At 40.0% G+C, this 144,179-nt stretch overlaps 1 protein-coding gene and 1 pseudogene across 3 annotated transcripts; one reads left to right on the forward strand and one right to left on the reverse strand.

Moving 5' to 3' along the window:
• Positions 1 to 1,017: 1,017 nt before the first annotated feature.
• On the reverse strand, positions 1,018 to 108,496 carry ROCK2 (Rho associated coiled-coil containing protein kinase 2). 3 transcript variants are annotated; one of them, XM_037048723.1, is made up of 34 exons: positions 107,894 to 108,496; positions 67,145 to 67,226; positions 66,200 to 66,300; positions 50,679 to 50,816; positions 44,739 to 44,999; positions 44,277 to 44,421; positions 41,738 to 41,876; positions 38,629 to 38,720; positions 37,640 to 37,799; positions 36,088 to 36,148; positions 35,513 to 35,524; positions 34,155 to 34,234; positions 33,953 to 34,001; positions 33,248 to 33,383; positions 33,054 to 33,145; positions 32,566 to 32,812; positions 31,944 to 32,050; positions 28,484 to 28,643; positions 25,736 to 25,896; positions 25,180 to 25,364; positions 23,481 to 23,550; positions 22,756 to 22,859; positions 22,407 to 22,593; positions 21,165 to 21,258; positions 20,984 to 21,078; positions 20,064 to 20,243; positions 19,722 to 19,890; positions 15,594 to 15,664; positions 14,543 to 14,631; positions 14,032 to 14,110; positions 12,506 to 12,767; positions 12,208 to 12,421; positions 5,541 to 5,650; positions 1,018 to 4,230 (listed from the first exon to the last, which is right to left on the reverse strand). In XM_037048723.1, the coding sequence occupies exons 1-33, from the start codon at positions 108,032 to 108,034 to the stop codon at positions 5,554 to 5,556; spliced, it is 4,260 nt and encodes a 1,419-aa protein (XP_036904618.1). In that variant the 5' UTR covers positions 108,035 to 108,496; the 3' UTR covers positions 1,018 to 4,230; positions 5,541 to 5,553. The 3 variants fall into 3 exon arrangements, with proteins under 3 accessions (XP_036904618.1, XP_036904621.1, XP_036904619.1); XM_037048726.1 differs by lacking the exon at positions 5,541 to 5,650 and having other exon boundaries at positions 107,894 to 108,495; XM_037048724.1 differs by lacking the exons at positions 1,018 to 4,230; positions 5,541 to 5,650 and adding an exon at positions 11,076 to 11,405 and having other exon boundaries at positions 107,894 to 108,495.
• Positions 47,788 to 48,682, forward strand: LOC118988768 (60S ribosomal protein L7-like; annotated as a pseudogene).
• Positions 108,497 to 144,179: the final 35,683 nt, after the last annotated feature.

Genomic DNA, 144,179 nt, shown 5'->3' on the forward strand with positions numbered 1-144,179 from the left:
ACCCCGGACACTGCACCAAGACCCGGGATGCTTTGGACAGCAGGCGCGACTTCTGTTCACTGCTTCCCGCTGGATTGTAGGGAGGGGCGGGAACTGGGAGGTCAAGTCCAGTCTATCCTGGTGTCGCTCTGCCTGAGGCACTGGGCTGCGGAGGCGTCGCAGAAAGGAGATGGGGAGCGGCCGAGGGCCCAGATGCTGGCCGTGGGCAGAGGGGGGCGCCTCTGAGGACCTCCACGGCCTCCCCTGTGCCGACGTCAGTGCTTGGAGCATGGACTTGGACGCAGCCCTGCAGCCACAGGTGCTGTGGGACCTAACACTGGAGTGTGCCACCACCCAGCAGCGAAGGGACGCCAGTACTCACTGATCGTTACAGCAATTCCTTTAAGAATATGCTATCTTACATGAAAAGTCCTCCGTTTCTTCCCTTTGGGAAGGAAGGGAACAAACATTTGAGCTATTCCAGGTACTCCACACAATTTTCCTCTTTAACCCTACAACCTCCCGGTTACAGATGAAGGCCCTCACGCTCTGTGAATAACCTGTCCTCCATCAGATAACCATTCTGGGAAAGAGTCCACTGATTACCAAAGAAGTGCTTTCTAGAAAACCACCTGTCAGCACTGTCTGACAGTACAGGCGCCTTGCATCTTCCCCGCACCCTCCACACGACAGTAGTGGTGCCTGCCCCCGAACCACCACCATCATATCCGAGACAGACTCCTGGTTGAAATTCTGCACTTTGTATTTCTCCTGCACAAAGAGGGGGGCCAACGATGCACAAGTCTGTAACCTACGCCACGACTTGGGCATAACCCTTCTATACCCGTCTTTTAGAGAAGGCAAACTTTGGGGGTAAATTTTAGCATCCCAGGAATATTTCACAGGAAAAGTATGGAAATGCTTGTGTCTTAATTATTTATTTATTCTCGATATAAAAAGCAGGCATAATATACAATTACATTACTACAAAGATGCAAGAGTCAAAAAAATCAGGGGATACGATTTTTGTTCAAAGGGGACAGCTGATCAAACATTTATGATCATCTAACCATGCAGTTCATAACTTATTACAATTTCAAACAAAACTCACTGTGGGGAAGGGGACCAAGGAGAGGACCCCAGCATCACAGTCAGCACTGTCACACAGAGCTGACTGTCCAAAGTGCTTTACAGCTCAGCCTCAGTGGCTTCACACGGAGGGACACAGAAGCCTGATTCCAGGGCGGGCGGCGGGGGGCGGGGGGTCAGTAGCAGTGAGTGTCAACACAGACGTGACTTGCTCTCATGGGATTTTTAAAAACATGTTTCTCAAAGCATGTTTCAACAAGGTAATATAGTGTCTGCTTTACCACCAGAATTCTAGGAACAGATGAACAGCAGCATAACTCCTTACATTTTGTGGTTTGGCAACCCAGAGCATTTCTCCTTCAGGATCTACGGACGAACTGATACAGAGGTGATCCTTCAGAGCCAGGTTCCTGAAGCTCCAGCGTAGGTTAGTTTCAATGACACTAACCTAGAGTTTAAGTTTATTGGTATACTTATCCTTTAGCTACAGCATTTTAGAAGTTCAGAGATCTTTTAAAAATTCTTGCTTCTAGAAAGCAATTTGAAAAAATTAATACTTTTCAAAGACTCACTATACACTAATTTCAACAGTAAATACAAGTTTCCTTCTACTTCTGTCTCACTATCCCCACAAAAGTACAAAAATCCAACTAAGAAAACCCCAGTACTCACTACTTCTCAATTCTCAACAGGAGGTATTTAAGGCTGTAGGAGACTCAGGTGTGAGGAAATACGCACCTTTTACACTTGTATCTACCTCGGATGCTTTGGAGCCTCAAGAAAAAAAGAGCTGGCACAAAATCTGGTTGTTAATCCAAGTCAATGTCACATTTAATGAGTGCCGGGAAGAGGACACTGGGGTAGGTGCACACATCATTCGTGTACGTGCGTGAAACCAGCAACAGGGTAAAAAGCACATTCTTACCCGAGATCAGAATCTTTATTAAGCACATTTCCATTAGTTGGACAGACAGTCTTATAAATCCTTATGTCAAACCATGTAAGTGAAGAATCTCCATGGGAGAGATTTTTTTTTCACCCCTTAGAATACCTTCCCCTCCCCAAGTCACTTCAATATTCCCTGTACAGTTGCATCACACCATGATTCTCCATATTCTCTAATATATACAGCATTCAAAATTTTAAACGTTTGTCATTTTTACTCAAATATTTCAATTACTCATGTGTAAACTTCAAATTATTTCACCTTAATAAAGTTTATTAAAAATATATATATACTCTCCAATTCAGAATAATATGATAGAACCTCCCATAGTGTAACAAAATCTTTATATAAAATATTAATTCAGTCTCCTTTTAACAAGTCTAATGAATGGAAATATTTATTCTATATAAATTTTATATATTTTTCATTTTTAAATCTTACTTTAAAAAATATCTGTGCCCCCAAACCAGAACTGCAGAACACGCCTGCCAGGGCGCCGCCTACGGCGCGCACGTCCACTCCCAGTACAGACAGCGCGCGCACGCGCAGACCGGGCCAGGAGAGGAAGACAACTCAGTTTCAGGACACTGGTAGACCAAAGGCCATTCTTCAGTTTCCACAACAGTATATGTAACTGGGGACCTAACTCTTTAAATATCTCCACACTGACCTCAAAGGGAATCTGTGAGAAATGTCCACGCTCCTTCACTGAAATATTAAATGACGTATTTCATACCAAACTGTGCATGTGCTGCGCGTACACAAAGACTGATAGAAGGCTACATAATTTTTTACCTGATGCTTATCACTGATGCGCACTGTCTCAATACAAGACAAGCACTTTTGTGGGATGGTGAGAAACACAGCGGGAATGGTCCTGCATAAACTGTAACAGCATTTAAAAAATAAAAAGCAAGTGGCCTTTGAGGCCACTTCTTCCCAATCACCAGTTTTCATAACCCAATACTGAAATATTGCCATACACAATTGTGTGTTTAAGGGATCACATTTAAATATTTAAAATATATCTAGAGTATGTTTTAGTTTTCTTTACATTTGAGATAAATTTTGAATGTTGAGTGTGAAATGTAAAAATAGTCACAAATGTTATTACCAGAGATAAAAACACATCTAGGGTGGTCAGCAAATTCCAAGCATTTCAGAGTCACCTGCTAACACTGAGATCTGTAAAAAGGGTTGAAAGAATAACAGACATACATAGAAGATATATTAGTTCTAATACTATCCATTATTGTTTCTATCACCAATATTTTTAAAAAACTCTGTTATACAATCAAAACAGGCTGACGTTGGTAACTATTACATGTAAAAATAGTGCACTAGTTTCTTATGCAAAGCAAATTTGCATCCTAAGAGCTGGTAAACACTTGTTTTTCTTTTTGTGTAATACAGAAAAGGGCTAAGACTTTGGAAAAAATTAAATTAAGGCATTCAAAATGGATAAAGTTGCCTATCATGAAGCATTAGGAAACTGATATAATTAAGCTCAAAGTTTCTGTTACAGTAACATGAACATGCAGCTCTGACAGGTGCACGCAGATGAGTGATGGAAAACCCAACAGTATGGCTTCATACAAGTGCATAGTTGCAACTGCAGTTAAGTAATGACATCTGATCAATGTGTATAAAAAAATAAAGTGGGAAGTTTACAAAACCCTCTCTCGGTATCACAGTACTCTCTCTATGTGCGTGTGTGCACACACATGTACACACACATACACACACAGTATAATGGTCACTTCTTACTGATGCAGTCTGTATCACTGTAGTGAAATCCATTCCCAGATTCTTCTGATAAATACGCTGGTGAAATCTCTCTGATGAAGCTGGAAAAATGATTTCTTTAACTCTTCTTTAGCTCTTCTCAATCCTTTTGTGCAATGTAGTGTGAGTGTCTGCCAAGAGAGCTTAATGGAACGAGTTTGGAAGAGTTGTGTATGATACTCTTACTCTACCAACCAATCACTATTGGTTCAACCTGATGCTCCAAAGAAGCCCCAAAAAACTCTCCAAGATTTACAATGTATATTGCAGGAATAAAGGGAATATATATGTATACGTATATGCATATGTATATATGTCTCTCAGGAAAATATAGCTTTTTCATAAATTCTGGGCCATCATGTTTCAGTCTTGTTTTAACTGGAAGAATATGATCACCTCGAATAACAACTGCATTCATAGAAGGCAGTTAGCTGCAAAGAAAGGAAAAATAAAGTTAGCCCAGATAGTGCAATAATTTAAGAGACGGTTAAGTTCTTTGAAAAGGCATTCCACGTACATCCTTAAGCTCTAAGTCTTCCAGTTACTTTAACATCTAAATCATGCACAAATCACGTTTACTGTGTCCCTTTTCTAATTTCTAGGCACATGCAATTACATTCTTTCTCACATTTTCCCATACTGGCTACAAACACAGCACACAATTTTAACCGTGGTAACTAACTGTCAGAGTTAGACACCATGTCACCAAAGTAGCTCGCATGAACCTAAGTTTGACTTGGAGCTGAATTGCCAGCTGCCTCATGTAACTGACAGAACAGCAGACTTATGGAGCACATTCTACTTGACTATTTGCCCCTTAAAATGTATCTAATTTTAAGGAATTTGATTCCTTTAAGGAATTTTAAGGAGTCAAATATAAGGAATGTTCATGGGAACATACATGTTGTTATAGTAAATATATATAAAAATACTCCATATCCTCGTTATAAACACATCCCCAATATTACATGACTCAAGTATGTTTTGCAATGTGCTTGCTTAGGTTAAGACAGGTCTTAGTTTAAATCCATTCCATGCAAAAAGTTTAACTCATAAGGTTCAATTTTCATTAAATCTACTCCAGCCACTATTAACCAAATTATTTTACATTGTCTAAAAGCACAAGAGCTTTCACAGCATATCACTGGCATTCTTCAACAAGAGAAACATTAAATTTCCAAAAAGCAAACATTTCACAGCATCACAAAGAAAAACCAGATCAGAAACAACTATTCCACAGCACTTACTAAACGTCACAAAGTTTTGATGGTTTCAACACTTGCAAGTTAGAAAGAAACAAAGAGGAGGGAGGAGAGAAGGATGGAGAGAAGGATGGGGGGAGAAGGGGATCCCATGCTATGTTCACAAACTAACACGGCTGTCGGAACTTAAAAACATTGTAAATTTTACTTCTCAGAACATGGTTTCTTTGGAACGAACAGAAAATACCACTATTAGCGCCTTTTGTTATTTCTACATGTTTCATTCCTAAGATAAAAAATTGTATAATTCCAATTGTATTGAAAAATATATAGCCAATAAAGAATCTGAACATAGCATTTCACTTTTATACTTAACAAAAAATTTCAGTTAGAAACTTCTGAAAACTACTTTTCAAATACATACTATTAAAAACAACTTAATAAAATTTCAAAATCAGAAAAAATAATGAAACCCAAGTGCAAACCACATGCGCTACTTGGAAGTACTAAAATAACTCATTTTTCACTTTTTCATTTACCCCATTTATTTCTTCAGAAATCAAAAACGTCATCATCACCATCATCACCATCACCACCATCAACATCATCAAATGACCAATCCCAGTCTTTAAATGCCAAATCAAGCAATCTGCAATAGGAGGTTCGCAAATTTATACTGTAACACTCTTTAGAAATGGCAGTTTAATATGCTACAATCTCAAAACCACACTTTGTGCTATAAACATGTTAACTTCCCCTCTGCCAATAATAACATGATTAAGATGGAAGTACACAGGAAAATCTTCTTTCTCTTTTTATATAAATGCATACGCTCATGATGGCCAGGTACGCTCTCCAGAATACCTGAGAACTGAAGACAAAGACAGTATTTGGGATAAGACACAATCTCCTCTCCAGCAGTCCCAGATGAAGATACAACCATACTGATGCCCAGTTCAACCTGAGACCTATGAGAGCTCACCATCTCTCAACATTTCCTTCACAGAAGTGCCCAGATTGTCCACTCACACTCTCTAGAGCAGTATCACATGCCCTAGAGTAAAAGGGAAACCATTAAGAACATAGTTTTCTCCACTCTGGCAGGACCCTACTTGCTCAATGGGTCACCCACAGTTATGCATTCATGACATGGAAAACTAGGGACAAGGGAAAACCAGGTGGATAAGCAGCACTAGCAAGTTATCTTGGCTAAATAAAATGGACTTAGAGCAGTAGTATATGAAGTCTTTCCAGTCCAATCCCATAATCTAACTGCAATTATCTTTATTTAAAAAAACAGAAGTAACCTTTTCAAGGTTTGATAACTGTGCTGCTCATGAATCAACTATGCCAAGGAACTCACGTAGCCCCTAAAGTGTCACCTGTGGTAACTGCCACTGGTTCTTAAATTTTAGGGTAAAAGATTTTCCTGCTGATATTTGTAATGTGTACTCCCAGGCCATACCCCAAGAGATTCTGATATAACTGGACTGAAAGGCAAATATTTGCAATTTATTTTTTAAAAGATTGTACTTACTTATTTTTAGAGAGAGAGGAAGGGAAGGAAAAAGAGAGGGAGAGAAACATCAGTGTGTGGTTGCCTCTCGCACGCCCCCTACTGGGGACCTGGCCCACAACCCAGGCAGGTGCCGAGTGGGAATCAAACTGGCAACCCTTTGGTCTGTAGGCCAGCACTCAATCCACTGAAACACACCAGCCAAGGCTGCGTTTTCAATATAAACCCTGAGATAAATTCTGATGCAGATGGCTGACTCTGAGAATCACTGACAGGCGAGGTTGATGGATGATCAGCCTAATTTAAAAGTAAACCAACACAGGCCCTGGCTGGTATAGCTCAGTGGATTGAGAATGGGCCTGTGAAGCAAAGGGTCACCAATTCCATTCCCAGTCATGGCACACACCTGGGTTGCAGGCTAGGTCCCCAGTAGGGGACACGAGAGGCAACCACACACTGATGTTTCTCTCCCGCCCTTTCTCCTTCCCTTCCTCTCTCTCTAAAAATAAATAAATAAATAAAATATTTTTTTAAAAAGGAAACCAACACAAATTACTCTATTCCAAAATGTGCTAAATGCAGAGCAATTATTTGAGAAATTATATAAGCTCATATAATTATTTATTCACTTAGTATGTATCACAACCTAGTATATACTCACTTTTATAGGCTTACACATAAAGTAACTTTTAGCTATGGTTTGTCTCAACTCTCCTGCTTAAGAGATTGAGATCAGTAGGCCTTCCTGAGTGTTCAAGCCCCGATTTCAGTACACTTCATGAAAAATCTGCATTTCGATTCCTTCCAAAACCCTTGAAGTGTGTACCTTTCAGATTTTAAGTCTAATCACTAAGTTCTTAGAGCCGTGCACGACAAGACTTCCCTTAAAGCCTCTCCTTCACCCCCTTCCAGTCTTCTATTTCTTGTTATTTTAACTTAAGAAACCTTTCTGTGACTTGGTTTCTTCCGCTGTCAGTTCTTTAGACCAGGATCTCCCCAAGTACAAACGTACCGATCTCTTGCGGAAAGACTTCAATTTGAAGAACAAACTAAAAACTCCTATGGCATAACGCACACGACCCCTTTCAAGCTGGCTCAGTGCTCTCTCCCACTGTCAGCCCCCACCACTCCAGTCTCCCTGACCCAATAAAACACTGCAAACACACACATCATTCTGACAGCCTAAACCCTCCACACATCACATCTTGCCTGGAAGTATCTTTTCCAGGAAAATTACTAGTACTCCATTGTTTTGACACCTTTCTTGATGTCTCCAGGCAGAATTCTCCATACTTTTCCTTTGCTAGTCCATAACACTTGTGAATCTACTGTAAACAACATTTTGAACAATACTGTAATTATCTGTTCAACTATCTCCTCCGTTTAATTAGTTAATCACTTCAGGTCTATGAAACTTATTGCCAAACACTGCTTCAGAACAGGTCCATTTAATTTTGAGTTTAATTAGCAGAATACAAGAGTACCCATTTCTTTACATCTTGCCAATGCTAAATTTCTTAGCCTATACCAGCTTGGCAGGTAAAAATAATTTTAACATTATAGTTTTAATTTAATTTTAATTTCTTTGCTTAATAATCAGGTTGATCACTTTGTATTTATGGCAGTACCTGCATATTCCTCACTAATTTTATGCTGGAAAGAGGCAATCTCCTTTTTTTTAATGATTTCTTTGAAAACTCTCTATATAAAGATGGTATATTGCAAATATATGGTGTTTTTAAAATTTACAAGGCTTTAGTTTTTGGTTAGTCAATCTTCAACTTTATTTTCTTCCTTTGTTTTTATTCTTAGGGAGTTCATTTCCAATCCAAGATCAGACACATATTTTCTTTTACTTCGTTTATGAACTTTTTGACACTTCAAGTCATATATAACCTTATTAGTTTTTCCCAAATTGTTAATTTTCTGATATTTAGAAATGGAAAAGAACAAAGATAAGGTAATGATGGCATAATAGCTCCCTCCAATCGTAGTTCAAACTGTGTTGGCAATGCCTTATTTCTTAAAACTCAATAAATGAGAATTTTTTGCATGTTTGTATTATACTCTTCTATGTGACTTAAATATTGCATTTAAAATAAAAGCTCTTTAAAAGAAAAATAATTAAAGAGACACGGCCCTCAGCAGAGATCAGTATTTTGTGTCTGTCATTGCAACACATTAAGGTTTTCCCAAACTGTCCTCATCAAAAGTCAGCACTCTGTTCATAAATTTCCTAACTTTCTGATATAGTATTTTAATTTCAATTCAAAATCGCCAAGAAAACATTTCTCTAGAATAGCATTTCCACACATTTTATAACTTGTCAATCTGTTTGTCTTTGCACAACTGTGAGGCCGTGGAGTGTTAGGTACAGGAGAGAATGCCAAGGACCGAACTAGACCGTGGCTCTGCACTCGGGCTCCACAGCCGGGCAGCAGTGTGGCCCCGGGCGCACACTGTGTCTACAACTCAGTCTTGTTGTCTGTTAGGTGGGAATTAATGCTAAATCACAGGGTGGTTGTAAGGGTAATTTAGTACAGTTAAAGTGTCTGGCATATATACTACACCCTCAAAAACGTTAATAATAACAATAATAATAGCTAACACTTATTTAACTATCACTTTAAAACAATTTACCACAGAAAAAGGGTAAGTGGCACAGAGAGTTAATGGGAGAATCAGAACCAGGGATGCCACACAAGTCAAAGGGGAAAATGTAATGGTGTAACTGCTAGCAAAGCAGACATTGAGAAAAAGTTTAAAAAAAGAGAGAAGGTCTATGTATGGGTATTCTGTTACAGCATTTATATCACATCATATATATTATACATATACATATACTATATATATGTATAATATATATGATATCTATTTGTTTTTAAGAAGACCCCATGTTAATTAGTTAAACTAAAGCTAGACTGATTGAGTCCTAAGAGTAATGTTAAGTAAACACAAATAAATAGCTGGATATTAAGTTACTGCTGATACAGACCTGAAATTCGGGTCCTAAATTTCCTTGGATGATCTTTTAACAGCTCCACCCACCTCCCTAAAGGAACGTGTTATAAATGAGCAGAATGCTACCTACGGGAGCCACGCTGCACAGTGCCAGGCTGCTACACAGGACAGACCAGGGCCAGGGAGCGCAGGCCCCAAGCAGTCTCCAAATCAGTGAACACCCGCGGTGACAGGGCGCTCTCTCTCGAGAGCAAGCCGACCCTCCCCACTCTGGGACTTATGGCTACTTGGGAGCTTGCCCCTGCTGAGTTAAAAATGGGCCTCTCTGCTTGGCTCTTGTTCTAACATAACTTCTAAGCAGAAGTACTTTATACTTTAAAAAAATCTTTATTGCTATTTGAAAGGATCGCCCATCCTTTCAAACAATTTCTTCAGAATTCTAAACCCTCTTAGTTTCTTCACTTGCACCATGAGTTACACTTCCAAACCACTAACTAGCCCTCATTCTCCTGTGCACACCCTCTGATCTGTGCCCTTCTTAAACGCAACACTCAAAAAGGAGTGTGTGCAGACTGTGCGGTTACTCAGGGAGACAGACACACATGCAACGGGGTAAACGTGATGGGGGGCGGAGATGTTAAACCCAATGGAAATGCTATTGCAGTGGTGTAATAAAATACAAAATTATATTTTAAATGTACCCATCTTTATATTTAAAACATCAAAGAGTACATTAAATTAAAAAATTTCACAAAAATACTCCATACACTTTATAGTCAGTTTTGCAATTAGTGTTACCTATATGCATAGTTGTGAAAGAAATCCCTATTACTTACTGTTGCTATGCAAAATGTATTTTATTTTTTTTAAATAATCTTATTTTATTTTAAAGATTTTATTTATTTATCTTTAGAGGGGGAGGGCAGGAAAGAGGGAGAGAAATATCAATGTATGGTTGCCTCTGCCGGGGACACACAATGTATCGTGTGTCCCCTGCCAGGAACTGCCCTGCAACCCAGGCGTGTGCCCTGACTGGGAATCGAACCTCGATCATCTGGTTCGCAGGCCCGTGCTCAATCCACTGAGCTACACCAGCCAGGTGCAAAATGTATTTTAAAAAATCAATGAAGAACAATTCGAAGGGCAGGGCCAGAACTAAAGCAGAACAAAAAGTAACAAAAATCAAAAGTACGTGTGCTTTCAGATAGACCATAATGCTGAACTGGGGAAGGAGGGAAGAAGAAGGAACGTGAGTGAACATGAAACAGTCATGCAACTGAATATACGCCTCTCTAGGTCTGAACACTGGTCCATAAACAAATCCTACCTGTTATCACATGTAGTGAAATCATTAACTCGTCAAACAGGACAAAAGAATAAAATATATAAAAAAGACTAGAGTTCTTATAATCCTGAAACTAAACAAATGATTTGCCCCTCTGGAGTCTGAATCAAAAAGAAAGATAATACCAAATACACTCCACAGGAGTATTGAAAAGATCAAATAAGAGAATATACAGTCAAATTATATACAGAAGCACTTCAGAAGCTGTAAAGCACTATATATGGTAAAGAATTAAAACAGTATTTATGCATTAATAGTTCTACAATATTAATAATAGAAATTTAATAAGTTTTAGATGTTTGGTACACGGCACATGAAATGACCTCAAGCATCTCTGAATTCTTTAAGTTTCTTCAGCTTAATTACTATCACATAATCACTAATTTTGTAATATTTTTTAGCATACCTCACACAAAAATTCAATATTTTCACTGCTGTAACACCAATTCTACCTTTGTCATTCTAAATTATTTCCTTGAGATATTAGTTTCAAGAAAAGTTTCATATAAGATGTTTGTGGTTAGAACGAAAAGCTTTCTGAGAATACAGCCAATGCACATCATTATTCACATACTGAAGGCCCTGTGTCAGGGAACAAAAAGGATACCTGCAATTAGACAGCTGATCTAAGTACACACTTCACCCTTTAGCTAAACAAATCTTCCTTTTCACAAATAGCTATATGTATAAACGTTGCAGTATCTAGTAACACCAGAAATGGTTTATTCTGAATGAGTAACTACATTACTATAATGTAGCCACACACAACAGCCCCCCTCAAATATTTCTGTGCATTAATGCTACTCTCTGGACTTGCCCCACATTCCCAACTTCAATTACAAAGACGTCCACTCTACCCATTAGTTACTATCCACATTTTTAAAGGTGATCTATACTGCTCTTAAAATCAAAGACAAATCATTACGTTACACTTAGAAATCTCAGTTAAGAAGCAGGACTTCAGTCATCTGCCCCCCCAGTCATCCCACACAGAAGATGTGAAGAGGCTGCAGCATCAAACAGCGTGTGTGCCCGACACTCAGAGGGCCGTGTGCGCGTTCTGTCCACTAAGTCACTAGGTTAGTCAGTGTGCTCATAATTCTAAAGCATTACGATTACATAGAGAAACGTGACAAAAATGAGTCCTTTGTGTATTTTTGGTTGAGTTTAATATATGTGTGTGATTCAGTAAATAAATTCATATTACATTCATCTAAATCAATGAATAAGACATGCAAGCTTAAATAGTTTCAAACATTTGGTATTCCACAATTAAGTAAAATATCAAGGAAAGGAAAACTGTAATTAGAAAAAAGTACAGTTTAAATGTGAATAGCAACATATTTCTAAACACTGTAATCTTCACCACGCTTTTAGTTATTACCTTGGTTTATTCGGAGCGAGCTGTCGACTTGGCCGTCTGATAGACTGGTTCTGCTGGATCTTCATTGAAGTTCTAGGAGATGACCGTGCAAAAGGGTCTGGAGCTGGAGGCTTTTTAGGTATCTTTTTCACCAACCGACTAACCCATTTTTGCTGTTCTTCTGTAGAATTTGCCAGTATCAACAGATTCTTTGCCGTTGAAATATCATAATACACTATAAAATATTTGAACAAAGTTAATGTGTCTAAAAGGATTCGAACATAAACAGGACTGACAGAGCGAGCAAGCTGCTGCTCACCTTTGCAAGGCGCTATGAGCTCCTCCTTTCTGTCCATGTGGTCCTTGTGGCACTTGATGTGGCAGCGGCGGCACTCTAGCGCGGGGGGGGGCTTGAACATATGCCACAGGGGCTTCATACAAGCCTCGCAGTTGGTTGGGAAGTGATAGAGGGTAGGGATGAATTCGTGTCCCTTATGGCAAATATAATTCGACTTTTCTCCCACTGGCTCCACTGGAAATTCTTGTTCCTTCTTACTCTCCCCTTCATTGGCATACAGAATCTGTAAATACCAAAAAGCACAATGAGTTATTTCTAGACAAAAGTAATTTCATATAACATTCTTATAATATAAATAAAATAAAATTAACCTAAATTATTCAATAAGAAGAAAACAGACCTGACATTCCAATGTTAGTAAGTTCTGTCTCATCATGAGCTTGTTGTATGAGAAAAGTCATAAAACCATCACTTTGGTTCATTTCAAAAGAATCAATCCTGTTCAAATGGTGCCTTCTTTTTTCCTCCATATCTTAACTATGTTTCAGCAGTTTATCAGATTAAGCTAGCAAAATGTAAATTTACACTTCAGGGGTGCTAGAACATTGTTCTGGAAGGGAGTGTTCAAAATAATCACCTGAAGAGATGTGGCAAATTGCATGACTGCTGATAACTGCAAACACAGTTGTAACCGAAAAGATTTGTGTCTTGAGAATTGATGGAGAAAGGAAAAGAGGGGAAGATGTGTGACATACTCCAAGTTAACATGATGAGCACCAGAAAATAACTCCCCCACAGCACACCAAGCACAATGGCTTTTATGTGGAAGGGACTCAATCCAATTTGTTGGTTTGACTAATTTTAAATATTTTATTTATTTATTTTTAGAGAGAGGGGAAGGAAGAGAGGAAGAGAAACATCAGTGTGTGAGAGACACATCGATCAGTTGCCTCCTACATGCCCCTTCTACTGGGGGATCTGGCCTGCAACCCAGGCAGGCATGTGCTCTGACTAGGAATCGAACCAGAGACCTTCCAGTTTGCAGACCAACATTCAATGCACTGAGCCACACCAGCGGGTTTGACTAACTTTAAAATGAAAAGTAGTAAAAAGAATTTGGCTTCATTTTACATCAGAAGAAAAGGGCTACTGGGTGCAAAATTTAACTTTATGAGCAACTTTTTTCACTTTCTAGAGAGCAGAACACAAAACCCAAACCAGAAGGATAAAGTTTAATGCTTAAAAAATCCTAAGCACACTTGAACAAAAGGTTGGCAAAAACAGGAAACATGATATAAATACATTACAGACTTTAAAATGTAAAATGGTCAGAGGAATGAAGACATATCCAGACAGAATAGGCATGAAAAGTCACAAAAGAATGAACCACCTTTAAAGGGGACTAAAACTGAAAGGTAATCTGAAGATGGCCCAGGAATAAAAGAATTTAATGTCACGTAACTCTTAAAATCTCTAGAAATGAAAACGAAAACAAAAACAAAAAAATAAGAACCAACCAGCCAAAAACAAAGTGAAACTAGGTTTACCTGAAATATCCTTGGAATTTCTTTAGCATCTGCTCTATACACATCTGTCTGTGTGACTGGTCGGACATGAAACAACTTGCTATAAAAAAATTTTAATAAAGGAATGAAATATTACCAAAAAATCAAATTACATTAGTTACCCAATACTAGTCAGACATTAAAACTGACTACTTTGACCCATGTTAGAAAGTCAAAGAATATCTTGCTCTATTAGATCAATCACTCCTTGATATTTGTAGAAATTTTCAGTAAGTCAGAAAGTTTTATGATCAGTTTCAGAAAACAACACAGTAAAGACACATGAAATAATGTTTTAGCTAACTTCATATCTGACTTCCATCTGTATGAAGAAACGTAAACAGTTTAACGACAGTACAGCAGGAGCGATCCTACACGAGTAAACATGTTATACAATACAACTAATACACTGCATCAACTTGACAAAAAATGTCATTACTCTCTTATACTTTAAAAAATGAAGATCCTAAATATCCTAGTAAAAAACACTTACTCTATATCTAAAACCATATAAGGATTAGATTGTTCTTTATCTTGTTCACTGTCATAGAAAAGAATCTTCTTACTGCTCACAATCACATACTGTTAAAAAGAAGGGGAGAAATTAAACAATGATTACAGTTGACATGTATCTTATTTTCTTTGAAAATAAAATTTCTTTTAGCAATAAAAATCACATAAAATACTTAAGTTAAATAACTAAAAAGTTCTTAATACACCCTTAGAAAAGTCTTCTTTAAAATAATAAAAAATTTTGCTTTTATATAATTTAAATAAGCAAATTGAAAATGAATTCAGATATATTTTTAAACTGATTTGACTCCAAGACCCAACAGCATAGGTAACCTGTTACTCTTTATGTCCCCCTCAGATTAGTAAGTCAGACCTAATGCCTAATGGGGCAGTATTAGGAGGAAGGGCCTTCGGAAGGTGACTACGTCACGAGAGCAAAGCCCTCATAAATGGGTTTGATGGTCTTATAAAGGGGGTTCCAGAGAGACCCTGAGCCCCTTCTGCCTCGGGAGGACTCAGCGGGAAGTCTGCAGTCCAGAAGAGGGCCTTCACCCGAGTCCAACCATGCCAGTGTCCTGGACCTCTGGCTTCCAGAACCACAAGGAATAACTTCCCGCTTTTCCTAAGCTACCCAGCCTGTGGTATTTTGTTAGCACAAAGTACCTGAATGAACTACACACACCAAAACTGAACATGGTAACATCAATAATCATAGTAACAAACAAAAGAAATAAGGGAGTCTTTCTGTCATACCCAGAGTTGTTTTCCCACCCAAAGCGCAAAAGCATGGGTTTCTGTTTTCTTAACACCAAAACATGTTTTATTATTAACAATCTATTAATGATAAAGTTACTTTTTACAAAGGTACATAAAGTCATATCACTCCAACTCAGAAAGCACAAACAAGTTTTACGTGTCTCAATGCCCCAGTTCCATCAGTTAGGTGCACCTTACAACTGCTGAAGTAAAAGGGCTGTAGCCAAACCAACCAAGAGTGAAGCAAAAGAGCCACATTCTAAAGCGCCACTTACCTTTCTAACCCATCCAAATTTCTTAGTGTTATTTCTCACAGGCAATGAAAGCCAGCCCTCTAGTCTTGATTCTGTAAGAAAAACCCAAGATACGAAGAAAAATAGAAAAATTTTCCTATGAAAATGGGGACTTTAATAAAATTTTAACATAAAAGTCACAAATCAATTATACCTTTCAGAATTTACCATTGCACATTATCTAGAATATAATAATGACACGGGATCAGTATAAGCAAGCTAAGCAATGCAACAAAATTCAGGTTATATCACATTGGAAATGCATATTCTGTGTTTATAAAGTCAAATGCCCCACTGATTAAATCCATGCATTTGCAAAGTTCAGCAGAAAAAAGTTGCAAGAAAGAGAAACAGCCCTCTATTCTCACTAATCAACCTGTATTGGAGTCCTTTGTTTTTCCTTTGGAAGGCTGAACTTTGATATATCTAACTATAGATATACCACACATTTTCTTCTAAGAAAACATTTTAAGTGAGTAATTACATGTTCAGGGAAAATGAACTTTCAGAATGGCTGTAATAAAATGAAATAAAATTGTGCACATTACAGATTACGTTTGATTAATAAGTAGAAATATAACCAAAAGATGTCTAAATCCTAAAACATCAAAATCAATACAATTCTAGTAAAGGAAACTGAATACTCAGAATTTGTTCTACTGGTATTTCATTAACATCTTTTAATAAACTAATTAAGTAAAATAAACATTTTGACATTATTCTAATAAGAAAAGTAACTATCACTTGTTTTACGTCTACTACATGCCTGCGCTGTGCAGGACGACCCACATAAACTTTCCTTACTCCTCAGTGCCCGCAGAAAGGTCACACAGGGGCGAGTCTCTGACCCCAGCACCCACACACCCTCTTACCCTCCAAACTCTCCCACAGAAATGCTGTCATCAAAACAGCCACATGCGCAGCCCTGGACATGGCCCTACATCAGTTTAAAGGACTAAATCAGATGACTTCTAGCAATAGGCATAAGACTGAAATAATTTTATTGCTAAGCTCTAAAACAACTTCAATACAACCACTTGTGTTTTATATTATATACAGACGTATACCTGGGAAATGTGGTGACAATGTAGCATTCTGCCACATATAATACGTATTTTTTTGGCCCAAATTTTTGAGGAAAAAATAAGAATACATATTATATACAGGAGAGCATTATATGTGGCAAAACATAGTAACTACTGTTATTTTACTTTGATTTCTTTTTTTAAATATATTTTACTGATTATACCATTACAGTTGTTCTATTCCCCCCTTCATTCCCCTCCACCCTGCACACCCCCTCCCCCAGCATTCCCTCCCTTTAGTTTATGACCACATGTCTCAAGTTCTTTAGATTCTATATTTCCCATACTATTCTTGCCCTACCCCCTATCTATTTGCTACCTACCATCTATGCTACTTATTTTCTGTACCTTCTCCCCCTCCCACTCCCCTGTTGCTAACCCTCCATGTGTTCTTCATTTCTACGGTTCTGCTCCTGATCTAGCTGTCCTCTTGGTTTGCTTTTGTTTTAGGTGTGGTTGTTAATAGCTGTGAGTTGGCTGTCCTTTCATTGTTCATATTTTTTAGCTTCTTTTTCTTAGATAAGTCCCTTTAACATTTCATATAATAAGGGCTTGGTGATGATGAACTCCTTGAATTTGATCTTATCTGAGAAGCACTTTATCTGCCCTTCCATTCTAAAGGAAAGCTTTGCTGGATAGAGCAATCTTGGCTGTGGGTCTTTGGATTTCATGATTTGGAATATTTCTTTCCAGCTCCTTCTTGCCTGTAAGGTCTCTTTTGAGAAATCAGCCGACAGTCTGATGGGAACTCCTTTGTAGGTGACTGTCCCCTTATCTCTTACTGCTTCTAGGATTCTCTCCTTCATTTTAATCTTGGCTAATGTAATTATGACATGCCTTGGTGTGTTCCTCCTTGGGTCCACATTCTTTGGGACTCTCTGAGCTTCCTGGATTTCCTGGAAGTCTATTTCCTTTGCCAGATTGGGGAAGTTCTCCTTTTATTATTTGTTCAAATAAGTTTTCCACTCATGGCTGTTCCTCTTCCCCTTCTGGTACCCCTATAATTTGGATGCTGGAATGTTTAAAGATGTCCTGAAGGTTCCTAAGCCTCTCCTCATTTTTTTGAATTCTTGTTTCTTCATTCTTTTATGGTTGGTTATGTTTTCTTCCTTCTGGTCTACTCCCTTGATTTGAGTCCCAGTTTCCTTTCCATCACTATTGGTTCCCTGTGTATTTGCCCTCATTTCGCTTAGCGTAGCCTTCATTTGTTCCTCTAATTTGTGACTAAAATCAACCAGTTCTGTGAGCATCCTGATCACTAGTGTTTTGAACTGTGTATCTGATAGGTTGGCTATTTCTTGGTCGCTTAGAGTTATCTGCTCTGGGGCTTTGAGTTCTTCTTGAGCCATGTTTTGGTCTGTTCCTGCCTGTTACGTATGAGGAGGAGCCCTAGGTGTTCACCAGGGCGGGGCAACTCAGTCGCTGGGTGGTGATGCTGTATGTGGAGGCGGGGTCAAAGAGGAGCAATGGCGGTCCCCTCTGCTGCTTCCCACCACTGGGGCCTGCATGGTCTGTCTCACTGCACGCGAATGTGTGACCACGGTCAGCCTGCCACCTTGCACCCTCACTGGGTCTGCCCGATGCTACTCCACACCTGGGATCTGTCCACAGCTGCCTGGGCACCTGGGGTCGGGGGATCTTTCCTGCCCGTCCCCGCTCTGCTGCTGGCTCCGCCCCTCTTACGGTCCCGGTTGTGGGACTTCCATATAGTTCAATTTTCTGTTCTTTGGCTGCGTCTTTGTTTACTAAACCTTTGTTGTATTCAAACTTGGTTGTGGGAGAAGGCACAGTGTTTCCACCTATGCCTCCATCTTGGCAGAAGTGCTTTGATTTCTTTTTATTTTATTTTTTATTGTTGTTCAAGTACAGCTGTCTCCATTTCTCCCCACCACTCCCCCACAATAAAAGGCTAAATTTTATTTCACATTCAACTGTTCCTACACTAATTTCCTATGGCCTCTACATTACATGTTTTTGTACTTATGCTAACTTTGTGTTATACCTAATTTTATGTGTTTTCTGTCCAGTTTCTTCATTTACACTACAAGGACACAGATCAGGTCAAATTGTCTTGTATTCTTTCAAGGCCCAGGAAAGTGCTGCCTAGGTGAGCTCTCACTGAAAACCCAAGCGCGTCCTCTAAGACAGCCTGCATGCCTTTTTGGTACTGTCTCTCTGGATATGGAATTCCAGAAAGAATTTCTTCTTGGTTGAAAATGGATAAAACAGGCTGTGAAACCATATGCTCTTAAATGATACAAAGCACTGCCTCATTTCTTGTAAGCCAACAAAATCAATCTATTATACAGTAATAGCAATGCTGTGTGCAAATACCCTGAAAACAAACTCTCAGTTCATGCAGCAGTCTCTTTTTAATTGAGGCTAGAGCAACTGGTTAGAGTTAGTGAATATTAGTTAATGTTTCCAAAGTTTTTCACAAGGACTAAAATTAAGAATAGTGAGAAAGGTGAAAGGTTTTTGGGATATCACCTGTATCATTAGGTCCCGACGAAATAGGTAAGTAAGGCAAAGAGTCTTCTTCTGAATCAGAGTCAGAGTCAAGGAGCGAACGAGAACCAGAACGCTTAGTGGCAATACTGAGAGAGGTGGAGGAGCGCTGGTAGGTGAATGACATGGATTCCATAGTGTGTGACTGAGTGATATGGACTAAACACCCAACATAAAAAAGTAAGAACGCAGAAAAGAGTTAAGAGAAGAAAAAATAAAAACTTAAAAAGAGAGCTACCTGAACTATATAATGAGCTAATTTAAGTAACTAAATGTGTGGAATTTTCCTTTGCGTTTTTAATAAAAAATTTTGTCAAAAATCACTAAGTACAGTAAGTTGAAACTGTTGTTGGAACCCCCACTCCAAGAAGCAGGTTCTTCCCTTAAAGAAACCACAAACATTTTTCCTCAGGAACAAAGTCAGTCGTCACAGGGCTTTAAAACAGTCATCAGGTTTATATTTAAGACAAAAGTCTTTTAATAAAAACAAACGTAAGGGCTAAAAACAAGCTTGTACCTGGAAATCCATCATCTGCGTCGGCGTCCCCGGGCCCGCTGCCTGTGCTGGAACTGTCCATGCCCATGTGTAAGGCCTGGAGCTGTGACCGCAGCTGCTCAATGTCACTGTCTTTACTGTCCAGTGTCATCTGCAGTTCAATTCGAATCTGGCTCTCTTCAGCTATTTGCTATGAGAAATTTTAAATTATATTAACTGGATGCCATATATCTCATAAATTTTGATTCTTATTCTTAGTTCAATAATTATTAATAGAAATGTTCTACAACCAATAAAATACAGATATTAAAATCTACTTCTAAAACAGAAGTCTTCAGTCTAGAGTTCAAAAAGCATCCTTACAGCCTGCATTTCATTTAGTTCTTTCTGATACTTGATCATCTGCTGTGTCAGTTTTTCACGCTCAGATTTAAGCTCCATGTGCAGCTTTCTATTCTCCTTTTCTTTTCTCCGCACGTCTGTGTCACTGCCACGTTTGATAGGTTCTTTCCGATTCATGATCTCAGCCAACTTATTCACAGCCTTAAAAACACAAAAATATGAATAAATAAAACACATTATGTTGATGGTTTCTTGGTAATTCATCAATAGCAAGTTATACAACCACTGATAATCTTCGCCGCTTTATACAGGGCCACCAAGAAACACCTTACATCAATAACACATCTCCTTTCATTATTCATTATCCTTCCCCAGTCTGTACTCTGTTAGTTTTTCACTCATGTTTTCTGAGAACTGTGACTTGAAATGTTTATGGGTTCGACCTCATGTCACTGTCTGTCACTTTGAGTTTTTAGTTTCAAGAGAGATTTTTACTTGCAGTGGCATCACATTAATAAAATACACGTCCAACCACAGAGCAGAGCCCCTGGGACCCACAAGTATCAGTGGCGTATGTACAACCATGACAGCTGGCAGAAGGTGGTCAGTAATCACAAGCACCTGGTCCAAATGACCCTTTTCCAGGCTGTCAGCAAATGGTCATTCTCTATAGTTTATTAAAAAGAAAAAACATCAGATTATGATAAAAATTAGGAAGGAATGTGACTCTATATGAAAAAATTAACAAAAGACTTAAACATTGAACTGGGCAATGTTAATCAAATCTAGCTTCTACTAACCTGGCAAAATCAGATAATTGTGACTGTTCATAAATACTGATACATTCAATGACTGCTGTAGACAATCTGTAACATCAGAAGTAAACTATAAGAGACAAACTAAAAAAATGCAAAATCCTATTTAGAGTTTATCATACATACTTGAGTTTTGAGTGTTCTCTCTGTTAACAACTGCTTCTCGAATTGTGCTTTAATAGCTGCTGCACTTATTTCTTCATCTTTCAACCTTGACAGTTCTGAAAAATGGACAAATGTAAACATTATATCTATAACTAAGACACAACTATGAAATATACTTAAAACATTCTTTGTTAATACATACGCTCTTGGGCATCTTTCAATTTGTTATTTAATTCTTCTTTCTCATTTGCAAGATTGGCAACATCACTAGTTAGTGTCCTGTTAGTTTCTTCAAGCTAAGAAATTAAAGTAGAATAAATATCACACTCCAATTTACAAATTTAAGTTATAAAGCAGTAATTCAAAACAAAAAGATACTAGAATGTTGCTACAACTCTTGTTTTTCTTACTACCTCTATCTCTAAATGTCCCATCTTTATGTTACCTTACCAAACTTCACTCTTGAAGAAAATTTTCCTAACCACAGTAAGACTTCATACGCACCCCAGGAAGCCAAAAAAACTGTCCTTCTCTCAAATATCCTTAGCAGTACTTTTAATGAGAAAAACATTTAATAAACTGAAAAAAGCAAATAACTATAATAAAGCTCTGCACTCTATCATACAGAATAAACAAAATTTAAAACTGCAGTATTTCTTTCGGAACATTATTTTAAAACAGAATATATAATTTTACTAAAGAAAGTGGATGTCCTTTTGTATTCTCTCCAAATCCTGTTCTTACTCTTCCTTCCTGAAGGAATTTTTACTGTGAACTCTGTTTCATCCTTTTCATTCATGATTGTATATTTTTATTACATAAACATGCAACAATATATAGTGGAGTTTTATGTGATTTTAAATAATCCATAAAGAGCACCATGCTGTATTTATCTTTCTGTAGCTGCTTTCACTCAAAATTATACTGGGTAGTTGATAGAAAGATCTAATTCATTTTAACTGATATACGAGTTTCATATTCTACCACACTTCATCCATCCACTCATTCACCTACTGATAAGACATCTGAGTTTTTGCTATTACAAACATTCACGCTGCTGTAAGCACTGTGCCTGAATCCCACTGGCAAATTTATCTTAATGTGTGTGGACTTTCTTTGGATAACATGAATGTTTAAAATTTACTGGAAATTACCATACTATTCTGTGTGATACTAAATCTACATGCTTCACAGTAATAAATATGAATGCCATTTTCTAGACATCCTACAAACATTTAAAATTAGTCAAGTTATTGAATCTCTGCCAATGTGATGAGTATAAACAATGCTGAGAAGCTGATGGTTGAGTGGTGGAAAATCTTGTAGCCAGCATATATAATTTTTCATTTAGATCTATGTTACAATATTTTCCTAGTGCTTCTAAAGACAACTTATGATAAGAGTAATTTAATTATAATTTTAAAAGAACCAAGAATTTACTTACAGATGCAATTGTAGCGTCTTTTTCACTGAGTTCCTGTTTGTGCCTTGCCATCATCTCTTTGATCTCTAGCTCTTTCATGATTTTCTCTTTTTCCAAATCGGAGTATTGTTCTTCAGCAATTGAACGTGCCAGCTGCTCAGAATCTGCTTTGGTCAAGGTGATCTCCAGCTGAGCAGCCAAGGAGTCCCTACATTTTAGAGATGTATCAGCTTAATGTTCGACTTTTCCCTATGAAGTCAAAGTCTGTGTCTGACTCACCCCACCCACCAGTCTTTATTTGGGCAGAGCAGGTGCTCGTCTAGGGGCAGGCACACACCTATGAACGAAAGAGACAGGACCCGGTCCTTACCGTTCGTCCTGTAATTCCTGTTTCTTCTGCTGTAATTCCTTACACAGTTTGGTCTTTTCTTCACATTCTTCTTTAAGTTCCCTAACCTGTGTTTTATAGAGGGTCTACACAGAAAATATAACAGAAACATAAACCAACATCACCATCAAGAATACTATTTTTATATTTATAATCTATCTAGACAAAAAGTTGAGTAAATAAAAATATATTCATAACACTGAGTAATGTTGAGCCACTGAGCAGATTAATAGTTTAATGAGCTTTTCTATTTTCTTATAATCAACCAATTAACTAATAAAGCTCAGCTAATAATTTAGAAGCATGATTTTCAACTGGATATCATACTAGGATTTCTCATTAAATGACACAGACTGGTAGGGATGAAGAGCAAAAAAAAATATTACTAATTTAGACTAGATAATTTTGTTGGCTTAAATTGATGAAACAGAGATGACAGCTACTATTTCATATTTTATAACTGAGCTCAAAAAAGTATAAATGTTAAAATAACAATTTTATTTGTTTTATTATGAAACACAGTACCTCTCTAAAAGCAATGCTTTTAATCAAGTTCATAAGGGATGGGCATGTGTGTGCTTAGAGCAATTTTTTTAACAAAGATAATAATCTATTCTAAACACAAGAATCATTCTCCAGGCTGTGCAGCAACTTTTTAAAAATTCTACAAATTTAACAGTTTTCAGATGAATGTGTTTGGAACTTACTGAGAAATACTGTTCTGCTTCAAGCTGATCTTGGAGCTCTTTCATTTGCCCATCTGCATCTTGACGTTCTCTGTGGTCAAATATTGGGTCAAAGGTTAAATGAGGTACACACATATTAAAACCAGCGACTCCTAAAATGTAGTGTGAGAATCCCCTGCAAGTCCCTCAGACCCTTTCAGACAATCCCCGAGGTCAAATCAGTTTCTCAATACTGCATGAGCATCATTGTTTTTAATTCCCATCCTCTCACTAGTGTACATTTACTTATGTTGAAGCTTTATGACATATCATGACGCCATCACTCTAGTTGCTAATGAAATGTGTTCTTTTATGTTTTTATGTTTTAAAATTCCCTGTTTTAATTTTTAAGATAAAAAATAGCATTAGATATATCTCAGATAAAAAAATTCTATGGCCTTCAATAATGAAAAAAAAATTTATCCTACCCGAGGACATTTTTTCATTGCTTTTAGAGAGAGGAAAGGGGTGGGGAGAGAGATGGGTGGGAGAAATGTGGACCAGCTACCTTCTTGTGCACAACACACCTTGACTGGAGATCGAATCTGAAACCTGGGCATGTGCCCTGACCAGGAACTGAACCTGTAACTTACTGGTCTACGGGACAACACTCCATCCAACTGAGCCACACCAGCCAGGGCAACCTCAATCATTTTTAAGAGTCTAAATTACCTATTCTTATACATGCACTATAATCAGCCATTTACGCCAATCAAGTATAGAATTAAGAGAGAAGCTCAAAATTGGTTATCTTATATGAGTGAATGGGAGAAGGCCTGAGGGGAGGTAAAGAGTACAGGATTTTATATCTACATGTAGATGGTAACTGCACAGATTTTACACTTTGTAAAAATTGAGTGAGCTCTACACTTACCATTTGTGTACTTTTGCTGTATGTATGTTAATCTTCAATAAAGAAATAAAATTAAATTATAAATAAAATTAAAAGTGAGCCTGACAAAAAGCAAACATGAGTCCTGGCTGGTGTGGCTCAGTGGATTGAGCGCCAGCCTGCGAACCAAAGGGTCACCGACTGGATTCCCAGGCAGGGCTCACAGCTGGGTTGTGGCCTAGGTCTGGTCCCCAGTACGGGGGCATGCGAGAGGCAACCAAACATTGATATTTTTCACCTTCTCTTTCTCCCTCCCTTCTCCTGTGTCTAAAATACACACATACATAAAATATTTTTTAAAAAAGCAAAATTATAGTTTTTCAGAATGTTATTTTAATATATTTTCTATTTTCTAAGTGAATACAGCACTAGAGTATATCCTGGGAAAAGGTTTTAAAATTTTATACGGTATGTGCTTAACACCGAAACATTTCCAAGTCCCAGACGCTAAAGGACCAAACAAAAACTGCATGGACGATGAGCTTGAGAGATGGCCCCGAGAAGGAACATGAAGAGCACGGGTGAGAAACCAGACACTTTCTTCTGCTCCCGCACCACCCCCTCCCATCGCGCTCGCACAGTAAGGCGGCAGCAGTCTGAAGTGCTGGGGAAGCGAGTGTGATCTTAAAGAACAACAGTGGCACAATGCATTACTTGTACAGAGAAAAAAAGACAAATGGTCAAGAAAATAAAATGGTAAAAAAAAATCCAAAATAAACCAAATTTAAAATAATTTATATGTGGATAGCTGTGCATATTAGTAAAACTTTGTTTCAAATATTAACTTACTTTCGAAGTTCAGCATTCTGTTTTTCCAAGTTTATTTTCATTTCCATGAGATGATTATTCTCTTGTTTTAATTGCTTTTCTGACATTTTTAGTGTGTTGACTTGCTGTGTTTGCATCTTCAAGTCATTTTGTGTGAGGCAGCGCTTTTGAGTTTCCTGCTCTATTTTTAATGTCAAGTTTCTAACCTAAAAAATAAATTGTGTACCTTGATAAGTAAGTAAATAATTTTGATTTTTCTTATCAATGAAGCTGGCAGCCTATATGATGACTCAAAACAGATTTTTCTCCTTACATAGTAAATTCATTTCACAGTAAAATATATTTTTGTATTTTTGATAGTTATATTTTTAAAATAAAGTATGGCCTTTATGGTAAAAATAACTAAAGTTCTTAAAACTATGGTTCATTTCACACATTAGCCAAATTCAGTAAAATTAAAAGGTCATAGAATAAGAAAAAAAATTTCATTATGAAACCATCATTGTACCTTTATAAATAAATCTAGTTTACTATTAATTTATTAAATAGTTTATTATTTACTAGTAAACATACTTACATCTTCGTTTAGAACATCTTTCTGTTTAAGGAGTTCATTTATTTTCTGCTGTGACTGTTTAAAGTCACAGTCTAATAAAGAGCATCTTTTCTCAGCTTCCAGGAGCAAGTTCTCCACTTTCTGTTTTAAAATCCTTTCTTCCAAGAGCTTTTTTTCCATTTCTATTGCCACAAAAAATGAACATAATAATGAATTTACAGACAAAAGAACTGCATTAAATACATGATGCAGTGTTAATAAAAATTATAGTAAATGATGCTCCTTGAATATATTTTTAATCCCCAGTTTAATATTTTCATCACTCCTGTTACTGTATTTGAAACATCAACAATTTCATTTCTGAAAGTCAGGTGCTTCATTTGCAGGGTATGCCTTTGTGATATTACATCCATTCTAATGGAAGTAAGATAACCCTATTTTACTTATGGCTCTAAAAGATATGAGTATCTTTTAAATACAGACCCTTTATTTTCCTGACTCTGAGGCTCTCAGTGCTGCCTGCCTTACCTCACACTCAGGCAGACTCTCTGACCTTTTCTACGGTTCCTTCCATCTTAGCACCATCGCTGGACAAGGAAGAAAGCGATGTTTTAGGGAGGTGGTAGAGAACTGGGATGCAGAGGCAAACTCGTGGCGTTTAAACCTGGCTCTGCCACTTCCTACCTATTTGGTGAAGTTGACTCACCAGTCTTCTGAGCCTTCTGGAGGCTCAGCTGCCTTATCTCCAGAATGGTGGCAACAGTACCTACCCTTGTAGGGAAGTTACACAGATGCTGAGTTAATATACGTGTAGCACTTAAATAATGCCTGGTGCATGGCAAACAGTAAGTGCTCCCTATTAAAAAAGAATTTTTAATGACCCAAGAACATGTTCACAGTATTTTTAAAAGGAACAAAGCAAAACTATGAAAGAACTGAGAAAATATACAAGTGTCACTCTGGTTACCAGGATTATGGTTAGTCTTGACTTAGTTTATACTTTCTTGTATTTTCTAAAGACTTGCAACAGGTTTTGTTTTATTAATAAGTAAGGCTTTTAAAAGCCTTTTTCAATCTCAAAGTGTACAGCAGGCAAAGATTATGGTTAATCAAGTGATTCCCTCCTGAATGTGAGTTATCACAGCTGAACTTACCTTTTGCTATCCCAATGAGAAAACCTACTCAAATCCAACTAGGTTCCTCAGCACCTTCATACCTAAAGCTCAGTGTCCAGTTATCACTTACTAGAAAGTGACACTAACTAAAAATTAAGCCTATGACTTTCAGTTTCTAATGAAGTGCCTTCAAAAGTGTAGAAAAATAAGACTTTTTCACATATCATTAATAACAGCTAGCATTTCTAAGCACTGTTCATGTCATTGCACTTGGTTTTCACAATAATATAATACTTTAATTGTCCCTTTATAGGAAACAAGGCACGGAAGTTTAAGTAACTAGGCAAAGTCACATAAGAAGTAATTTATTGATGGTGAAGTTATATTCTTAATCAAAGGAGGCAATAATATGCCGTGGAAAGATCAAAGGATTTAAAAGACCCAGATTTGAGTACCACCTATAATATTTAAGTTTTATTTACTCATGTAAAATACCAAAGTCACACATCTTAAGATAGTGCTGTAAAAAGGAGTTTAAAAAATGGTAGTTATTATTATACAGAATTTATTTTCACTAGTTCAGAGAATAATCTATGAGCAAATGTACCCATTTAAAAAAATAATCACCCTGATGTGGGCACAGAAAATAGAAAGAAGCATAAATGAATTTACTAAGGTGATGAAAAAACAGATTCTATACCTTGTTTTGGGTGACGGTTACACGTGCACACTACAAATACAAAAAATGTTTGCATTTTATTGCACCTCAAAAGAAATTCCACTGTCTTCTAGGCCATAGACAGGGAAACAGAGCCCACAAACTTAATCTCTTCTGATCCAATTTTTCCAAATAAAGCACCCTCTTCATCTTTTATCAACCTGAATCAGTGTCTTAAACTAATACGAACAAAAACCCTCCAATTCCAATTACTACTTAAAGCCTATTTTTGCTAAGATATTCATATAAATGTTTTATTTCAACATGAAATAAAGTTTCTATTAAGAGTTTTATGAATCCTCCACAAGAATATTGATTCACTTTGGAATTTCAAGCCCATCATAATTATAAACACTCAGTTTGGAAAACAAGTAATTAGCCTAAAACAATTCCAAGATATAGGTTGGCTTGTGGAAAAACTAACTCAGTTTCTTACCCTACATTTATTAGTACCTCGAAGTTCTGATCAAATCTAGCTAGTATCTTCACTATGCCAAAGCTCCAAAAACTCAGTGAGCTTCTATTTTAGTTAAGTCAGCTATTATTTTAAAATATTTATCTTGAAGGAAGTGGCAAGAACCATAAGCTGATGAAATATTGGCTTGCTGATTAGAAAAAGAGCACCCCCCCCCCAAATCGAGTAGTGTATTAGGACTTTATGTTCTGTATGCCTGTCACTATCAATAGCACCAAAATACTGATTTCTCTCTGATCTAAAAATTTTGTTGAATTATTTTGTTTGGGCCTTCTTATCTTAGAAATGACTGTTGCTATGGGGAGGGGGAAATATACATATATATATAAAGCTTCCATGATAGTGTGCCCCCTCTAGTATTTGATAGTAAAATATAAACAAGTATTTTCAAAATCAAAAAATTGAACATAGAATCAAGTCTTAGTAAAATGCTGCCAGAAAACCCTCATAAAAATGTGTACCTTTCATGGCTTCTGATTTAGCTTCTTCAATGGATTCATAAATCTTATTTTTATCTGCCAGTCGTGCTTTTGTAGCTTTATGTTCAGCTTCTTCTTGTTCCAAGCTCTGCTGTATAACTTTTAGTTGGTACGTCATATCTATCTCCATGTTGTTCTTTTCCTATTAAAGATTAAAATGACAGCTATAACAAAAAAGACTAGCTGAAACAATATCAAGATAAAAAGAGAAGCAACAGTTTGGGAAAACATATTTGCCAATGACACCTCAGACAAAGGTTTAATCTCCAAAATATACAAAGAACTCACTTGACTTCACTCAAAGAAGACGAGCAACCCAATTAAAAAATGGGCAAAGGACCTGAACAGACATTTCTCCAAGGAGGACATACAGAGGATCCAGAGACACATGAAAAGATGCTCGATATCACTAGCCATCAGAGAGGTGCAAATTAAAACCACAATGAGATACCACTTTACACCAGTCAGAATGGCTATCATAAATAAAGAAACAAACAAGTGCTGGAGAGGTTGTTGGGAAAAGGGGACCCTAGTTCACTGCTGGTGGGATTGCAGACTGGTACAACCACTATGGAAAACAGTATGGAATTTTCTAAGGAAACTAAAAATGAACGTGCTTTTCGACCCAGCAATTCCACTATTAGGAGTATATCCTAAGAACCCTGAAAAACCAATCCAAAAGAACCTACGCACCCCGATGTTCACAGCAGCACAATTCATGATAGCCAATGGTTAGAAGCAACCTAGATGCCCATCGGTAAATGACTGGATCAAAAAGCTATGGTACATTCACACAATGGAATTCTTTGCAGCAGAAAGGAAAAAGGAACTACTACCCTTTGCAACATCGTGGATGGAACTGGAAAGCATTATGCTGAGCGAAATAAGCCAGGCGGTGAAAGACAAATACCATATGATATGACCGTTAACAGGAATCTAAACAACAAAACAAACAAGCAAGCAAAATATGACCAATGACACTCAAATATGGAACAGGCTGACAGGGTCCAGAGGGGAGAGGGGAGAGAATCATAGGGGAAAAGGGGATGGACTCACATGAACAAGTATAAAGGACACATGGACAATAACTAAGGTGGGGGGCGGAAATGGGAGGGAGGTGGGGAGCACTTGGGGGGCAGAGCCGGGAATATAAGACAGAAAACTGTACTTGAACAAGAATTAAATTTAAAAATTTAAATTAAAAATATTTTTATTAAAAAAAAGACTGGCTAACAATTTCAAAAGCTTACAAAGGTTTTTTATAGACTTACTAAGAATGTCCAATACTTAATACCTTGTAAATCTTCTATTCACTCCGATTCCTGTACAAGCAACCTGCGCACGGTACCAGTCCTCTTCCCACTGCCGTACCTTCCCATTGCCACACCTCCACTCTACTACCCTGAGGTCATACTGAGATCGTTTGATCTTAATAAAGTGACCCACGATATTCTCAATATCAAATTCAATAGACACTTTTTAGTCTTACCTACCTCAGTGGCCCTCAATGTTGCCCTTGAAACTGTGTGACACTGAACTCACTTGGTTCCCCCCATCGTGTTCTCCTCTCATCCGGCACTTGTGAAGTTTCCCCCAAACACCGCTGAATGTTGGTGTTCTTGGAGGTAGTGTCCTTAGCCAAAATGTTTTTCCTTTTCCTATATTATTATTTCTCAAACTTTTAAAACATACCAAATGTTTCTTTTTGCTATACCAACTTCAGGAGATGTATTTTAAGTTGAGAATCTTTAATAATAGAAGTCAGTTTATTTTCTACATATCCTCAGATGATTTTCTAGTCCTTAGTTTTCTACGTAGTTTGTATCATAAATGTAGGTACTTCTTTTGTGTTTGAGATTAAACCCTTAATACTGAAAATGACCTTTCACACTAATGACTCACCAACACCTGCCCTGAAAAAACCACTGCTCTAAGCCAACTGCTCCCAGGTGGGCTCTTCCATTAGCCTGGTTCCAGCTACTTCTACATTGATGCACCACAAGTATTTCTATTGCTCCTAGCACCATAACTTACTGCTTTGTAGATGTCCTAATATGGCTGTCTCACAGCCATACTTCTAACTAAAATGGATCTATCATTATTTCCTATGAGAGCTCTTTTCCTCTTATTCTTTATTAATGGCACTAGCATGTATCTTGTCACAAACTAAGAACCTAAACTCATCCTGGAGTACTTACTACTCACATGCCACATCTAACCAATTATTAATTGCTGCTAAACATCCCTCTTCTAAATATTCCTCAGATTCATCTTTATTTTCCATCTTTTTAACCACAGCACTGGTTAAGTGTCCATTAGCTGAATGCTTAGAAGGCCTGAGCAGTCTCTACCACTTATCCTGCTTGAATCTATTCTCCATGTGGTACACAGTGATTGACCAATTTAAAAATCTTCAGTGGCCAGCCAGTCCATTACTTAAAAAAAACTCTTAACAGAGTATTCAAAATCTTGCATGATCTAGCTCATGCCTAGCTGTACAGCCTCACTCTGACCACTGAACTCCCACTCTTAGAGGGGAGGACTAGACTGGCCTGCTGTTTTTGTGAAACTTCACTGGAACACAGCCATACCCATTCCTTTAGGTACTACAGCATAACTGGGTATTGCAACGGAGACTCTGAGACCTGCAAAGCCTAAAATATCTAATACCCTTTTCTTAAAAGATTAAAATTTGTTGCCCCTGCTGTATAATCCAGAAATACTGACCGGTTTGTAATTAAGTAAACAGACTCAACTTTTTCAACTTTCCATCCTCTATGCCTTTGCTCACGCTGTCCTGCCCCACTCAGAGTGTACCCCTCCCCTGTCAACCAGCCTGCTCCGTTAGGGAGTCATCCCGTGTACCTGCTCACCTCCCTGTCCATGCCTCTACCATTCTACTTACCACACTGCATTATAATTATCTCTGTGATTTATTACTACTTTAGAAATTACCCATTAGACTGGACTGCATGCATCCTGATACTTCTACCACAGGTGATACATTAAACACTTCAATAAAAAAATAAGTAAATGAAAAAAATATGAACTGCACAGAGCCTAGAAATTATCCCTAGCTTACACTATTTTTAAAGAAAAACTTCTAAATGCCAAAAGTCATGATAACTTCATGTAACTTTTAAGACATGTAATTAGTGAAGATCTGAGTTTCCCTTGGACCCCTAGAGAGAAGCACCCTCACTACACATACTCAGGAGAGACCCTCTCTCCACAAGCATCTAACACACTAAGGGTTGCTTGTGTAGTGCTACGGCAAGCCTTACAAATATCTACATATCCCTAGTCTACACAGCCACATCTAAATATGAAAGAATCCATGAGTATGCAGAAATAAATGATTTCCTTCATTTTGGAATAAGTTTCCCAATCTGAGACTCTACAGTTATTTTCTAATACAAAAACAAAGCATAACATGTTCTACCTTTTCCAAATCAGTGAATCTCTCCTGTAGTTGTCTCTTCTCCATCTCTATTTTTGCGAATAAGATTTTGCCACTCTTCAAATCTTCTTCTAGGCCAGATATTCTACCTAAAATGATAACATTTAAAAAACCAATAAACCCACAAAGTATATGTGTGTGTATACTATATACATAATAAAATGTGTGTATATACTTATATAAATATATGTGGTATGGAATTATATATGTATAATTAATATATCACAATAAAATGTATATATTAAGAGTAAGAAACTTGGACATCACCTAATACTTTGAAGCTGTTATTTGTGAAGAGTTTTACAATGGTTGATAAGGCTGGTATTAGTATAGTTGATATAGCTGAGGTACTACTTCACAGTTAATGCAACTGGAACCCAATCTACCACCTTGGGAGGTAGCTTAGTACTTAAAATACTTCAAACTATTTGAAAGTAAATCTTTTGCTCACAAAATTTTATATTAATGTATTTCTAACACCCTAACTTTACATAGCAGTAGTATATTCAGAAATGTGCTACCCCAGCACATTATCCGTCATCTAAATTTATTTCTGAAACATGAACCATTAAGATGAATTCAAGTTCAATCTCTCTGTTAATACCTTGTAAATCATTAATGATCTCTGATCCATGGGTTCGATCCCTCCTTTCAGATTCCAGAACCGACTGAAGATTGATAAATTCCTTCTCAAGTTTTAACTTGGCCGTCTCCAACAGGCAATTTTTATCCTGCAGATCTCTATTGTTAGATTCCAGCTGTTGAATCTGTTTTGAACTTTCTGCCTGGCTTTTTCTTAACCGGGCTGCAGTATCAGATTCTGTTCGCAGCAAAGCATTGGTTTCATCCAGCTGTTATTCCATTCAAAGTTCAACAACAACAAACAAACACATACAGGTATATATAATGGAAATGCTCCAGTTTCTTACCCCACAACAAACTATCTAAAATAAACAAAAACCTAAAAATACTTCCTAATGATTTCCTTTTAAAATTAGAGGCAAAATCCTTTTGTGCATTGCTGATTAAAACTATTAATAGGCAGTCATAAGTAAACTTCACTACCCTTGTTACAAATTGGGATCGACTTACTTGTCTCTGGAGTTGATTCACTTTCTCCGTGGATATTTGAGAGTTCTGATTTCTTTTTTTCAAATCCTCAAGTTGATCTTTTAAACTGTTAACTATGATAAAAAGCGTTTCAGTGGCAAGCTTCAACACAATACATACACACACACACACACAATTTTTTTATTGATAAGTACTTAATATTCTACACCACAAACCATCATTTTCCAAATTTCGTTTCTTGTCTGCTTCATGATCAGCTTTCCTCTGATATTCTGCATTTTTGTGCTGAAGAAGAGCCTTTTCTCTTTCTAACTGTCTTAATGCCGATTCCACATTCTTCCTTAAGGTGATCTGAAATAGTGCTTAAAGTTATTATTGGAAAAAGAGCACGTACAAGAATCAAATAAAAACAAAAACTATTTCAATTATTTCAAACAGATAAAAAAACCTAAATAAAAGCTGTAACTACTGTATTAATGTTTTCCATATTTTTCAAATAGCACACTACTCTGGAACAATCAATAGTATAAGCGTTTTGCTTACTACTGAAAGCAAACTTCCTATTCCATTATCATCTTTAAATAATAAAAACCTGAATTTAAAATGTTATGAATAAAAATTAAATAAAAGAAACAGTGGTCACTTTCTGTTTTTAATCCATGTCAGTAATACAAACACAATTTTTTACTTGAAATATCTAGACATTATAAATTAACTCAAGTTTTGCAACTATGTAACAAAAACAAAGCCTATTATCATGATTATTCTATAATTTTAGTCCTGTCCACCCACGCTACAACATAGGTTTTATTACAGATCAAGATATATATGAACGTGGTACAAAGAGAACTCTGTAGGTAAGTCAGGCACCAAAACTTTTTATGAATGAAAATATTAATGAAAGTGTAGAGCAACTTTACCTCTTCTTCTAGCTCCTTCACTACTTTCTCTAGGCGAGTGTTAACAGATCTAAAGAATTTCAAAAGAAACAGTAAACAAAATAACTCCTATTGACAAAAAAAGCATTTACTATAAATTTGAAAATAATCATATATTACATTTTTGGTAATATGTTTAAACTTCAATTCTATAACATACTACTTAATTCTCTCCCAAACACACCTGCACTTCTGCTCTAGTTCCTCTTTGGCTTGTACTTCAGTGCTGAGGTGTTCTTCTAGTGTGTACAGTTTTTTCTGAATCTGTTAGAAAACAAGAAACAATAAAGTTTGGTCACACTTTTAAGTGTGAGGCTTAGGGTAAACAATAATAAGCTTCTCTTTTCTTTCAACTTAATATCATTTCCTCTACTGTACAGTATCTGTACCTTCTAACGTGCTGTTTATTGGCAGAGGAAAAAACCCTCCATCTCTTGCTCTCTGTCTATGACAGTCCATGTGTATATGTGCACACACTAAGTAAACAGACAAATGAGACTCTAATCCTGGCAAAATTCTTTCATGAAACTAAATTTCTCATTCATTATGAGTACAGGATATCCTCTCATGTTCTTCTACAGAGAATTTATTTTAAAATATTGTTGGCCTTTGTGCTTATTAGATAAAAGGTCTACGTCCAAAACAAATATTCAGAACATTTTATTGAACATGCTCAAATATATATCAGTATTGTTAAAAATAAGACTAAGTTCTTCTTTATATCTCTCTACACAGTGCCGGGCACGGTACTGTAAAGAGTTGTAATCAATAACTCTTTTGAATAAATGATAGCTAATTAATTACAAATCATCTCCTTGTTATTCTTTAAATCTTTCAAGGGTGGATCTGTCCATTTTTAAACAAATTAAAATTAAGGAAAGTATTAAATAATCCATTTTGGAACATTACTAGCTTTATAAAGGATTTAACTTTTTGAGTCCTCTTGTGCCTTAGGTACAGCAGCAGGCACTTAACAAATGTGGTCTCATTAACCCTAACAAGAATCCCAAGAGGATGGTAGTGTTATAAGTACTCGGGCAAGAAACTCAAATCCAAAAAAGGTCAAAAACTGGGCCAAGATAGCACAGCTCATAAATGACAGTACAAAACATACAACCCAAGTCTTTTACATTCCAAAACCAATATTCTTTGTAGGGATTAGACTTTGTAGTTTCTTAAGTATGTCATATACCTTAAACAAAACTGTATTTTTCCCTCATAAGAATATACAGGCCAATGAACTAGTCAAATTTAACAGCTATTGCATTAATACGATTTTATCACACCTGTTATCACACACTAATCAGAAGTTCTTGCTGCCAATTTTAAGTCTTTGGTAAATAAAAACAAAAACTACATAATATCTACTTTAAATAACAGATCTATGGGAGCGGTAATGAAAGGGATACTTGGTAGAAAAAAGGTTGGGAACTTCTCTCTTGAGAGATGCTGCACCCCAGCTGCTAAGTGAAATGAGGCTACACCAGAACACTGCAGAGTGACGAGTTTTTCTGTTTTTTAAGATCTATGACATCAACATACCTCTTGACTTTCCTGTTTAAAGCAAAGAAACAAACAAAAAAGAGAAAACATTAAAATGCTTGTTTTTCTTTGTAAAAGTCCTAAAACACAAATCATACCAGAATTATTCAAATTTTTTAGTTTTTGTAAGTTTTGAAGAAAAAAATGGTTAGCATCGAAAAAATACTACAACAGTTTGATAAAAAACTATCCCTTACATGAATCCACTGCTAAATACTCACAGTCTGAATCTCCCCACCACTTCTCTACTCTTACCACTATTATCTGTACTTTTCTAGAAGACTATAAAATGTTCTAAGTACAATATAACTGTTCATAAACCTACTCTATCACTTTGGCTACTAAAACTTAGCCTAAAGCTGTATATAATTCATCATTTTACTAGCCATTGTATCTTACACAATTATACGTACCAAGGAAATAAATTATTTCAATGTTAGGCTGAATTGTACTGCAACAAGGAATGCCATCTAATGACTCAAAAAGTAGCATCGAATAAACTTTTAAAAATATATGGGCATTACTAAAATATCTGAACATGTAACTTAAATAGAAGAGTAAAAGTTTATACATACTTCATTTTTCCTTGATTGTACTGAATCATTTTCTCTACAAGATGGAGAGTCACTTAATAACCTAGAAAGGCAGGAAAATATACGCAGGTCATTTTAGTTCATTTTCTAATACCAACTTATTCTCAAAATTAAATTCCAATCACAAAGATCTCTTTTTGACTTCAACTTATTTTAAATGAAATGCTAAACTTTTCTGGCCTCTCACTCTTATTGGATGTTGTTATTTAACATTGTTGAGATTGAAGTCACTAACCTTCCCCTCTTCATCTCAAGTTCCTGTAGCTATTTTATTCTTCTTTTCTAAACATTTTCTAGGAAGAGACATCTCTCCTCCTTTTCAAAGATAACATCTTTTGATCTCCAAGGCTTAATTTATTACATAAATGAACACTTCTATTTAACTGTCAACTTCTCTCTTGACTTCTCTTTCTCAGTGCCAATAAACATGTTAGTGTTTCTCCAGGCACTGACACCTTCGTGAAACCAGCACAGCATCTTCGGAACACTACTGGTAGCAGGGTGAGCAGTTCTTCCTAGTTGGCCTGGGATTTTTCGCAGCTTTAGTACCAAAGTCCTGCACCATATCCTAGGAAACCCCTCAGTGTGAGGCAAACATAATATCTGGTCAGCCCCATCATTACACATGGAAGTATGAAAAAGTTCCTCCAAGTCTTTAATGACTCACTCAACTATTTGACAGTTTTCAGTGGCTCTTCACTACCTGTAAAGTCCAAAGTTCCTTAGCACAGCACACAAAATTGCAAAATTCTTCCCCTAAACTCCAACTTCCATATATTTTCTAACATACTGAAGTCGGGGTTCAATAATAATATATTTTCTTATCCCCCAAAACTCACTTCAGTTGACCACTATTTATTGAATGACCTATGCCAGGCTCTGTGCCAGAGGGAAGGACTCAGGAGAGGAAACCAGAGTCTCATCAAGTCCTCCAAACAGTGGTAGACCGGTAATGTCTACCCAATGCTGGGGCCCCACTGGACCACACTATGCTGCTCTCAATGTGTGCTTGCTTCCACCCCAAACTCTTCCTCCCACCTCACCACTCACATCTCAGCCACTCAAAAAGCCCTTTCCTATCTTTACATTCGGCTAAAATGCCACCTCTGCCCTGAGGTTTTGCCTAACTTTTTCCTACTCTCAACCCAAAAAGACGTGACTTTTATTTTTCGTTCAAACCATCTCAGCTTTGGGGTACCTTTTTAAAGGCAAATACCACATTCTACCCTTCATGATGAGTATATCACCTCCTCATACTCCTCATTAGTTGACAAGTTCCTTCAAAAGCAGGTATTTGGTCTTATCCACAGCCCAAACAAATATAGAGCATTGCCTTGCATTCATTTGTAAATGAATATCATATAGCATTTTAGAAATAATAAAAATAAATTAACTCTCTTGACAGTCCTTTTGAAAAAAAACCCAAGTTTAAAACAAATTAATACTTTTTCTTACATACTCCAGTCTCAAAGTAAGACAACTCTTTATTTACAGCTAGACTCTGAAGACAACAAAAATATAATAAATTACATACAAATTTTCTCTGTAGTAGGTAAATCCTATAAAAGGCAGCTGATTTCCAACGAAGGCTTTAGGAATGGGGAAGGTTTCTACATCTCCTTTGTCATCTTCAATGTCATCAAAATTGCTGCTGTCTATGTCACTGCTGAGCTCAGGTACCACTGGGGCTGCCGCTATCAGAAGAAATGAGGCACTTCATTCAGGACCAAAAATAAGTAAATAAACCACCCCTGCTTTGTTTTATACTATTAACAACATATTATATTAACATACTGTACATCAATGATACTAATTAATAACAATATATTTTTAAGATTTACTATAGAACTCTTTGGTAACACATTTTCCACATTTAGTAACACTTTTCAAAGAATTACAATTTTATAAGTATTTTATTACTATATTAGATCAGTTTTAAATATAAATAAATCAGTTAAACAAGAAAAGCAATATATTACTCTAGGTATTAAAATTACAAGCAGCAATACACTCTTTGGCCTTCAGTTTTCTACATTCTTTAAGTAGAAACATTTCTTGCTCTTAGAATAAATTACTGTCAAATATACATAAAGTTAAAGTGAATTACCACATTTAACCTAGTATTTACCAGAGTATGGTCTCCATATAGTAATTAATTACTGATTTATTAATTCAAACACTTTCAAATTAAAAGTTTACATTCCCCAATATTAATAATTTACATTTTCTTAATAATTCTGCAAATTACTGATACATAAAACTTAACTTCACAAATTAAGAAACCTATAAGATTTACTATAAAAGTATTGAAAAATATTGTTAAATACACATATATTATATGCTTACTTTGCTAAAATATTGAGATAATATTTAGTTATACATATTGCCACTGAACAAATTTGAAATCAAAACTCTCAGTTTATAAATTAGTTAGCATTAAATATATGAAACATGCTTGTTAATTCAAAAGACAAAGCAATTTAAAATGTGATAGGATGAAAATACTTAAATTTATTGACTTACTCTCCCTTATGTTATCCCAATTCCATTGATCATTCTTAAAGAAAGGATGCTGTTTTATTTCTTCTACCCCATTTCTCCCAAGTCGTACCTCCCTAAGCAATGCAGATAAAGATTATGTAAAGGGTAAGATCAGGAAAAGACAAAAATATTAACTCTTATCTCGGCAAGGATCAACATACAGATCATAAATGAGTTTGAGACATCTTTTCAAAAAAGTTTCAGCATAAATATTTCTCAAGAAAGAGCTATCTCAAGTTTATAGTATATAATCTCTATAGATAGGTTAAAAAGACTGTAATATATGTATTGGGCTGGCCAAAAAGTGGTTATATTCATTTGGTTTTCCTTATAAGCTGGTAGCCTTTAGTTGTCTTTAACTTCATTCAAAACAATTTTGTTAGACTGTATTGTGACAACTGTCGCATCAGCATGCATTTAGAAAAACTTATCAAAATTAGGGAATTTTTATATAGCCATTTTAATATTGTAGAAGAAAATATGCAACATTTTTGGCATATTATCCTTATTATTTTGAAAGGTACAAATAAAACTGAAATGCACACACACACAAACTTTGTGCAGTATATGGAAAAGGTGCTATGACTGATCGAAAGTGCCAAAAGTGGTCTGTAAAGTTTTATGCTGCAGAGTTCTCATGGGACAGAGCTCCACGGTCGGGCAGACCAGTTGAAGTTGGTGACAATCAAATCGAGACACTAATTGAGAACAATTAACATTTTACCACATGAGAGATAGTCAACATACTTAAAGCATCTAAATCAATAGTTACTGATGAAAATAAAAAATGTGCCTTTTATTTTACAGAAAATATCACATAAACTTTTCCACCAACCCAATAAATGCCATGAAAAGTGAAACATTTCAATCTGTAGTTTGTATCACACAAAAGTACACGAGAGTTTCAAATAAAAAAATTCATTTGTGTATGCCAAAACCGCATGACAAACTTCAGGATGTAAAATGAACAATGGGCCCTGGCTGGTGTAGCTCAGTGGATTGAGCGCGGGCCTGTGACCCAGAGGATCGCGGTTCGATTACCAGTCAGGGCACATGCCTGGGTTGTAGTCCAGTTCCCTGCAGGCCAACTCCCAGCAGGGGACGCATAAAAGGCAACCATACACTGATGTCTCTCTCCCTCTCTCCTTCCCCTCTAAAGATAAATAAATAAATAAAATCTAAAATGAACAATGATCTAACTTCTGGCCCAGAAGAATGATCAAAACCTCTCTAATAAAACAGGTTTTTTTTAAGGAATGGATTTTTTTTAAAGATTTTATTTATTTGTCTTTAGATGGTAAGGGAAGGAGAGAGGGAAAGAAATATCAATGTATGATTGCCTCTCATGCATCCCCTGATGGGAACTGGCCTGCAACCCAGGCATGCGCCCTGACTGGGAATCGAACTGCAATCCTTTGGTTCACAGGCCCACGCTCAATCCACTGAGCTACACCAGCCAGGGCTAAAACTGTTATTTTTAACAATCTCTCCCCTTCTTAAAAAAATCACATACTGTATTTGAAGCTATCCATATTTACTCTGATAAATTATATCTCTATATTTACATTAAAATTATTCTGAATAGAAGAAAAATGTAAATAATTTCATTCTTTGACCCTTTGAGTCTTCAATTAAAACTATATGAAAAAAATTTTAAAAACTGTATGAGAATAAAAAGCATTTGTTTTTTTATATGCCCTGGAGCAATGTTTAATATAAGGAGAAAAACCTATAAACTTTAGAGTGAAGTGCTCCTAGCCACGCTAATGGCATAAAATTCTTTTTAAAACTGCAACCTTCCTCTCAATAAATTGCTACACCAAATCTTTCGTGAATGGCACTCCTTTCAATGACATATGTTACATCCCATTTTATCTTTGACAAATTATGGTCATCCTATCAAAGCAAAACAGTATATAGGATTTGTTCTGAGTTTATCAGCACGGGTTGTACATTAATCATATATATTAACAAATATTCAAGTTTTATTCTACAAATGATTGATAAACGTAAAAATGATTAATTTCTCTGAGGAACAATATAAACAACTTTTGTTGCTTCATATGGAACAAAATTCATAATATTCAGTTTGATGAGAATGAGGGAAACAATTATTGGTACTAAAAATATTTTCTGATGTGACTTCTCAAGGTCAATTCAATTCCCAGAATTCTACCTGTAAGATTTTATCCTACAAAAAATGTGCAAAAGACCGCTACAAAGATAGTCACTATAGTACTTCTTGTAATGGCAACTAGCTAACAAACATAAGGTATGCAAAGGAATCATAGCATTTTAAAGTTATAAATGGCCTTACTTTTTAATCTATTCTGATCCCATCATTTTATGGATGAATAAAATTATTTCCCAAACAGTAAGATAATTTCCCTAAAACCATAGAGCTAGTCAGTAAAAGTCTGGGTTGGAGAGCAAGCAGTCTCCTGTATGTGCTGGTCCTTTGATGCGGCCACTCTTGTCACAAATGTAAACGGGAAGCCAGAAAAGAACTGCAGAGAGAGCCGGGGAAGAAACTCTGAATAGTTGTCCAGCTTCCCTTTCTGAGGTTGGTTTTCACAATGTTGTTCATCTACTTTGTTTTAAGAAATATAGAATTTCCAGGGCAGACCTGCTCATATTCAAATGCAAATAAAAACAGGTTGAAAAGTAGGCACTCACAAGTTCAACACAAATAGTTTTTGAGATTATAATCTGTTGAGTATTTATCTGCACAAAAGGCTCTTCTCTCAAAAACTGTGCAACAGGGTAGCATGACTTACGACCCCTTAGAGGAGAAAATGTCAGTAATACAAAAGTTTTATTTCTCTCAAATGCATTATTTTACAAAGTTCTATTTTTTTTCTTTTTTAGACACAAGGGTTAAGAGTTAAATTACAATTGGGCTGCAAACCCAAAATGATAAGGTAACCCAACCCCAGGCTTAGCAGTAAAAAAAGGCTAACCCAGAATTAAATGCAATTTAGATAAGAAGAGCGATTGATTTCGTACGTAACTAAGAGTTAGGTATGCTTTCATCTCTGCAAGTTTGAAAGTTGAAGGTGTCATCTCCACAAAGACCATCAAGGAGTATTACCTATCTGTGAGGAAGGCACAGATGAGACTCTTCGCATGTTTAGAAATTTCTGCATCTTCGGGGAAACATAGGGAGTTCTTATGATCCATAATTTTGCTATACGTTCCTACAAGTGAATCTGCATAAAACGGAGTATCCCCTAAAATTCCAAGAAAGAAGACATTCAGTGTAAATGTAAAGTTGCAACACTTTTCATCTACTACTTAGATATGTTACATTTAAATTTGTCATATGGATAAAAAAATGGTTATAAGCCATAAGTCTCATTAAAAAACAAACAGACATAAACCAAGGAAAGATTTAAATGTTAACCATACCAATGAATCATCAACCCTTGTCAGCAATATAAAATCATTGCTAAGGCTATAACTTTATGTTTTTTCTAAATAATGGGAAACAATTTACTGAGTAATTAAAAAAAAAGATTACTAAGTGAGGTCAGACCAGACTCCTCTAAAGCTCGATTTGAATCATGGATCAGACTCTCCAGAGTCTCATCTCTAGAGTTTCTAGCTTTGTTATACAAAACAGTAGCCTCTAGTCACATGTGGCAATTTAAAGTTAAATCAATTAGCATTAAACAAAATGAAAAATTCAGTTCCCTAGTCCACTCACTAGCCACATTTTAAGTATTCAGTGAGGCCAGTGCTACCGCAGAGAGCGCACAGATATAAGCCATTTTCATCACGACAGACTGGATGGTGCAGCTCTAACAGGAGTTAGACCAGCACTATTATTTTACACAAGGAAGTTAAGCCCAGATAGATGAAATGTGACTTGCCTAAGATGACACATTACCTGAAGTTCAAAGTGGCAGAAATAGCACCCCAATGTAGTGTGTATGAGGACTAATGACTGTGACAAAGAGGCACTGAGACAAGTGTAAAGACAGAAAAAGTTGAAGGCACCACTTTTGTCAGTACTCATCTAAACCACAAGGGTTAAAGGCCCTGCTGGTGAGCCTCAACTACAGGTCACCTTAGTACAAAACAGACCTTCCCAAATCAGCCAATCCAAAACTTCAGAAGGGGTGCTCGGGTAGGTAGTTTTTAACTTGTTTCAAAGGGGAGTGGAGGGAGCTTTGAATTCAAGATTCTTCTAGTGCCATTTTTAATTGCAACAGAAGCCTTTAAATGAGCTCCAGTGCCAACCAACCCGAGCAAGCAGCAGAGTAAACTCAGAATACCCCAAATCGGTGCCACTGAAAATCATTAAATTTAGCTCTCAGAGTTGAAAACAGTGGCAGAAATTTAAATGGTATCTTCAAATGAGCCGTGTGACTTCCCTCAAAGTATATTATTTTCTAAATCCTTAGGAGAGTCTAGGCAAATAATAGGATATATTCTATTTCAAAAGACTAGAAGATACACCTAATGCATCATCAGATTGGGCCAGAGGTGGGGAGAATGGACCACTACCTGGAAACATATGGTGAAAACCAAGAGGCCCACTACAAAGACAAGGTCTAAAACAAAGCTGGTCATCTGATGACATAACACCAAGCATAGCAAGAGTAATGTTATATACCCGAGATGGTCAACAAGAGATGTCACAAAAAAGTTCCCTGCCTAATTTTTACTTTAATTTGGGAATTACCAAAATGTTCTGAAAATTTTTTAAAGCAATAACAATACTCAGTAATTGTACAGATTTTATAGATTTTTCTACTACCAATTTCTAGTAGGGTAATCATCCACAAAACTCATTTTCATTTTCTAAAAATACATTCACAGCTCTAAAGTCATTCCACATAATATCATTAGCCTTATCACACCCATCTCAGAAGGCAGACCTGGCTACATCCCCCTCTTTCCAAGCCAAATGATCCAGTCGGTGGCCCCCTTAGCCAGAGGTATGTGTGTATCCCTAGTACTCAGGAGTGAGGAATCATAAGAATGAAATCTATGATGTAAAGAAAAGTTTTAAAACACTTAAGCCTTTTAAATTTGATTTGGTTAAAGTAAAATAAATTATTAAATTTGATTTTCTGAGATGGAAATATTATAAAATATATTTACCTTGATACTTGAATAGTCAATAACTATATGATTTATTTTACTGGAAACAAGTAATAAATACAAGAAATACAGTTAACAAAAATCACTACCCTAATTACATAAACAAACTAAAAAGTATTTTCAGTTCTCTATTATTATTGGAACAAATATGAACAGCTTTATATTTAAGATATTTACAACAAATACGATTAATAATCTTAGAATGGAGGCCCATTGTAGCTGTAAACTTGCTTCTTGTTGTATTTTCTTAATACAAAGAAAGGTCTGCTGGAGGAGTATTTCCTAGCAGTATACTTTCAATTCCTTTCATATTCTACTCAATCAATTTCCCAGTATGAGATTTGGTTTAATTCTCCAATTAGCAATCTGTTACATTAGACACTACTAATGCAAAGTTTTCAGAAATTTTACTTCTTCCTTAGGATACATGCAATTAATTTCCTTATATTCCCAAATTCCTGAACTAGAGCTAAAGTATCATGAGATGGATTTTAAAAAAAGAACGTTAAATATTTACTTACCCACCAGCATCTCAAAAAGGAAAACACCCACAGACCACCAATCACATTCTCGCCCATAGTAACCATCACCCCCTTGTGATTTCAGAACCTCAGGGGATATGTAATCAGGTGTTCCAACTGCTGTGTCACAATGCACCATGCCTGTCTGGGGAAAGAGCGCAGTCAGAGAGAAGAAGATGTGTGTAAAGCCACACATAAATATAACAAATCTGTTTACTATTACATACAAGTGACATAAACTGCTACCAACAGAACTTCACTGCTGACATGGCTCTGGCAGCACAGAGAACAAGCGCATTACGAAATGCATACAAATGTGGATATTTCCTCACCTTGTTTGAGTCATAGTTAGCAAAACTAAATTTATCTTTGTTTAAAACTCTAAACTCCAGATTTGAAGTGTTTCTTTTATTTTTGTTTCTCAATAAAACCTCAGCATTTTTTTACTTGCTTAGTACTTACTTCATCCATCTTCATACATGTGCCAAAATCTGCTAATTTTAGATGTCCATGTTTATCCAAAAGCATGTTGTCAGGCTTTACATCTCTATGAATTAAACCCATGGAATGGATGGCATCCAGAGCAAGAACCACTTCCGCTGTATAAAATTTGGCCCATTTCTCAGGTACGTCATAGTTACTCATAAGGTTTACAAGGTCTCCACCAGGCATGTACTCCATTACCATGTACAGATACTTATCATCTTGAAAGGCACAAAAGAGCTGAAAAACAAAATGGGGGGAAAATTTTTTTAGAGAAAGAAAACCCAAACCATAAACAGAACAAAACCCAAAATCTGTTATTACTGCTATTGAAAAAAAAATACAAATTATTTTATATACAAAACTAAGTTGAACTTTATAAAATCTTTGATTTTAGATTGATTTGGAGATGTTTAAAGGAAATCAGTTGCCAGACAAAACTTTGATATAAGTATCTTCTTCATACTTACTAACAAAATATGTATAAATAATAAATCATTTTTCTTCCTGGAAAATACAGGAATCTTCTTACACAGAAATATTTTAAGAGAAAAAGAATGCAGATCATAAAAGGTAAAAGAATGACAGAAAAATCCATAACAAAATCCCCAAACAGTGCATATAACTCACAAAGAAGAGAATTGAGGCGGTAGGAGAGGTTCACAGACTCGATGTCTGTAAGAAGAGGGAATGAGCACCACACCCCTGGAAGAGCAATTGGTAGTCACACTGGGAACAGGTCCTTCTCTCTCCCCTTCCCCATCACAACAGCAGCCAGTGGCAGTGCTACCTGCATCCAGACTAACATAGTGGCATTGACAACAGAGAAACAAGACCCCAAGCTAGGCTGCCTCCAGGAATGACACAGTAATCACGAATTCAGAAGGAAAGCTATTCATATTCCATCTCCAAACATGCCCCACCCATCCTAGAAAAAAGCAATCACAAACAGGTATCCCCAAAGAGTAAAAGAGAGCAAAACCAAGAAATCAACATTTGAGTAAAACAAACATCATGACATACAGACAAAGAATTGAAGAAATAACAAAATTGTCCATATATGCATGAGTCTATAATGGGGTTCTCTATTCCATTTAGTTGTTTTATTTTTACTCTTGCCACCAAGTACTACAATGTTTGAATTCGTTCTGTTGAACTTGATTGATATTGATTAGGCTTCTTGGATTTATGGGTTTTTAGATTTCATCAAATATGGGAAAATTCTGGCCATTAGTTCTTCAACTATTTTTTCTGTTTCTGCTCCCGTCCCACAGCCCTCCAACCCCTTGCTCAGACTGGAATTACAAATGTAACCTGCTTGATGTCGTCCCATAGGTAACTGATACTCTTGCGAGGGTATCCCCCCCCCAATCTTTTTTATTTTCGTGGTGTGCCTCATGCGGTATAGTTTTCATGCTTTGTCCAGAGAAATAAAATAAAAGGCTTGTATGCAAATGTTTACTACTTATAATTACCCTAAAGTAGAAACAAATTCAAACGTCCATCAACCGCTAAATGGACAAAGAAAATTGAGTACTACGCATATACTGTTTCCACCCAACCAGACATAAACAGCAGTGCAATTCTGATGCTAACACCTAGAGTTAGTATCAGATCCCACAAGGTAAGAGCTCAGTCCTCCACAAGATTTCCTCACTTCAGACATCAGCCACACTTTCGGAGTTCCCAGGCTACCAGGGTGACTCTGGGAATGATACATTCAGTTTTATTATAAAGGATGCACACAGGGTAAAGTCTGAGAGAGAGCAGAGTTTCTGTGCCTTCTTGTTGAATCAGGGTATACTACACTCTGCACATGAACGCACTAAACAGTCGGGAAGCTCTACTGAGTGTCAATGTCTAGAATTTTAATTAAGGTCTCATTACATAGGCATCATTAAATAAATCACTGGCCATATGATATAACTGAATCTTCAGCTCTCTTCTCCTCCCTAGAGTTTGGGCAGCTTGGTCTTTCTGGTGACCAGTCAGGTCCTGTCTCAAAGCTAGCAGAAAGCTACAGAAAGTTGTCTCATTAGCATACCAAAGATTCCTATCACTGTGGAAATTCAAGCACTTTTAAAAGCTCTCTGGTATGACCTGGGGACAAAGAAAATATATCCTCTGTTATCCTATGCCATACAATGAAATATCATTGAGCACTAAAAAAGAAATGAAGTACAATGTATGGCACAGTATGCATGAACTTCAAAATAGTACATAAAGGAAAGAGACCTGACCCAAAACACAACTATTGTATGACTCCATTTATCCGAAAATATCCAGAAAAGACAAATCTATAGAGACAGTAAGCACATTAGTGGTTGCCTGGGACTGAAGGAAAATGGAAAATGACTATAAATGTATACAAGTTATTATTTAGGGATGCTAAAAATGTTCTAAAATCAGATTTTAGTGATGGGTACACAACTACAAATTATTTCCTAAAAATCATGGAATGATACCAGTTGATCTGGCAGTAACTTAATAATGCAGCTTTATTCACAGGAGACAGAAACTGGCAACCACCCAAATGTTCATGAACAAATGAATGAACAAACAAATTGTCACCTATCCATGTAAGGAAATACTATTTGGCAATAAAAAGGAATGAACTATTGAAATATTACATCATGGCCCTGGTGGCGTGGCTCAGCAGACTGAGTGCCAGACTGCGAACCAAGGGCCCCAGGCAGGGCCCAGGCCTGGGTTGCCAGGCAGGCCCCAGTGGGGGGCGTATGAGAGGAAACCACACATTGATGTTTCTCTCCCTCTCTCTAAAAGTAAAAACTAAATAAATAAATCTTTTTTAAAAAGTAATATACTTATCATGGATAAGTCTCAAAACAATTTTACTGAATGAAAGAAGCCAGGTGGGATGGGATTAAAGTTAGCCCGGACACTGGAGAAAAAAGGTAAGTGAATTTAAAGCCATAGCACAGAAACTATATAAAATGAGGCATACCATAACAACAACACAAAGGCTGTGAAATAACAAAAAACCCAAACACAGTATCAATTACCCACAGGACAACATCAAGCAGATTATCTATGTGTAACTCGGGTCAGAGAAAGAGGCTGAAGAGTTGAGACAGAAAAAAATACTTGAGGAAATAATGGTCAGCTCCTTTCTGGCTGGAACCATAAAGGGTGTGGAAAAGAAGAAAAAGGTCCCTACTGTGCCAGAAACCCTTAAAAAAAAGCAGAGGAATTTCGCAGAGCTGAAGATCAAGCACCTGAGAAAGAAGTTCACACAAAAGATACTTTGAAAAGCAAGGAGGAAGCTTATCTATGAAAAAGCTAAGTACTATCACTTGGAATATAGGCATGTACAGAACTGAGTCGAACAGCTAGGATGGCAAGAAAAGCTGGCAACTTCCATGTACCTGTGGAACCCAAACTGGCATTTGTCATCAGGATCAGAGGTATCAATAGTGTAAGCCCAAAGGTCAGAAAGGCACTGCAGCTTCTTCGCCTTTGCGAGATCTTCAATGGCACCTTTGTTAAGCTCAACAAGGCTTCAGTTAACATGCTGAGAAATGTAGAACTATATATTGCATGGGGGTAACCAAACCTGAAGTCAATAAATGAACTGACCTACAAGCATGGTTATGACAAAATACAAAACAACAGCAAAAAACTAAAGGCCTGACAGATTAACACACTGACTGCTCAATCTCTTGGTAAATATGCTTCATCTGCATGGAGGGTCTGATTCATGAGATCTACACTGCTGGAAAATGTCTCAAAGAAGCAAACAACTTCTCATGGCCCTTTAAACTGTCTTCTCCACAAGGTGGAATGAAGGAAAAGACCATCCATTTTGTAGATTGTGGAGGTGTTGGCAGTAGGGAAGACCAGATCAACAGACTTATTAGAAGGATGAATCAAAGTATCTACCATGGTTAATCTGGTCAGTTAATCCTGTGGAGATCACAGCTGATCTCAGAGATACAAACTCTTTTCTTAAATATTGTTACATATATCAGTTGCATACATTCAAGGTCAAGACTAGCTGCACATCTGTATGTGACTAATGTTAAGCTATAATGTTTAAGCCATCATTTTGGTTATAACACATTTTGTAAGGGTGTGTGATACTTGATAGTAAATTGTATTTGAGAGATACCATTAACTCTGAAGTCAGTGTTAATTACTTTTCTTCGTGAGCTTCAAAGTCAATGTTGTGGGGGTTTTTTTTCCATTTACCTCTGAAAATGTCTGGAAAAATACATCAATTCAATAGTCCAGGAGTTGTTGAAGAACTTCAGCGAATACTACTCAAGTCCAATGATGAAAATGACAGTCAAATGTGAAAAGGAAAGCGGAAGATTATGTGGAAGTTAGAAGATTCGGATACTGAGCAAGATACTTCTAGTGAAGAAAGTGAAGATGAATTAGACATGAATGAAGAGTATTTTTTTGGAAAGGATAAAGAATCAAAATGGAGGGGAAATCGAGTAAGAAAACAAATTAGAAAACAGCCACTGAGTATTTTGTGTCAACTTCTGCTAGTTTGGCCTAACAAAAACATGAAGACAAAACTAGAAACTTCGAACTGATTTATCACAAATGATATTTTAGATCTTATTTTATTGTACACATATAAATATATCGATTCTATCTCAAGCCAGTTTTGATGAGAAAAGAGATGCTAAATGAATAGACAAAACCAAATTGAATGCATTTCTAGTATACAGCTGGTTTATACTGCAGTAATCAGCTAAATTTGCAGTATTTATGAGCTACAGATGGTAGTGGGACTGAACTTTTTAGACTTAAAATATCTTTGCAGAGATTTAGATTTATTCATATCAGGTCTGATGGCAAAACTTACCCACTTAGAATGCCTTAAAGTGTACAAATTATTGCATGAAGTTTTTTTCATCAATATGGTAATTTTTTTAACCTCAAAATTGTCTTCCATAAGCAAGGTATCAAACTCCCAGATCATTTAAGTCACAAGTAGCAAACATAAGGCCTGTGTGGGCTAAATCCAGCCTTTCACCTTGTTTTATCTGGCCCAGTACTTTGTTTCTTTTTGGCGGCAGAGCCAAACTCCTTGCCCCTAGTTAACGAGTAGCTACATTTACATGGTCCTAAAGTTACATCTGGCCCTTTGAAGGCAACCATGAGGCTGATGTGGCCCCCAGTGAATGTGAGTTTGACACCCCTGATTTAAATATTCTGCACAAGCACTGATACCCCTAATCTTACTCCTGACACTTGTTCAAAATGTTTGTAAAATCAGTTATTAGTATAAAACAATCTTTAGAAGCTAGTAAGGGATATCACTGAAAGAAGGCACAACGGAATCATTAATTCCTTATTAAGAGTCAAATACAGGGCTGGATTAGGAACCCAAGACTGTCTTACTTTATACGTAAAACAGGACTGCAAAAGAATTTTCAAAATCTTTACTGCATGAAGTTATTTTTTTAAAGTTGTCAGTGGTTTATTGATAATATTAAAGTAGAAAGATTCAAACAGCTCCACGGGGTGTTTTAAAATTCACCCAAACTATAGGCTGGGTGACCTGCAGGTTGGATAGACTGCCACAGTCCAAGAGCTTGCGTGAAGTTTTTTTATTTTGAGACAGGTAGATTCTTGTTTTGATTACATAAATCACAAGCAAAGAGCAGACAGGGGATACTTTTAACCAACCCAACCCCTTTCAACAGATTAAAAAAGTTGAAAGTAATAACTTGCTTCCATAAATAAATGTAAGTTTTACATGTCATATCCATATGAATACTACTTAGGGACATTAAACAAATGTATAAATCAGATCTTATTTAAAATAAGTGTGTTGTCACTATGTAAAGGAGATATAGAATATTTGGCACATAGAATCAATAATTTTGAATGATAAGCACTTATAAAAGAGGGAAATACACTTATAAAAGTTAGTATGCTTACCTGAACCACCCAGGGACTGTTGGCAAAGGCCATAATATCTCTTTCTTCCCAGAAAAAAGCAGAATCTGATCTTTTTATCATTTCAAACTTACTAAGAAGTTTCATAGCATAAACCTTCTGTGATGCTTTATGACGAACCTGTTGATTTTCAAAATATAAAAAATCAGTATTTTAATTTTATGATCTGAACAACAGATCATACTATAATGGTATTATTAAAAGACTTTAGTTACAAAACACAATGATCCTTAGGTAACTCATAAAAAGTAAAAGAATAACATTTCTAATGAAAGAAACAGGAGAAACTTCTCAACAGCCTAAGTATTTCATGAAACATACCATACCTTTTTTAAATGCCAAGTTCAAAATACAGCTCTCATTTCATCTCAAGCTGAATTCTTGAAATTTCATTCCCTCATGGTAATTAAGCTAACTAATTTTAAGAATACTGTAAAATGAGAAACTTCTAAGATACGTACATGTATCCTTCACTATCTTAACATGAAAAGAACCTAATAAATGTAGGTGTCAAGGAATATTTGTAATTTTGTTGCCATCCTTATTTTTCTATATATCCTATTTAAGAGGTTTTTAAGGGAGATAAGCTACCAACAATGTGGTTATTTGATTAATTATCTTCTTCATTAAACTATAAATTCCATAAGGGCAAGCACAGTGTCTATTTTGACCTCCATTTTAGTCCTAGAATGTAACATAGCAAATTCAGAGCCAATAAGTATTTAATGAATAATTATAATAACTAACATTTACCAGATAATAATAAATAATAACTGCTAACCTTTATACATGGATATCTAACAGGATGTTTGACACTGAACCCCAAATCTTCACCCTGAATTTATCCTGTCTTCCCCACGGCAATAAATGGCATCTTCATCCTTCCAGCTGCTCTGGTTAAAAACCTTTGGCTCCTCCTTTCTCTCACACAGCTTGTCAAACTCATCAGCCAGTCACGTCACTGCTACCTTCACACAGTTTCTGAAGCCAACCGTTTCCAACGGTCTGCACTGGTACCACCCTCACCTAACATTTTTTTTCAATTTCCTGCAACAGTCTCACCCAGTTTTCCTGCTGTCACTGGCATCCACCAACAATCTGGTGACCTCTCCAAAATACAAACCATTTCCTGTGACTCCTCACTTTAAATAACCCTAATAGGTTCTCATCTCATTTCTACATGTTTTGTTCCCCTTGTCTGAACCCACCTCTTACAGCAAGCAGGACCCAGACCCTCACTTTTTCAAAATTCCTGCTCAAATGTTAACCTTCTCAGTGAGGTCTACTCTGACCAAACCACTTAAAACTTTCAACTCATCGCATCCTCCCCCTCTGCTGCCCACACGTTCCCTATTCCATTCTCTCTTCCTTGCTTTTGCTCCATTGCACTTACTACCATCTTATATCCTATTTTTAACTTATTTATTTTATTATCTCTCAGCACTAGAATTTAAACCCAGTGAAGGCAAGGATCTCTGTTTTCTTCACTGCTTAGTCACCAATGTCCAAGATAATGAATGCCTGGCACATAATAACCTTTCCATAAATATTTGCTGAAAGAATAAATTTACTGTGTGATGTTTTCTATGTGCCAGACACAGTGTGTTTTGATAAATGTACTATCTTATTTAATCGTTTCTTTTTTTCATCTTCACCCTAGGACATGCCTATTGATTTTAGAGAAAGAGGAAAGAGGGGAAAGGGTGGGGGAAAGAAACATTGATGTGGAAGATAAACCGGCTGCCTCTAGCACACACCCTGAGCAGGGACCAAAACTGCAGCCTAGGTACAAGCTCTGCCTAGGAATCAAACCTTCGACCCTCCAGTTTACAGGACCATGCTCCAACCAACTGAGCCACACTGGCCAGGGCCATCTTATTTAATCTTCACAACAATCCTAATGAGGCATTATTTCCACTTGTCACAAATGAGAAATTTGAGCCACAAAGAAATTAAGTAATTTGCCTGAGGACTACACAGATGGTGAGTAAAATGAAGACTTAAATGTTGTCTGCATCCAAGAATCTACACCCATGCTATTTCCACACAGATATCACCCACGACTAGGATGCTCTCCCCAGAGCAGGGCCAGACTGGAGCTGTCGAACCAGCCTTCCATTCACTCAGTGCCCCTCCCTTTTCACTCAGAAGCACGTCAGTCTCTGTACAACAGATTATATGGTCGCACTACTGAGGACTGGAGGAAAGAAGATAAAAGGTAACTGAGCTCCTGATGACAGACCAGAGAGTGACCCGTATGATCTAGCCCACTCCCACCTTCCCAATTTAAACCTTGTCATTTTCTTCTCCTTGTTCATACTTCAGGCACGCTTACCTTCTTTCAGTTCCTCTAATATATCTTTCCTGAGGATCTTTACTGGCACCTGGAAGGTACTAGAAAATCTATCAGTCTCCTGACTTCGATTCTTCCCCAGATACTAGCCCTTCTCTATCTCACTGAAATACAAATTCAAATGACTGACCACTCTATCTGCAGTAGGGATTCACTGCTCTCCACCCTAGAACTCTCTTACTTGGTTTTTTCCTAGCACATACCATACTTACAAATTTTTTATGTTTTTTTCTCTTTGGATATTTATTCATATATTCTTTTTTAAAAATATTTTTTATTGATTATGCCATTAGTTGTCCTATTTCCCCCATTCATTCCCCTCCACCCTGCACACCCCTCCTCCATCATTCCCCCCCTTTAGTTTATGACCACGAGTCTCAAGTTCTTTAGATTCTGTATTTCCCACACTATTCTTGCCCTCCCCCTATCTATTTGCTACCTACCATCTATGCTACTTATTTTCTGTACCTTCTCCCCCTCCCACTCCCCTGTTGCTAACCCTCCATGTGTTCTTCATTTCTATGGTTCTGCTCCTGATCTAGCTGTCCTCTTGGTTTGCTTTTGTTTTAGGTGTGGTTGTTAATAACTGAGTTTGCTGTCCTTTCACTGTTCATATTTTATCTTCTTTTTCTCAGATAAGTCCCTTTAACATTTCATATAATAAGGGCTTGGTGATGATGAACTCCTTGAATCTGACCTTATCTGAGAAGCACTTTATCTGCCCTTCCATTCTAAATGAAAGCTTTGCTGGATAAGCAGTCTTGGATGTAGGTCTTTGGATTTCATGACTTGGAATACTTCTTGCCAGCCCCTTCTTGCCTGTAAGGTCTCTTTTGAGAAATCTGCTGACAGTCTGATGGGAACTCCTTTGTAGGTGACTGTTCCCTTATCTCTTGCTGCTTCTAGGATTCTCTCCTTCATTTTAATCTTAGCTATTTTAATTATGATGTGCTTTGGTGTGTTCCTCCTTGGGTCCAACTTCTTTGGGACTCTGAGGTTCCTGGATTTCCTGGAAGTCTATTTCCTTTGCCAGATTGGGGAAGTTCTCCTTTATTATTTGTTCAAATAAGTTTTCCACTCATGGCTGTTCCTCTTCCCCTTCTGGTACCCCTATAATTCGGATGCTGAAACGTTTAAAGATGTCCTGAAGGTTCCTAAGCCTCTTCTCATTTTTTTGAATTCTTGTTTCTTCATTCTTTTCTGTTTGGCCATTTTTTTCTTCCTTCTGGTCCACTCCCTTGATTTGAGTCCCAGTTTCCTTTCCATCACTATTGGTTTTCTGTGCATTTTCCTTCATTTCAATTAGTTTGGCCTTCATTTGTTCCTCTAATTTGTGACTAAAATCAACCAGTTCTGTGAGCACCCTGATCACTAGTGTTTTGAACTGTGCATCTGATAGGTTGGCTATTTCTTGGTCGCTTAGAGTTATCTGCTCTGGGGCTTTGAGTTCTTCTTGAGCCATAATGTTTTGGTCTGTTTGTGCCTGTTATGTATGAGGGACAGAGCCCTAGGTGTTCACCAGGGTGGGGCAACTCAGTCACTGGGTTGTGACGTTGTATGTGGGGGTAGGGTCAGAGAGGGGCAATGGCAGTCCCCTCTGCTGCTTCCTGCCGCTGGGGCCTGCACAGTCCATCTCACTGCTTGCTCCTTCGCCTGGTTTATTGGTTTGGCTGAACGGTTCGTTGTTGTTGGACTTCTGTATAGTTCAATTTTCTGTGTTTTGTTGCATTTTTGTTACTAAAGTCTGTTGTTTTTAAACTTGGTTGTGCAAGGAGGCCCAGTGTTTCCACCTACGCCTCCATCTTGGCCCCCTCACAAATTTTTTATGTTGTTACCTTATATTTATTGTCTATCTCCCATATTAGAACATAAGCTCAACAAAGGGTAAGATTATTGGTGCCTGTTTTATTCTCCAGTATACCCTCAGTGCCGGGCACAGTGACATCACTGGCAATTAAAATAGATACTCACTAAATATTTAATGAATGAATTAATGTCTGAAAAAAACATTTATATTGGCCAAACTATAAATTTCCAGTTATAAGAAAAAAATCAACAGGTAATATTTCTAGTTATCATTCATCAAGTACTGCCCACATATGAGATCAATAGTTTTATTACATTGATTAAAATAAGATCGACCAGCCCTAGCCAGGTGGCCCAGTTGTTGGAGCATTCTGCAGGGGCCTTTCTCACTGAAGGCAGCCTAGAGAGGACATCAGTGAAGATGATAAGGAAAACCAAGGAAATGAGATGCAAGGTCAGCAGCCACCTCAATGTCGGTAGTGTGGCAACTTCAATTACTGACACAGATGACCTGAAAACCCTATTCCACAAGATGGCAAAGTGACAAAAGCAGCTGATCCAACTAGCTGAGAATTCGTGTGCTCCCGAGGCTGAGCAGGGTGGGGCTGAGTATATGCAGGCTTACCATTCTACCAGCATCCAGATTACTTATCCAAGAAGAAGAAATGAATATGAAATTCCAGGAACAAGAAATGAACAAAAGACTGGGGCTAAAAACCTTAAGTGCTTGCTTTTTGCCCATTGACCAGATAACTAGAACAATCTCCATTATCTGTTTTATTGTTTTTATCTAAAGATGTCTTTTTGGTAATGATCAATGTGTGTTTTTTAAAAAGCCTAGTTTTTCTCAATACATCTTTAAAGGTTTTTAAACTGCTTCATATCTGGTCAAGTTAAGATTTTTAAGAGCCTCATTTTTAATTTGTAATAAAAGTTTACAAGTTGATTTTTTTCATAAAAGACAATGAATTAAAGGTCGTAAATAAATTAAATATCTGTGGGGGAAAAAAAACACAACGAAGCGGCAAAACACACAAACCAATGGTTTTCAGGCCTTTGTCATTTAAATAGGCAGCACAAGACTATAATCCCCAAGAGAAGAGAAACTCGCCAAGTCAGCACCATAACTATTCAAACACTGTCCCAACCAGCATACAAGTGATCATTTAAACTAAGTATAGTGGTCCTGCTGAGTTGAGGAAGCAGAGATCAGAATTCAAGATGGGTGAGGCAGGTAAGATTATGCTGGGGAGAAACAGAAAAGCAAAGAGCAATGCAGAGGGGGGTGCCTAGAAGTACCAGGTGACTGAGTCCTTGGCTAAGGGATGAAGTACCCAAAGAGAAAGTACCCAAGGTTTACCAGAGAGCAACTGCTATGGGGTTGATAACAGAAGAGAGACACTACAGTTTAAACAGCATTGGAGGGACATTTGATTTCCAGCCACACAAAAGTGGAGGAACCTTGCCAAGTTTTTGGACATTCAGGTGAGATTAGGAGAAAGAACCATGCTCTAAAGCAAGGCCTACTCTAGCACTCCCTAACAAGCCCTGATAATACCAACCTACAAGGGCAAAAGAGGAGCAGAGTTGAGAGGTTCAGTCCTCCCAGTAAAAAGAACTCGAGAAGCAACTTGGTCTTTTCACATATCTACATTTACAAAGTAAAAAACAAAGCCTGCACAAGGTAAGGGTGATCAGCAAATAACTGGACAGCTTGTTAAAATGAAAATAAACATTCATCAGACACAACAGAATCCAGAGTTTCTATCATGTATCGATAAGGACCAGCATATAATTTAAAATTACAATAGGTGAAAAGGAAAATGTGATTCACCATCAAGAAAAAAATAGAAACCTCCAATAGATGTTGGACTTAGGTAAGAAAGAAAAGATGGTAAAATATAAAAGTAGTCTTGAGTGAACAAAGGGAAGTATCCACAGGAATGGAAACCACAAAAAAGAACCAGGTGGAAATTCTGTAACTGGGGGAAAAAAACCTAAAATGGAAACTCATCGGAAAGGCTAAAGAGAGAATGGAGAAGGAAGGAGCCAATAAACTTGAACTCAAATCAATTTGAAAAATGAAGATAAAAGTGAATAAATGAAAATGAACTCATCTTGGATGCCTGAGACATTTTTAAACGGTCTAAAATAAGTGCAAATATAAATGGACTAAGCACTCCAATTCAGAGGCAAAATTATGAGAACTGATTTAAAAGCAAAACCTAACCTTATATATTTTAAATATAGGACCAAACAGGTTTGAAAGTAAAAGGATGGGATAAGATATACCATGCAAATGGCAAAAATAAGGTGAACGCAGCAATATTAATAACAAAGTAGATATCAAAGCAAAGAGAAAAAGAGGGTAATTCAGACAAAAGAAGTGTAATGCATCAGGAAGGCATAAACATTCTAAATATGGATGCATCTAATAAATGAGCCTGAAAATTCATGAAGCAAAAATTGACAGACTTAAAGAAAAAAAACTGACAAATCCATAATTTCAGTTGGAAATTTTAACATCCCCTCTCAGTACTTGATATAACAAGTAAACAAAACTTTAATATGGCTATAAAGAAAATACAGCCCATAATGAGAACTGCCTAATCAAATTACAAGTATAAATAAAGGTTATTACATCAATAGATTACATCACCTCTCATTTTAAAATATTTTGATATTTGAAGTATTCTGATGTACTGCAACTTCACAGGAAAAGAATCCTATGTGCAAAGGGCCAAATATGTTATGATGAGGGTCAAAAGTTACATCCATCTTCTATATTAACTTACTAAACTGGAATAACAATTCCTTTGATTTATATATTATGACACTTACAGAATGCTGAAAATAAACCCATGGAAAAGCAATATGAAAACACGAGTGGGGCCCTGGCTGGTATAGCTCAGTGTATTGAGCATGGGCTGCAAACCAAAGGGTCACCAGTTCGATTCCCAGTCAGGACACATGCCTGGGTTATGGGCCAGATCCCCAGTAGGGGGCATGTGAGAGGCAACCACAGACTGATGTTTCTCTCCCTCTCTTTCTCCTTCCTTTCAACCTCTCTCTAAAAATAAATAAATAAAATATTTTGTAAAAGAAAAAGAAAAAAAAATCCCATGGGTGTGGAGCAGGGGATTAAGGGACAAAAGATCCTAGTCTTAAAACTGAAAATACCTTCCACAGCAGACAGACCAGCTTTTTTAACTGATTTTTCTGTCCAATAATCAATCATTTCAAAGCAAATGCTCATTCTAGCACTGCTGTTATATGTTGTTTTAAAAAAATGCTTAAAATAGGTTGCTATGGTATCCCTTCTTCTATATTTATGCCACTCTTCAAACCTTCACTTAATCTAAGAACAAATTAAATTTTGAATTCTTCCTAACTTCATTACAAAAAGCAACCCATATAACAGGAGTCAATGAATTAATTTATACTGTAATATTATTACTTATGACTCAGACCATAAAAGAATTTTAAGCATTCTGTTGTAAAGCATAGCTATGAACAGAAACAAAGAGATACTTGTCACATGGTAGAAAATAGTTAAATATTGGAATGTTTAATCTTTTTGTAAAAAATATTTTACTTATTTGTCTTTAGAGGGGAAGGGAAGGAGAGAGGAAGAGAAACATCAATGTATGGTTGCTTCTTGTGCATTCCATGCTGGAAACTGGCCTGCAACCCAGGCATGTGCCCTGACTGGGAATCGAACCGGGATCGTCTGGTTCACAGGCCTGAGTTCAATCTACTGAGCTACAACAGCCAGGGCTAATCTTTTATAAATGAATTAATGAAACAAAAACAAACCTGGAAGGAAAAGGCCATTCATTCAAATAAACAAAAAGTTAAACAAGCATAAGATGATTTTCTAACATGAGAAAATGTTTATTGACTTTACTTTTGGTGATTCTTTATGCAAAACTACTTCCTTCTCTGTGTTTCCATAGTACTTATAATAAACTAATATTATAATTAGTTGTGTATATGTCTGTTCCATAAGTTCCTTCAGGCACAGAATACAAGCATTAATATGTGGGGATGCCTAGTGACTGGCATAACGCTGAATTGTCTAACTCAACAAGTTCAACAAAATCATATCTATACATATAAGATCTATAAAATGTTTAACAAATAAAGACTATTTGGGATAGATGCTCTAGTTAATAAGGCCTAAGTTTCATTTAATCTACTGTGACAGAATACCTAACTGGCTCACAACACAAGAGCCAAGAACCACCAGCTTACAGTCTTTGACCTGATGTACAGAACAAACACTGGGAGGCAATAATTGTATGCCAAACATCCTCTTCTAAAATTCATCAGCACTAGTATCACAAAGTACTACAACCAAACACTATTACTTTAGGAAAGCTGGTTTCCATTGATCTTCCTTCCGACAGTGTCCCTTTCAGAATGGCTCTATTAGAATCGCCCCCAGAATCTCTGTGTGCTCCCCCTTGTTTTTAGCTCCTTCTCTTCTAGTCAACATGGATGGATAAAACCAGGGAGATACAGCAGCTATTCCTTATCACACTGCACAGAGTGCTGCTTAGAAGCATGGATTTAGACGTCAACAAACCTGCGCAAAAATCCTACTTATTTATGAACTATGTGGCCAATTAACCCCTCTATATTTCAGTGCCTTCACCTACACAGGAATCTCATAGAACTGTTGCAAAGATAAAATGAGATAAAGAATATAAATACTTAGCACACAGAATATACTTAATGATGCTCCTAGCCTAATGTTTCTATTTGTTGGAGAAAAGATTGTTAAATTCCTCAGTGGGTGTTGCAAAAACACCCCATAATTGACTGTATATACATACATGTAAAATAAAACAAACAAAAGAGCAGAAAAGAGTTGACAATGGTTTCATCTCAACTGATGGAATTCCAGATGATTTTTATTTTCGTGTATTTGCTTACTTGTATTTTCTATAGCTAATATGTACTTCCTTTTAAAAAAATTTTAAGTGAATAAAACATTCTTACATATAGCTAGAGACATGCTTGGAAAATCCTAAAATGAGCCTACTGCTCCTGAAACATTTTTGGACAAAGACTTCTGAAAATATTTCTAAATAAAGTGCCCCATTTGAGGCTTTCAAATTTATTTTTAATATTAAAACAACAGATTATTTTTACAGGAAGATCCAATGCATACATGTGACAAACCTGGAGCAGTTATTGTGTGCCGCTAAGGTTTCCACCGAAGAAGCAAGAAAACAGTATCCTTGCACTTTGGTCTGGTTGCAGCAACCATGACTGAATGGGGGAACACAGGAATCACAAAAACGTGGAGGGAGAAAGACAATCTTTGCAACTCAGAAATAATCTTGTAGCCAGCAAAGAGCCTGTCTTACTCCAAAAAAGGACTAAAAAGTTTGAGTTTACATGACAAGTGTTAGAAAATAATTTCCCTTACACTCTTGCTGGTTGATTCCACTTTAAAAGCTTAGTTTAAACCACTTAAATTACAAGTAAGTGAGTAAGAGGGGAGAAAAAAAGAACAAGAGCCTCACCTCACACCTGTCTTAAGTTATCACTGAGAGCCTGTATCTCCTCAGCACACTGAATCCTCAGGAAGCACCTGAGCCCAGGAATCAGGAAGAATCACAGTCAATTCACTTCAATGAAAAATTTCTATGGTTCAGGCTCTGTGTTGTACAGAATGTAAAAAGGCAAGAAAAATCCAAGTGGACTTATGCAGTTCAAACCCATATGACCTGAAGGTCAACTGTATAATTAAAAGATGCAGAGGAGAGATCACACTCAAATAAAGGTCAGGAAGTAGAGTAAAAGGAAGGAGGGAATTTTTATTTTTTAAAATGAGCACTGAAAGACGAAGTGAAACAATGTGACTGAAGAAACAGATAAACAGAGTATGCTCTGAAATTAGTAGCCTGCCCAGAATGAATAGTATATAATGAAAAATAGGGGTAAAAAGAGAGAATTGGTGACTTCTTAAGACTGCTCAAAAGGCCAAGATGAAGACTTTAAGCTTCATTTAGTAGGCAAGGGAACCATGAATGCAAAGAGACACAATGAATATATTTTAGAAGGACCAATTTGGCAGCAGTTTGTATTTGGCAGATTAGATCTCTTCTTCCCATTCTTTGTGTATCTCAATATAGAGAGGAGAAGAAATAAAGAAAACACAATGAAAGAAAACATATATGTTTAAAAAAAGCCCCATAGCTGATTCTATTACACAGGGACTGGAGCTAGGAGTGGCACACAAAAATATAAGGACAAGTGGTACAGAGAAAAAATAGCCCTGAGTCCAATAGCACTGAGTCCAGCTGAGCTTGGATAGCATGAATCTACAGATAACTTAATAAGCATAGTCTTGATATTTTCTCTATCAGTACTTCCTAATCTAAAATCAATAGCACAATGTTAGCCGAAGTGGAAAACAAAGCAGAACACAAAGTATATGCTCATACCTGACCAGGGATAAAAGGATATCTTGCATAAAGGTGATGGCAATGAAAACCAAAAAAGCAGAGAGACTAAAGAAATAGAAGCAGGACTTACTGAAAAATTAAAGAAATGAGAAAAAGAGAAATCAATAAAATGATTCCTAATTTTTATGTTTTTTTTTAATATTTTATTTATTTATCTTTAGAAGGGAAGGGAAGGAGAGAAATGTCAATGTATGGTTGCCTCTCGTGAGTCCCCTGCTGGGGACTCACCTGCAATCCAGACATGTGCCCTGACTGGGAATCGAACCGCAATGGTGTGGTTCGCAGGCCCGCGCTCAATCCACTGAGCTACACCAGCCAGGGCTGATTCCTAATTTTTAAAAAATATTTTATAGAGAGAGGGTAAGGGAGGGAGAAAGAAAGGGAGAGAAACACTGATGTGTGAGAGAAATATCAATTGGTTGCATCCCTCTCATGTGCCAACTGGGGACTGGGTCCACAACCCAGGCATATGCCCAGACTGGGAATCAAGCCAGTAACCTTTGGCTGTGTGGGACAATGCCCAACCAACTGAGCCACACCAGTCAGGGCACGATTCCTAGTTTTTTATTTGAACAACTGGGTTGACACTGGAATCATCTCGTAACATGGAGAAATTAGAGGAGGAACAGATTTGTGAAAAAACAGTGAAGTTAAAGAGGGAATCTAGAATTCTAATTTCACATGGTTTAGGTAGCTACGACGCATGTTAATGGAGATGTCAAATAAGCCATCGTAGATACGAGCTGAAGAGCAAACTAGAAAATTCTGAGCAGTAGCTATAAATTTGAGCCTTGACATTACAAGGATTGCATTCAAAGTCACAAGAATGCATGAGCTCACGTTGGGAGAGAATGCAAATCAAAGAAACAAGAGTCAAGCCTTTGGGAGTTACATCAGACCCTTGATTAACATTGCACTATTCAACAACAGTGTGCTGCAGTGTGGATGAGGGGAAAAATCCACTCCCCGCCAGGGCTACTGTCTGTGGAGTCTGCATGGTCTCCCCATGTCTCCATACGCTTTCTCTGGGGACTCTGGTGTCCTCCCAATCCAAAAGATGTGCACACTCAGTTAACTGGTGTGTCGGGTGATGGGGTGTATAGTGCAGTGCACCCTACAATGGAGTGGTGTCCTGTCCCACCTTGTGCGCCCTGAGCTACTGGGATAGACTCTGGCCACCCTCAACTCTGAAGTGAAATAAGTAGGTTGAAAAATAAATTATTTTACTTGTTTTGATTAATCTTTCTTAAATGTATGTATAACTCACATTTATCTCAATGTTTAATATTAGAAGTGTTTTGGGTATTTACTTAGAAGTTTGGTAATATTTTTGTGGCCACAAATACAGAACTTAACTCTTGTTTTTATCAACTAGCCTATGGTAAAATGTTTTCATTAAAGTATGCCTTTCCCTTCAAGTTGCAGCTTCTAAGAACCTACTGACGATGTTAAGTGAGGACTTACTTTATAATATTTAGAAGTCAGGCGAAGAATGAACCACTAAGAGATCTGAGAACAAAAAGCCAGGAACATAGGAAAAAGTAGTGTTTCAAGAATAAAGAAGAACTGAAGATTGGTAAGAGCCTGAGTAAGGTGAAAGTGAAATAAAATTACATACAGCGTCTGTATTTGTTGGCATAGAAAAATGGTTTTGACCACACAGCAAAGAAAATGGACCCTGAAGTCATCTGCCTAGGTTCAAATTTCAGTTCAATTACGTAGCAGCTATGTGAATTTTGGCAGGTTATTTATCCTATCTCCCCGAATCTCTCCATCTATAAAATGGACATAATAGTAATAATATCTATCTAAAAGAACCGTTGTGAAGAATGGTTACTAAATTGCTTAGAAGCCTGCCATGTTCTAACTAGTATAACAGTGTATGCTACTATTTATTGTTGTTTTAAAAAATGCAAGTTACAAAACCATTGACATAACATATATATAATACATATTACACATAATTATATATATAAGTATAAAACACACATATATTACACATAATTTTAGAAACAGAAAAGTTGGGAAGTTACATTATCAATAAAAGTAGTTCTCTCTCAGTAGTGGAACCAAAGGTGATTTTAAAAAGTATAATGTTGGCTTATTTTCTCATTATTCTACAATGAACGTATTCTACAATGAACATATAAATAAAAAAATTAATTTCAATGGGGAATCAGAACTGATGCGGTTTTTATAACTTAATGGAGAAGGGAAAGGTTTCAACTTTCTTAAAATACAAATACTTAGGATAGTCCTGGCTGGTGTAGCTCAGTGGATTGAGCTCAGGCCTGCGAACCAGCAGATAGCGGTTCGATTCCCAGTGAGGGCACATGCCTGGGCTCCTGGCCAGGTCCCAGCAGGGGACACAGGAGAGGCAACCATACATTGATATTTCTCTCCTTCCCCTCTAAAGATAAGATAAATAAATAAAATCTCAAAAAATAAAATAAATAATTTAAAAAGTAAAAAAAAAAACAAAAACAAATAATTAGGATAAAATATGACTTCCCACTGAAAATAATGTGACACTACGTTTCCAATAGTCCCCAAATGTCTCCAATCACCCGTGCACTCCACCTAACCCTGAACACTTTAGAGCTGAGAGTGGGAATGCATTCACATGCTCATCGTGTAGTTTTAAGTAAGACAACCACCAGGAAAATATTTAATGTCACTTAACACTTTTCTTAAGAACATGTGGGGTAGACAATATCACAAAACCAACTAAAGATAAGGTCCCCAAATGCCAAAATAATAAGATATAACTTCAAAAATTATAATGCTAAAAATACTTGCCCTGTTAACTATGAAAACTTGTTTTTATACCTCCCCCCAATAAAGAATCACATGTAGGTAATTCCTAACATATATGCATTATGTTTTAAAAAGGTTAATTTATAACCGTATTCTTAGAAATCAGACTACAGTCTTATTTTGAAACAATAGTACTGGCCAGCTCACAATAGAAGTTTCATGAATGTAGCTGCCTTATGTGAGTACCTATGTAACATATCACCAATGCACAGAATGGTTTCTGACATACAATAAACATCTGTTAATCAACTGACAAGAGGACTATTTGAAGAACAATGTATATTCTACTAACAGAGATGAAAACTATGTATTGACCTTAAGAAAACATTTGCAAGGCTATAATTTGTAACTTTCTTTTTCAAAGCAAAGAGGGTTATATCCAAGAAAAGTCAGTAAACATAAAAAGAAGTGAGTATGCATACTATGATTTAAAAAAAGGTGATGTCACTGAAGCTCATCCCAACATACATGTATACTGTTCCTGGTTAAATTGTGTGTTGTCCTTTCCCCGCCACCTCCAAAATCATAGTTTGAAGTCCAAACCACCAGTACCTCAGAATCTGACTGCATGTGGACACAGGGCCTTTAAATAGGTAAGTTACAATGAGGCTGGTAGGGTGGGCCCTAATCCAGTCTGACTGGTGTCCTTATAAAAGAAACTTAGTACACTAAGGCAGTCCAAATTTTATTTACCACATTACCAATAACTCTTGTCTTAATAATATTCAAGAAAAATCATTCTTTAATCCATAATTACTATTAAGCAATCTATTCCTTGAGTTCTTCACATCCAAGTATAGGTCATTGTACTGTTTAAATTTCACTTCTATCTGGCCAATCATCTTCCCCAATTGATGATTTCTGGATTTGGGCTCATAATCTAAAATCATCCTCATACTTCAGTTTTAACTCATTTGCAAAATTATTCAACATTCCACCATTGCCTTCATAAAATTTATTAATAAAATGTTTAGTAAGAGAAGAAAGAACCCTAGAACCTATCCCTGAGGATCTCTGTCCAAGGTACCATTCATGCCTTCATCAGCCTCATTAGAATTACAGCTATTTGTTATAATTTAATATAATTTAGCTGCCTACCCAAATGCTTATTCTCTGACATTTCTCCATATCATCTTCATGTATGGCAGACTTTTCCAAATCTATTGTGGATACATACACCTATTGCACTACCCTGATCCTCAAGTTCAAAAAACCTATCAAAGAAAGCAATGAAGGGGAAGAAAATGACAAACGTTAGCCTGCCAAGACTTGTTCCTACTTGTTCCTAGAGAAACCTGGGCTGGTGGTATATAGCAATCACAGCTTTTCTTGGTGCTTGGTCAAGAAGAATAAAACACTGTTGAGTGGGAAATGGAATTTGACTCCATAATTCAACTGTAAGGTCACAAACAGTAGTTTCATACACAAGTGATGGAAACAGAATTATTATAGTTTCTCATTTAATACTATAAATGAAATATTTATTGCAAATGTTCATAATATGCAAATGAACATAGCTGATTCCATTTTGACCTATAAAGATATATTTCATATTTACTTTGTTATTAAGGTATCTTTGTTGGGTTTCTCATACATCTAAATTTATCAGTTAATTAAGCAGAGATATTATATTAATCCGAACATAATTAATATAATTTCATAATTACATAATTATAATTAGGATATGATTATATACTATATACTATAATTAGTATGTGGTATATAATAATCATAATATAATGTACTAAGGAAAACGCAGTAGTTCTGATAAATATTAACCAGGCAGATCGCGTGTGACGCCAAGCTGGCCTTCCTCTACATCACACTGTTTCCGAGGTAGTAAGAGACCTGGTATTTACAGCACAACCTCCTCCTTTTATAGAGAACCACCCTGAGGCTCTCTCAGAGATAGACTGACTTGACCAAACTCAGAAAGCTAATTCTGGCATGACTGGGCAGAGAAACTACATGTACTCCAGGGTTACTGAAAATGTTTCACAAAACTATGTGGTCAAAATATAACAACAACAACACAAGTATGTTCTTACCAACTGGACCTCGCCAAAAGCACCTCTTCCAATAACTTTCACGACATCATAGTCTTCTGCCTTCATCTGTAGACCTCTAATTTTTTTCACAATTTTCTCATCTACAATAAAAAGATCACCACATTTACCATTTAATCATAATTATAAACAATATTTTAAAATAATCACTATATCTGTTAACACATTTTTATTTCAAGAAAGTGGGCAAAATCTATCAGTTTTTAAAGGCTGCCATTTAAAAATCTAAGCTACACATTAACTTCACGTCAAAGAACAAAAATGCTATGGTTTATTAACACATACAAACAACCACCACTGATTACCAAAGAGCAGCAGTTAAGCTATCCTGTTTCTGACTCTGCTGCTTGGCAAGTGAGATGACAGCTGAAACAGCGATGACTCAAACAGTCCTGAGTGCATTCTAAATCATGGGAGAAAGTTGCTACAAAATTACTTGCAGAGCTAACTTACTAGTGGATTTTGGCAGCTTGTTTCTTTTGTAATCACATATTGTGGATATGGTAACTATACCAGCAAATACTAAGAGTCATCATATATATGGCAATAATTGTTACTACATTACCTCTCATTAACTACACTGACTGAAATATCTACATTTATACAAACATAATTAAGTCTTCCAGATAATGTAAAGGTAAGTCTTAGAGTTGTTAGTAGTAATTTAAAACTTCTCTTGGAATTGCTATAAATAATCTGTCCAGAAACTACTAGTTTTAATAATTTATACAAAACCTTGAACTTTACCTACTTTATATACTACAATTGGTTCTGCTGTTTCGCTTTTGAAAATAAGAATATCAAGTAGTAAGCTAAAAATTACTTAAGTTAAATAAGTTAGTAAGTTTATGAACTTCAATAATATTAATCAAATAAATCTCATTATAGTACAGTTAGGGGATCAAATATGAAGCTTAACATACTTACATCTATTTAAGAAATTGTCTATATTCTTGTTTTTCCTTAAAGCAGGAAAATCCAAATCAAGGACCAAGGAATTTAAGCCATCCTATTTAATAAAAAATAAAAAGAGGAAAAAGTTGTTATAATTTCCAAGCACTTAAAAATGTCTTTACAAACAGCACAATTTACAATAGCCAAGAGTTGGAAGCAACCTAGATGCCCATCGGTCAATGACTGGATCAAAAAGCTATGGTACATTTACACAATGGAATTCTATGCAGCAGAAAGGAAGAAGGAGCTCCTACCCTTTGCAAGATCATGGATGGAACTGGAAAGCATTATGCTGAGCAAAATAAGCCAGGCGGTGTAAGACAAATACCATATGATCTCACCGTTAACAGGAATCTAAACAACAAAACGAACAAGCAAGCAAAATATGACCAAAGACACTCAAATATGGAACAGGCTGACAGGGACCAGAGGGGAGAGGGGAGAGGGGAGAGAATCACAGGGGAAAAGGGGATGGACTCACATGAACAAGTATAAAGGACACATGGACAATAACTAAGGTGGGGGGCGGAAATGGGAGGGAGGTGGGGAGCACGGGGGCAGGGCTGGGAATATAAGACAGAAAACTGTACTTGAACAAGAATTAAATTAAAAAATGTCTTTACATTTTATCATACATTGTTCTCACTGAGAACAACATGTCAATCCACTTTGATAAGAAACTGCCCAGTGGCCCCACAACCAACACCTCTGACTGACTTCCTGTCTGTCAGAGAGCATTAAGATTGACCCTATCATGTTTTCCTTTGTTCTCTTACCCAACAGAAAAGTCATTTTGAACTATGACTCCACTATTATTTTTGTGGGTTAGATGTCTTTTCTCTCTTCAAATGTCCAGTTAAAAATTCAGCAAACTTCTGACTTTAAAAACTACACCCAGACTAAAGAAGTTGCCATTCATTCATCATTAACTTTGTGCCTACTGTAAAGAATAGAAAATCCGAAAATAAATAAGACACTAACTATCCTTACCTTCAGGGAACTTTAGCCTCAAAACTTCATTTCCCCTAAAAACACAAAAACAGGATGATGTATTGTTCTGATTTCTACTTTCTTCTTTAAGTTTTCTATATTTTCCAGACTTTCTATAAGAATGCATTAAATTTAAAATCAAAATAGGAAAAACTACCTGTATATAATTTGGTGGGTGTGAAAAAAAATAAGAAACAAACCAAGTCTCAAATTAGATATGCTTGTGTAGGAAACCATATTTCTAAAACACTATCTTATATACTGTCTCATCCCCAAGTATATTTTATCCTGAGAAGGTCCCAGGACTCGTTTTAAAAATAAAATAAAAAAACTAGGACTCAAACTAAGTGACTTAAGACTTGCCCAAGGTCATGGTATTAGGGAAGGACAAAGAGTCTACTGCCCTAAATCTTTGAGGCACTATAGACTTAACCCATCCTCTAGTCCCCGCGACCAAACCAAAACCAAAGGCAACTACGCCCTTGTAAGGGTAAAGAAGCTAGAGGGTTCCAGAAAATGGCAGGAAGGGAGGGAGGAGGCTGGAGAATTCAGCTAACTTGGAAGGCAGGAAACTAACTGGAGGATTGCAGAAAACGAAACAGCAATGAAGAGACCTATTAGGTACTACACTTTACCATTCAGTTATATTTTACATTTTTCATTATTTTAAAAATCTCAGTACTTCATGAAAACATTCTTTTGTTTTCTTTTTCTTTTTAAAAATTGTTTTGCAAGTACAGTGGTCTCCATTTTCCACCCATCACTTCCCCCTGTCCCACCCTCGATCCTACCCCTCTTTGGCTTTGTCCATGGGTCCTTTACACATGTTCCTTGATGACCCTTCCCCGTCTCCCCCACTACCCCTTCCCTTCTGCCCTCTGGTTACTGTCAGTTTGTTCTTTATTTCAATGTCTCTGGTCATGTTTTGCTTGTTTTGTTGATTGGGTTCCACTTATAGGTGAGATCATGTGGTGTTTGTTTTGCACCACCTGGCTTATGAAAATATTCTTTAATAATAAAATGGCAGAGGTGCTAAGGGTAAGCTATAAACATTTTCAATTGCATTAAAATAATTGTTACCCCAATGATATGATTAATATAGACACACAAAACAATCCAGATTCTCCTTAATTAAAAGAAAAAGAATACATTAAAAATAATAAATATCCAACTCCCACTCAAGCTGAGATTATTAAATTCACTTTGAGACTACCCACCCCCTATGAGGACAATTCCCTCTCCAGGACAGCCAAACTGCTTTACAAAGATTTCAGCATTTTATCATACTAGACTATTAATTTTGGTTCTTTAAAAGAGTTTAAAATATAAAATCTGAATCACTGATATTTTTTAGGTATGTCTATATCTATATTCTGTATTAAAATTTCAAATCACAGAAAGGTGCTTTCATGTGGAAAGCACTCTTTTATACCATTAACCTCCAAGGGAAGAAAAAAATTTTTAAATGATAAGGCTTTCAGCTTCTATTATTACAAGAATTAATATATTCCCCTAGTTCAAACTTTCCAAATAGAATATAAACATTTTATACTGAAATGATAAAGTGCATTAAAATCTCCATCTACACATAATGAAGACAAAAGAAATCTTTCTTAGAAACAAAACTACAGCTTGACAACATCAATAAAAGGATTGAATCCTTGCTTACCGCATACCCTCCCCAAGATGTCACAAATAGATGGAAAAAATCCTAGAGATGGTTTATAAATATTTCCCATAATATCCCCTACTAGTGTATATTCAGAGTGCTTTCTCAGCAGTTGAAATATTTGAGTAGCTGCTCCACTAAACGATAATACCATTTTGGTTTTTTAAACCATTTTTTAAAGAACAAATACTATTTCATTTGTGCACTGTTTTATTTTTATGCAGTATTTATTTTTGAATGGACTATGGTACTTCAATCTGCTAATAACATATTAGAGGAAAATGTAGGGGATAATATGTAATTATAAATTTATATAAATATACTTGAGGTTTTATGTAATTTTATGTACATAAGTTTATATAAATTTATATTTTAAATTTATTCTATTTAACATCATTTTAAGAAATAAATTCTGAATTTTTTAAGGATACTGATATTTTTAGTACATAAAATTAATACCAAAATCCAGCCTCTGGGTTAGTTCAGCACTTGATTGAAAAGCCTTTTATCTATATGGCCTTCCTCATCATGCAGTTTCATATAAACCTTAAACAGTTAGATTGTTTTTTCAGTGTCTGTGATTTCTACTGTGATTTTTTTCTTAGAAAGTGATTACTAAAACTGAGATAAAGAAAAACATTTTTAAAGACTAAAACTTACATTAAATAAAAGCATACAACCAAAACTTCAAAGCAATGAAGAAAATTAACACTATCATTTCCCCCACTTCCAACTGCATAGAAATGGCAGGAAAACATTTAAAAGTCATAGCCCCACTGAAACAAAACAAAACACCACCACCACAAAATATTCAAGGACCAGAAAGAAGAACGACAGGCAGTAAGTAAAGAGATAAAGTCACAAAGATCTACTAGATTTCAAGGCAGAAAGCCATGGCTGGTAAATCAAAGGAGACCAAAACCAGACTGATTACTAGGAAAACAGCTAGAGTAAAAATCCCAGTTCCTAAGACACTGAAAACACTTCTACTGCCCAAGTTTTACATGAAACTATCTATCTAGGTGAGTCAGACACAGCTTTCAATCAAATCTTGAGCTGAACCCCCAGAGCTTGCCCAGTTATTAGTCTGACATCTTTAATACTACCAGCAGAGAAATGTGAATCAGCTCCAACACCAGAACTTGAGTTGTCTATATGGGAAAAGTTAGCAAAGGAGGAAGGCAGAGAGAAAAGTGTGTTATCTTACTGTCTTTCTGAATAAACAGGTACAAGCCAACACCCAATTCCCCATTACAATTACTATGGTGGAAAAAATATACATAAAGTGATTTATTTCCCTAAAATTTCCTAAACACAGAACCTTTTATACTTTAGTTAAGAAGGAATGAAGTAGTGAACTTGATTTCACTTTCATTATAAACTGATTGTAACTATATAATTGTTTTTAAATATCTAAATAAAATGCATCTCCTCCCCCCAAAAGGAAGCAGGTTAGAAAGCCTTCACCAACCTAGAATATCTAAAGTGGTAAGCACAATGATGGAGAATATTTTGTAGGAATTTCAACTGTTGACTGCAGGACAAATCATCTTTTAGTTGAAAATGTTATAGTTATGAGTTGTCAGCATATGACTAGCATTTAAAGCCATAAAACTGGGCAAGATCATTATAGGACTAGGTGTAGAGAAACAAAAAAGAATCAAGGACAGAATCCGGGGACACACTAATATTGAGAGGCTGGGAAATCGAGACTGCTGTGGTATCTTGGAAGCCAGGTGAGGAGGGTGGAGAATGATCCACAAAGTCAACGTGAATGTTAAGTCAAATAAATCAAGACTAAGAATTTAGCCACTTCAAGGTCATCAGTAACTTTTTAACAACTATTTAGATTATAAACTTGGTATTTCTAAATCACTGTTCACCACCTTCTGCATAGTTCTGTTTTACTATAACTGCTGTACTTTATTTTAAAAACAAAACAAAAACTTCCTTTAAGAAATTGCTGTGAGTTCACATTCCCAGATCCTAAATAATAATCTAATCTTCAACTTAACCATAAATTATATAATATCTTATAGTCTATCTACCAAAAACTGTAACTAAATTATACAGGTCAATACAGTATTTACTATTAATAATATAAATTTTTCTTGACTACTTTGTGCCATGTGCTGTGCAAACCACTTTATGTGCAGTCAATATTTTAATCTTCATGACAATAGGCTAGGTACCTATATCCTTACACCCACATCAGTAGGCACAGAAATGGAGGTTCAAACATTTGCCCAAGCCAACGCAGTTTGTAACTGACAGATACAGAATTTTATGAGATGTTTGTACTTTAAAGTTCTTCCTCAATAGAATACTGAACATCTGCTATACAGATAAGTGACCAGGGAATGTTATTTAAATGAATTTGTAATACACTTCCTCCTATTATTACAACTATAACTACAAATACAAAACTAAAGATAGTGGGACCAAACAAATGCATCATTATTAGGAAATAAAATACAAATTTTAAGCCATCCTATATGCACATAGAACAGCTTATTAATCTTAAGTATATTCCATTGTATTTTTATAGTACACTATTTCACCTGAAAATAGTGAAATCATATTAATTGATCTATCATTTATCAATATTGGTTGCATAAATCCTTATGTTTATTTTACAATATAGCCTTGTAATTACATTAACCTAAAATGTCAGCCAAATTATATGAATGGGTTCAAGTGTCTTGCATGTGTTTTGTGTAATATGGATTAACTTTACTATAAGTTTGAGTATCTAATTTAGCAAAGAATAAGAACAGTTTTCCTGTTTGCTTACATAAATCTTTAGTTACCTACAGCTACAATAAAATCAGCTGGTAATTCCCTACTGCGTCAAAACAGTAATAGGTGGTACATTAATGAAGTAACAGGTATCTAATAGAGTAACATATTTCAGACTATCTCATAAAAATAATTATATCAACAATTTGCTTAAAATCTGAACTCTGAATTGTGGGGACCCTCCTTAAACAAAGAATACCATTTACACTGATTTCAAGCCTGTCTGAAGTCTGTATGTATTTAAACAGGCTCCTGATTTCTAGAGCCCTAATTTGTAAAACGGGTATCATAGCCTATAAAATCCTTCTGGTGAGCTGTTCTCTCCTACAAAACTGACTGTATATTGTCAAGCAAATAAAGGCAACAGGAGTTGTACTGTGACTTTTGCCTCAGGTTCCCATATGGCTCAGCACCAGCAAGACAAGACCCATATCACCCATGGCCAACCTGGCCAAAAAAATAGGTATAATTTTGATTCATGCACACCAGACAGCTATTGTATTGGCTGTTACAATTTTTTTATTTGACAATCTAAGAGAAAGGATGTCGGTGCCTCTAAATAAATAGGTACTGCATGTTTTAAAAATTCTCTCTGGTGTATTTTAATTTTAAAGGAATGTGCAAAGAATCACATTATTAATTTGATTAATGTTTCAGAAGGAGAATTAGTCAAATATTTAAGTGTGAAGTTAGTAATAGGACTAATGATGATAGTACTGCTCTGACAATAGTAATAAAACAGCTGCTATTTATACAGTGCTTGGATACCAGAAACTATGCCAAACACTTTGTATAACATTTAAGTTTCATTAAGTTAAAATTAGTCATTTAATTCTCCAAGCAGATTGTGGAAGAGATGTTATCATCATTTTTTTCATTTAAAAACATTATGCCTAGATAACTTGATTTTCCAGAACTGCATAGCTAGGAAGTAGCAAGGTTGGGATTGAGCCCAATGCTGCTTCAGCCACTTATTAGTATTTTAAATATTTTAAGTAGGTTCTAATTTTTTCTAAAAATATTGTCAGTGGGAAGATATGAATAAAGTGCTATTCATAATGTAGTATGTTGCTCAGAAACACATGAACCAAATTAAGATCAAGTTATACTTAAATTACTGGACTTTGTTTATAAATCAACAATGGTATCAACTTCCGCCAAGATGGAGGCATAGGTGGAAACACTGTGCCTTCTCCCACAACCAAGTTTGGATACAACAAAAGTTTTGGAGAACTAAGACACATCCAGAGACCAGAAAACCGAATTATATGGAAGTCCGACAGCTACGAACCGTTCAACGGGGACGGTAAGAGAGGCAGAGCCAGCAGCAGAGCAGGGTCGGGAAGGACAGACCTAGGAGCGCTGGCAGCGCGGACCTAGTCGGGGTGCGGGGCAGACTGACCAAGGTCGCACATTCGCGCTCAGTGAGACGGACCACGCAGGCCCCAGGGGCCGAACCCAGTGGTGGAGGGCTGAGAGTGGTGGCAAACTCACGTGCAGTGGAGTGGGGCGCGAGGCCCTGGTGACGGTGGTGGCTGCGGTGCTGGTGGGGGTCGCGGCGGCGGGCGCCGGAGGGCGCCCATTGTCCCTCTTTGACCCCGCCCCCACATACAACGTCACAACCCAGCGACTGAGTTGCCCTGCTCTGGTGAAAACCTACGGCTCCGTTCCTGCTACTTAACAGGCACGAACAGCCCAAAAGATGGTGCAAGAACTCAAAGTCCCAGAGCCAATAACTCTAAGCGACCAACAGATTGTGAGCCTCTCAGAAGCCCAATTTAAAACACTATTTATCAGGATGCTCACAGAATTGGTAGAGTACAGTCACAAATTAGAGGAACATATGAAGGCTAAACTAATTGAAATGAAGGGAGATGTCCAGAAAACCAATAGCGATGGAAAGGAAAATGGGACTCAAATCAGTGGAATGGACCAAAAGGAAGAACGAAACATCCAACCAGAAAGGAATGAAGAAATGAGAATTCAAAAAAATGAGGAGAGGCTTAGGAACCTCCAGGACATCTTTAAACGTTCCAACATCCGGATTATAGGGGTACCAGAAGGGGGAAAGAAACAGCCACGAGTGGAAAATGTATTTGAACAAATAATAAAAGAGAACTTCCCCAGTCTGGCAAAGGAAATAGACTTCCAGGAAATCCAGGAAGCTCAGAGAGTGCCAAAGAAGTTGGACCCAAGAAGGAACACACCAAGGCACATACATCATAATTACATTAGCCAAGATTCAAATGAAGGAAAGAATCCTAGAAGCAGCAAGAGATAAGGGGACAGTCACCTACAAAGGAGTTCCCATCAGACTGTCAGCGGATTTCTCAAAAGAGACCTTACAGGCAAGAAGGGGCTGGAAAGAAGTATTCCAAGTCATGAAATCCAAAGACCTACAGCCAAGATTGCTTTATCCAGCAAAACTTTCATTTAGAATGGAAGGACAGATAAAGTGCTTCTCAGACAAGGTCAAGTTCAAGGAGTTCATCATCAACAAGCCCTTATTATATGAAATGCTAAAGGGACTTATATAAGAAAGAGATGATGAAAAATATCAACAGTGAAAGGACAGCAAACACACAGATATTAACAACCACACCTAAAACAAAAGCAAACCAAGAGGACAGCTAGATCAGGAGTGGAACCATAGAAATGAAGAACGCATGGAGGGTTAGAAACAGGGGGGTGGGAGGAGGAGAAGGGGGGAGAAGGCACAGAAAATAGCATAGATGGTAGGTAGAAAATAGATAGGGGGGGAAGGCGAGAATAGTGTGGGAAATATAGAATCTAAAGAAGTTGAGACACGTGGTTATAAACTAAGGGGGGAGAAGGGTGGGGGAGGGAGGGTGCGGGTGGAGGGGAATGAAGGGGGGAATAGAACAACTGTAATGGTATAATCAATAAACTATATTAAAAAAAACAATGGTATCTTTTTCCTCTAAAAACAAAGTTTTCCTCCTCAGGAAAGGTATATTTTATTATTCCCTACAGAATAAGATAGAAAATCAGCAACTTAAACACTTCCCCATTATAAACTATCAGAAAAGTTAATATATCATCTGTCTGAATGGTATTTTTGATTTAACACTGGTATTCAATCAAAAAACTACTGTAGATAAAGTTAGAGTTACTATTCTAATACTGATTACGAACAAATCAGACTTTTAAAAGATGCTTTTCATATTTGTAACTCACAAAATTAAATATCATACATAAACTATGGGACACAAAAACCCCTGCTCATTCAGGATATAACAAATATATACAAGGGGAAAAATGCTGTTATTATTTGTTTTCCTATTCTGCACTAGCAGTACATATAAAAAGCAAATTAGCCCTGGCTGGTGCAGCTCAGTGGATTGAGCACAGGCTTGGGTTGCAGGCCAGGTCCCCAGTGTGGGGCGTGTGAGAGGCAACCACAGATTGGTATTTCTCTCCCTCTTTTTCTTCCTCCCTTTCCCTCTCTCTGAAAATAAATAAGTAAAATATTTTTAAAAATTTAAAAAATCATTAAATTTTATAGTTATAGCACAGTCTAGGGAATATAGTCAATAATATTGTAATAACCATATATGATACGATACCAGCTAGGTACTAGACTTCCCAGGGGGCTCACTTCATGAATTACATGACTGTCTAACTACGATGCTGTATACCTGAAACTAATATGTCAACTGTAATAAAAAAAATTAAAAAGTAAAATAAAAAATGTTTCAAAATAGTGGTTCAAAAGACTATGCAATGTAAAATATTGATATTTTTAAAAGTACATTATATAAAACTGAATGCATGATAATTCTAGTTAAAGAAAGTACGCACATGAAAATTACTGAATGAAAATGCAGCAAAGTAAATACAGTAATTGTGATAGCATGGTGAATTATATGGTTTTATTCTTTTCTTTTCCTGAATTCTAACATTTTTTGTGATGCTATTTTGTAACTCAAAATATAGTAAAACCTAAGTGAACAAGATCTAAAACACTAGAGAACACACCTTAATAAATTTATACTTAAAAAATATTCATGTACCTGGCTGGTGTAGCTCAGTAGATTGAGCGCAAGCCTGTGAACCACACCATCGTGGTTCGATTCCCAGTCAGGGCACATGCCTGGGTTGCAGGCCAGTTCCCAGCAGGGGACTCATGAGAGGCAACCATACAGATATTTTTCTCCTTCTCTCCTTCCCTTCCCCTCTAAAAATAAATAAATAAACGAAAGTTTAAAAAAAAAAAAAGAAATGTTCATTAATTAAAAAAAAAATACTCATGTATTGGGTTGGGCAAAGAGTCTGTTTAGTTTTTTTCCACGCTTTTCATTTTCACCATTAATTTTATTGATTTGGATATTTAGAGTGTGTCAGCTGTCTCCCACTTTTGGCTCCTAATGGGTAGAGGCCAGGGGTGCTTCTAAACATCTTCCAGAGAGTAAGACAGCCCCATGGCAAAGAATTATGCAAAACTTAAAATTATGCCAATTATGCCATTGGCCAAAATGTCAAAAGTACCAAGAAACTTTGCAAACCACTTTTGACATGTTTGACCAGTCACGGCACCCTCTCCATACAGTGCATAAATCTTTTTTTGCATTTCAGCTGTGTTTTTATCTTTCTTGAAATAATAAAGCATAACATGCCAAAAATGTTTCTTCTTCCACCTTCAATATTAAAATGGCTGCACAAAAATTCACCAATTTGGTTTTTTAAAAAATGCACACTGATATGACAGCTGTCACAACACAATCTAACAAAATTGTTTCAAATGAAATTAAAGACAACTAAGCATTACTAGAGGCATTGTTCGGAAAAAAAATAAAGGGACTTCCTGGCCAGCCCAACATTATCTACAGGTCTCCGTATTGCTACTAAAACATATCCTATTTTAAACTCCTATAAAAATCACAATAAAAATTAACATTTTGAGCAAAAGCAACATTTATTTGGATTCCAGAGAATCCCCAGGAAGGGGTCTGGCAGAACATATGATTTGTAGAAGGTAGAGAACAGTGATATCTAACATCAGATACTGGGGACACTAACTCCTGTGGTCTCCTTAATCTTATCACCACCAATAACTGCAACACCTCCATAATCTCAGTTTTAAACATCCTACTTATTGACCACTACCCTCTTATCTTCCCAGCTAATACCTCAATTTCAAAATATTTTTGACTCACCAGGGACCTTCAATCCAGATCCTATCATTTTCCACTGTCTTTTACCCTCTCCATGTTTGTATTTACTCTTTACATATTTAAATTCTTGTCAATCATAACAATCATTATCCTGCACGTACTCTCTTGTTTCTACCACTTAATCATACTCTCCTAGAAAAGCCACTGCACTAGTTAAATCCAATTCTTTGTACTCAGCAATTGCATCTCCTAGAGCAAACTCAAGAAGAGCAAACAGCCATGTTCAAGTGGCTCTCAGCTTACTGGCAATCTTAGACTATTTCCCTGGTCCATTTTCCTCCCAGGTTAATTACAAATTTTTCCTCTCTCCTCCTGCATAATTTCAATTTTTCCCCCTCTCTTCTCACGCCTCCAAAATCAACTCTCCCAATCTCATTCTCAGCTAAACTCCTGACTTCTTAGCTGAAGAACTGAAAGGGTCTAAGTGCAGAGGCACTCCAACAATGAGCCCACCCAGTATCCAGACCGTGATTTTGAAATACTACTCTCCACCGAACAGCATTAGGGCTCCTAGAAGAAATAACTGATTCCATGACTAGAGCAGGAAAATTATGACTGTAGATGCTACAGAATAAGGAGGTGCACAGGGGATAAAATGATACAGAACTACACATATGCACTACATCAATGTCAATATCCTGATTTTGGTAATGTCCTATAGTCATGTAAGATATAAACATTGGGGAAAATTAGGTGAAGGGTACACAGGACTATTCTGTATTATTTCTGCAACTTCTTATGAACTTATTATTTCAAGATAAAAGGTTTTTTTTAAGTGAAGAAATACACAAAGATTGATGGCAACATGTCAAAAGGACATAAGCCAGCTTAAAAGGGCTCCCAGTGGCAAATCTGGCACAATTTGTGTATTAAAATAAACAATGATAGTAATGCAGTATAACCCACTGAGTAAAACAAGAATCCCCAATATAAACTGATATGAATAAATTAGTTAATTTTCTTTCTTACAGTGAAATGCTAACTAATAAATGCACAATACTTCAATCAAGAATATCACCATTTGGCAACCATCACGGTAAAAATTAATTTAGTTGAAAAACATCAATGGATGCTAAAACTAGTGAGTAAAAGTAGGAACAGAAACATGATTTGACATAATCTCAAAGTAACCCCTCACAAAATACTCATTAATTACAAAGGGAGAGGGGGACTAATAGAAACTTTGTAGACATCATCTTTAATCAAGTAATCGAAGTTAACACTACTTAACGAAATAAACCGTACACCACAATCCAAATAGGATTCATTAAGAAGAACACATCACTTATGTGAAATTGTAGCCAAAAATACAGTCTAATATTCAGGCAACATTAAACAAACCCAAACAGGATATTCTACAAAATAAGTGGCTTGCAATCTTCAAAATAGCAAACAGTGCAAAAACCAAGAAAGACTGAGGAACTGTTCCATATTGAAAGAGATTAAAGAAACATGAGAGCTGGATGCAATGCATAATTCTGGATTAAATCCTTTTGATCTAAAGAACATTACTATTTGGGCAACTAACAAAACTTGAATGAGGTCTCTAAGCAAAGTATATATAGAAGTTTTTTAAACTTTTCTGTAAACCTGAAATTCTTTCCAATAAAAGGGCTTTTCCTTTTTTAAAAAGATTTTATTTATTTATCTTTAGAGAGGAAGGGAAGGAGAGAGGGAGAGAAACATCAATGTATGGTTGCCTCTCATGAGTACCCTACTGGGACCTGGCCTGCAACCGAGGCATGTGCCCTCATTGGGAATAGAGCCACGATCCTTTCGTTCACAGGCTCGCACTCAATCCACCAAGCTACACCAGCCAAGGCCAATAAAAGGGGTTTTTCCTGTTTGTTTTTTAAGTCATACCAATGACTCAGGGCCTTTGGATCTGCTATTTCCTTCTAACTGAAATGCTTATATTCACATATCTATATGACTAGCTCTTCTACTTTCATCAGTTCTTAAAATTCACATTTTTCAGGAATACCTTAACATCTTAACTTGTGAATCCCTTACAGTCATATCTTCCTTGTTTTACTTTTTTCCCATTACCATAAATCATTATCTTATATACCATTAACTTAGTAAGTTATTATTTTTTAAAAATGTAAACTGATGGCAGGGAATTTTTATCTGCTTTGTTCACTGCTACATTCCCAGGGCCTAATCCAGGGCTGAAACCAGGTCTTGGCACCTGGCAGTTGCTAAACAAATACTTATTAAATGACAATGTACGCGAAGTCCTTGGAACACAAAGGACTTAAGATACAATTACAAAATAAGTTCACTTTCCAGTCATAGCAAGGGAATACTGAAACAGGTAAAAAGAACTCCACTGTTAATCTGACAGCTATGGGACATCAGGCCAACAAATATGTCTCTAGCATAAATGAATGAGCTAATGTCCCTGCCCTAAGGAGCTTAGGAAGCAAACCTATTTCTCTCAGAAAGCAAAGCTGTAATTCTGCAGCCAGCTCAATAGCAAGAAAATATGTCAACGACATGTGGGAAGTACAGGAGAAAACAATCCAAATGCTGATAAACAAGAATTAACTGTATGAGACTTGACTGAAAAATACTAATGGAGAAAGCAAATTTTCTCCAGGAAAAAAGAATGACAATAAACTTATATTCGAATACAGTCAATGGTATAATCCAAGGGACGTTATTATAACTGAGGTCTCATATTTTACTACCCCATTTCCTTAAAAAACTGAGACTATATATATATAGCCAATCACAATGATCTCGCTTAGTTTACAGTATTAAAAACATACTAAACAGTTCATATTTCAGAAAGATAGTACCGGAAGTATGCAAAATGATCTTGTAATTTCTACACATGAAATAGCCAAATCATTAGCATCTCATTCTATAAATGCTTTTATCTCCTTTGCTACCACATAATACAACTGACCTTCCTTTCTTGTAACTGTAATCAAAATGACATCATTTTTTTAAAAATTTCTCTAAACAAACATACCTGAATCTAACCCAATGCTTCTAAAAATGAAAAATACACACATGTCTCTACATGTGACTGTATTATATATACTTAACTCATAAACATGGTCGACTATCATTAATCAAGCTATACACATGACCATCCATCTTACCACCTAACTGGTTACTTGACAGTGAATGAAATCCAAATTTTTATAAATTTGGTCCAAATTTTATAAATCACTGGTCTCTTCCACCAGTGATTATCTCTTTCAGGTATGCAACCAATCTTCATTTCACCTAAAATATAACAGGTAAAACAGGTTCTAAAACACCCAGGCTTTACAACTATTTTGCCATAACAGATTATAAAAATTAAGTTTCTTTACGAAGTAAATGTTTTAAGTGATCATGTATTTTAAGTAATTCTTGGCACTTTTATGCCCCTAGGATGTGATGTTTGTCCTGTGACTGCTATTAATGTCATTATAGAGTAATAAGAGTACAAAATAATAAGAAAATGACAACCAAAAATACATCAAAACTTCTCAATGAATTAAGAGATGTTGAATTGACCAGAAGAGTCAAGTTGTCTTCCTCAGATCCTAAGTACCATGATTTAAAACTAGTCATACCTAAAACCAAATCTTCAGTTGGTGAAGGACACTAGCACAGTTGAAGACTTGAGCAAAGGCTAGGTCAAAGACTTCACAATGACCATTATGTATGGTATAAAGCTGAAAGTTGAATGACCACGATTTTATGGTGGTTTTCAACTCTGCAGATTCAGAAAAGCTAAACTTCTCATTATTCTTTAATAAGTAAACAAAAATAAGTGCACTGAAACAATTCAGTTGTACAGGGCACCCCCTAAGTAAAGAAATTAATGTAGCAACCATAAGGTGTCTCAAGAATCAAGACTGAAAACGAAGGCATTAGAAAACTTATGACCTAGTGGGAAAAGTATATGATCTGGAGTCTGAAAGATGAAATGGAATATGAACTCCATCTCTTCTACCAACTAACATAACTTTTTAACCTCAAAAGCACTGGTAAACAGAGAAAAATAATTAAACACTGCAGGACTGTTGTAAAAAAATGAAGGAATTAAAATGTCTGTAAAAATACAAAACATATAGATAAAAGGAACTTGAATAAAGGGTAACTTATTTAAAAACCCAAACAAACTGCCCTTTGCTATCTATACATTCCTAAACATCTAATTTCCTTGGTAATATTAAAGAATAAAGAAGTGATGGTAATTTTTCAATATCTTACTTTGAATCAGATTAGTTACAAGAGACAAAACGTCCATTATATGTCTGCCTCAATACAGTTAAGGTATGGCTACAGTAGCTCCAATGATCCTCAGGGACCCAGACTCCTCCGCTTTGTTACCATTGGCCTGAATATACTACTTTCACCTCATGACACAGGACAGCTGGCACGAACACCAGCCATTTAAAGGAACAAGAAAAGGATACGTAAGTTGGCTATAAGGAGTCTGCCTAGGTGTTACTCAAAGATGACATTCTATAAGCCACAACTTACTCATGTGGCCAAGCACAGACAGTATCAAAAACTTGTTTTAAGAAGTGTGTGTGTGTGTTTCTTTATTCTAGTCAGTCCAAATGAACTAAATCCCAAGGGTTCTCCCAGTACAGCAGTAGTATAATACAGATATCTGGGCCTGTAGGAGTCTGCTGTGATTTATCTACTTTTCCAATACTCTACCACTACACCGAGTTCCTTCAATAGCGCTATTTCATTGTGCAGTTGTAATTTAACATTTACATTTAAGAAAGACAGCAACAATAGGTCCTTTGATGAGACGGCAAGAATAACAAAAGTAAACCATTCTGCATGTGCCAGTGCTGAGACAAATACTGTACATAAATTATGGTGTATAATAAAATTATTTCATACAGGTCTTACTCTGGTTCAACAATGGATTTTTATTTAGTGTTTAGGGGATTAGGTTAAAATACCTATGACCTTCACTTTCAGCCAAGATGGAGTAACAGTAACTGTTACTGTTACTTTAATGAGAAATTATCAAATAAGCCAAGGAACACAAAAATTCAACACGTAATAAGTAGGAAAAAATCCATTGAAATTGACCAGAAATGACACAGGTAACATAATAGGAGCACCAAGACAGTTATATAACTGTATTATGTTAAAAAAAAGGTATAGGATATAAAAGGGAATGAGTACTGATAGATTCTACAACATGGATGAACTTTAAAACATTATAAGTGAAATAAGCCATATACAAAAGGGCAAATATTGCATGATTCTACTTATATGAGGTATCTAGAATGGGCAAATTCAAGGACAGAAAATATCATTATAGAGTTACGTTAGTATTTAATATTAATATTATGGCTTATATTAATAGTTATATTATTACAGAGTTGACCAAGGACTGGTGGTAAGTAATTATTACCTAAGAATTAACAGAGTTTCTGTTGCTAGTGATAAAAAATTTTGGAAATAACCCTGGCTGGTGCAGCTCAGTGGACTGAATACCCACCTGCAAACCAAAGAGTTTCGGGTTGATGTTTGGAGGGGATAATGGGGTGGAAAGGGGGAAGGGTTTTCAGACACAACAACTATAAAGGACACACACAGACAAAACTGGTGTGGAGGGTGGAAGCCGGGGAGGGAGGTGAGGATGGCTTGGGTGGGAGGAGTGGGGGGGGGCGGTAAATGCAGACAACTGTACTTGAACAACAATAAAATAACTTAAAAAAAAAAGAGTCAAGGGTTTCATTCCCAGTTAGGACACATGCCTGGGTATGGGCCAGGTCCCAGGTTGGGGGTGCATGAAAGACAATCACACATTGATGTTTCCCTCTCTCTCTTCTAAAAATAAACAAATAAAATCTTTAAAACAAGAAAAGTTTTAGAAATAGACTACAGTGATGGATGGTACAATACTATGAACATGCTCAGTGCCACTAAACTGTATACTTGAAAGTGATCAGAATGGTAAATTTCATGTTATATATATTTTACCACAATAAGTAAAAAAGAGGTTCAGGAAACATTGAAAGTGTTAAGTAGAGACATAAACAGGAAAAAAATAAATTTTAAAAATTTGAGATAGCCCTGGCTGGTGTAGCTCAGTGGATTGAGCGCAGGCCTGCAAACCAGAGGATTGCGGTTCGATTCCCAGTCAGGGCACATGCCTGGGTTGCAGGCCGGTTCCCTGCAGGCCAACTCCCAGCAGGGGACGCACGAAAGGCAACCATACATTGATGTTTCTCTCCCTCTCTCCTTCCCCTCTAAAGATAAATAAATAAATAAAATCTTTTAAAAAAATTTTGAGATAAAAATACCACATGTGAGATGCAAAATATATTAGATGGGACTAATAGGAGACTAGAAATTGCAGAAGACAAGGAAACTTGAAGGCACAGCAAAACAAAAAGTATCTGAAATGAAGCACAGAGGGGGTGAAAAAAGACCAAAAAATAAATAAGTAAACTATAAGCAAGTTGTGAGCCAACATGTAACAACCTAATATACATGCAATTGGAGTCACTGGAGAGGGGAAAAAATAAGTAAAGAAATAAAAGCTCAAAAGTTTTTATATTTGATAGAAATAACCGTAAAGATCAAGACGCTCAACCAGCCCGGTCACTGGTTAAATTCCCCATCAGGACACATGCCTGGCTTGAGGGCAAGCAGGATACAAACAATTGATGTGCCTCTCACACATTAATGTTTCTCTCCCTCTCTTTATCCCTCCCTCTCCTCTCTCTAAAAATAAAATAAAATCTTAAAAAAAAAAAAGAATCTCAACCAAAGCCAAAAGCAAAAAAACATAAAGAAAACAAAAGATATACCATAATCAAATTGATTAAAATCAATCAGAAAAAGAAACTCTTTTCAGAGAAAACAAAAACCAAAACATATTATGAACAGAAAAATAATGCAAGTCAAAAGATAGTGGAGGAACATTTTTAAAGTACCAAAAGAAAAACAAAAATTATCAACTTAGAATATGATATATAGCAAAAATATCTTTAAAAAACTAAGGTGTCATGAAATGAAAATGAATATACAACTCATCAAAAATTTTAGGTGGCAGTTAAAGCAGTATTAAAAGACAAATTTAGCCCCATCCCATGTGGCTCAGCTGGTTGGCCTTCCTCCTACAAACCAAAGGTTGTAGAATCAATTCCCAATCAGGGCACATGGCTGGATTGCATGTTCAGTTCCCAGTTAGTACACGTACAGAAGGCAAACAAGTGATGTTTCTCTCTCACATCGATGTTTTTCTCCCTCTCTGTCTCCCTTCCTTCCCCTTGCTCTAAAATAAAAAAATTTTTAAATGTATAAATATAGGCAAAATTATGCCAATAAATGTAAATTCAGGAAAAGAAAAACCCTAAATTCAGTAACCTAAGCTTCCTTAGGAAAAGCAGAGGGAAAAAAGAGTCATTAAGCCTACAAGCAAAAGAAAATAAATACAAATTAGAAAAGATCCTCATACTCATTAGGAGGGCTACTATCAAAAAAGACCATAAAATAACAAGTGTTAGTGAAGATGTAGAGAAACTGGTACCCTGTGCACTACTGGTGTAAATGTAAAATTTTGCAGCCACTGTGTAAAGCTATATATACACAATGGTTACTCAAAAAATTGAAAATAGAATTATCATATAATCTAGCAATTCTACATCTGGATATACTGGAAAGAATCGAAAACAGGGTCTCCAAAAGATATTTGTAATGCCATGTTCATCGCCACATTGCAATAGCCAAAAGCTAGAAACAACCCACATGTCCATCTACAAATAAATGAACAAAACATAGCATATACAGGTAATGAAGTAAATGAGTCCATCGCCCACAGATAAATATTGCAGATTCTACACATAAGGTTCCTAGACTGGTCAGATTCTGACACAGAAAGTAAAAGGGTGATTCCTAGGAGGAGGAGGGAATGGAGAGCTGTTTTTCAATGGGTTTAGGGTCTCAGTTTTGCAAGATGAAAAGGGTTCTGGATCTTGCGTGCAAAACAGTGTGAATGTGCTTAACTCTTCTGAACTGTACTATTGGTTAAGATGGTAAATTGTATTATGCAGTTTTTACCACAATATGTGCTTTAGATTTCTTCACTGAAACTTAACAACTTTATAAAGGAAGTGTTATTATTAATCCCCATTCTACTGAGAGGTAACTGATAATAGGTGAAAAGGTTGAGTAACTCACAAGGTGACACAAGATAAGGAATAAACCCAAATATGAGTCTAGATCCCGAGTTCTTCAACACAGTTAACTGCCTTTGTTAAATGGTAATTACTTTTATGAAATAAGTATTGTTTTTATTATGGTCATAATAAATATAGGGAGAAGGATTCCTGGCCAAAGCAATTTATGTATTATGTTAAACAGCATGATACTGTTAAATTTAAGATTCTATACACAATGGAACAATTCCATGTTCATATTCCAAATAATAAGTACTTCACCACATGTTAATTGCTACGCAACAACACCTCTATAATACACATCACCAATATTGTTTCACTGTCTATATACAGAGTACTCTTTGGTGGGCCTATACAATTTTACACATGTACCCATATACAAGGGTATGATTGGGTCTTTTGATTTGTTTTAATCCAATGTCACTAATTTTTACAACTTTCAACAATCCTTTCTTCAAATTTGTCATTTAATTTTCTAAATAATTACACAATATCAGTTATTTGTAAATGCAAAATAGTCAGTTACACATCAGTTCTCAATGACAGTTTTACTCAAATGTCCTAATACAATATGATGAAAATGACATTGGTACAAAAAACATTCCATTCAAAAAGGTTGAAATATGTTCTTTTATTTAGAAAAAAAATGCTATGTAGGCTTTCCAGTTTTCCTTACTGAAAACATACATTATCTTGGAAGAAAAAAAGACTTTAGCCAAAACTTCACCTAACAAGTCTGCGGCCTGGATAGGAGCTATTTTCCAACGGCCTGCACAAGTTCCATACCACCAGGCCAGTCAAACGAAGACAACTACCTTCCCTTTCCTGAGAGTCTATTACAACTCCACTGCGCGAGAAGCAGAGGAGCCTAACCAAAGAATCTGAAGCCGGACTGCAGAATCCCAGCTCTGCCACTTAGCAGCAGTGTGACCATAAATAAGTTCTTCAACCCTTCCTCTCTTCAGTTTCCTTATCAGTAAGATCAAGAAAAGAACAGTATCTATTTCATAGGGCTGTAGGAACCCGAACAAGTTAATAATACACAGAAAATTGCCAGAGACAGCAGGTACATGTTTGTTGCTGTTATTATCATTGTTGTCGTCACTATCATCATCATGCAAGTCAAGTCCCCCCATCTTTGTAATGTTTTTCTACTATTTCCGAAGTCCAGTGACTGCTACCATTTCTTAATTCATGATGTTTGCTATCTGCTGCTCAAATAGCAAGGAACTGTGCTCGCTTCAGCAGCACATATACAAATAGCAAGGCACTATTTTATATTATTAAATTTATTACTCTTCAATTCATCCCTTAACTTTCCATTTGACAGTAAGCTCTATCTTCCTAAATAAACTCTAACTTCTTAGAAGTACCTGGATTATGCCTCAAACATTACAGGTGGTAGAAAGTTTTTAAAATTTGCTAACTGCATCACTGCATGATATTGCAGTTGTGAAGAGGTCTTTTCCCCTTTCCTGAGTTTTATGTTCCATTTGCTCACTGATTTGGTCAAATGGTCAGTGAACAATATCTACACTAACACTGGGTTTTAGTGGATTTTAAAGACAGTGTAATTTCTTCATCATCATCATCTCAGCCTCTCTCTAATCTTGCTGTTCAAACATAAAAGGCAGAAGTTCCCATTATCTCCTTTATTTTAAAAGACATCGTTACCATTTTCATTTGTATCTCAGCCAAATCTGTAAGAGAAGATTTGAAGATATTTCTATTTAAGTGCTTAACTTAGCTACCTCAACTATCCTGCAGTCTGACAGCAAACCAAGGTGAGAGAAAGCACAGCAGCAGTTCTCCTCATAGTAAGCCTTTGCAATAATTTGGGAGTTTATGCTACTCATCACCAGCAGGACAAAAAGGTCAGTGTCAAGAAAAAGGAGAAACAAGACAGATAAAAGTCCAGGATTCGAACTGCTGCTTCATTATATCAAGATGTACTAATGTATAGAATTCCACACATACCCATATCCAAAAATTCCACACAAACCCTTTACAGGACATAAATAAAAAGTCACCACTAGATCAACAAGTTGTCCATCATACTGTAGACCTCCAGTCAGTTCAGATCACATAGGCTGAATACTCTCTCCACTGCGGACATTAAAGAGAACAACAACAAAAGCCACTACTCCCTTTTGGAGAAGATCAACCTGAACCTAAGGGGAATTTTAGAATATGTTGAATAATCACTGATTTTTAAAATACCTATAGTCTGAAATCTGAAGTCCTTTTAATGTTAAAACACTTGATAATACCTTTTTAAGATATCCATCCAGACTTTCCAAAATAGCTATCAATTTCTTATACAGAGCTTGAAGTTTTACTTTAGAAAATAAGCATAATAATGAGCAAAGAGCACTATGTTGGAACTGCAAAGACACAGATTCTTTGCCAGTCCTGCCGCTGATTAAGCTGCATTTCTTTGAGCAAACTACTTAACCTCTACACATTTCCTTCTCTTTTGGAAAACAAGAAGAATAACATCTGCCCTACATGTTAAGTAGACTGTTATATCAAATGGGACAACATGAAAAAATGCTCAGTAAGATACTAAATCTAAAAAAAAAACAACAACCCAAACTAAATCTTTTTACTACAGAGTAAGTAAAATGTTTACTGAAAGAACTGTTGTGATTCTATAAGATATATGCTACTCAGACTTTTTTACTTTAATACAGATAACAGATTTTTCATTATGTTTTTAAAAAGTAGGCAACTAACTGATCAACCTATAAAGGGGTCATATTTCTTTAAGAAATGTTTAAAACCATATTTGAATCTACAAGCATTTCTAAAGAATTATATTTAAAGTATGTGTCATTTTGATGCTACTGAAAAAATAAAACAAATCTAACAAATGAATAAAGCACTTCAGAACAGTGCCCACCATATAGTAAGAGCTATACAGCTTACTAATATCATTGACAATAACTTTAATAATATCATTAAAAAACCTCTACTCAATATGGTAAGTTTCAAGCACTTAACATTAAGAACTCATTTAAAATATCTATTTTTTATAGTTTTAAAAAAATTTTATACCCAGCATTTATTTATATTACCAGCTTCCATTAACCATACTTTTTAAATCCTAACCCGAGGATATATTTACTGATTTTAGGGAGAGAGGGAGAGAGGGAGAGGGAAGGGGGTGGGAGAAGAGAGAGAGAGTCAAACAGAGAAACAACAAAGTGAGAGAAACATCAATTTGTTGCTTCCCATATGCATCCTGAACAGGAACTGAACCTGCAACCTAGGTATGTGCCCTGACCAGGATTGAACGGGTGACCTTTTGGTGCACTGGAAGCTACTCCGACCAACTGAAACACCTGGCCAGGGCTCCAGTACCCACATCTCATACTTGTACACACTTCTTAACAACAGAAATGCTCACAAGAAGAGTGAGTTCACATTAGCAACCTCTACTTGGAACACTTCTCCAAGGAAATCCTCCTTTGGTTTCTACAAACCAACTGTACATTATAATTAAATACCTAAGTAGGTCAGTTTCTAAAATATATCATTGTAAATACAATTGACCCTTGAACAACTTTAGGGGTGAGTAAGGAACAATGACCCCTAAAATCCACAAGTACCTTTTGACTCCTCCAAAATGTAATAGTCTACTGTTGATCAAAAGTGTTACCAAACCCTGACTGGTGCAGCTCAGTGGATTGAGCACCAGACTAAGAACCAGAGTTCCCCGGTTTGATTCCCAGTCAGGGCACATGCCCGAGTTGTGGACCAGCTCCCCAGTAGGGGGCCCGGTGAGAAGCAACCACACATTGATGTTTCTCTCCCTTCTCTTTCCCCTCTTTCTAAAACTGAATAAATTAAATTTAAAAAAAAATTTTAAAAGCCTTACCAATAACATAAAGTTGATTAACACAATATTTTGTATGTTTTATGTATTATATGCTTTATTCTTACAATAAAGTAAGCTAACAGAAAAAATGTTATTAAGAAAAGCTTAAGGAAAACCCTTACAGTATTTTTGAAAAAAATCCACATAAGTAGACCCATGAAGTTCAAAAACATGTTGTTCTAACCTGTGTTGTTTAAAGGTCAACTATTTATATTTGCCTTCTTCATCCAGAATTTGAGTTCAAATCAAACTAAGTACAATAAGGCATCCTGCATATCAGTAATATTTGGGAGTTTGTATTTTTATTTTAAGCATAGATCCCTTAAAGATGGGAAGGAAGCAGCTTCAAATGAAGTTGTTTAAAATGGGTAGAATCTGGAAGGAGCCCTGACTGGCGTGGCTCAGTTGGTTAGGTGTTGTCTAGAAAAGAGAAAGGTTGCTGGTTCAATTCCCAGTCCAGGCACATGCCTGAGTTATGGGCTCAGTCCCCAGCTGGGATGCATATGAGAGGCAACCAACAGATGTTTCTCTCACACATTCATGTTTCTCTCCTTCTCTTCCTCCCTCCCTTACCCTCTCTCTAAAAATAAATAAGTAAAATCTTTTTTAAAAATTTGGGAGGAAAGGGAGGAGTTGGTGACTACAGATTGGGCTGGAGAAGACAGCAGAGGTCAAATCATTAACAATCTTGTAAGAAATAATCAGCTTTTTAAACTTTTCCCTGATTGAGTAGGAAATTAGTTATTTAAGTATGTTAAGTTTGGGAATAACATGATTAGACTTCCATCTTATAAGTAGGCTACAGAGTGGACAGAAGACTATACACAAGTTGGAAGAAAGAACACCAGAAAAGACAGTACCATAACAATCTAGAAAAAATATGATGGTCACTTGAAGTAAAAAAGTAGCAGTAAAGATGGAAAAGTGAATCACTTTTAGGAAGAAATACTGATAAGATCTGGTGATTGTCTGAATGTAAGGTCAAGGACGACAAAACACTCAGATTTCTTGCTTGATGCAAGCCAGATGGATAGTGGAATCAATCACTGAGTCTAAGATCAGAGAAAATGAAGGGCATTCGAGAGCAAAGGAGGAAAGAACATAGTTGTAGAAATGGTGATCTTGAAGTATCTGTGATATACTCAAGTAGACATGCCTAGTAGCTGATGTGAGAGCCTGAAGCTCAGAGACAAGCTTTCAGATGGAAAAATTGAAGTCATCAACATGCAAATGACAAAGAAAGCCCTAGAAATAGATACAAGCTTAAGAAGACAAAGAATGTGTTAAGATGATAAGGAAAGTTCCCATTTATCAGAGGAAGAGGAGGCACCAAAGAGCCCTGAGGAGAGAGTTAGAAATGCTCTGAGTACTATCACAGAAGCCAATAAAAGGCTGCAAATTGAGAAGTGTCGAGTACTTCTGAACATTCAAAAAAATGACAGTTTTACCAGTGAGGAAGTCAGCATGATCTTGAAGAGAGCAGTGTTAGTAAGTGATGGAGGAGGACAAACTACAGTGTATTAAGGAGTAAACAGAAGCCTGGGGCTGTTTTGCTGCTAAGGGGAAGGGGCAGAAGCTAGGAAGAATTAGGATTTTGTTCTAGGGGTAATTTGGTTATTTGTTTTGTTTTAGGTGAGACATTTGAACAAGTTTAGCAGGATGAGAAAGGATCAGAATTAAGGGAACAATTAAAGACAAACAAAGCACAGTTGGGTAAGAAAGGCTTACTTCTGTCTCAGCCTGAGACAGAAAGGACATCTCATCCAGTGAAACAGAAGGAAAAGGAAGAACAAACGGTACAGAGGAGATAAACTGGTGAGTCAAGTAACAGGAAATTTAAGGGATCTCCTTTGATGGATTCTATTTTCTCAAGAAGTAGACATACCATCTGTGGAGAATACTTTGTTTCTGAAGTTTAAGGAAATAAAAAGAAATGTTAAAATAGCCCCAATGGAAAATGAAAGAACCACTCTGCATCCCTGACAGCTCGTGCAAGAACTAAAGACCATGAATTTGGAGCACCACTAATCTGGATAGTCGTGTGGTTTCTCTCCACCACTGCTCAACAAACATCTTTTATGTAGGCCAGAGAGACAAGCTGATCTAAAATCTAGGTTTTGCCAGATTTATATGACAGAAATTCAACAGGGAAAGGAAACTGAGAAGCCTAGCACGAAGTAAGAAGTGATAGACAATAAATTCTTGCCTGTTTATACAGGAAGCATTTGGTGGAGAGAGGTCAAAGAACTGCCGATGTCAAAAGCATCAATGAATAAATTTAGTAAAAGGAAAAAAAATAGTGCCAGGAGCAGAATGTTTACATTAATGAGCTCAAAAGTAAGCTGATTTCACATAAGAGAGAGGTCTAGATTAGCTTCCCAGAAGTGAAATGAACTAGGTGAAGATGAAGACCACTAGAGATGAGGAAAAGATGAAGCCAGGGTCCTGGGCACTCTGCTCACATAAACACTGAATTCACCTGGAATGGTGGCACAATCTTGAGTGGAAAAGAAACAATGAACCAGAAGCCTATGTCTTTAATGTATGTATACTCCAACTATATGAGACTCAACAGAAATTCTAACAGGAAGGTTTTATTGGCACCATGTGCAAAGTAAAAAGGAAACTCCCTCCCACCCTTTCTGCACTGAGATAGGAGGAGAGTAAAAGAAGATACAAGTTCCATTCAGAGAGAACTTTCCCCCAGGAGAAAAACAGGTGCTGTTTAAGCAAAGATAAGGTAGCATTCATTAAAGAATTTGAAGATGCAAGTAATTATATTAACTTTAGAACAAGGGTGAGAAATGTTTGAAAAGGAGGGGGAGATTAGGCAGCAGAACAAGAGTAGATGACATGTATATTAAGGGCTTATATCTTGGGCAGGAAAAGACAATAATGAAATGAGATTTGGTGAGGTCACTTCGTGGAAAGGTAGCTAGCTACTGGATATCAGCCCTTTCAGGAATCTGCCAGGGCTTGGAATAATTGCAATTATAAGTCTTCCTAGTGTGTGAGAAGACTCATCCCTTTTTGGAAAATCCTAATGAAATGTGGAAGAATTGTGCTGGTTTAAAGCTACATGCTAAGGCTGTCAGGCAAAAAGCCTCATTTGTTGGGCCTTGTCTGTAAGAATAAAAAAAGGCTCACCCTCTATCTCAAATTGTAGAAATCAGTATTTGTCCCAGAAGTGACCCCAGTTTGAAGCTTTGCTATGTATTTCACAACACCCAGCAGGTTGTGATTAAATTTTTTTTAAATTTCATAACCAGGTAAGACACTCCTCCTTCAGACTACATTCATTTGTAAAATGAAAGGGTTGAACTAGAACTATTACCATTAAGTAAAGAGCCAACTTTCACCCTCCCCACCAAAAGGAGGAACCAAACCTTGCATATAAACGCCCAGTTGGAAATCAGACTAAGCATTTGATAAAGCTCTGAAAACCATACTGAGCGCTACAGGCTTTGGGCTAGATACCAGTAAATAAGAGATATAAAGGTGACTACCACATAACTACATGAGATGATGGATATTAACTAAACTTACTGTGGTAATCAGTTTGTAATACATGTTAAACCAACTCATTGCTGTGCACCTTAAACTTATATAATGCTGTATGTCCATTGTATCAATAGAACTGAAAGAAAAAGAAATTATATTTAAAGTACTATGCCCCGTTACCCTGAAAACTAGGAGGTTTTAGTGCCCGTATTGCCAATAAACTGAGATATAAAAGTTAAAAAAATGAATACATGTTCACAACTCTAGGACCTCCTAATCTAGTATACAAATTATAACACAATAGGATTATAATTGGCTGTAAGAGACCTGACCAGTGTGGCTTTGCGTCATCCCAGAGTTTGGTCCCAGGTCAGGGTATGTGGAGGAGGCAACCAAAAGAAGTTTCTCTCCCTCTCTTTCTCCCTCCCCCTCTCTCTAAAAATAAATGAAATCTTTAAATGAAAAAAATAATTGTTTATAAGAGATCTAAAATGGTGTGTGAACAAAGAAAGAAGTCACTGCCTAGGGTTGAGGGAAAGAGGAAATACAGAAGACCTCAAAGAGAAAATAAGTTTAAGGTAGATCGTAGAGAATTCAATCGCAGGAATGATTAATAGCAGGTGGTCAATCTCATTGGTAATCAAATATTAAAATACACATAAAACATAGGTATATAGTAGCTTTTTTTCACCTAACAGATTGGCAAATAATGTAAAAAGCTAAATGAAGTATGTATATCTCATCACTATTGGGAGAATTCTATTTGCTAATCTTTTAAAAAGGCAAATTGAGATCATTATGGAATTTCAAATTTACTCATACTTTAACAATTCCACTTCTAGAAATCTACAAAAATATTCATATATATGCACAAAAATATTTACAATGATGTTTACTGCAGCAATGTTTGTAACAAGAAAACAAACTGAATATCTACCCATATTTTTATAGTAAAATAAATTATGGCAAATCCAGATAATGGAATATTCCACAGCCCTTAAAAACAACTAGATGAATAGTAAATTCTGACTGGAAAACCTCCCAAAATAAATTTAAAAAGCAAATACAGAACAACAGATATGGTATAGTTGCACTTTGGTATTAAAAAAAACTGCAAGTATTAGTGTGTTTTTTTATGCAATGAAAATGGGTGTACCATTATGTTGTTATATGCACAGAAAAAAGGAAAGTGATACACTAACATGTTACCAAGTGGTTGTCTCAGAATATACACTTCTATAATTTTTTATTTTTTTAAATAGGTATGAATTACTTTTGTAATTTTAAAAAAAATTGTTCTGTTTATTTTTTTGTAAGCTGACAAAGCAGAGGAGAGGGATCATTCCAGGTAGGCACAAAATCAAAGAATATAAAAATGCATGGCATATTCAGTTGCCAGTAAAAGCATGTTTACCTCTATCCCTGGTCCTGCTTACTTTCTTTTCACACCTCTGAAGAAGCTTCTATCCTCCAAATCCCATCATCTGCAAGCCATAAACCCCACCAAGACTTTGTCCTGATACTCTCTCCAGATCCTAAGGGTCTTCCAAAACCCCTCCCAGCCCCTCTTATTGAAGGAGACAAAGATAGGCACCAAAACACTGACAAACCACAACAGACAAAGTAGTCTATCCTGAGTCTCCATTCTAAGAAAAACCACTGAAATAAATTTGTTTAAAAAGTAAATAAAATTAGTTTCCTAATTCATAAATGACACAACAGGAAAATATATAATTTATCACCATAGCAGTGGCTACCAGTAGGTTTCTCCCCATGTTCACTTTAATTATGCCTGGGTACTAATACGGTTTTTCCTAGCCTATAAATGCTAATTCCATGAGGTTGTTAAATGGTTAGCAGTAGATTTAAGACCTAACTCTGTTACCAAATTCTAAACTCTTAAATCAGCTTTGAAATGACATGATCCAAGAAAACAAAACAGTTATTGATTACAATGGCCACCAATGTAAAATGATCACATCATATACTATTATGCTATTTGTATACATTTTTTCTACACGATAAAATTACAATTATCCTGGTATGCCTAAGGACCAAAATCTGTATCACAGGTAAGACAGCATAGTATATGCAGTTTGCGTATTCCAAACTATTCTTCATAGCTGTTCTGAAATGTACCTTTTTTACTAAATGTAGGAAATGTAGGACAAAAGTTGTTTATTTCAGCCAAAGGTAAGAATTGTTGGTACAACCCAAATTCTCCCTCAAACCTTATTTAAAGCATGATTAACATTTTTGCAAGTTAATAATGCAAAGGTTTAATAATTCTGTAACTTTTCTTTATATTTATATATCAAGATTACTTAAATTTTCTATTACATATGAACACCAGACTCTTGATAGTTCAAAATCACAACTACTCAAAAAATAAACTTTAGCTGGGAAAAAGTGACATTTGGAATGTAATAGAATAATCCAAAAAATAAATATAAACAAGTATTCACCCAATGCAGCTAATTATCCTCAGTGAATTAAAAAATAAAAATGCCATTTATTTTATACTTTAGAGAACCTACTATATGTCAAGTAATATGCCGCCTCTTGGGACAGGCAACAGGTTAACACCAGGAAATTGACTCTGCGTGCAGACAGATACCCTTTCAAAGACACTCTACAACATATGCTGTTTTAGAAATAGTTCTTCAACAGTGTGTAAAAAGGTGAAGTTCTGTGCAGTTTACAGAACAGTAGCATATATAGTTTAGTTTCTCACTGGATTTAAATCCACATCTTGAGGCAGACAGATATAGTCTTGTAAAGTATTACTTGCAATCAAGAAGAGAATAAAGCATTTAATTAATTAATTAATACCAGTCTTAGGCCTTCTGACCTCAAAGCCAGTGTACTATTTTTTTTTAAGATTTACTTATTTATTTTAAGAAAGGGGAAGAGAGAGGGAAAAACATCAATGTGTGGTTGCCTGTGCATCCCCAACTGGGGACCTGTCCCACAACCCAGGCATGTGCTTTGACTGGGAACTGAACCAGTGACCCTTTGGTTCATAGGCTGGCACTCAATCCATTGAACCACACCAGCCAGAGCTACTCTGTCTCTCTTATAAAAATACAATAAAAAATAATCAAGTCATTTCTTTTCATTTTTACCCATCTTTACTTGTATTTTCATCTTAGTAATGCAGGTTAAACAGGATCCATTTTTTTTTCATCGATTTTAGAGTAAGAGAGGAAGAGGGATAGACCAACAGACACCGAGAGAAACATCAAGTTTTGCTGTTCCATGTATTGATGCATTCACTGGCTGATTCTTATATGTGCCTTGACTGAGGCATTATATGATGCATTATATGTGCCTTGACTGAGATGGAACCCACAACCCTGTCACACTGGGGTGATGGTCTAACCATGTGAACTACTTGGCCAGGGCCACATTCTTCTTTGACTTGCAATTCCCTCTTTCTAACTCCCTCCCCCCAAATTGGTAATTAATGTCTTAAAAATGTATTCAGTGTTTTACGTTATAACTTTCGTCTAAAAAATTGATAAGACAGTTTTGTACTAGAGTTTCCTTTTGTCAGTTCTAAATTTAGTTTTATTTGTACCATCCGTTGTTCTCCCATTATGGAAATGTCTCAAATATTGAAAAAAATCTGTTTTCAGTAATGCCTTCAATTTATAACATTACAGCTTCCTCTTTTTTACAAAAATACATGGTTGCAGAAGAAATTGTTTTTTAGAACTATCAGCAAAATTCTTTCAGTGAGTTTTCTCATTCTTTTATAGTATATCATCTTTCTTTTGTGATTAAATTCTTCTTTAGCTTAAATATAACATTAACAACACATATTCATACTCTAATTTTAAGTGTTACAATCATGAATAATGTATCCCTTTTAAGCTACAGTTAGAAATAATGCCTTAGAATTTTTTAGCATGGACATGCCATAACAAATCACGAAGAATCAAATTAAATAGCATTTTGTCAAATATTTGGAAATGCTGGTACAATGCTTGTACACCAAAGTATTATGGAATAGGGATTTTAATCACCAAATTGTAAAATATTTCTAAATGAGAAAAGCACTTCCCATGAAATGTTACTACATATAACAGGCTTCTAAAGATAAGTGCAGAAGTTTATTAAGTCATTGAAAGAAGGGCCACCCAGTTTCAAATCTGTTTCACATTTATAGTCATATTTGTAGTTACCTTTGTATTCAGCAGTAATTTAAAAAGATGAACTGTCACAAATCTTTACTGCTTTAAAGATACTGTTACTATGTATCATAAATATTAATTAATTGTGCTTTGGCCACAAGTATGTGGAATTTTATTAGCCACAAGATAAAATAAAAATCTATAAAAAGTGAGTTGGTGTTTCAAATACTAAAAAAAAAGACAAATATTACAACTGCTGTAACTATCATAAGAATCAATAAATGTAAATTTTAATTTTCAAATTTCTAAAATATGTATATAACCCTTAAAAAACAAAATTAAGCCCTGACTGGTGTAGCTCAGTGGATTGAGCATGGGCCTGTCAAACAAGGGTCACTGGTTCGATTCCCAGTCAGGGTTGCAGGCCAGGTCCCTAGTAGGGGAAACATGAAAGGCAACCACACATTGATGTTTCTCTCCCACTCTTTCTCCTTTCCTTCTCCTCTCTCTAAAAATAAATAAATAAATAAAATATCTTTAAAAAAATTAAAATGGACAGGAAATTAAACCCACAACCCAGGTATGTGCCCTGACCAGAAATTGAACCTGCAACCCTTGCATTATGGGACAATGAGCCAACTAATTGAGCCACTCTGGCCAGGTCTGGTCATCTCTTCATTTTAAATGATGTGAAAAAATATTGCAAAGAATGTGCATGTTAAAAAATCTAAAGAGTAACATGTTAATAAGATGATTACTTAATGTAAACAATAACTTAAAGGCTGCTTTGAAAATAAAATTTCAGCCCTGTCCTGAAAGAAAATTTCAAAATAGTTTAATGTAAGAGTTTTGAATATTTTATATTTTTTGGTTTGCTTTTAAAAAGACCACAAAATAATTTTTGAGTGATTTTTTTTAAATGCAGGTATGATCACAAATATAAATATACCACCCTGTTGTAGGTGCTATGCACTGAAAGATAATACTTTTCTAAATTAAATCAACTGTCAATTAAACAACCAACATTTTTCCGTAACCATTTATTAAATATGAAGCATCAAAATTATGTATATCTAGGCCAATAATTTTCTGTAGACTGTATTTCTCACAAAAGGATAAGATGTAATAACATTTCTATATTGAAATTTTATATTATATTTTACCACAATAAAAAAGTTTTTTAAAATTTCTATTTGGTGTCTTGTCTGATTCTTTTTCTTCAGAAAAGCCTGGCAACTTAAATTTCCTTCTAAAGCAAGAAAAAGAGTCCTAGTCTGACTCCTATGGAATATCTTCTCTAAAAGAAGATACATCATGTAATGACTCCTGACATTTCAGAAAATCTTGCATCTCACCATGTGCCAACCTTTTGCACACATTTCTGTATGGCATGGAGATCTCAACCAGCATCTACTTCTGGTTTTCTCAGTCAGTACAAGAAACAACACCTACTGTTTCTCAGCCTTTGACGTGAGGATTACTTGCATAAGAATCACTTGAGATACTTGTTTAAATGCAAATTCCTGGCCCCTACAGACCATCTAAATCATTAGATCTGACACCATTTCCATCAAGCATCCTACTTGTGATTCTGGCTTCCATTAGATAATTCTGACTTTCTGGCTGCATCCAAGCCTTAGTGAGCCACAAAAATAAGGGGAGAAAAAAAAAACAAGTGTTCACCTTTTCTCAGATACATCTGGGACCCTATGACCCCTCTGCCAATCTTTGAAGTACAATATTGCACCCCTCAGCTCAGTGGTTCCCACATTTCCCTGCACCTGAGAATCACCATGGGACTTAAAAAGCTCCTGATCCCCCGGTCAGACCACAGAGCAATTATGTTAGAATGTCTGGGGGTGAAAGCCAGTCTTTCATATTTCTGAGGATCCCAGTTGAGACCTATGTATTCCAGGGTCTGGAAATCACTGCCTAAACTACGGGATTAGGAAGATACAGATTAGAAAAATCTTAACTTAAAAAAAGCCAGACTGTAAACTATATTGGTATTAAGTTAAAATTTTTAACTCCCAGACACACATACACAGTCTTCTGTTAGTTTCAATCCAGTAGGGAGATTTCTAAAATGCATTCATTAAAATAAAGCTCCTTTGAGATTACCATTTTTGAGTGCAAGACGAAAAAACTGTTTCCCACTGAATGCAATATAGGATCACAGCATACATCTAAAGCTTAGATAGAGAAATGTTCATTATTACCTGATTTGCACATTAATTTCAGTGATTCTATTTGGACAAAATATAATCATTGAGGGGACAAATTCAAAAATTCAAGATTCCTCTTTTAGATATTTAAAAGCAACTCTGAATATTCAAACAAATGTTTCTAAATTTAGAATAATTACAATATTATTATTGACACTAACTTTATATTTTGCTTTATCTCTTTCCCCAGTTTGTCTTGGTATCTCATTTCCTTGAAAGAAAATTATCATCTTATGTATTTTCCCCTAATCCATACTAGTACCCATAGATTTTGATTGTATGGCCTGTTAGCACCTGATGAAATCTAATGGTTCAAAAAGAAAAATTTTTTTAATCTTGACTCTTTCACAAAGGCAAACTAGTCAACCATAACACAATACCATTTTTAACCACTCAACTTCAACTTGAACTTAATTCACTATGTAACACAATAAAATACGGCCATTTATATTCAAATGTATAAAAGTCCAAAGTGCCACAAAGCTAAATCCATAATGTTATTCCAAAATGGTGAAAGTTTTTAAAATCATATTAATATTTAGACATCTAATGCTTTAAATATTTCTTCAAGGGTTTCACATACAAAAATACATTTTACTAATTCTTGCAGGCTTCAAAGTTCATGACAATTGTGCTTAGTGTACTTTCCTTTTAGAAAAATAAATATCACTTTAACCAAAAATATTTTAAATTCTTCTTTAATATATTTAGGCATCTTAAATTGTAAAGAATTTATCTCCTAAAATTTCCTTCACTGCTCAAATGTTCGTATGTGAATAAAAATTCAAAAAAAGGACAATAATCTAAAGCAAAAGGGGAAACTTCAATTGCAATAACCACGCCTTTGATAACAACTTCCACTGCTGGGACTATACCTTAAGAATCCTGAAACACCAATTCAAAAGAACTTATGAACCCCCTTGGAAACAGCCGAAGTGCCCATCAGCAGATGAATGGATTAAAAAACTGTGGAACGGGCACACATTGGAATATTATGCGGAAGGAAGGAAGTTAAGGAAGGAAGGACGGAGGGAGGGAGGGCAGATCCCTACCCTTTGTGACAGCATGGATGGAACTGGAGACTATTATGCTAAGTGAAATAAGCCAGTTGGTGAAAGACAGATACCATTTGATCTCACTTGTAAGAGGAACCTAATCAACAAAATAAACTAACTAGCAAAACAGAAACATGGAAACAGGGAACAGACTGACAGCTAGATGCCAGAGTTAAGGTGGGAGGGAACAATGGTAGAAAGAAGGGAAGGGAGTAGTCAAAGAACATGTATGAATAACCCACGGACATGAACAATGATGTGGGGATGGACTATGGGAACAGGGGATGGGAAGGACAGAGGAGGGCAAAGGGGGAAACAGTTGGACATACTGCAACAGAATAAAGAATTTTTTTTAAATAGCTGGGGAAAATTTTTAATGTTTTAAAAAAGCACCATACTGAAATACAAGGCAAAACAGTAGGATTGTATCTGATATACAGTGCACAAGTAAGACCAGTACTTCTACATTTGAAAAGAACACTGCCCCTTGGTTAAAGTCCAAAACTTCACACATAATGTAATTTCAAAAATCAGTATTTAATGCCAACTGTGAACAAGAGGAGGCAACAATTGTATCTGGAATTAAGTTCAGATGGGTACTCAAAGTGTAAGCCAAAAGCCAAGCATAACATATAGTATTTAGAACACCCGCTGGAAACCACCCTCACTGGAACCAAGTTAAAAAATTAATAATAACAATTGCTTCCTGAGCTTTATGTAAAACAGGAAAGTATAAAGACAAATGTTGGATTAAGATGGACAGAAATAAGTTTAGAAGCCTACTCAACATGCTCAGAAAGTAAAGATGAGCACATAAATGAAGAAACACTCAAAGAACGCACATTTAAGTCAGAAGTACTTCAACTTGATCTGTAGCTTAGAAATAACCCAACCAGTAAAGACTGCCATTATCAGCATCTGCAGTGTAGACTCCACACAGTTCAGTAAGGCTCATTCATTACTTAGAAGCAAAACGTATGATAGCAAGGTTTGGAGGGGTAAGGGGAGACTCAGTATTAACTAGACCTTTAAAGTGGAGACTCTGGCCATTAGGATAATCCTACCTACAAAGGTCTCCCATCTTTGTATAAATAATTCAAAGATATTATTTATATTCTATTTTTTAAACATTGGGATTGCCCTGTGGTATACAAAATGAAATTCCCTTCACCAGATAATACTCATGGTACATCAGTAAAAATCAAAAGAACAAGCAGAATTAACAAGCACATAAAACAGTACTCAGCATCATTTGTCATTAGTAAAATACACCACAATGACTACAATCACGAAGACAGACAATAGTGTTCCCTAAGGATGTGGAAAAACTAGAACTCATAAAATAGTGCAGTTACTTCGGAAAACAATTTGTCAGTTTTTTAAAAGTTACGTATAAACTCACCATATGACCCAGCAATCTCACTCCTTGAAATCTAGCAAGAGAAATAAAAACATATGCCCACACATATGTTGAATTCATAAACAAAATGTGGTGTATCTATATAATGGAACATAGTTCAGCAATTAAAAACAAAATATTGATATAGGCTACAGCATAGATGAGCCTCAAAAAATTGTGCAAGGTAAAAGCAGCCAGAGAAAACAACTGTATATCGTATGATTCTACTTATACAGAATTTCCAGAAAAGAAAAATGTATAGAGACAGAAAACAGATCATTGGTTGGCTGGGGCTGGAAGCAAGGACTGACTGCAAACATGCTCAAGAGAATTTGGGTGATTAATGAAAATGGATTGTGATGATTGACAACTTTATAGCTACTAAAAATCAATGCCTTAGCAACAATGGGTAAATTTTACAGTATGTATATTATACCTCAATAAAAAGAACTAGCAAAGCTAGTAAACAATGCTACCTATGTTTAAAAAAAAACCCTGCTGACTAGTCTCAAATGCTAGACTTTTATTTCAGAGCTAATTGTAAGCACAAGTAAGAGAGTGAAACATGCCTTGTCAATTGTACTACATCTGCAGGCTACATTTATTTTTTAACCAACAATTATCAAGGAATTACTGCAGGCAAGACATTGTGTATCGCTCTCCTTTGTCTGCTACTGAACACCACTACGCAGATGTAAAAGGAAAGCTACCATAACTCTAAATTCCCTTATTATAACTATTTTAAGTAAGATGCAAAGGGAACAAGGAAAATGAAGCATTTCAGTTTATTAGAAAAAGAAACAGATTATTACAAACAGCAAATACAGGGGTGGGCAAAGGAGGTTTATAATTGTATTCACAATACAATAATAAATAAATAATACAAGAATAAACTATGTTTCAAAAACTCACAACTGTAAACCTCCTTTTGCCTACCCTGTATTTTAAAGCTAAATAAAACTGCTAGTAATCAGTATGATTGATAAGACCTGAAATTTTTTCAAAACAGTCATTTGTAGTGACTTATAACAACTCTTACTTTCTGATCAAAATCTCTCATGCCCTTTGGTTTGGGTTTTACTTTTGTTAACAAATATTGCCTTATTATTAATAACAGCCAATATACTATTTTAAAGAATTCAAATCTGTGCCCTGGCTGGTATGGTTCAGTTGGTTGGTTTCATCCTACAAACCTAAAGATATTGGGTTGATTTCCAGTCCAGGGTACATACCTAGAATGCACCCTGCGGGGGTACATTGGGCTGCGGGGTCAGTCCTTGCTTGGGGCACGTAGGAAAGGCAACCAATCGATATCTCACTCCCTCTTTCCCTCTCCCTCCCCCACTCTCTAAAATCAGTAAGCATGACCTCAGGTGATGACTTAAAAAAAAATTCACCCTGTGAACCCACTATCTCATCTGCTTTTATTCATTAAGTATGGTTTCAACACAGGCATTATGACACCACCAAGGTATATAAGAAGGAACTGGATGTTCGACCAGAAGAAAAGTTAGAGGGGAGGGGAACAGATGACACATGATAAAAGATAAAGCTGTTCAGCCTTCCACACAAGATGTCTTGACTTCACCTAAAATACTGAATAAAATTTGTTTAAATCCTTTCCAAGACAAATGGTTTCAGCACAATCCAGAAAATATCCAAATCACAATTAAATTTTCCTACCTGACCTCCAATTAATTCTACCACCCAAACTCTCTGCATATACAAATGTTTACTTATCTCCCTTCCTATAGAAAGATAAGAAATAAGTGTCAGGAACATAGATCAAAATGTTTACTTGGGAACTACTTTAATATCTCTTGTTCAAGCAGGGGTATATTTCTATAAATAACTCCTTTTACTTAAAAAAGAACTGTTCATTCAACAAATATTTACAGGACACAACCACTGGAAGACAAAAAAGACCCATCTCCCAAAAGAGTCTATATTCGGTCCATTGAATAAAATAAAAAACAAAGAAGTATGCATATAACTCGACAACACTTAGTATACGAAGCATTTCTCAGCACAATCATCCAGGTAATTAAGATAAAGCAAACCTGCTCTGCCCTGTTTCTATCCAAATAAAGGATTGCTAGAGGAGGCTCTGCTATTCATTCCTATGGCCTAAAACACAACCCCAATAATAATAGGCTAGAAATTAGTTCCGAGTCTATAATCTCTTTAAAATAATGAAGGAAATTAGATATTGAATACTAAGTGATCAATTATAACAAAAAAATAAAGCACTTTATTTTTTTTTTGTAAAGCACTTTAGACATCTGAACAAACAACCCATACATTACCAAAATGAATCAATAAACTATAAAATCATTCTTGGACATAGAAACATTCCCCAAAAGATTAATCAACGATGAACCAAAAACAAACCCAGTATTTCCTCTCTGTCACACAAACACATGCATGAAGAGAAACGCCAACCACTGCGACTCAGACAGCTTCCAAAAGGTAAGTGAGGATCATCTGGGACAGTCAGCTGCATAACCTAATCATACTTTAAAGGGAGAGAAGGGAGAATGACTCTAATCAATAAAATGAGAAGAGAGAGTTTTAGTGGAATCCTGAATGCCACCATGATTTCACACTGATTTAAAGATTAAGCTTCACATAAGCTAACCTATCCTCAGAAGGTTATTTTGTGTTTTTTCCCAAAAGCTATAATAAAATTGCTCTGAGTCATTCTTCTCTTCACCAGTAAACCTTATCACTGACAGCTCATATATATTTTTAATATTAGCACAAAACAGGATTTTAAGTACAGTTATAGAGTATTGTTTCCATGAGGAATCTTCAGAGGTCTGAACAGAGACCAAACCCATAAGCACTACTGTCCCTCCCCGCAAGCACCACTTCCCAAACTGGAGGGTTTACGACCAGAACACAGAGCTAGAAACAGAGGCTCCCAACTAATGTTTTGGGAACTCGAATACTTAGTCAAATCTTCTGATAAAATTTTTGTACCCCTACTTCATACTTTCCCTCATAATTCCAAATGGAATAAAAGTAACATTAAAAATAAAACCATTATAAGCCCTGGCCCAGTAGGCCAGTTGGCTAGAGCCCAGTCCTGACGGGGGCCCAAGGTTGAGGGTTTGATCCTGGACAGGGCACAGACATGAACCAACCAATAAACGCATCAGTAAGTGGAGCAACAAATTGATGTTTCTCTCTCCCTCTCTCCCCTTCTCTATTAATAAATTTTTTAAAAAAATAAGTAAAACCAGCCCTGGCTGGTGTAGCTCAGTGGATTGAGCGCAGGCCTGCGAACCAGAGGATCGCGGTTCGATTCCCAGTCAGGGCACATGCCTGGGTTGCAGGCCAGTTCCCTGCAGGCCAACTCCCAGCAGGGGACGCACTAAAGGGAAACCATATATTGATGTTTCTCTCCCTCTCTCCTTCCCCTCTAAAGATAAATAAATAAATTTTTAAAAAATAAGTAAAACCATTACAGCACTAAAAGAAAATTCAGGTATATGATATCACATTCTTGGTCATGGAGAATGTCCTAGACATGACATCTAAGCCTGGAATCACTCTTCAATGAGAAGACCAAGCAATTTGACTACCTAGAAGTTTCTTTCACTAAGTTTAAAAAAATGACAAAGCACATGTACCATGTAATTTTATGGTTTTTTAATATTTTTTCAGACATATACATACTAAAATATGAACTTGAACAGTGATTATCTCTGTGAGACTATATACAGGGTGGGGCAAAAGCAGGCTGAGTTGTGAGTACAAAAAATGCAGTTTATTCTTGTATTATTTATTAATTATTGTATTATTTTCCATATAAACAACTGTAAACCTACTTGTGCCCCACCCTGTATTTAAACTAAAAACAGCAATGACAAAATCTGATGTCAACTGTCATGCCAGTAATGTGTCACCTCAACAAAAATGTAAAGTGTGTGGCTATATATACACATCGATTACTGGTCAACAAATGAATGGACTGAACCGTGTACTGAGCATGTGCAATGTTTCATTTTTTAAAATAGCCTTCATTTTAATAATTTAGAAAACACTTTGATAAAACAGAATGTAAGGCTCTGGCGAGGGAGCTCAGTGGGTCAGAGCACCATCCGGATACGCCAAGGCTGTGGTCAGGGCACATATAAGAATCAAACCAGAAATAAAGTGGAACAACAAATCAATGCTTACGCCTCTTCCTACAAATCAATAAATTGAAACTTAAAAAAAGAAAAAAGAGAATGTATATTACACGTGCGAATGGCTTAGATTCAAGCTCAGAAAAATCCTAATGATTATGAGTAACATCAGTAAAGACCCGAGATGAAAGTCTGAAAAATTTCTATCTGGGATTGAATATGAACCTGATGAATACTGTACTATTTTTAACCGAACTTTCTGGCCTTGGATCAAAGTTTTGCAAGCAAAATGCCACGGTGAAAATGCTGGGAGGGAAGCCCAGAGTCTAGCTCTGGCCTGGGAGAAGCTATGCCCTTCAGGTGACCAATCCCACCCCCAGCGAGGACGCGCAGAGGGGCAGGGCGCCACGCTCACGTGAAAACATGCCACCCCACACGCGCGTGGAAATTGGACAGGGCACAGCACGCAGGAGCCTCCGCACACCGCGAGAGGTGCCCCTGCGGTCGCGGCCGGCTCCTGCCCTTTGGCCCGACGGCACTGAGTCACTCCGAAAACCACTGCAGCACCTCCAAGGACGCCAACTGCTTCTGAAGAAAAGGCACTCGCTGCAAAGGGCGGAGACGCCGGTTTTCTCTTCGTTCGGTCACTAGGTTTTTCCCCGCGGGGAGAATTGAACCTGAGTCCCAGGAGAAAATACTCAAAGAAAAAAAAGAAATCCACGGGTCGCCATCCCGGACTCCACTCCTCCGGAGCTCCCTTAATACCCAGAGCGTCTCCTTCGGGTTCTGCCCCCCCGCCCGTAAAACCCCACACCCCCTGGTCCCATAAGCACATCTCCGCTGCTCGCCGACCACACCACACCGTCTGTGAACCGTCTGTGCAAACAGAAGCAACAACCTTTCTACTTTGTAAAGCACGGCCCTTTCTCCGTCAAGAGCGAGGAGCAGACTCGACGTGGCCAATGCCTGGCAATTCAAAGGTCGTGGCGGCGAAGGGGCACAATGAAAAGGGCTCACTCCGCTCTGGAGCTCAGGCTAGGCTGGGCTGGCGCGATGGTCTCGGGAAACTTAAGGCACAGAAAGTCAAGTGCACTAAATGGCAACGACGAAAGCTCCAAGACGTCGGACTCGGGGGGCAGAGGGAGGGCAGCACCCCGGTGGGTGGGTAGGCACTCCCAACGGGGGCAGCACCAGGCTGCCCCTCGCTGGGACGCAAGTCCCCTCGCAGCTTGACACCCTCTCACACTGGCTACTCGGGGGGTCTGAAGGAGCCCCCCGCCGCCCTGCCTTCCCCAAACCCAGAGGGTAGGCGGGAAGGAGGAAAGGGGTGTTTCCTCCCAGGGCTCCAAGGAAAAGGCAGCCGGGTTTGACATCGGCTCCAGGGGGCCCTGGCAGGAAGCAAAGGTGGCGCTCCGCGCCGGGAACTCGGTCGCTGACCCGGGCCCGGCTGCCGGAAGCAGGACGGCGTGGGGCGAGACCTCCCTCGCGGGTGGGGGGGGGCACAGAGAGGCGGGCCGAGGGGGAGACTGGAGGTCGCAGCCCTTGCGGGGAGGGCTCCCGGCGTCCGCCACCTACCAGCAAGCTCTCCACGTTGATGGGCGAGCGAGGGTCTCGGATCAGCGCCTCCAGCTTCCTCTGGCGGCTCGCGCCCGCCGCGTCCCCCGGCTGCTCCTCGGGGGCGCCGGGCATTTTCCCCGTCGGCGGGGGCCGGCTCATGCCGCCGGGCCCGCACTCTCGCTCCCTGCGCGCCGGCCCGGACGCCTCGGGGCCTAGCGCCGCCCCCGAACCGCCAGCCCCGGGCGGGGTTCCGCCCGGGCCCACGCCCGCCTCTAGCTCTGGCTTCGGGTCTCAGCGCCGGTCCCGGGCCTGGGGCTGTCCAAGGGGGCGGCCTCGCCCGGGAGGCCGGGAGCAGACGGCGGCGTCCCCGCCCCTCAGTCAGATTCGCGCCGCCGGGTCCGCTCGTCCGCCGAGAGCTCGCTCCCTCAGGACTCCGAGAGCGGGAGCCGCGCCGCCACCGCCGGGCTCTGACCGCCCCGCCCTCCGGGGCTCGCGGGGCTGACGCCCAGGCTCAGACAACTACGGCCGCCGCCAGCCCGCTCCCATGGTCTCCGCCCGCCGCTTCAGTCCCACAAGCCCGCTGCCCTCGCACACTCCCGCGCCGCGCGCAGCCGCTACCCACAAGCCCCTCGGCCGCGGCCGCCGGCGCACCCCCGCAGCCCCGCCCCGCCCCGCCCGGCGCGCGCCTCCGCACGCCCCGCCCCGCCCCGCTCGGCGCGCGCCCCCTGCGCGTCTCGCCCCCGCCGCCTCTCGCCCCTTTTCCTCCTTTATTCCGTTTCTTGCAGTCCGCTCCGCTGCGCGTTTCTACATTCGGAGCCCTCCCTCTATCCTTGCCCCTGCCTCCTCCCCTTTCTGAGTTCTCAGAGGGTGAATGGCCGGGTGTGCGGTCACTGCCTGACTTGGCCCGCCGCGCTCCCCGCACTGCCGGGGGCGGGGAGGGCGCGCTCGCGGCGGGGACCGGCCGGCGGCTCTGCTCCCACCAGACCCGACCCCGGAGGACGACCCGGGGACTCCGAGGCCGACCCCACCACCCCTACTACCAGGTCCTGAGGCCGCTGAGTGGGGGCGGCAGTAGGGGCTGGTGGAGGGATGGATGGGTCCGGGCCCCCCCACCCCCGCCCGGCCCGGGCTGACTCAGCGTGCAGCTATGCGGGTCTTGCATCACCCGCGCCAAAATAATAGCGACCGCCAGTCGTTGCTCTCGCCTGCAGAGCTCTGAGCTTGCAGGGGCCTCCCTGGGCCACAGAGCTCTTACTGGGAAGGCTGGGAGGGCATGTAGTGGGAGTCGGAAACTGGACGTGGACAGGCAGTTGGAATCCTAGTCCCGGGGCAGGAGGGCCTGGCAGAGTTCCTTCCGGCCCCAGGGCACAAGTCCTGGAATTCCAAAAACCTTACTGCGCCTGCCTAACAATCGGCTTCCAGCCTGGGCTGAAACCCTAATCACAAGACAACAAGAGAGTGATAGAAAAATGCTTTCCATCCGCAGGCCTTCGCGAGGTCCTTGACTTTTGCGGGGCGGCAGAAGGGCGGTTATAGGAGCCGCTCCTCCACATTCCTGGCCCGCGCCATTGGCCAGATCTACCCAGGGCGCAATCTGAAAAATATGTGCCAAGAGCTATAAAACTGTTCATTGAACCCCTTTGACCCAGTAAACCCATTTAAGGAAGTAACATTTCTGAGGAAATGATCCAAAGGGGGAAAGAAGGGGGGCGAACTTGTATAAAGATGTTTATAGCAGGACTATTCAGAATGTTCATAATGGCCCAAACCTGGAATGGACCCAATCGTCCAACCATTGGGGAGGAATCCAAACGAGCTCTGCCACATTAACAAAAAGAATCCTGGCATATATGCAAGATGCATGTCAAGCACATGAAAGTTTTGGCAAGCACACGAAAAGATGTATCGGAAATAAGGTTAAATGAAACAACAAATATGAAATAGCTTGTACGCACTACTTAAAACTATGTAAAGTGAACAGCTGTGAGAAGGAAGGAGACTACAGCTGTTTTTAAGTGGGATGTTTTTGCTGTAAAGATACTTAAGAGAACATTAAATTTTCAATAATTGAAAACTACTGTCGAATGGGCCACTCCAAAAAAGCTACAATCTGATACCCATTAAGTAATGTCTTAAGAACCATTCTCACTGTCTTGTCAGAGATAAGCCCGCATTTGGCAACTTACTTCTAGAGCCCTGACCTTGTGATAGTAACATTTTAATCAGTAAGTGTTCCAGGAGCCTCATCTTTGGTTTTGTGTTAAAGCCACCCTCCCTTGGACGCAGGCAGGAGGAGGCCCCACTGGGTCCAAGAGAGCAGCTTCTCCCTCTCAGATAACACCACTGACTTCTGGTCAAAAGTTAAGTGCTTCAGACTGTATGTGGAGTGACTCATTCATACCTCCACAGACCAAACCAAGAGGAAGGAATGAGCCTACACTCCTGCTGTATGGGGGCAAAATAATGAAATAATCCATGATTACAGATCCTTTTTTCTAAGAAGAATATGATATGCAAAGCAAAAGGAACACCATGTGCTTCTCAGGTTCCAAACAAATTTTTTCAGTGACTGCCAGTATGTGTTATGGAACTTGGTGGCCTAACAGGAAGCCATAGTCGCAAATACTAGATGTGAAAATTCTATGTAAAAAAAAAAAAACCACCAAAAAGTAGTGATCCACAAGGTACAGATAATGGGCACCCTTTGCTATGGTCATTTACATAGGCTAGAAAAAGCCATAGTGTAGAAGATCTTTATCCAAGACCTCATCACTGTCTGCGTGGAGGGAAAGAAAACCAATCTCTTGATGTGAGTTAAACCTTTATTTTATTTTATTTTATTTCCTTCTTGGTCAGTAAAACAATTCTTGTTTTACCAAAGTAATACACAATGCATTCTTGTAAAAGGTCGAACAAACCTTTTTCAAGGTATATAGAACATACCTTGAAAAACTACTCTCCCATGTCTCCCCCCACACATGTTCTCTTATCATTCAAGACCTTGATTCATTCTCATACGTGTGTATTTGTATACGCCCATATGTATCATCTTCCCACATATACGGCATCCTACCATAGAGTGTTTCACAACCTGATTGTTCCCCTTGATTGACATGTCTTAGAGATATCGCCATGCCTGTACCAAGAAATCTGCCTCATTCTTTTTAACTGCTGTACAATGTCCCGTCGTACAGGTGGAGCATACTTTTATTTACTCTTGATTAGGGAACACAGTAGTTAAGAACAGACTCTAGAGACAGAGTGTCTGGGTTAAAATCCCGCCACGAGTTCTGTGTGTCTCGTGCTTAAATGAGTGCTGGCCCTTAATAAATATTAGTTATTATTAGTATTTTCTCACTGTCACAAACATTGTTACAGTTGACATTCTTGTATTCTTGCCTTCGTGTGGACATTTAAATAGTATCAACTCCTACAAGTGAAATTGTTGTATCTAAGGGGAGGCACGCTTCAAATAGTTACAGATATTGCCAAACTATCATTAAAAAGACTACCATTTTACATTCCTACCCTCAGCAGAAGAAACTGCCAATTTCCCTTTACCTTTGCCAATATTAAATATTATAAATCTTTTCAATTTTTGCCAATTTGATGGGCAAACATAATGGTGTCTTGTTGTAATTTGCATTTCCTTAATTACTACTGGAGGTGAGCATTTCATGTTTCTATTTCTTTTGAAATGACCTATGTATATCTTTTGTTCATTGGACTTCCATTTCTCATACTAATTTGTAGGCGTCTGTATTTGTTATGGATAGTCCTCCTTCTTATAACATAATGTTAAAGCGTGTGTTCTAATTTGCAATTTTTTTCTTCCATTCTGTTGTCACTTACTTTTGTTTTCAGGATCTTTTGTCAAGCAATTGTTGTTACCTTTTATGAACTCTCATCTACCAATAGTTGCCGTCACAGCTTCTAAGTTTTATGTCTGGGTGAGGACTGAAATTGCAAGAGACTGTAAAGAAACAGCAGTTCCCTAGTAAGTTCCTAATAGTTTCCTAATAGTGTCAATCTCATCTCATCCTCTACTGAGCCACAGATAGAGGGTCTCCCTATGCCCACTCTTTTCAGAGTGGTTCCTGCTACAGGTCTGTGATCCTGTCCCAGGTTGCTGGTGTCCCTTTTAACACCATCCCTTGTGTGTCCTGAGCACAGGTGTGGCAGGTGGGACCTGGATAAAAAAACTTTGTCCAATACTAAGGAAGAGGAATGGAGACGTAAACACGGAGAGTAGAGGGCATTTAAACAGGCTGGCTGGCCTGTCTGTGGATAAGAAGGCTTTTGATTCCGCCCTCACTGGCTTGATCTGTGAGACTGAGCAGCTCCACCCCGTTTTATATGAATTTTGTCGACGTTTCTTTTCTCCATCTCTCCATTCCCAGCCCATTGCTAAGTGGCTGGTGCCAGTTTAACACGCACTGCCCCGCAATGCCTTCCTACCCATCCAGACGTTTCACAGTCCAGACTGAGAGAAGAGGGCTCCCTTCCCTCTCTGATCTACCTGAGACCCATCTGCTCTGCTCCAACAAACAGAGACCAAAAGCAAAATTTTTTTTGGTCTTTTTATGTGGTACCTGCAATTACTTGCTTAATAATAATAATTATTATTAGGCATAAGGGTTCACTATGTGCTAGGCCATGTGCTTGGTAGAAATTACCTTACATCTCAAAACAGCCTTTTGCTAATGGTACTATTACTATGTCCATTTTCCAGTGATGTAATAGGGACTCAGATATATGATAATGGAATGAATATATGAATTAATGAATGAAAATAATGAACTCTGAATGGTCTGGGCATCACCAAAACACCTACCAGCCTTTCCCATCTTGCTTCACATTGCAAGCTGGTGTTGTAATGTAGCAAAGTGCTTCTGTCCCACGTAAGCCAAGATTTAATAACAGAATAAAGGCATGAACTCTCAAGGCAAAGGTGTCATTATTTTTGTAAACTCTACTATTATAAAGGACACAGGGTTTAATAGTTTATGAAATAGAGTTTTATCCTAAGTTTCATTCATGGTACTGCTAATAACTCCCAGCATGAATGAGAAAATTGCTGTATCCCTCTGTGAGTCAGTTTCCTCATACACAAAACAGAAATAATGAAGCTTGGTCGTCATTAAGGCTCCTTAAGATCTCCAGATGAAAAGATACTGGGTGCGTCCAAGACCAATTATTCACCAGTATCCTAGGAAAGGTTCTCAGAGGAGAAAGAGCTGGTCACAGCTCCAAAGTCTACTTGGAAGTAAATGGTAAGTCCCTCCAAAAAATATATACATGGGAGGGAGGACCCCAAAACTGGAATTTATTTATACAAAACTGTATTTATTCTTACATGTTTAAACTTCAGACACTTCCAATGTACTCTCCAGCTGATACAAGACCCCTATTGATACATTTTTTCCACTGCTCAAAACAGTTTTTGAACTCATCGATTTTGATGCCTTTTAGTGCTTCTGCCATTTTTTTTGTTTGTTTGTTTGTTTCACTTCTTCTGCATTGGCAAAACCTTTCTCTCTGAGGACTTGTTTCATCCAGGGAAACAAAGCAAAACAAAAAGTTGCTCTGGGCAAGGTCAGGTGAATAAGGAAGGTGGGACACCAGGGAGGGGGAGCTTCCCATTTCTGGTCAAAAACTGCTGAACACTCAGTGGTGTGGGCAGGTGCACCCATAAATCACCATCATGAAATGGGCAAACGAGTTGAAAGAGTCTTCAAAACAATTCACTGGATGCAGCTTCTCACAACAACACCAGCTGGAACACTGATGCAGATGGGCTCCTACAACACTCATCTACCTGGGGAAGCCTGTGTGTACTGCAAGGACCCCATCCTCCAGAAGATAATTCTATGTTGTTGTTTTCGGGGAGGGTCCTCCTTCATATACACATTTGAGAAGATTGGTCCCAGGAAACGCCAGGGACCCTGGGAAGCTCAGCTTTGATTCTGGCCCTGCTGGTTTGGTGGAAGGCCTTGATGTCATATCTGGCAGCCTCATTTTCCCCATTAGTGAGATGGAAATGGCCCCGGGATGCTTTCTCTGCTCAAAGACCTTCACTGGATCCTCTGATTCTGTCGCTCTGTGTGGTGGGCACCCCTAAGCAAGTGCAGGCATGACGGGGGTAAGACATGGGACTCAGCGGCAGTGTGGTGAAGGAAAGTTGAAGGAGGCCAGTTTGGGGGACATTTTCGTAATCCACAGGCCACCATTTGTAATGGTGGTTTATGACCATGAGTCGTGAAGAATTTACGAAGCATACAAAAAAGAAAGCTTCAGTTAAAGTGGTCAGTCACTAGACTACAGGGCTAACCCTTTGTTTCTGTGACTGCCTGCCTTATTGTGAAATGAGAAGCCACTTTTAATGTCCTGGCCTTTAGAGTGGCACTTCGATGACTGACTAGGGTTACCCTTGTACTCTTCTACTCACTACTTTGACCTCCTAGTGAAGTGGGGACCTTCGCAAGGCAAACACAGAGGAGGCGGGTCCGCTGCGCGTCCAAGCCCAGGTCGGTCAGCACGGTCCCCACCTTTGGACAGGCAGTGAGTGGTTGTGATGAGGACATTGCAGGAGCATCCCAGAAACCTCATTTCCAGCCTTACTATGTGCCTTTCTAGCTACGTGGCCTCAGGAAAATTAATGCACCTCTCTGAGCTTTGGTTTCTCTCCTAGGGTGTTTGTGGGGAACGAATAAGAGAAGGCTTACACAGCATTAGGCAGATGAACAGGTGGCTCATTCTCCTCTGTCCGAAGCTGGCAAGATTCCAGGTGCAGTTTCTTTTACTTCATTCATTCATCCAGCAAAGATATTTGTGTGCTGGTAACAGCAGCAAACGGCAGTGAAATAAAGCCTGTGGGCCCTTATTAGGCTTATGATCTAATGGGCGGGACATATATGACACAAGTAATCATGCAGGTAAGTACTTACAAATGTGAGTGCTACAAAGACATCTGTAAGGTGCTAAGAGAATTATAACGGGAGCTTAGTCCAGGTGGGGGTCACGGAAAGTTTCCAAGAAAGTAATTCTGGTGGCATCTAAAAGGATGAGTGGAGCTGGGGGAAACTGGGGACCAAGGAGAAGAGGGTGGCCGAGGCTGAGGTTAAGGGAAAAAAACAAATAAGGGAACTTCCTAACAGACAGGCAGGTAGTTAGGCCGTCTGAGGTGTGGTTTGTCAGGAGTGGTACCACCCAGGAAAGGTGCCGGTCTGCCACTGGCGGACGGAAACACCTGATTTTCAGAGCACTGCGATTTGGCCTCACTCAGTAAGTTTTAAGAGTTTTAGTCTACCGGCCCATAACACTTGTATTTGCAGAGCTCTTTGTGGCCTTTTTTTTTTTTTTTTAGTACTTTTGGTAGTAATTCTTGGAAGCAGGCAAATCTAAAATCCCTGGTCAAATAGATTCTCGTCCTGATCACCGCCGAAGAGATCGCCATTTTCACCCTTTATCTAAAGGAGCAGGTCCCAATGGAAAATACAAAAGTTGGACACGTGAGACGTGGATTCAGGCTTTGGCGCCACCAGTTCTGGGCTATGTGACCCCTGGGCAAGTCACTGCCTCCCTGAATTCCAGTTCCTCACTCGTAACAGCTGATCCAGAGTTGATTCTTGTGAAAGCAACAAAATGTATGTGAGGTGCTATACAAACCTGGCTCTTGGCACACATCCAGAGTCTTTTCTCTTATGCCATTCTTCTGTTCTGGGCATGACAGAGAAAGGGAGATGTCCAAGGTGACCTCCAGGTTCTGTAGGCTTCACCAGCAAAGTAGCAGAGATTGATTACTGCATCTCAAGGCTGCATGTGTATTTTAAGGTAGATAAAAATGGATGAGTTTTTTAAAAAAACAACCAGAAATGGTGGGATAGTCCTTTGTGATTCTTTTGCACTTTTCCGGAAAAAAATATATACATAAAATAGGTAGATAGATGATAGATAAATATGTTGTGGCAGCCAGCAGAAGCTGAATGCCAGTGACCATATTCTTCAAGTCTTTCCGTTTCTTGTCTGTTACTTGTTGACATTCTCACCGGCAGTGTTTGAACAGGGTCGGGCTGTTTGCACACAGTCATTGTTCACGATGGCTGAGCAGGATGCACACAGGAAAGCCACATAGACTTTGACATACATCACTCCATCACCCAATGCCGAGAAGATGTGAGCCACGAGTCTGAAGGACAGAAGCAAGCTCCTCTTTCGTCTGCCCCACCGCACCCCTCTGAGAGCTGGTGCTGAGGCTGTGCAGCAGAGCTGAGACCTGAGAACAAGGAGGAGCTGAGAAGAGTGGAAACCCTCTGGAAGGGAGACACCAGTATCATAACTTTCTGTCATTGGGAATGGTGGGAATTCCCAGAGCATCAGGGCATCAGCCTTCAAATATGGGGTCCAGTACAAATAACATCCCTTTTTTATTACATAAAAATATTTTAGCCCTGACTGGTATAGTTCAGTGGATTGAGCGCGGGCCTGCGAACCACACAATCGCGGTTCGATTCCCAGTCCGGGGCACATGCCTGGGTTGCAGGCCAGTTCCCGGTTCCCGGTAGGGGACCCACAAGAGGCAACCATACATTGATGTTTCTCTCCCTCTCTCCTTCCCTTCCCCTCTAAAGATAAATAAATACAATCTTTAAAAAATATTTTATTATAAGATCATAAGCATGCAATTTTGTAATATGAGAAAATCACATGCAAGCACACCATGTGACATTTTAGGTGAAGTGTTCAGACTGCTGTTCATCTCATGCAAGACATTCACGGACCCTACCAACCACACTCAAGCGAGCCTTACTTCCGCCAGGCCCTGTATAATCCACATGCTCGTCTCAAGACAACAGGAAAGTGAATCAGGCATGAGTGCATCCACATTCCTTGCCAGTCTCAAAGAACGGGAATGGCTCCAAGGGCTCCCTCTGGGGCAGCGTCTTCTACTGCAGCTCATAGTGGTCCTGCGGGGTGCTCTCGGCTCCCCAGCGGAAAGGGTAGAATGCCCACGAGGCATCGCAGGCTATGACTGGGGAACTCAGAGACAAGGAAGTCAGGTTCATTGACCTTATTATGCTTTGGCGAGGGAAATAAGCCATATCCATGGGGCCCAGCAAGGAGTAAGTACTGCCCGAAAGATGGGCTCACTGAATGAACATAAGGCCATAAATGCAAGCAAGCTGCACGGTCCAGAAGAAGGCACAGGACTGGGAGTCGGAAGGTGGCATTTTCATCCTAGTCCAGCTCACCCACTGTGCAGCTGGGCATCAGGCTGGCTACTTCTGCTTGTTCTGCACTCATTGTCCACCCTGCTCTGTCCCCCAGGGACTAACCTTTATGGACTACCTCCCTGGGTCCCCTTGCCTTCGGTCTTCTGGTTGCACGCAGCCAAAGGGAGTCCCTGGAAAGAGACTGGGGGTTGAGGACAGAGTTCCTCCCCTTTCTCCCTGGCTCATCCCCTAGCAGCAGCTCTGCACCAGGAACCTACCTCTCCTCCCCCACCCCTGGCTGCATTCCATTCTCTCTGGGCTCCAGGAACATTGGGTCTTCCCTTTGCCCTAGTGACCCGACCTTGGCACTGCTGCTGACAACTGGGTGCCTCAGCGGGCCTTGTCTTCCTTAGTTCTGCCTACACCTCTGCAAAGAGTGTCTTCATGGGAACCACCTGAGTCAATTCTGGTTCCTGTTGAGACCTAACTTACTCACTAAATTAGCACACGTCATGGAACTCCTCAGTGTCCGCTTCTTCCACTATGAAATGGAAATAACAATACTTAGGGTCCAGCACTGTACTTGAACATGGGCCCTCAATAAATATTGGCTGTTTGAATAAATGAGCAGACGGATGGATGGATGGATGGATGGATACCTGTGAGGATTAATGACAAGGTGTTAATGTATTAGGCACAAAAATATTAGTTATTATAATTCGTATTAAGTGGTAAGGGAAAAAAGCAGGAGAATTTTATCTACATAGATAAAATTACCTGTCTTGATATCACAAAATGGTCACGGGTCAGGAATCAGGGAAACTGAGCCCAAATTTTTTCTTGTGTTCACTGTGTGATCTCAAGCAATTTCTTTTCCCATTCTGTGCCTCTATTTTTTCTCCTAGAAAGCAAAAGAGTTGGAGCTGACCTCCAAGAGGCCACCTAGCCTGGACAAGCACGAAATGTTCAGGAGAAACTGTGGTCTGAGCTGGGGAACTTAGGGAAGCGCCCAGGGCAGAGTTGGTCAGTGCTGGACCCACTGACGGACATTCCCGTGAGCAGACACCGGAGGGGATGAAGGAGACGAGAGGTCAGTGAATTCTGGTGAATAGGAATAAACCTCTCACTGGAAGAGAAGTTGCCCGTGGGGGCTGAAGGCCTTGAACATCGGGTTGAGGAACCAGCCTGCAAAAGGCAGCACCTGGACAGCCTCCGGGCCCCAGAAGCCGCAGCAGTACAGGAGGATAGCTGCTCCTCTCTGCTCCGCCCGCGGGAGCGCTATGCGGATCCCTGTCTTCATCTCCGGATGGCAGCTGCCCTGTCCTTCTTGTGATTCCTTTCTCTGAAGGTCACTTGTCAGATTAGGGATGAGGGAAAGTTTCCTGGGTGAGGAAACCATTTGGTAAGAGATATTTTTGGTGCTGTTCAAATCTTAGCAAAAGAACTTGTGCCTGTCATTACCCTACTAACATTTAAAAATCTGTTAGTTTGCAGGAAAGTCAAGGGCAAGATCATCAAAAGAAAGTTATTTTTTTTAATTATTGCAAAAATGTAAATCCAGAAAAAAAATTTTATGGGGCTTAAGCAAGAAGGATCCTAGGTATTGAGTCAAACACTTGGAAAAATTGGAAAAATTGTCAGTAGGAATAATAATAATAATACAAAACTAGTGCAGGACCCATGGCATTATCTGAAATGTGGTGAGTCTAGGCATGGCCCTTCAGTCTTGGGCCTCAGTTTCCCCATATGTCAAACAGAGGACTTAGACCAGATGGGGGCGCTCCAGAAGCCTCTCCTTCCTAGGGCAGGGCCTGCAGCCCCCGTTTTGCTTTCCTCTCCCACTCTGTCCAGCGCAACATTCCTGGAAGGGCACACAAGAACGTGCATACCTTTGGTTGGGGCTGGGTTGACCTCTGTCCCCTGCGTGACCTCTCAGACCACAGGGGCTGGGGAGCCGAGGCAGTCACTCAGCTCTGGCTCTCTGTGTGGCTTTGGCCAGACATGAGGAGGAGTCAGCGCCAGCCTCTACTTACACTGGGACTCTGGTGAAGAGGCCACCTCAGTATGAGCCAGCCTCACCACCATTGCCGGCTGCTGGGCCTCACTCCGCGCAGCCGGGGCAGTGGTCACGCTGAGATGCTCCTCTGTCTGCGGTGCCATCCTCCAGCTCAGAAACGTGGGCAGCTCCCCCTGGCTGAGCCATACCAGGGTCCCCAGGAGACACCTGCCCTGTGAGATGTTCCTCAGAAACCAGACCGCGTCACTTGGGTTTGGAGAATGCAGCCTGCTCTGTCCCCCTCCGCATTGCAGAGTCCCAGAGCTCCGAGAGGTCCCAAGGGGCAAGGGACTCAGTCAGGCTCATCAAACCCAGTGTATTTCCAAAAATATATACTCAAAGGACTTTTTTGGTGACTCCAAGCAGTGTGCCTCGGAACTGCAACTCCCAGCAATATGCTCCGAGGAGCACCGCGTGGTGGGTTGACATCCACACCTGCTGGTGTTTGGGGAAGGCCGTCTCAGTCTCGGCCCCGACGCCTGGCCTCGCTTTTCCCTGATCCTCTGCGCACCCGGAGTCCAAGGCCATTGAATTATTAGTTGACAGTTGATGATTCTTGTGTGTGAATGTTATAGAAACGTAAACCTGGAAAAAGAAAAGGAAAACAGAGTCTTAAGCAAAAATGTTACCTGAAGGATCCTAGGTGTCAGTTCAGAAGCACTCAAAAAGTTAAATACTAAATATTCTCCCACTTTGTTTTAAATCAGTGAGCTGTGTGCTCTCCCTCTCCAGGCTGTGTCCACGCTACTCCCTCAGTCTGGAAAGCCTTGCCCTTACGTCCACCTTTGGAAAACCCATTCAGCTTTCGGAGCTGTACTCAAAATGCCACCTCTTCTGGGGACCCTCCCCAAAGCCTGTCCCCAGGGTTTATTATTCGTTACTCTGTGTTCTCACAACACTTTTCATGAACGTCTATTAAAGTGCTTTTCTTTCTGCTCCCTCCGATGGTCCAGCGTAAGGGCGGTCATTACTGACACCCCTCTGGGCCAGGATTGGCCGGCGTGCAAGAGGCACTCTGGTTAAAACAAAAAAGGCAGCCCCAGTTCCCCGCGTTTCTGGGTCCCCTCCCGGCGACGGCAGCCCCTGGGATCACATCTTGGGCACCTTCTCCTCAGACATCCACCCTGTGAGTCTGTCTCAGCCATACTGGGGGATCTTACGCTCTAACTTGCCCTGCGGCAAGAAAATCTGTTGAAATCAGAAAGAAAATGTCTCTGAGCCCTAAAAGGAAATAAAATGAAGAGTTAGTGAGCAGTATTTCCCAAATTAGGGGGATCAGTCATCTGCCATTCAAACAGTCAGGAAGGAAATTGAAGGCAAGGAAATCAGCACAGCGCACCCCCACCCCCCACCCAGTAGGCAGACCGGGCATCACAAAGCAAAGCCCCAGCATGAAGGTGGGGCTGTCGCTCTGAGTCTTGTTCTTCTGGACCCAATCTTAACAAAACAAGGACACGTCAGAAGCATCAGACAAGAAGGGGTGGGGGGGCGGTTACACAGAAACACTGCCTGAGTCAGCAGCGGCAAGAGCTGACCGGGTGAAGGAGAATCCCTGCAAGAGAAAAGCAGATCTGGGCGGTGGAGGGGCAAAGAGTCCCCTGCCTTCGCCAGTCCCCACCTGCGTGGGTGCTGCGGTCCAGCGCCGGGCGTCACAGAGATGCTCAGATTACCAAGAAAATGTTAGACCGCCTGCCCTGACCTCTTTTTTCACGGCAGTGAAGCGTACCTAAGCTATGTGGGAAACTTTTCTCTTTAAAATTTTATGTGTTTGCTCAAACGGTTGACATTTCCCCCAAGATATCCTCACAGCTCACTCCTCAGTCCCCAGGTCTTTGCTCACATGTCAGCTTTCTGAACACCTCGATGCTCGGCCTGCTCACCCCTGACACCCCTTAGCTTCCTTTCTTACTGCATTCTTCTTCGTACCAACTGTCACCTAACAATAGATTACTGATTGTTTGGCTAGTATCCTTCTCCCCTACCCCATAGGAATGTAAAGATCACACAGTTAGGGGTTTTTGTTCACTGCTGTATCATGGGGGACTGTGTGCCCAGGATCTGGTAGCCATTCATTCCTTATTTTTGGTTTTTTTTTTGTCCTCACCCGAGGATATTTTGTTTGTTTGTTTTTAGAGAGAGAGAAAGGAAGAGAGGACAGGAGAGACAGAAACATCAAGGTGAGAGAAAAACATCAATTGGTCGTCTCCTGTGTGCACCCCAACCAGGGATCAACACCCAGACTAGAGATAATCCACGTCCAGACTGGGGTTCCCACTCGCCCACACATGGATGAGGGATCGAACCAGCGACCCAATTTTGTGCCCTGACTGGGAATTGAACTCACAACCCTTTGGTTACAGGACAATACTGTAACCAACTGAGCCACACCAGCCAGGGTGGCATTCATTCTTTATTGAATAAAAGCATGAAGGAATAGATTTACAGTAATTATTTAGAAAACACATTTAAATTTTAAACAGTCATACTATGGAAATATGGCTAAATGCAGAAACACGATATGAGAATTTTTTAACGTAAGGCACATTAATTTACTGGCAAATATTTATTAAGGTCAGACACTGTGCATTACGGATTTGCTTATTTTATCTACACTCTCACGTTGAAGTGCCCTACAACACCAGGCACTCCACCTGCAGAGTCACTGACGTGCTTGGGGTGTGTGTGTACGCAGAGCATCTGGTTCCTCCCTCGGCTTGCCCGAGATCTTATCAACACTCTTATGTCAAGCTTTGACACGTCTGCTCTTAGGTGTCCTTCAGAAAATTCTTAGAAGTAGGAAGTGGCGATATTGATTTGAAATGCTAGTGCTTTCTATGAGTGCGCCTAGAATCAATATTTAACCGCTGTTTACTGTGATGTCTGAGGTTTGGAGGCAGAGGTCACATCCTGGAAAGAGCTGAATAGAGAGCCGGGTGACTTGCATGCAGCCCCTGGTCGAAGAGCCCAGCAATCTCGGCAAGGTACTTAACCACAAACCGCTCTGCTTTTTAAAAATTTTTAAACAGGACTTCATAAACTATAAAGTGATATGCAATTTTATGGAATCATCATTATTTTGTTAAGAAGTAAAAAAGTGACCCTGGCTGGCATGGCTCAGTGGATCGAGGACTGGACTGTGAAGCAGAGAGTCGCCGGTTTGATTCCCAGTCAGGGCACATGGTAGGGTTGAGGGCCAGGTCCCCAGTAGGGGGTATAAAAGAGGCAGCCACACATTGATGTTTCTCTCCCTCTCTTTCTCCCTCCCTTCCTCCCTCTCTAAAAATAAATAAAATCTTAAAAACAAAAAAAGAAATAAAAAGTGCATTACACGTCACCAGAAACAGAGGTTACATTGGGCCTTGATGACTAATGAACCCATCTCGACATTGTGGCCCACTTCATGATTATGTTATTTCTGTGCGACCTTCCCATTTAGAACCTCAATTTTGTTCTGTTCCAAACAGGCTTTTACCTCATTCCAGCACGCTGAAGTGGCATCTCTGATTCTGATGGAGACTTACAGGTCTGTGGGTCTGTCGCAGCAAACTGAGACGGGCTCCAATCCTTTTTGCAGCCTCACCGGGTAGTTCCTAAGGATGAAAGTGAAAACATTTTTCACTCATTTATTCACTCCTTCACTCCTTCAGCCAGTACCTGCTAAACACCCATTACGTGGCAGAGGCTGTCCTGGACGCTGGAGACAATGAATGGAAGAAGACACAGGGCCAGGACCAGCAACGATCCAAGCTGAGTCGGAGGGCCAGTTTTATAAACTCATCATTACCATACACACTTGGAGCCATGAGGAGACAGGAGGAAAACGAGGGGGCCACAGCGCGAGGCCTGCCTACTCTGTCCGGAGGAGACAGAGAGAGACACCTCTTAGAGACGCGTTCGGGTGGGGTCTGGGAGGATGGGTGGGAGTTAGCCAGGCCGGGCTGGGAGGAAGGCATGTCATAAAGTAGGGAAAGGATGGGAAGGCCCAGGAAGCTCTCCCATGGGCATGTTCATAGCGTTTATTGTGCACCTACTGTGTAAAGCTGACGAGGGTCAGATGGTAAAGCACTTGAACGGCGCATGCAGGACAGATGTACAGCATTGCCAAGTGCAAACAGGAAGATCACAGAACGTGATTCCCTTGAACGGTGCATCTTCACCATTCAGACATTCAGCAGATACTAACAAGTGCTAACTGCGTGTGAAATACTGAGAATTCAAAAATAAGAAGCACAGACCGCTCTCTCAACCAAATATGTCAACGAAGTGCCCCTGATTATAGGAGCACCGCGAAGGAGGCTGCACCAACCTGGGAGGAAGGAGGGGCAGAGAAGGCTTGCCAAGGAGTGACTTTTCAAGCTGAATGTCTAAGGGTGAAAAGAAATGATCTAAGTGACAGGAACAGGAAGTGTTCCAAGCAGAAGCAGAAGCGTGTGCGAAGACGTGGAGACCCAAGGAAGGCGCTGGAAAACGTCAGTGTGGCTGTGGTGGAGTACCCAGGACGGGTGCAGCCAGTGCGCTCAGGGCCTGGGGTCTACGGTCAGCAGGTTGAGCTCCGTCCCAAGGGACATCAAGGGTGGGTTTAAGCAGGGAAGCAACCCGATAAGATTTGTAATTTGGACGTGTACATCTATATCCACGTAACTGACATTCCCCACTTCACCAGTTTGGTATACAAAATAAAAGTCATCCTTCCTTGATATTTAAATCTTAATGCCCAGGACCACCCCCAATCCAGATTAGAAGAACCACTCTATCTCCAAGATTCTCTTGCCCAAATATTTCTAAAGACCTTCCTCCCCTTGACTCACACCACGGCTCCTTGCCAGACCCAGGGGGGCGGCACATCCCACAGAACCACGCTGACCACTAAGAATGGACCTTCCATAGTTTTCTCCACGGTGCTACAATGAGCCTTATAAGAATTCAATAAGTTTATACATTTAAGTAAATATGCATAATCACATAAAAGGCTTTTCGGTCATTTGTAAAAAGAGATCATATTATATACAACTTCATGCATCCTACTTTTCTCACGCGACGATACTTTCTGGAAATCATTCCTAGTCAGTCAGTCATCCGGGAAAGCTCTGATCTTAACAGCTGCACACATTGCAATGTGGAAATAACATACTTTATTCATTGTTTCCATGTTTACTGATATTCACTTTGTCTCTGGCTTTTGCCCCATGAGCAATCAATGCTACAACACACACACACACACATACACACACACACACACACACACCTTTGTTATGTGAACAACTTACTTGCTTTGCAATGGATTTTCAGGAATAGGATTTTTGGGCAACTGATATAACCAGTCAACAATAATTGTAATGTATGCTAAGGGCTTAGGTAGTTCCCACTGCATAGTAATTACTGAATAAAAAAATATAGCTATCATTCTTGTTATTAGCTAAGGAGTTACATTTTGGGAAAGTGTAGTTATTTATTAGAACTGCGTTTAGATAAACCACATTTACATTACAGATACAGGTTTTCTGTAATCGCCAGACCAGCAACTGTCCATTCTTTGTTTATACAAAGCCAAAAGGAAACGGGGACTTCACTGGAAAACTAAAATAGACATGAAAGTTTACCTCCCCGCTTCCTCCTTCCCATTTCAAATCCATTTCCTCAGTGAGGGAGGAACTCAGAAGCCAAAGGCTCTGCTCCCATAATTGGACATTCGAGTTTTATATGTATTTTTTTGTTGTTATCAGCTGATTTGTATACCTGATTTGAACAGGAAAAAGAAGGCTCGTGAAAGCGGTTTCCCTGTTGTGAAAAAGGAACCGTTTGCAGTCTTCGGATGAGATTAACGGACTTGTTCCTGCCTCTGTGGCTGTCCTTCCCAGGGCAGAGGCTGTGAGGGGGACCCCAGGCCGCTTCTGGCTGGAGGTCCCCATTACAGTCCGCTGCCCTCTGAGGGAGGTTGCGTGCCTCTGTGAGGAGAGGGCTGCGTGCAGAACGGGGGATTCTGGACTCGAGCGCTGTTCAGCCAGTTGACCAAAACATCAACAGATTTCCAACTCCAGACTGCAGTGGAATCTCGCCAGTTGGCTGGGGGCCAGGGGCTGGGCCGGGGACACGGCCTGAGCCCAGGGTGCCCCGGAGAGATTCTGGGAGTGAAAAGGCAGGCATGCAGTTTGAATGAAACAGGAAACAGGAACCTGTGTTCGTCGATCCCTTTGTCCCCTTTCTGTCCGCACGCTGGTGAGCCAAGGGAAGCCGGGGAGGCCTGTGTGGTGTCCTGGGAGTGGAGCTATCAAACTGGGCTGTGCCGGGTCCACACCCGTGAAAAGAAGCTTCGGGCTGACTGGCCTCTCAGGCGTTGGCTGCCGCTCCTGCCCTGGAGTTCCCTGTCTGCTCCACGTTTTAGTAGGTGTTTGACTTCTGCCTGTCTGGCTTCTAAGCACATTTTTGGCTCTGTGATAACCCCTTGGACAGAATTCTGCTCTCCTGGCTTGACCTCCATCACCCCCTCATTCAGCCTTTGCTTACATGCTGTACAGATTTTCCCTCTGTGATCCAACACCAGCCCAGGAACCCTGTGCATCCTCCAGGCTGTCCCCTGGGCAGAGGGATCGGCCGTACAGCGACGAGGTCACCAAGCCCAGGGCAGAACTGGAATTCGTCATGGACTGTGGAGTAAGCTGTCAATCTTGCTGCTCACCTACTTGGCACAGGCAGCTTGGGCTGTCCCTGCCCCGGCAGAGAGGTGCATTTTGTCTCCAGGAACATCCGACTTGAACAGATTTGACCATGGTTCGCACCACGCCAGCCGTCATTACCCGGATTAGTAACCTGCACTAACCACACTAACCTCACCATTTTCCTGCTGGAAGTGCCCTCTTCCCAGAGGAGGCAGAAAGAGAGGAGCTGATTCACACTGAAATGCCCGCTTTGTTCCCCAGCCTGTTCTGCATCCATTACACCTTGGTCTTTAACAGGCTCCAAGGCCTGGTCCTTATTTATGGGGCACCTACTGCATGTAAGGCCAGGCCTGAAATCAGTGTGGTTGGCGCAAGAACAGCAACACTATGAAGTGCTAGGCTGAGTCCCTGTCTTTAAAGAGCTCACGGTCTGGATTTGGAGACCCACGGGCTCAGAGGTGAAATGTCTCAGTTCAAAATTTGCTGGGTGACCAGCCAACAGCAAGGGGAAGGAGTAAGTGGTGTCAAAGGCCAGAGAGGGGTCATCCCTGGGGGCTGGTGTGGAGAAGATGGGGGACCAGGGCCCACCTTAACAGGAGGGGACAGGGAAGGGGGCAGTATTTGCTAACTTCCTACCATGTGCCAGCATTAGTAAGAGCTTTGGCTGGTTATCTCTGGTACTTCCCAGGATTGGGGCTAGAAGAGAGGAGGGAAGAGGCCATTTCCAGCAGGGAAGTGCTGCCGTTAACAGACAAGGTGACTTTAAGGCCCCCTTGTCTGAGCTGGGGCTGACCCAAGGGGTGAAGCTGATTGTTTGTTTATACAGATGAAATCTAACCACGACATGCACGTAACAAACAGATGGGGAGCAAGTGTGACTTCTCCAGTCACGATGAATTCTCTGAGCCGCCGCGAGGCCTGAGGACTGCGTGAATTGTGCGATGGGAAGAGAGGACTGTGGGTCAGGGCGTTGCTGAGGGCTCTCAGCTCCCTTCTTGGCTCAGTGGTTTCAAGATGAGAAAGATTCTGGGAACTTCTGTGGCCTTATTGGCAAGTCCCACCCAACACATCGTTTCTCCTCTCATGTCTATAAAGAAGTGATGAGAAACAACGGAGAATAGAAACTAACCGCACGATGCATGTTTAAGTCCCTAATACTGTATTTAGTCCCATAGTCTGCGCTTCTCGAGCGCCTCGGACACTCTAGGGCAACAGTGGGGAACCAGACTGACAGGCGCTGGCTCCATGCTCACAGTCCGGTAGGAGACGTAGACATTGATTAAGGCACGCACAAAGAACTGCGTGATTGCAAAGTCACTGGGTAAGTGTCCCGGGGCCATGTGGGAGAAGGAACACGGAGGGCTTCTGCGAGGGGGGGTGACCTTTAGGATGAGACCTACCCAGTGGGAGGATCCGAATGGGTGAAGAGTTGGGAAAAAGCTGCTCTCTGGGGCTGCCTGACCTCAGGAAATGGAGAGAACAGTGAGGCCCAGAGCAGCGAGAAGACCATTTGGTCTGTGTAAGTCACCTGGCCCGGGGCAAAGCGGAGGCACTGAACAAATGTTTACCGAATCTGACCCAAAGCCCTCTGGCTTTAGCACTCCAGGGTTCCTTCTGACTCTGACCCCAGGAACCCCACCCTCGGTGTGGGGCTGGGTATGGCCTGTCTGGCTCCTGCCCAAGCAGAGAAGCACAGGGCCAGTGACAGACCCGCCACGGGGACTTCCCCTCGATGCCCACTGGTGCCTCTGGCGGCTCCCTGGGCCAGCAGACAGGACATGCTCTGCTTCTCTCTGGGAAGACAGCTGTCTGCTCTTTCCCATCAGGCCACACTAATGACAGCGACCATTGTCCTGAACAAATTGGATATTTAGAAATCTTTAAACAGAGCAAATCGTCTCTTCATTGCACTGCACTTACTAAATACATACATATCCATCGTCTCAATTGACTGTCACGGGTCACTTCGTAAGCCAGACAGGCAGATACAAACCACAGTATTTCACAGACGAAATTGAGACTCTGGGAGGGATATGCTGAGGGTCTTGCAGATAATCCCTTGGTGCCCAGACCCCGCTCGCTCGGGTCCTCCCTTCGTCGTGCCCCACCAAGGCCCACCAGTGTGGTCTGACCAAGAGGAGGCCCTGAGAGAGGACTTGGGTGGAGAGGTGGGTGCTCGCTCTCTACTCCCGGTTCACATTCAAGTGCAAATACCCACTGCATGTTGTGCTCTGCTCGGCACGGGGCTCATCCCCGTGGAGGCATGGGCCTCCTTGAAGGAGGTGTTTTAAAGCCTGGAATGGCAGAGATGTGTCACAGAGGAATGCGGGTATTTCCAACCACGGCTGGGGCCTGACCCTGAATCTGAACCGAGCACCAGCCTGTGCTAACGCCGCTAACCTCGGACACATTGCCTGCCCTGCCTCTGTCCGGTAGTGTCTGGCCCTCCGTGGGCCAAGGGGCAGCCAGCGGGCTCAACTGCCTTTGGTAGCCCAAGTTCCAGCACAAGAGGCAGGGTGCAGGCTGTCACTGAGTCTGTCGTGGGGGAAACTGTCCCTTCAGGCTTTCCTGCTCTTCTCCTTGGGGCATTCCCCACTCACCTCCCCCACTCCTGGCTGGTCACTGAGGGTCTGCCACCCCAGAGAGGACACTCCCTACCACGCACGGACTCCCACCCAGGAGACCCCCTCAGGCACCCTGTGCTGGGTCCCCCGAAACCCTGAGCTCCTGGAAACATACACCCCCTGTTCCAAGTGTTGTTCTCTTCATTAGGAATGTCCTTCCTCCTCTGGCCAGACTCCAACTTGACCTTCAGATCCCAGCTGGGCCTCTGCTTCCCCAGCACCCTTCCCCAACTTCCTGTGCTTCTCAGAGTGTTGTGCCCTGACTCCTAGAGCCCCAGGGGCTTTTGAAATGAACACATTTTGGTCTAAATCCCTGCTGGACTCTGTCTCATTCTCTGTTGCATCTGCAGCGCCTAGCCCAGTGCTCAGCAGATGGTAGGTCCTCACGGTACCAAATGCATGGGGGAGCTCTTACCTTCCACGCCCTCAGCCACACTTGCACCCAGAGCCCCACAGCCCCCGCTGGCCTTGCACAGAAGTCTGCCCGGCACAACCTCAGAGCCTCCGAGGCTCTCTCCTGACTCCGCCCCATTGGTTTGAAAATGATTCTGTTTAAAACTAATACCAGCCCCTCACCCCGGTCATCTTTGAGTCATCAGGCCTCTTTGGAATCCACTCAGATGGACACACCAGGGCAAAATTTCACTGTTTTTAACAAGAGAAAACATGGCGTAGGGGGGCGAGCTGGCCTGGGGCCCCCTCCATGGGCCGGGTCGAGTCCCTCTCCTGTCTGGGCCGGCCTGTCTCTCTTTCTGCAGCCCCGTGTCTCTCACGAAGGGCTTCCTTTTGCAGGCGTGGCTCAGTGCTGTTTGAGGTCTCTGCTGGCATTTCTGGAATGTCTGTCTTCCCCAGTCCTGCTGGTCCTTCTCCTTCTCATGAAGGGAAATCAAGAGGCCCCTTTATACAGGCCTGGGCTTCCAATGAGCACAGCTCATCACTGAGTATTGAAACCCTTGGTGTTTAAGGGACAGACTGTAAATGGCCTGGCGCCTCTCTAAGGCAGCGGATGTGGAGCCGGCGCCCCTGGCACGTGACCCTGGCTGGGTGCTGGCTGCCTCACTGGCTGGGCCTGGGTGTGGGCCAGAGCCACGCACCTCCAGCTGGCAGAGCCAGAGAGCCCCCCGCCAGCTCCTGTCTGGCAGAGAGAGCTGGCTTTGCGGGTTGGTGCCCGGCCGGAGATGGCAATGTCCCCAACCAGACTGATCATCAGCCTCCAGACGGTCCCTAGAGTCAGCAGCGTGTTCGTGAGCGCAACAAACAAGAAATTCTCTCCTCCCAGCACAGGTGTCACTCTCCAGCTCACACAACAGGCGGCAGCTCCAACACCTCCCTTGGCTGTAAGATAACAGGCTTTTCTAGACAAGCTTCACCCACATTCCCGCACTTGGAGAACGCACCCCACCCGCAGCCAGGACGACCTTGCTCATGCAGTGCGACCTTGTCTCGCACGAACTTTAGTGAACTGGGCTGGAGGCAGACAAATGGCCCAAGTAGGGCTGGTCAGACGTTCTCTCTCGAAGTTTCGATTCTCATTTCACAACTCGAATTTCCCATCCTCCACTAGGCCCTAGGAGGAAAAGGCCCATCCCCGCGGGCTCAGGGTGGCTGCGCTGGCTGTTTGGGAATGGAGCCACGGAGGCTCAGGACAAACGATGACACTGTCTGGGGATGGCCCCCAGGACCCCAGTGACACAGTACTGACAGCTCCCCTGGTTCTGCCTCCGGTCACTCTGGAGGCCCTTTGGTTTCCTGAAATGTCCTTATATCTCTTTGTAACAGAATGTTCTACTAGGGCTTATATTTATGTAACACGATGACTTACTAGAATTTTTTAAAATTTCGATGGAAAAAATCTAGCAGCTGAGATCTAGAGAGATGAAGGCAGAAAAGTCACTGCGAGGCTGGCCCTGAGTGGCCTCCCTGGCTCAGTGAGCGGCAGGCCAGCGTTGACCCAGCCAGGCCAGGCCCCCCGAGCTCTGCAGAGCTCTGGGGCAGGCACAGCAACCCGGGGGGGGGGGCGCTGCAAGGAGAGGGCCCCTTCTTCCCCGCCACCTGAGACAGGGAGGCTATGAGGAGTCATCTCAGGTGTGCGGGCCAGACCAGTGTCAGAGAAGCACAGTCAGGCCATGAAATCGCCATGGCACCTATGACGAAGGCTGGGCTCCTCCTGCTTTCTGAGAGCCCCCAGGGTCCCCTGGGCAGCCACTTCTTGGTCCACAGCCCGGCACCCCTGCCCCTCCCACCTACCCCTGCCCAAGCCCCCGGCCTTTCAGGGCACAGAGGAGCCACTGCAGGGCTGTCTCTACTCAACCTGCCATCTGAGAACTGGCTCCCCCCTCTGCTGCAGAAGCCCCAGCTACAGTCCCACTGACATCATCTTTCTTGTGTAATGAGTATGGGGGACTCTTTGCCTCTGTGATCAGAAGAACCTGGCCCACGTCACAGATGAGGGGACAGTGAGGGGACGCAGGGCCTGGGCCCTGGTCGGGCTCAAACCTGAGCGACTGTAGTCCAGAGGCCTCTCCGTCAGCGAGACAGCCCTCGGTGCTGCCCAGCAGCTCGAACCCCTTGTTCTCCAGGGGGGGTGTGGCATCAGCGCTCCACCCGGGGAGCCTGGCAGCGATGGAGATGCCCCCGCCCCATTTCAACAGGGTTCCTAGAACCTCTCGGAAGCACAGCTGCACACTCACTGTCCTCACATCTCTGCAGTTTGGAGTGAGGACTGAAGGGGACGTTTGCTATAGGACCACAGTCCAAGGGCCCACCTTCTCGGGACTTCGTTTACTCCTTTATAAAACACAGGGCCCCCTACTTTTGATCCGCAGCTGGATTAACTGTTTCCTTCACAGAGACGGCCCCGGGAGCGGGAGGTGGGTGCTGACTGCCCAGAGGAGTGGGATTTCTTGGCGGGGCCGTGAGAACCTTCTGGAATAGACCGTGGTGATGGCTACATGACTGATGAGATGGGGCCCCTTGCGTCACATGCTTTAGAAGGGCACCTGGTGTGGGGATTGCACCTCAATAAAACCGTTGTTTTAAAAACGGTGCCGTAGTTGAGAAAGAGAAGCAAGAAACCTCAGCAAAATTAGGTCCAGTTTTTCTCTCAGAGACCCAGGCCCTCTCGACAGGAAGCCTTTGTCATCATTCTGTGTCTCATGTCTCCCTTCACAGAGCTGTCGGAAGCGTGGCCGGGGCCATGGCTGGGAGAGTTGAAAGCAGCCCCTGCCAGCGGCCACCCTAAATGACCCCTCCCTGCCCACTTTGGCCCAAACCCCCGACACTAGACCATTTGGGGGCAAGTATGTAAACCTTGCATTTCTTAGCCATGCCAACTGAGGCTGACTGGATACTGTACAACATTTGTTCTAAAAGATTATTAAAAAATGAACCTTTAGAACGAGGGTCTAGTCACTGAGGCCCTACATACGGAGAGGTGGCAGGACATTGTGGGGACTCCTGGCCCTTCAGAGCCCAGGCCACGCCTCACCTCGTCCAGAGACCCCCTCTGACCTCCCAGGTTGACTTCTATCCCCAGATCCCCTGACAGATGCTGAGTAATATTTATAGAATGCACAATTGTTGCTCGAGCTTAGAGTTATTAGAAAAGAGACATTTAAGAAAACGAGAAAATTTGGTAAGAAATGGATTCTTGGCCTGGGGAAACTACACTCAGCGTCTGATTCGGAGGGGCCTGGTCACACCAGCTTCCCTCGGAAATGATGCGTTCCCCTCCAGGTTACAAACATTGATGACTCATTTCACAACTCTCAGTGCTCAGAGCCACCCAGAAAGGGCTTCTTCGGGGGTCATCTCAGGGGTGGGGCGTGGGGCGTGTCAGGGCCTGAAACGCTCCTCACCCCCACAGTTTTTATTATTAGTTCGCCTATTAAGAAGAGGGAATCCATCCAAGATTAGCCCTCTGCCGGCGTTTCCGGGTCTAGTGATAAAGCACAAGTATTTCCCTTTCCAAGGCTCCCTGAACTCCCTGTAATATTTCTATAGCTGTCACTCTCCTAGTCACAGAAATAAACCCAGCTAGCAGACAGCCTGGGGTGGCTGTGGGGCCCTGGGCTGCCTCCTTCTCCTTCAAAGTAGAATGTGAACAGGTTTCAGCCGCCTGTCTCAGTCCGTTTGGGCTGCTGTCATGGAGTGCCGTGGCCTGGGCGGCGCAAACCACAGACGTTTTCCTGGCACATCTGGAGGCTAAGAAGATCAAGTGCAAGCAGATCCAGTGCCTGGTGGGCCCCCATTTCCTGGTTCTTAGAGGGATGTCTTCTCACTCTGTCCTCACATGGCAGAAGGGCGAGGGAGCTGCCTGGGGACTGTTTAACAAGGACACTGGTCCCACCCCTGAGGGCTCCATCCTCATGACATAATCGCCTCCCAAAGACTCCGCCTCTGAAGACCATCCCATGGGGCGGGGCGGGGGGGGGGCGGGGGTTAGGGTTTCAATGCATGAACGTGGTGGGTGCAAATATTCAGTGAGCAACACCTTGCGGAGCCACATAATAACCATGCAACCCTGGACAAGGCGTTCTACTGCTCTGAGCCCAGGTTTCCAACCTTCTTTAGTTGAGCAGAGACAAAAGTGAGATCATATGTGAAAGGTGCTTGGCTCCAATCAGACTCTGATGAAATGATCACTCATTATCATCAGCCTCCTCCTTGCTCAGGCAGGCAAAGATGTTCTGGGGATGTATTGCCCTGTACAATGTGGTAACAAGGCTTAACAATACCGTATCTTATATGTGAAAGTTGCTAAGAGAGTCAATCTTCAAAGTCTCTCCACAAGAGAAAAAATGTTTGTAACTATGGGAGGCGATGGATGTCCACTAGATTTATTGTGGTGACCGTTTCTATATATATCATCACTATGTTGGACACTTGAAACTAATATAATGTTATATGTCAAATCTATCTCAATAAGAAAAACACAGTGGGAAAAAGTAAATGAGGTTTTGTTGTTGTTTTTTTTTACTCAGTATAACATCCTGATTATTTTTATTGTGCTTCAGACCAAAAATTTTTTTTCCACCCTGACCCAAGCTCCTGAACTAGTATGTGGAGACCATAGATGAGAAGACTAGATTGTGACTTATAAGTTGTCAGGAGTGGCACGCAACCTCAACCCCAGGAGCCAAACTTGTTGACATGTACTTTGCTTCTCTGTCAAACCGTCTCCTGGGCTAAATACACCGTGACTCAAAGGCCAAGAGTCAAGGCCAGGTCCCTCCTCCCTTGATAATCAAGGCTCATCTCTACACACGTGTCCAAAGTCCACTGGACGCTGTCCCCTGGGTTAGCAGGAATGCTCCCTCCTTTGTAAGGCTCGACCACACCTTGGGGGGTTGGAAGACCACTCTTGGGCTCCTGTCTTGCTCACTTCTGACAGGTGCTGACCCAGTACTTCTGGCAAGACCCAAAGGAGCTTTCCCATCAACAGTGCAAAGGGATGCCCATGGGAATAACCTATATCAGGGAAGCAGGGTGACTGGTTGCCGGGGAGAGGCCCAGGGGCATGCTGGGACATCGAGTTCCCATGTGTGTGCATGGGACCACCTGTTCTCTGAGGGGTCTTCGGGCTCTGGCACTGGGGAGCCCAGCAATCTTAAGTGCTGATTACTCTAAAGGGGCCCTGAGTTTGGGTCTAAATATCCTGGCAGATAATGTGAAGGAAGAACATAGTATTCAGTTACATAGTTTTCTTTTCCAGACAAAAGAATGCATACAAATTGATTTGAAGAGCCTGGCATTTTCCTGGCGGGAAGCTCCTGCCAAAACTCCCTCTGGGTGTCTTGGTGAGAGAGACGCAGGGTAATAGCAGGGACTGTGGCTCGCACCGCGGTGCTACCCAAGATGCACAGACACTGTCCAGTCTGGTAGGTGTCCAGTCTGGCGATGCTTGTGGGGCGTTTTCCAAAAACAGAGGTCACGTGACAGGCGTCGCTCAAGGAAGACGTTTCTGCCTTTGATGTTCCCGTGCTCCTCGGACAAGGGCTGGAAGAACCTAATGAAAACTTTGCTTCGCCTTCACTCGGAAGCACGGCGAGCCCTTGGTGTGGCTTTACTGAAAGGATCCAGCACGCCTGTGTATGGGCTGTGTGTGGCTGACGTTTTCTTGTAGAACAAGCACACACAGGTATATAGGTGCCTGTGCATGTACTAACATGTGTACATGTATTTTATGATTATAAAAATAGCATTCATTTCTTTCACTCCAGATTCCTGTTGTTTATTTTTTAAATATATTTTCTTAATTATGCCATTACAGTTGTCCCATTTCCCCCCTTCACTCCCCTCCACCCTGCACACCCCCTCCCACCCACATTCCCCCCTTTAGTTCATGTCCATGTATCATAAGTCCTTTAACTTCTACATTTCCCATACTATTCCTGCCCTCCCCCTGCCTATTTTCTACCTACTGTCTATGCTACTTATTCTCTGTATCTTTTCCCCCTCTCTCCTCCTCCCACTCCCCTGTTGCTAACCCTCCATGTGATCTCTATTTCTGTGGCTCTGCTCCTGTTTTAGCTGTCCACTTAGTTTGCTTTTGTTTTAGGTGTGGTTGTTAATAACTGTGAGTTTGCTGTCTTTTTACTCACAGGTCAGGTTCATATTTTTTATCTTCTTTTTCTTAGATAAGTCCCTTTAACATTTCCTATAATAAGGGCTTAGTGATGATGAACTCCTTGAACTTGACCTTATCTGTGAAGAGCTTTATCTGCCCTTCCATTCTAGATGAAAGCTTTGCTGGATAAGCAGTCTTGGATGTAGGTCTTTGGATTTCATGACTTGGAATACTTCTTTCCAGCCCCTTCTTGCCTGGAAGGTTTCTTTTGAGAAATCCGCTGACAGTCTGATGGGAACTCCTTTGTAGGTGACTGTCCCCTTACCTCTTGCTGCTTCTAGGATTCTTTCCTTCATTTTTATGTTGGCTAATGTAATTATGATGTGCCTTGGGGTGTTCCTCCTTGGGTCCAACTTCTTTGGGACTCTCTGATCTTCCTGGACTTCCTGGAAGTCTATTTCCTTTGCCAGACTGGGGAAGTTCTCCTTTATTATTTGTTCAAATAAGTTTTCCACTCGTGGCTGTTCCTCTTCCCCTTCTGGTACCCCTATAATTCAGATGTTGGAATGTTTAAAGATGTCCTGGATGTTCCTAAGCCTCTCCTCGTTTTTTTGGAATTCTTGTTTTTTCATTTTGTTCTGTTTGGTTGTTTCTTTCTTCCTTCTGGTTCACTCCACTGATTTAAGTCCCAGTTTTCTTCCCATCACTATTGGTTCCCTGCGTATTTGCCTTCATTTCTCTTAGCGTAGCCTTCATTTTTTCATCTAATTTGTGATCAAAATCAACCAATTCTGTGAGCATCCTGATCACCAGTGGTTTTTAAAAATATTTTATTTATTTATTTTCAGAGAGAGGGGAAGGGAAGGAGAGAGGGAGAGAAATATCAATGTATGGTTGCCTCCAATGTGTTCCCCACTGGGAACTGGCCTGCAACCCAGGCATGTGCCCTGACTGGGAATCGAACCGTGATCCTTTGCTTCACAGGCCCGTGCTCAATCCACTGAGCTACACCAGCCAGGGCCTGATCCCCAGTGTTTTGAACTGTGCATCTGATAGGTTGGCTATCTCTTGGTTGCTTAGATGTATTGGCTCTGGGGCTTTGATCTGTTCTTCCATTTGAGCTTTTTTTTTTGTCTGGTGGTGAGTGTTACATATGAGGAGTAGACCTTTAGTGTTCACCCGGGCAGTGACACTGTATGTGGGGGTGGGGTCAGAGAGGGAACAGTGGTGCTTGCGCCCGTCTCCCTCTGATTTCAGTTCCTTCTGCCGCTTCCCACAAGCAAATTGGGCCCTTCTGGTGTTGGTTCCAGGGTGGGTGGGCTTGTGTACGTTCTAGGACCCTGTAGGTCTCTCCAACAGACTCTCCTGTGAGGCTGGGAGTCTCTCCCACCACCCCAACTCCCACGGGTGTTTTCAATCAGTGCTTTCAGGCTTTATTTCCCGGCGCTGGGGCCCTGGGTTGCGCAGTCTGTCTCATTGCCCCTTTTTGTCTGGTTTATCTGAGCGTGAATGTGTGACCATGGTCAGCCAGCCGCCTTGCACCCTCACTGGGTCTGCCTGTTGCCACCCCACATCTGGGGTCTTCCGGCCGCCATCTGTGCCCCTGGGTCGCCAGCCACCGCTTGCTCTTGCCACGACCCCTCTCTGCTGGCCGCCGACTCCACCCCCTTGTGCCAGTCTAGATGGATGGTTGAACTGGACTTCCGTACAGTTCAGTTTCTGTCAGTTTTGGATGCTTTTTTGTTTCTAAATTTTAGTCGTCCTTAATTTTGGTTGTGCGAGGAGGCCCAGTGTGTCTACCTATGCCTCCATCTTGGCCGGAAGTCGCATTCGTTTTCTTCTCTCAGGACTTGTTGGAGCTTTTAATGTTCTAGTGTTATCATATGTTCCCAAAACAGGGGTGGGGCGGTATTTACCTTTGGAACATTTTCCTACAGACACTGTGTAGAACTTGTATTTTAAGATACACACTTAGGTAAAGGCACTCAACATATCACGGTATATCTTACAATAAAGGCCAGCCATTACATATCTTTCAAGTGTCTAATTCTGAACGGCTGTGTGCCTCACCAGAGTATTCTAATGTCCTAGGAGTGGAATCTGCAGGTGAAAGGAATGACCCTATTTCTGATCTCTAATGCATGTGGCTGAATGGCCCTCCAAGGGGAGCGTGCTGCTTCAGTACCCAGTCGCCTGAGAGCCTAGTGTCCACAGCCTCACCAGCACTGGGCACAGACACAAAAGAGTACAGAGTTTAGATTCTGTTTATTTTTAAAAAAAATTTTAACAGGTGCCACTAAGAGGGTAAGTGTTCACCTTTGGGGGAGATGGAGGGAGCAGTGGTTGGGAGGGGCCTGAGGGGCAGCGACCACACTCAGTTTCTAGGCGACCGATAGTGACTGAGCTGTATGGTTATTCCACGCCCTCTTCTGTGTGTATCTTACAGTCCCAGGAAAAAGTTAAAAAGAAAACCTTTATGGATTTTTTAAAATGCATAATTTATTTTAACTCATGGTTAATTCATAATGGTTTAATTTTACTCAATTCATCTTTTTAAAAATCCTCACCCAAAGACATGCTCATTGATTGTAGAGAGAGAGGAGAAGGGAGGAGACAGAGAGAGAAACCTCGATCAGTTGCCTCCCCTACTCATCCCAAGTGACTAGAGACCAAACCCACAACCAAGGCAGGTGTCCTGCCTAGGAATCGAACCCACGCCCCGTCTGTTTACAGGACCTTGCCCCAACCAACAGAGCCACACTGGCCAGGGCTCAATTCACTTTTTATTTTATTTTTTAAAAATATTTTATTTATTTATCTTTAGAAGGGAAGGGAAGGAGAAAGGGAGAGAAATATCAATATATGGTTGCTTCTCATGCGTCCCCTGCTGGGAACTGGCCCCTGCTGGGACCTGGCCCACAACCCAGGCATGTGCCCTGACTGGGAATCAAACCTCGATCCTCTGCTTTGCAGGCCCGCGCTCAATCCACTGAGCTACACCAGCCAGGGCTCAATTCACTTTTTAGCTTCGTGTTTTAAAAATAAAATAACAGGTTTTTCTGAAGTCTTTCCTTTTGCACCTTAGGAGTCTCTGTGCCACTCGCAGGAAGGTCTGTCACACACAGGCTGCTATTGGGTTTGTCTGCCATTTAAACTTTTTACATATGGTTATTTATAGAAAGTAACCCACGTACAAAATTATTGATTGCTCCTTCAGAACCACCAGGGACATCAACTCTTATGGAACGAAGAGAAAAGATGAGCTTGAGTCTTTGAGAGAGGTACACAGTCGTACGCACACCAGAGCCTCTGTTGGCTGTTCATGACTAAAGGCACCTGAAATTTCTGCAGTAAACAGTGTGATTATATCTTTGATTATCCAGTGCTTCCTAGAATATTTGACCACGTAGCCCTTTGTGGATGTAGAATATAAATTAAAAATCTTACCCGGAGTAGCATCCTGTGGAACACACTTTGGAAAACACTGAATTATTCTTCTAATTTTACCGTTAGAGCCCAGAGGCCAAAGAGCGGAAATGTGGAGTCCAAGGTCAATAGCTAGAGCCCCTGCATGGTCGGTTGACTGGAAACCAGGGATCACTCACCCACAGTCACACTCACATGTTCTTGAGTGTTTACCAAAAAAAGAGGGAGAGAATAATGTCACAAACATCAACGTGCTCATTGTGTAGCTTAAAAAAACAAAACATTACCCACGTCTCCCGAAAACCTGTCGTTGGTCTACCCGCCTCCGTCCTCCTAGAGGTGATGCTCTGTCAGACTTGGTTCTTTGCTCTTCCCCACCATGTTGTACTCCTACCACTGTACTCGTTTGCCAGGGCAGCCATGACAAAGGACCACCGACAGGGCGGCTTCAACACAGGCCTCGATTCAACACAGGCCTTCAACACAGGCCTCGATTCTCTCACAGCCCTGGAGGCTGAAGTTCAAGATCCAGGTGTCGGCAGGGCCGTTGCCTTCTGAGGCCTCTCTCCTTCGCTTGTAGACAGCCCCCGCTCCCTGTGTCCTCCCTTCTCTGGGCATGAGCATCCTCAGTGTGTCTGTGTGCAAATTTCCCCTTCTTACACAGACATTAGTCAGATGGGTGGTCTTCTGTCTGTGCTGGTCTGTGTTCCAATCTCTTCTCCTTATAAGGAGATCAGTCACTGGATCAGGGCCCACCCTCACACATTTTATTTATCTTAATCACCTCTTCAAACACTAACTTCAAAGACAGTCATTCCAGAGCTACTGGGGGTGAGTGAGGACTTTAGCCTGTGATTTCGGGGGACATGATGCGGCCCTCCTGTGAACAAAGCATTTGGTGTTATAAACAGTTGGCATTCTCATACAAAAGGCAGTGCTGCATTTACTCGGCAGAGTTGAGTGTGCATGCCTCAGGAGTGGAAATGCTGAGCTATCTGGGTTATTTACTACTAGACTGTCCTTGTTCTTATCGATCCACAATGTCATGAGTCAAGTTGCCTAATATCCACGAGACCCAATCTGAGTTCCCCAGCTTGGGGGTCTGTTTGTCTCTCTGGGCCAATTCAGGAAGGAGAGGACCCCTCCTGGTGGCTAACCTGCCCCCACCCTCCCTGTTAACATACTGCCATCCTTGCTCCCAGCACCTCAGAATGAGACCTTATTTGAAAACAGGGTCATTGCGAATGTGATTAAGATGAGCCTTTACTGCAGTAGGGTGGGCCCCTAATCCAATATGCCTGGTATCCTTATAAAAGGGGATCATTCAGAAACAGACACACAGGGAGGACCCCATGTGAACACAGCTACCTACAAGCCGAGGAGAAACGCCTGAAACACAGAGGGCTGAGCAGGAGCCCGCCCTGCCCACACCTTGATTTGGGTTTCCAGCCTCCAGCACTGGGATGAGGTGATCCACATCATTGTATAAGGCCCCGGTCCTTGGTGCTCGGTCATGCAAGCCCCAGCTGATGACAGTAGCATCTGTTCTGCTCCTCACACTTGATCCTCCACACCCAGCTCTCTTCACTGCTTGCAAAACAACCAGAACTGCCTAGGATGGTGAGTTAGGGCATGTGGGTGCAGTCAGGACTGGCAGTGCTCGGGGTACTGCCAGACACACCCTATACCCTGAGCCCCACGATTAACAGAAAGTACAGAGCAACACGATGGACCCGGGCTCCCAGAATCCGGGCTGAGTGCTAGGCCAGCCGCAAGAGGCCTGTGCAACTCTGACACACTGCTGACCATCTCTGGGCTCTGGTTCCCTGGGCTGCAGAATGGAGGCTGCCAGGGGCTGTGGGGGGCGGGGGGCATTATCTAACGGGGATGGAGTTTCAGTTTTACAAAATGGTAAGAGTTCTGGAGGTGGAGGGAGGTCACAGTCACACCGCACAACAAATGTACAACATTCAGTGCCTCTGAACTGCATGCACACCCAGAATAGTGGAGGCAGTAAACTTCATGTGGTGTGCATCTTAGCACGGCTTTAAAAATTGGGAGAAAACGAGGCTGTTAGGCCTGGGATCTTCCACCGCTCTGTGTATGACACAGCATTTTAGGTCATGGAATAAAAATATTCCGCTGCCTCCCACTCTCTGTAAAGATGACTTCAGTTTTCTGAGCCAGGGGCAGAGGGATGGTTCTCTCACATCTTCAAGATGAGGGTTGTGTTTTGTTTTTTGTTTTTTGTGAAATCTGAACTTCTGCTGGTTTTGCAGATGGGTATCTGAAAATCTATTACAAGACCGTGTGTGTGTGTGTGTGTGTGTGTGTGTGTGTGTGTGTTGGGGTTTCTTGCCAGAGCTGCTTGCCTGACTTCACAAGGATGCTGTTGGGTCAGTGTCGCTCAGGATGACTGAGTCCCAGCAGAACTTGGCTAGATTTAAACCAGAGCTCAAACAAGAAAAAAAAAAGTGTAGATCTTCCCAAGCCCTAGACAAGGGTAGTGGAACTACCAATGCACCCCAAAGTTTCAGGACTGACTGGGTCCTGGGGCTCCCTGCCTAGCATCCAGCTTCCTGAGGTCGTAAAAGCAGGGTTTATGGCCCTTTTGGTTGGACCAATAAGTTTTACGATATCCACAGTGGCTGAGTGGTTATCAGAGAAAGAAAGCCAACCAGCCAGCCTCCTCTGCATACTTGCTGTTTGCCGTGGGCGGCGACGGCTGCCCATGTACCTTAGCGACTTCCCCAAGGTCGCACAGCCTGCAGGGCCTGGTTCAAATCCAGGTTTTCTGATACCTAAACCAGCATTCTTTAAAAAAAAAAAAGTTTTATATAATTACTTATTTTTTTAGAGCGCGGGGAAGGGAGAAAGGGAGAGAAATATCCATCGGTTGCTTCTTGCACATGCCCCCAACCAGGGACCTGGCCAGCCACCCAGGCATGTGCCCTGACTGGGAATCAAACTGGCAACATTTTGGCTTACAGGCCGGCATTCAATTCACTGAGCCACTTTAGCCAGGGCTCACACCAGCATTCTTTTTTTTTTCTTTTTTTTTTCAGTGTTGCTTAGCCCATTTTGATGACAACTCCAGTTGTTAAAATTTTATTACTTAGTTCAGTTAAACCCGAAGTTCCCATGCCTCTGTAGGCTGACGCCTCCCAGGCCTGGGTGACTCAGACACTGTGTCCCTGTTTGGACCACTGGACTGTACGCTTTGTGAGGGCAGGGGCTGGATTCACTGAGTGTTGGGCAGGGGTGGGCACAGGCACGTGCCTCACAGGTATGGGGTCAGAGGGTGAGCAGCTGGGCCCACAGCACATGGTGCTGGGGGCGGGGCTTGCTGCAGCTCCCTCCGATTGGCTCCTGTTCTGCCTCCTGCTAGTGGGCTCTCGAAATTGCCACCAAGACTCCCCGTGCCTGGAGGGCTCGCTTGCCCAGCAGCTGGGCATGCTGTCCTCAGAGAAGCTCAGCACCCGGGGGCTGGCTGGTCCTTCCTGGGCTGGCTGTGTCCACTGGGGAAGGAGTTAGGATAACCAATGTGTTCCAAAGTTTCAGGGCTGACTGGGGTTCAGTCGGGTAGGACCGATTACCTTCCTGCCTGGGGAAGGTAGGAAGGCTGGGCCAGCTCTGCCCAAAGGGAGGCAGCCATGAAGGTCATCATGGCTCCAGCGTTCCCTGTAGGGTCAACGGGGGTATGGCTGGGCCTCATCTTGTCCCTCTGCCCAACCCTCTTTCCTTCCTGTCTCCTCCCAGGGGATGGTTACAGTGACACTCCTCAACAAACATCCTGTCCATAAACTCTCCTCAAAGTCTGCTTCCTGGGAGACCAGCCTACACTGGCACCCACTTCCTGGAGAGCGGCCCTGCATCCGAAGGCACCCCTTCCCCAAGCCACACAGTGACACACCATCCTCAGCGTGGCTCCAGCTTCTGGGGGCACCGTTCTCTTGGCATTCTCACGGGTGCTTCTGAACCCACAATTCTGAGGGCCTGTGAGTGGGGCTGCTTTTCTGCGGTGATCCCAGGGACCTGCGACCTTCTCATTGACTATGGTGGCCGTCACCGGACAGCTTCTAGCACAGCAGCTGATGCAGCCCGAAAGCTATCCAGGCCGGGTGGTGCATGGCCGCATCTCATCTTGGGTATCATTTCATCTTTTGGGGACAGAGTCCCTCTGTCCCCAGAGGTGAGAGAGCTTGTCAGGCTCCTGCAAGAGACAAGAATTCAGTGAATGCAGTCGCTGAAGCCCTTCAAGCTGGTGTCTGCCTGCCTTTGTGGGTGTTTATGTTGAGGAGGACGTGAGATGAGAAAAGGTCATGACCCTTTTGCTCAGCAGGTGGGAGTTACTTTATCATCATCATCATCATCATCATTATTATTATTGATGAAAGCCTGAGGAGTAAACCTTGCTTAACTGAATTCCTTCAGGGGTATCACAGCCTGCAGCCTGCCCACCCTCCTGCTGAAAGGGAGTGAATACATCACTTAGGAGTCTTTGGTTGCAAGCGACAGCAGTGAACTTGACCTAGTCTAACAGCAGAAGCCAGTAGCGGTGGGGGTGGGGCGTATTTTAAGGTGTTTCCCTAACCTAAGGTCATAAATGTTGCCAGGACCAGAAGGGGGTCAGACACAGGATCTGGGAACCCTGCATCTGTGCACCAGTCTGCCTGGGTGTGCACATGTGTACATGCCTGCATTTGTGTCTTCCCCCCGATCCAGTGCCTCAGGGTGGCAAATAGCCAATTGTCTGTTCCAGGCTTTATAATCATTTTAAGCATGTCAGATACTGACTGAACTCTTCCTTGGATTCAATCCTAAATTCCTGGGACATACAATTTTATTGGCAGATTTTAGTTGAATTTTATCTTCTGATGCAATTAGGCAAGGGTACTGGGGAGGACCCCGGAGTCCAAACCTGCTGATGGGCGGCCCCCCAACCCTGACCCTTCGAGGATCTGACCCACAGCCCCCAAAGTGAGCACTCCCAGCCAGCCTTGGAGCGCACGCTGGGGCAGATGTTGCTAAGCGGTCCCTTTGCTCTCTGCCCTAGGTAGGGACGCTTCCCCGGCGGGCTGCCGCCCTCAGGCCCCTGCGCTCCCCTGCACTGCTGATGAGGCAGCTGAGAGCCTGTGCCAAGGCCAGCGCACTTTTCCCCAGCTCACCTTGGTGCGGTGCCCTGTGAGGAACAGTCCAGCCTTCACGGACCAGATGCCCCCATGGAGGACCAACAAGTGAGGTGAAAACACAACGAGCTTGAAATGGGAGGCGACCATCTATCTGTGAGCAATAAGAGGTTATCAGTTGTCCAGTGACTTTCCTGTCCCAGGTGTTTTACCTTTAAACTTCATGCCTAACTTTGCAGGAGGCGTTTTCACAGGTCCATTTTACAGATCAGAAAACGGATGCCCAAGGAAGTTAACGAACTCATCCAAAACCACATTGCTGGTATGTAATGAAGTGTAGGCTTTGATTCCCAGTCCGGTTAGTCCTAAAACAGTTGTGTTCCCAGAATGATGTATCATTTCCTAAATAACTCATAGGTCCCACAAGCAGCACCTTAGTAATTCAAAAATTACATGAATCAGGAAAGCTGCTAGAGGCTACGCGGTGCCAGATGCATTAAAAGAAACAGTGAAGCGTTCCAGACTTCAGTCATTTATGGGGTGGGAAGTCCTCACTAAATTAATTTGTTATTCCTGCCTTGTGCTTACTGATCGCTCTGACAGTCCTGCTACCTTTGACTTAGTCTAGGCTCA

This window comes from Sturnira hondurensis, unplaced genomic scaffold (genome assembly GCF_014824575.4).
Source record: "Sturnira hondurensis isolate 20B ecotype Veracruz unplaced genomic scaffold, ASM1482457v3 Scaffold0006413, whole genome shotgun sequence".
Taxonomy (NCBI): domain Eukaryota; kingdom Metazoa; phylum Chordata; class Mammalia; order Chiroptera; family Phyllostomidae; genus Sturnira; species Sturnira hondurensis.

What these genes read in the sequence shown, in the direction of transcription:
- ROCK2 (XM_037048723.1), bottom strand. Translation starts at nt 108,034, where the DNA reads ATGAGCCGGCCCCCGCCGACGGGGAAAATGCCCGGCGCCCCCGAGGAG. An exon ending in AAGACGCTACAATTGCATCT is followed by an intron (nt 21,259 to 22,406) that starts GTAAGTAAATTC and finishes TTAATTTCTTAG; the next exon opens with CTTGAAGAAACTAACAGGAC. An exon ending in GCTCATAGCGCCTTGCAAAG is followed by an intron (nt 12,422 to 12,505) that starts GTGAGCAGCAGC and finishes AATATTTTATAG; the next exon opens with TGTATTATGATATTTCAACG.